Source organism: Eleutherodactylus coqui, chromosome 5, assembly GCF_035609145.1.
Source record: "Eleutherodactylus coqui strain aEleCoq1 chromosome 5, aEleCoq1.hap1, whole genome shotgun sequence".
Taxonomy (NCBI): Eukaryota; Metazoa; Chordata; class Amphibia; order Anura; family Eleutherodactylidae; genus Eleutherodactylus; species Eleutherodactylus coqui.
Window position 1 is genome coordinate 243902918 of NC_089841.1, and position 144179 is coordinate 244047096.

The 144179-nt window shown below is 44.7% G+C and overlaps 1 protein-coding gene across 3 annotated transcripts; it reads right to left on the minus strand.

Moving 5' to 3' along the window:
• Positions 1 to 6507: 6507 nt before the first annotated feature.
• CORO2A (coronin 2A) lies at positions 6508 to 111954 on the minus strand. Of its 3 annotated transcripts, XM_066604412.1 has the most exons (13): positions 105254 to 105450; positions 74741 to 74853; positions 45823 to 46023; positions 40301 to 40417; positions 36891 to 37040; positions 35776 to 35955; positions 31195 to 31311; positions 27982 to 28086; positions 27328 to 27424; positions 19021 to 19133; positions 18708 to 18798; positions 12589 to 12866; positions 6508 to 10037 (listed from the first exon to the last, which is right to left on the minus strand). In XM_066604412.1, exons 3-13 carry the CDS (start codon positions 46021 to 46023, stop codon positions 9909 to 9911), a joined length of 1578 nt encoding a protein of 525 aa, XP_066460509.1. In that variant the 5' UTR covers positions 74741 to 74853; positions 105254 to 105450; the 3' UTR covers positions 6508 to 9908. The 3 variants fall into 3 exon arrangements, with proteins under 3 accessions (XP_066460509.1, XP_066460511.1, XP_066460510.1); XM_066604414.1 differs by lacking the exons at positions 74741 to 74853; positions 105254 to 105450 and adding an exon at positions 111934 to 111954; XM_066604413.1 differs by lacking the exon at positions 74741 to 74853.
• Between the last annotated feature and the right edge of the window lie 32225 nt (positions 111955 to 144179).

Here is a 144179-nt window from a genome sequence, read left to right on the forward strand (position 1 = left end):
AGCTGTCTTCTTACTAGATAATGTCAGTCTACCATCTGTCAGCAAAAATGATTGTACATTAAAATCATCCATTTTCAGTAACTTTAGTCTAATATGTATAGGCAATTTAAAGACCAATGCACTGTACTTTTGTATATGAAAGGGTTCCCCTTTTTGTCTGAGGAGGGGGTGGGCAGTGGGGCATACTGAATGCAAGGCAGAGAGAGCAGGAGCACGGTGCTTGTCCTACATGTTGAAGACAGAGTGATTACATAAGAGTAAGGCAGGATGAGCGGAGAATGTTTGACCACCGTGAGAGAGAACTACTAGAGGACATGTCCAAAAGCATCCAAATATAAACAGAGTGCACAGAGGAAGTTTAGGGGGCATGAGAAATTAGGACTGGTATATTTAACCCTTTCCAATCTAATTTCCCTGCCACCTCCCCAGCTCTTATTTTGGGTGTGAAAGGGCATTATGGATTATAATATAATATCTTCATTGCTCTTTTCATCCCTGCCATCTTTCCCTCTTAAATTTTCAAACAGAAGCACGGGAATTTGCAAGAAGACACAGGCGCAATGACGTCATACATCGTCATCGCACCGGACAACCTGACATCGGAGCGCTGTACTATTCACTGTAAGTACATGTGATGGACAACCTCCGACATCAGAGTGCTATAATTTAACCCACTAGTACATGGGTTGGCCCTTGTCCGGCATCAGAGATATGCATGGAAACGTTTTGTCAGACAAAGTCGGAGAGTTAGTAAATTGGAGCATTTGCCAAGATGAATGATTTTAGATAAAGACCACACTGAACCACCAATGTGATCCTAACAACTCTTTAATTTATATGCAAGGATTTCTTTAGTTGAAAAACAAAGAATTGTGTGAATTTCAATGGGTATTATTGATGAAGAAGACATATGTAACTTCTCCTCTGACTTGGGTTCCAATAGAAATCAATGCAGCTAAGCATCCTGGGTCATGGAAAAGACTATATACTGTGAATAGAGATGAGCGAGCACGCTCGGTTAAGGCAGATACTTGAGCGAGCATCGCTCTTCTCGAGTGACTGCATACACGTCCGAGCAAATGCAGGGGGTGGCAGCGGGGGAGAGTGAGAGAGATTTCTCTCTCTTCTCTCCCCCCGCATTTTCTTGGACGAGTATGCAGTTACTCGAGAAGAGCGATGCTCGTTCAAGTATCTGCCTTAACCGAGCGCGCTCGCTCATCTCTAACTGTGAGCACATAACTGGAACAGAGTGGCATACACCATACATTGAATAGTTCAAAGCCCAGGGAATATCTTTTAAGGAAACTGAAGATTGTTTACATGGCATTATTAATTAACCGATTTGTTTTAACGAAACTAGTGTAAAAACTGCATAAAAATATTGGAAGTGTTGCTAAATATGGTTGTTAAAAATTGAAGATTCAACAGTACAATAATCACAAAAAAATCAATTTAATTATACATTTTATACAAATAAAACTAAAAATTTAACAAACTTGAAACAAAAAAAAATGATTTTGGAAAGCCTGAAATCTGAAGCAAGAAAAAAAAAAAACTCTGTAAATTCACAGATATATAAACATACTTGTATGTTCTTGCATTTATATAGAATTTCAAACTGTCAAGTGCTAATTGTTCCTGGAAAGCTTACATTGTAAACAATGAGAAATGTTACTTTTCAAGTAGTTAATGCGTGACAGCATAATATAAGGTCATTAAAAAAAAACTTCTATATAATAATGTATTTGAGTAATTCAGTAGCAGTAAAACTTACAAAATAGACATTTTATATTTCATGTCGATTTAAGAATAATTTAAATATTCTACAGGAAAATAATCATTTTAATAGAAAACCCATACTTCATGCTTCAATATAAACTTCTTATATGGGGATACAGTTTTCTTAACTTTATCAAGCAAGGATTCGGTTGAAACAATGGCAAAAAAAACACATACATACAATGCATCAGCAGTATAAAATAGCAACTTGGAAGCGGCCATTTTGAAGTGCAGTGCAGGCTACCATCCAGATTTGTAGGCAATTTACAAGCTGAGTGTACTGCATAGCTATCATAACATATGACCCTCCCAACCACGGTTCTAGTCGGAATTCTACAAAAGGCCATAATTAATATAATTCTTTTATCATCAGGTAAAATAAAGGCTGGCTAAACCCATGTGCACATCATGCGTCTTTGTCATGCATAGGAAAGCTCTAAAATGTTTTTCACATTTACTGAGTTATTAAGTCACCAAGTGACACGGATATTAAATACTGGACCTCATGTATAGGCACTAGTATAGACAGAATCTAATATCAACCAATGAAATCACTATATTCATTTTTCAGCCTGGGAAATCTGATAGGCTACTTTTTGCCGGCACTAAATCTTCATACATGAGGCTTAACCGTTTCCAATCCAATTTGTATTCTGGTTTTCCTAGAGGGCTTACGCTTTTTCTGTCGTTATACAATAGCGCTATCTGCTGGCTAAAGCCAGTACTGCATAAGGTGACATGTTGGATAGGCTCCGACAGCAGAGAGGCTGGCAATATACAGTAAGAGAACCTTGATGGACGTCTTCCAACATCGGAGCTGTACAGCCTTAAATCATAATGTCTTCAGAGGTCAGACAGTGGATTGGAAAGGGTTAAGATCCAGTAAGTAGGCTGCCTCACGACATAAAAATGTACACACATGTAAGAGGTTTATATTAGTAAGATGTTGCAAAACACCCTCCTACCTGCTTTTTGGCTGTCAGAAGGATATATTTTTTAGGCACTTCTGATTTCAACAATTTCGGAATAAATTACAAACCAGTTTATAGATAGAAACGAACTTTGTTAAAATACTTGGGTGCAACCAAAAAGGTAGACAAAGTAGTAATAAATAACTGTAATAAAAATTGGAAGATTTTCAGATTGTATAAGCAGAACCTCAATGATTTCTCAAACCTATAAGGAAAATTGAAGACGTAATAGAATTTATACGCTTTTTATACTTGAGCCTTAACCGGTTCTTGAGGAGCAAGAAGAGGTTTCACGTTGATCCTAAAATGGGTACATGACAAGTAATAAACTAGGTGGGTGAAAATGGACATATCTGTCCTGTAGAAGGAGGAGCTGAATTTCACCTTCATGACAATAAACCAGACCCTAATGAATTGCAAAACTATATATGGCTGGATCAGAAATTTTTGATGCCTTGGGGGCCTTTTACCGGGCCCAATCATCAAGGGCCGATGATCAACCAACAAACAAGGCTGATTGTGGCTGATTGAAATGCTTGCTTGTTGGCTACACATCTTCCCGTGTGAACAGCTTGATGTGAAGCCAATCAGGGATAGCGGGTATGGGGGTGAACGATTGTATAAATGATCATTTGTTGCCAATCAATTATCTGCCATGTGTGAACGGCAGTGAATGAGTGCCGGTCTACATGCTTCGTTGATTTGAACAGTGCCTGTATCTGTGTCAGTGTGAAAGCACCCTTACACTGGATTCACACATGCAGTTTTTGTGGCAGTTTTGAGTCTAAGCCAGAAATGAACCCAAAAAGGCAAGTAAGGTATGAAGACTGCCTCTTCCCCTTTTTTTATATCCACCCCTATGGCTAAATCCACACAAAAATCTGCAGGTAACACATGTAGGTTTTGTCAAACATATATAATAAAATGCCCGATTCCTTACGGCCAAGCACTATACTTGGCAGAATGTAGAGGGAAAAAGTGTGTAGGGCTACCCCTGAGTTGGACATGTAAAGGCCTTGGTGGCTTGAAAAAAGTCTATGGCGAGGGAATCACGGAAGTGCTGCCAATCCAGAAAGTACACCGACTCCACTAAGGGAGGGGAATTCATAGTAATTTGGAGGGTGAACCAGAAGTTGGAAACAGCACAAACTTCCAAAACTATTTGACGAATGGAGAAAGTCCAACTTCTCTTTTATTGATTGCAACCCAACGAAAAAAACATGTTTTGGGGAAAATTACTGCTTCCTCAGCTTAGCTGGAGAACAATATACTGTCAGAAAAAAGCCCTGCGCTGCCAGATATTGAGGTATAAAGAATGCCACCTTAGGGGGCGGGGCTACTGACGTTAGCCCCTAAGATGGCGCCGCACAGGAAATGGAATGTATCTCATATTCTATATATATGTAAGTGTTTGTATATGTTTTATACCATTGGCTTGAGAAATGTGCCACTATTTGGGCACCGAAAAGCGTTGCCTTTTACATTAAAGTACTGGAATTTACCTCCGTGGATCCGAGTGTACTTTCCCTGTACAAATTTGGAGTCATCATTTTAAGGAGGGGGATTCTGGACATCATACCCCCCTCCTACTAAGTAAGTGTCTGTTTACTGCTGATCCTGTATCCACTAGACAGATTGCATTGCATTCTTTATACCTCAATATCTGGCAGCACAGGGCTTTTTTTCTGACAGTATATTGTTCTCTTTCTTGGGGGTCTCTCTGCCTAAGAGAAGCCCTCTGTATATCCTGCAGCTCTCCCTACACCCCAAGGGATTGGATATTGATGGTTAAGAATTCAGAAACGGACCTTGTGGCGCATCCCTCATCATTTATTCAGCTTAGCTGGGGGACGCATTAACAAATACATGAATGAGTTAACAAGGTAAAGGATGAGGATTGCAAGAAGAAGAGGTTGCATGAAATACAGCATATATTGTAAAAATGTAATATAAAGAGATCATTAAGCAGCAACATACAGAAATTCATGCGTCATCGTGTGCGTTGGGCGAGTTCAATCGTTGAAATGGATACCCATTTATTTTTAGTAGACCTAAAAAACTTCTTAATCCCTTAATGCCACAGGACATAGGTTTACGTCCTCTTACGTTAAGTGCCCCCAGCCAGGACATAAACTTCTGTCCTGTGGATGGCGTGGGCTCACTTTTGAGGTATGTAAAGGGTTCACAGAGGAGGTACGCTCCCTCTCTGACATCGTTGGCACTCCACAATATAATCGCGGAGGGACGATGGGTTGCCAGACCCACCAGACCAGGCCTGCAATCGCTATTATAAGCGATAATGCATTGCAGTACGTCATACCATCGAGATCAGAGCTGTTATGGTTTAAATTCCCTACAAGGACATTAAAAAAAATGTAAAAATATTTAAACGGTGTAAATAAAAATAAATAATTTTTTGCACCCTTTTGTATAGAATTTTGTTTAGTTTTTAAAAAAAACCCCACATGTTTGGTATCACATCCATAATGACCTGCACACAATAAATTGAACACACGGTTTATCCCGCGAGGCAACAACCATTAAAAAAAAAAAAAAGAAAAAACTCTTTATTTTTCCGAAAAAGGGTTTTTATTTGTGTGAAAGTCGAAAAATCTTAAAAAAAAAAAAGTAATAATTTTGGTATCATCGTACCAACGAACCCTTATACAATTAGCAGCAGCACGGTCACTCCGACATGATATAGCCCTACCTTCACCGTTACTTGTTCCTAATTCTAGGGTAGAAAAAAGCATTCTCCGACATTTCATGAGCGCTGCTAGGATTTTCATCCCTAGATCCTGGCAGTTCAGCTCTGTCCTTTCTAGAGCGGGATTTACAGCCTAGCTAAACCGTAGCATGCGCATGGAGGAGATCCTCCTCAGCCATGTATACTTGGACACACGGTTGTAATCCTGGATGGTCTTAGAAAGACTCCACATTTAATTTTTCTCTCCTGTTTCCCTACCTTCCCTCCCCCTTGTTATTCTTCAGTTGTGTTTGTTCTGTTTCTTAACCCTTTCCAATCCACTGTCTGACATTTAAAGACATTCTGACTGAAGGCTGTACAGCTCCGATGTCGGAAAATGTCCGGCAGGGTATTCTTACTGTAGATTACTGGCCGCTCTGTTGTCAGGGGCCTCTCCAGCATGTCCCACACTGCAGTACTGGCTCTAGCCAGCAGATGGCGCCATTGTATAATGGCAGAAAGAGAAAGCCCCCTAGGAAACCCTGAATCCAAAATTGGATTGCAAAGGGTTAATACAGTAAGTACACCTCATCTTGTGTTACTCACAATCTCCACTGACCCCTATTCTGCACTGATGGTTAGATTTCATACTGCTTCATTTGCGTAGTACTTGAGCACTGATTATTACTATTTTTTGTCCTTCCACCTATGTGTACCGCTTTATGTTTTACTTCTTGCTTTATATTCTTTAATGTTTAAAAGTTGTTCTTAATTAGAGATGAGCGAACGTACTCGGTAAGGGCGATTTCGCAATCGAGCACCGCGATTTGCGAGTACTTCACTACTCGGGTGAAAAGTACTCGGGTGCGCTGTGGGGCGGGGGGTTGCAGAGGGAAGTGGGGGGTAGCAGCAGGGAACAGGGGGGAGCCCTCTCTCTCTCCCCCTCCCCCCCCACTCCCCGCTGCAACCCCCCGCTCACCCACAGCGCACCCGAGTACTTTTCACCCGAGTAGTGAAGTACTCGAAAATCGCGGTGCTCGATTGCGAAATCGCCCTTACCGAGTACGTTCGCTCATCTCTATTCTTAATCAAAGCAATATACACAAAAAAAAAAACACATGGGAATCCACTTCATATTTGTAACTGTTTTCAAACTTGATTTCTCTATGGGGCACAATTGAACTCGCCCAAAGCAGATGCCGCCACATCAATTGCTATAGGTTGCTGCTTACATTGTTTGCTTACACTATATGCTGGATTTCATGCAGCCACCTTGTAACTTATAAATGTTGTTTTATGTCTGTTTTCTTTCCCCATTTGTCTTTTCTTCCAGTTTTTGCAATCCTTTACCTTGTTAACTCATTTATGTAATCATTAGTGCGCCCCCTAGCTAAGCTGAGGAAGGGGTCATTATCCCTAAAAATGCATTTTTTTGAGGGCTACAATAAATAAAAGAAAAGTTGGACTTTTTCCACTCGTGTTTTGAAAGTTTGCACCATTACCAGTTTCTTTGGTTCACCTTCCACAGCACTGTAGTTGACCTCTCCTTTGAGGCAGAGATCATTACTTTTCATTTTCTCGCTGCCCATATGACATTAGTGATTTATCAGCTGGGACACACATGTGTTTTAAGTTGTATAGTATTAAAGTTTTTGGTTTTTTACTTTTGCTCCCCCCCCCCCCCCGAGAGTAATATATTAAACGGCTGTGAACACTATAAGCTTCCTATCTGATGGGTGAAGTTAATTAGAAAATAAGGCCTAGTAGAGTATACATGATTTAAGTTCATCTATTGTAATGGATGCCGTTCTCAGTAGTTATGTAATTCTAATTCACAGAAATTCTTTTAGGCCGCTAATAGATGTCACTACCAAAACATTAATGCTGAACTGATGCAAACAGTTGTTATCTGAGTCAGCATGCCCTCCTCGGCGCTGGCATCCATCTGCTACTGATTTCAAGAGTGTAATGAAGAAGATGTATCAGATATAGTTTGGACAGTGGTGGATTATAATATGCCAGATTTGGGCAATCACCCAGGTCCTAATAAGCCTATGGCTGCGCAAAGATTTAATGCACAGTTTTATTGTGCAATGATCCCCGATACAAATGTGTGCAGGACCTCCACAGATATGGTCACATGACCACATGTGCATAGGTCCTAAAGTCAGAGAGTAGAGCAGCAAGGAAGCTCCACAAAGGAGAGCGTGAATTGCTGTTTAAGTGGTTAGGGTCTGTATTTATGGGTTTGGGCTGTAAATTTAGCGGGCTTAATCTTGAGTCTGTACATGCGGTACCTTTACACGGGGCAATAGTCGCTGGCAACCACAAATCTGGGTGAGTCGTCGTGTGTACAGAAGAGATCTCAGGCTGCACGCTTCTATTCACACAATGGGTCTGTATTTGTTTAGGAGGTCTGGTCTGAGCACTAATACTTTGGGGATCTGGGGTCTGTATTTATTTAGAGGCTTTCTTCTTGGGTGTGTATCTGTTTAGGAAGTCTGGTCTGAGGTGTGAATTTGTTTGCCTTACACCAGGGGCTGGGGATGGCTGTAGAAGTGAAGGGCAGAACATATCTTACGCTGCAGTCATCACATTGGTCTGTATGGAGAAGAGAAGTAAAGAACGCTTATAATCAGTAAAGATGTCACCGATGAGTCACTGGAGTCAGGAACGTTGTGTCACCTGTCCTCTCATATCGGTTTTACTAAATACTCAGAGAGTCTACAGACGTTTTGTGGAATATAATTACCCCAGGCCTGACAACTGGTAAAAGGAACGTGTCACCGAGTTGTTGTTTTTTTTTATATTAAAGTCAGATCATGAAACATATTCCATTTTTTTCTTTTCTAAATGTAGATTTTTTTAAAAATTCTATTTCCAGTAAATGACTCTGATGGCCAATATCTCACCTGAGCTGCAGCCTTTACAGCAGCCTCATGGGCAATTTACAAGATGGACAGGAGCGGACTCATTGAGTTCTATGGGAGAGCGTTCTAAACATGCTGTGTGACATGTGCAAAGGTCATTGTGTAGAGATGCGGCGTCGATTCACTATTGTTTTATCTATATATAGTAATCCTGTCTGTAGTAATAATGAGATGGCTGCTAAAACACTTACTTGGCTGGAGGCTCCTTCACACTGGCGATCGCGATCTCACCGTGAGAAAATCGTGGCAAAATCATATTTTTGTTCAAGTGACGTCTGAACGTCAGCGATGCTTTTTCCTGAAAAGAATCTTGCATCGCATCGCTGCGGTTTTCTCACGCAAAAGACAATAGGAGTTTATAATAATAAAAACGCATTGCATCACACGAAAATTGCAAGTGCATGCGATATGATAAAACGAAGGCTCCACAGGGAAACCTGGGCGATAAAAAAAGAGCAAAACACTGAAAGATAGGACATGCTGCGATTTACAAATCCCGTAACATCGCACAGGAGAAAACATCGCAGATGTGAATGAAACCATTGAAAAGTATGGGTTTCATAATTCTGCGTTTTCACGCGCTCTTGCATCGCGCAAAAAACGAGCGCGTTTCTTGCAAGTGTGAAGGCAGCCTTAGTAGTCTATGTGAAAAATGAGAGATTTTAGGATTTTTAAAAAAAATATACACAGTGACAATGAAAATTAAAAGAAAAAAAACTCGCCAAAGAGTCTTAAAAAAAACGGATTTATACAATATGTTATATTCTGATGACACATTCCCTTTAAGGAATATTGTCTTTCCTGACATGTTTACTTTAAATACTCGCATTCTCCCCATAAAATATTATTCTAGAGAAACTTTTCTTAGATCTCTTTGTTATGCCATTCCTCTGTTATCACTCCTGGAAATGCAGGAACAAATAAACACCTGGGTATTACCCCTAGATATACTGTCCAATCAGTGGTGACCGTGCCAGTAGGGATAGAACCCTTTCGATAAGGGTAATGGTAACATCCAGTTGTCAATTTAAGATTTCCAGGAAGAATAACAGTGGAATAGCACAATGCAGAGGAAAGATGCTGCAGCATTGTTATTACATGGGCATTAGCAGACCTACACAAGGAGAACCGCAGGCCAGAGAAGGAGCATTCCAGTTTAGATTTTGCCACACCTAGTAGTAAATCACGGGTTTCATCAAGGGAAAGCCTAGACAGCCTATTCATCATCGGTTCTTCTATCATAGAAAAAGGACCTCTACTTCTACTCATCTATTAAAACATCGTTAATATGCATCTCTGCATATTGTTCACATTAAATTATTACATAGGTAAGCCTTTGATGAATAGCTTCCCTGCCCTGCGAGGATTGACTAACAACTAGGACTATTTGATACTATATTAAAAATATGAGAAATAAAGGGAGAAATATTATGTCCAGCCGGTTGCAGATTGCTACATATTGGTCAGTAATGTCTAGAATTAGAATGCGTTTCTGGAGGCATTCTGCGAGGTTACATTCTATAGGCTGTACATTGGGTAGCATTAATACACTGCACTGTTCCGAACGTTCTTTATTTCTAACTCAAGTTGCCGGATCTGAATATCCCTTTGGCCCAACTGATCCCGTAACCTGCGGATCTCTTCCTGCTGTTTGTAGAACATCTGCAACAACTGCAAAAGAAGAAGAAATATCAGGAGACATGAGCAGTATAACGGTTTAATCTATAGCAGTGGCGGGTGGTCACAATGCTCTCATATGTAACAAGGCAAGCCGGTAAAACAGTAAACCAGTATAGAAGAATCTGCTTCGTACATAATGAGCCTCATGATTAAAAACTGGTCTGAAACATTGTCAGCTTTTCCCTTAGGCCTCATGCGCACGGCGGGCCCGGGTTCTGCCTGCAGAATGCCTGCGGAATTTGGCCCTGACCGTGGCGGGTGACCCTGCGTACCTGTGTGTGCAGACGGCGTCCTGCACTGACCTCTCTTCTTCCGGCTTTTCTGTACTGCAGATGGTCCGCACGGCACGCCGTCTGACATGCACGGAACAGATCATTATTTTTAAACCCCTGCTTTTCCCGTGGCCCAACCGCACTGTCAATTGAGGATGGCCAGCGGGTTGGAAAACTTATACTGACTTCAATGGAAGCCGTCCATGCGGGAGCCGTCCATGTGTATGAAGATTCTTTTTTGCATTGCATGCTATGGAGGCTTATTGCTGCAGAATCCGGAGGTGGTCGCCCACTCCGGATTAAGTAGCAAAAATCCACCCGTGTGCATGCGGCCTTAGGCTGTATTCACACGGGCAACTGTGATTTTGGTCACTGAAAAACTGACAGTTTCCCCTGAGATTTAAAGGCACTTTTCATGTATTTTTGCAAATTTCAGGGCCAATTTTTTTTCACTACTTTGCACTTCCACGGCATTTAAAACACATCGCACTTGCATGCCATGTGAGTGATATCCATGTTTTAAATGCTCCCATAGAAAGTAATGGGCGATTCTTCAATAAGTATCGCACAAAAATAGGACAGACAGCGATTTTTTCAAACTCTGACTATAGGTCAGCATTGTCACAGTGTTCAGTGATGATGGGACTCCCCACAAAGATGAAAGAATGCCCTGCCACAGTTGTGGCAGAGGACCGCAATGCTATCCTATTGCTTTCAATGAAGCCGGCACTGCTGCCGCCCAATTGAAAGCAATGGGATGAAGGCAATGGGATGAAGGGATTTTCGGGGAAGGGCTTAAAAAACATAAGGCTTATCCGGAAAATAACCCCTAGCTGCTGAAAAAAAAATCTTGAATTCAATGAATGGCTGAGCGCTGTGACCAATCAGAGGCAGCGCTCAACTGTCATTCAATGAATAGCTGCGCACTGCCTCTGATTGGTCACAGCACTCAGCCAATCAAAGCCAGTGCTTTCAGGAGGAGGGGATTTTTCAATCCCTGCTCACCAGAAAGAAGACGACTGTCGGGGATAGGGAGAAGAGACGGATAGCGCTTGTATGAGAGGTAAGATTTTTTTTTCGGGGTAGGGCTTATATTTCAAGCCCACACCAACCCCCTTCCCCGGAAAATCATCACTGCTGGGGTTGCCTTCATGCCAATGGTCCCAATGGGGCGGCAGCAGCTCCGACCCCATTGAAAGCAATGGGATAGCAATGTGCTCCTCTGCCACACCTGTGATAGGGGATTCTTTCATCCCTGCGGGGAGTCCCCTCATCACTGAACACTGTGACATTTGCACTGAGCAAATTGTTACAATTACTTAATATTAATTAACCTTAGCCTGCACACCATTTCATTTGTATGAGCAGTCAATGTGAACATGAAGTTGTTACTTGTCAGTAATTTTAAATACTTTGACAGTGCTGTCACAGTGTTTAGTGATGAGGGGACTCCCCGCGGGGATAAACCGAGTTTCTATTAACTCCTGCTCCCATAGGAGTCAATGGGAACTCCGGCAAAACGCACACCTAATATAGTCGTCGTCCTATCTTTTTTAGGTTTGCGCTGTTTTGCGCTTAGAATTCCGCGCATAGGAACCCATCGGTTCTTTTAGAAGTGTGCATTATGCATTATTCAAAACACACGCTCGTGTGAATGAGGCTTTACTTCTATGTAGGCGGTGAGTAGAAGACTCATCTTCAAAGCATTTAAAATTACTGACAAAGTGACAACTTTATGTTCACACTGAATGCTCATACAAATGAAATGCTGTGCAGGCTAAGGTTAATTAATATTAAGCAACTGTAACAATTTGGTCAGTGCAAATGTATAAAAACAGTCAAATGAATTAAAGTAGTTTACGGTTGATCATGCAAAAAACAAAAATTACATCAAAACCAAACTGTTGCAAATGTCGCAAATGTCCATCTTTAGGGCCGAGAAGATTGTGCGCCGGTAAAGTCTGGGCTCACATGGCTGTAATTTGCTGCATGCCGCACACTGCAATGACATCTGTACTCGCTGCATGCCGCCAATCATCATGCACCCTCTTGGAGTGTATACGCGCGTAATACATGCCAAGGTAGAACATGCTGTGATTTTCTTTGAGCGCATATATTGAGCAATTCGTGTGAGCTGTTTGAACAGTTATAGTGCACGACCCTCGGTCTTTAGGGTCACCGAGGGTCGTGAACGACTAAACGGCTAACAAGTGCACGTAAGCCAAGAATAAAAAGAGAGGTAGTCATTCTTAGCACAATATCTACTATACCTCATTCTCAGTCTTGGGTGGTGGACACTCCAACAATTCTAGTCCATTGGAGATTAGGGAGTTTCTAGTTTCTTGTGATCTCTCTGTGATTCTCCTCCTCCCTCGGTCTTCCCTTATGATTTCGGTCTTGTATTCTATTTCCCATAATGTCTTTGTAGGGGGTGTTTCTTCATAAGTTTTCTTTGGCTCTTTAGCAAGCAGCTTATCAGACTCCACAGAGGGTGCTGTGTGATATTGGGACGATTTTGATCCAGGTTTTAAGGATATCAAAAGTGGACCTAAATGGCAAAAAACACCATTTGATCAATTCAGAGGCCTGTCTGAACCACATGCCATAAAACAATATGAACTGCTCGCATTTCCTAAAAGAACCCTGGAATGAACACCGGAGTTCCTTCTATTATCCTTTTTCATTGGGCAGTTTTGGGCGTCTGCTTAGGGCGCTCACCTTGTACAGTAAAGAGAATGGAGCATCAGAAAATGGCATATTTCAGTCTTTGTCATCATAAATATAATTTTTTTTTATAGAAGTAAAAATATTGATAGCGTTCCAAACAGTAGTAGATACCCTGTTTCTCCGAAAATAAGACGCGTCTTATAGTAATTTTTGCTCCCAAATATGCGCTATGCCTTATTTTCAGGGGGTGTCTTATTTCGCCACTGCAAATCCGTCTGTGGCCGCTAATCCCTCAATTGGCCAGCTTTGTGGACAACATTTCTCAGAAATCTCGTCCACATGGAACAGCAAATCTGTCATGGCAAAGCTGGGAGAAGCCGGTGTTGTGGTGCGGATTTACTGGCCACAGAAACGGGTTTTGAAGCAGCGCTTTCCCGGCGGAAATCTCGCTGTTTATCGCTGTGGCCAAACTGCGAGATTTCCACTGGAAATACGCTGTGTGAGAACCCAGCCTTAAGAATCACACACAGGTTGCCTGACTCACACACAGAGCCATAAAAAAAAGGGCTGTAAAGTAATGTACCTGTCTACAGACAGAAGTTCCTGTACCACTTGTAAGCAGGGATGGTATTGCAGCTTCCGGCCACCAGGGGGAGCTCTGCAGATCTACCTATACATCTGGAGGTAGGAGACAACGGGGATGGCAGCAGGGGACAGGCCTCTTGACTTGCCTGCACACTTTACTATGCCTTACTATCGGGGGGTGCCTTATATTTGGGACTTCTGCAAATTTTGGGGGGTGTCTTATTTTCGGGGGGTGTCTTATTTTCGTGGAAACACGGTAAGTGGAGTGGAAAAAAGACTCACCTGTTGCGGACCGTCCAGCAGGTGACAGGCACCCACACCGCTAGTCTAAGTCAGCTTTATATGTATTTAAATATCCAAAGCACCGAATCCCTGAAGAGGTCTTCAAAAATTGGATTTCTGCACCATCCACTTGAATTTACTATACGCTACTATAGATTTTAGAGGAGTCCGATCCCACAGTGGACTCTCCTACGTAGTTACTAGAGATGAGCGAACGTACTCGGATAAGCACTACTCGTCCGAGTAATGTGCCTTATCCGAGTACCGCTGTACTCGTGCTGAAAGATTCGGGGCGCTCCGCTGCTGACAGGTGAGTCGCAGCGGGGAGCGGGGCAGAGCGGGCGGGAGAGAAGGAGAGAAAGATCTCCCCTCCGTTCCTCCCCGCTCTCCCCTGCAGCTCCCCGCTCCGCAGCGCGTCCCGAATCTTTCAGCACGAGTACAGCGGTACTCGGATAAGGCACATTACTCGGACGAGTAGTGCTTATCCGAGTACATTCGCTCATCTCTAGTAGTTACCTCTTTTTCACATGGATTAGCCATTCGCCTACAGCACAGGGATTTTATTTCCTTCTAAAAAATGTTTATGCCACCATGCACAAAAAACGTAAATATTCAAGCCAATCACAAGATTCAGCAGACATGAAAGAATCACTGCTGAATCCAGCGACTGGCCATGAGCATAAGCGGCTTCTTCCAGTTTCCAAGCGACTGGTACCACGGTTTTTAAGTCCCAGAATATCCCTTTAATGACAACTGTATCATGCTGCTGGAAACCTAGATAAGGCAGGAGGCCATTGATATAAATATTGATAGAGGTCTCTATGTGTTCCATCTGTCAAGTCCCTGGTCTTTTGTGTGTGTGGAAACAGGGGATCGAGGTGGTGGTGGTGGTGGGGGGGGGGGGGGGGGGGAGGGGGTGGTAAATGGTGCCTTACAGTCTCTATCACATTCTAGAGACTGTAAAGGACCACTTTTATATATATGCTGCCTGAAATGAGCCCAATTAACGCTATAAGCAAGGCAATGGACAATCATTTAATTCTTTCTTTTAAGCTTCGAAGATAAAGAAAGAGCGAGCCTGTTGGCGACGGTGCGAGTGGTGCACCGCATTCATCAACAAGGCGTATGGCCTATTTATAAATACGGCGAGTGCTAACCACATCTAACAAAAAACAGAACCTTCATAACTCCTATTTTGACAGAAGATACATTTACGACTGAAGCAAAACACATTTGTCATTTAATGACCACAAGAAGTGCAAATCGTTTCCTGTCTGGATCAAAATAGACGTTTTATGAACGCACTACCGAATATTACACTATAACTCCATGTTATAAAACTCACGAGGTATCAATTCATAAGGGTTATGTCGTGACCATCCGTATTGTTAAAGCCCAGCAGGGGTTTAGTCCTTTTTAAGGTGTGATTAATGAAATTCACATGCAAGATCAGTATACATCTGAAGGCTACATGTCAGCCGAGAATGCACTATAGAAGTCTATGTTATCAACTGCATTGTGACAATGCCTCAGTAGCTGCTGGTATGAAGGGCCTGGCATGTGGCGACTGCCCATTGTGCAAATAGGTCTTGCAATGTAAACACACAGGAAGCAGCATGCCTTCTTTCTCATTCAGATTTGTTTACATTCCTCAGAGTAGAAGTTCTTCTCCGCCCGACTCCTAGACATTACTTCCAATGAACATGTATAACACAAGCCATTGGCATCCTAATTACACAGAATGCTGGTTTGCTTAACAGTTGTAGTCTGGGGAGGACAGGATGCTAATACATATGCTTGGCTGTAACTAAAAGCCATCTGTTGATCGATAATCGCTGCATCTAAATGCACACCCACCGTGCACTATGCTTGAAGTCAGCGATGTGTCTTATCAGGGCCGCATGCTGAGTTCTCCGCGGGTAACGCTGATAGTATTCTTTCAGCTGCTTTCCCACTCGAGAACAAAGGAGCTGAATACAGATAACAGACCTCCAGCTGTTATCTGCATTCAGCGAAAGGCTAATAAACTCTTAAGTAGCTGAGTAGCTACTTAAGAGTTAATGCAAAATGATCGCTCAAAACTGTCACTCAAACTGACATTTGAGTGAATTTTGAGCGATCATCGTTGTATCTTAATGGGCCTTTAGGCACACGACTTAAAAATAATATCAAACTATAAATCCTGGAAAAAAAAATCACTGAAAATATTACAGTAACTAATTCACATTCACGGAGTCTGAATTAAAATAAATCGTTATTATTTATGCATTAAAATTATAATTTCAAAACTCAGTGTCTCTTATTTGGCAGTCAGGCTCCTAGGTAACCGCTAGTTATAGACCATACATATTGGTTTATCAAAATGGAACAATACCTCTGCAGCGCCACCTAGTGGATGGCAGAATTCCTTCAAATCAATGTACGACTTTTTAACAAGTCTGTAAAGCAATGATCGGGAATAGGAAACCAAGCCAAAAAACCATACACAGACAGCTGTTTCGGGTTGCAGTAAGACACACCTCTTGACCCATATCGGTTTATCACTCATGCATATAGATATCCAGATATTTTGCCTGCCTAGGTTGTTTGTGATGACTTATATTACTTTGGATGTACTGTACCACTATGCATAGTATAAACCATGGACAGTACTTAATTAAGGACCTCCAAATACTTTGCCCACCAAAGTGTGTTTGTGATGATTAATAAGTGTGTTTCTTTGTATGTACTGTGCCAGTGCACATATGACAGTCAGTGGACAGTACCTATTAAAGATGTAATTTTATTAAGTAGTGTCCACGGTCTATATTATGTGATGATTTATAAGTAGATTACTGTGAATGTATTGTATACACCACTGTGCAAACAACCTAGGTGGGTGGAATACTGGATGCCTATATAGCATGAATGATACAACAATATGTATGGTGATAACTAGTGGCTACCAAGGAGCCGACACCCACATTAAAAAAAGACACAGAGTTTTGATATTCTCAATTTAATGAGTAATTAATAAAGATTTATCTTAATTCAGACAAGCTTAGTGAATGCAAACTATAAATCCTGACAGCCCGTGTATGTCATGCTGTTCCCTGACTTTCTTAAAGAAGCACTCTGTTTTTTTTCTTCTTATTTTAGGGAAATCCATCCCAGTACCAGTGACCTCTGCTGTGAAGAATCCAGTTCTGTAGTTTCTCCCCTCCAAGCTGTGTATGCTGCGCTTGTCTTCTGGCCTCCAGGTCATGTGACCAGCACTCTGACAATGCTCTGTGCCCTGCAGTAAAAGGGTCAGATTTGCTGCAAGAGCCATAAAGAAAAACTCTTGTTCCTGCCCACAGATCCTAAATTACGGAGCAGCTTTCAGCGAAAAATGGCTTTTCTTTATGACAGTTGACATGAAGCTGCAGGACACAGAGCATTATCAGAGTGCTGGTCACGTGCCCTGGGGGCCAAGAAAAGAAGTGCAGGATATACAGTCTGGAGGGTACGAGCTACAGAACTGGATTCTTCGTAGCAGAGGTCAATAATATTGTGATGGATTTCCCTAAAATAAAAATACTAAAAGATGGAATGCTTTTTAAATGTCCTTTTTTAATATTATATTTTAACAACTTGCTCTGAACAGCAACCTAAATTTTCCCCGTACAAAAGTTGCAGTAAACATATGAAAGGGCACAATTGCCAATTAAAACTTATGCTTCATATAACTACCGCATTTCCCTGCAAATAAGACCCTGTCTTGTATTAATGTTTGCCACAAAAGAGGCACTAGGTCTTATTTTCAGGGGAGGTCGTATTATACTTACCTAGCAGGCTTGGTGCGGATCTCTCCCGCTGCTCTCACAGCGCCAACACGTTTTCCACAGTCCTCGGCCACTCATACAACATCACTTCCTGGTTATGGGATTCATAAATCCTGCCTCCGGGAAGGAGATGGCTGTGATTGGTTCTTCGACCGCTGCTCAGCCAATCAATGCAGCGCTGGATGGACCAACACGATGGCTATGATTGGTTTATCCAATGCTGTATTGATTATTGGCTGAGCAGCGATGGATAAGACAATCAACAGCCATCGCGTTGTAGAGGCGGGATTTATAAATTGGCTGAGAGCAGCTGAGGACTGTGGGAACTGAACCACACCGAACCTTTAGTGGGCAGCAGGGGGACCTGGACAAAACCTGCTAGGTAATGAATTTTTTTTAATGTAGTGTGACTAGGACTTATTTTTGTTGTGGTTGTATTTTAAGCCTCTCTGAAAATTAGGCTAGGGTTTATTTTTGGGGTAGGTCTTATTTTCGAAGTATAAGTAAACGCTTGCCAGCAGATAGATTTGCTAGATTATGTTTCTTTCTCTTTAGACATTATATGTAGCTATTTACACATAAAGGCTGTGTATATTGTGTGCAGATGAATGATATTAATGGTCTTTGACGAGTCCCGGGTGCCTGAAAATGAAAGGTCTTGTAGGGAAGTATTCTTATAAATTATTACAGAGTATACCCTGATTCAGGCTATAAAGGGGGGGAAAGAAACAGCAACAGAGCCGCAGTAGCTGCTAGATGTGGATGCTCACTGGCTGATGATGTATTTAAATATTAAAGATTGTAGCTTTTTAAAGCATTCCTTGCTGCTTCCTTCCATTCCATCTACAAGTACTTGGTATAATTTGAGCTACATCTGAGTTCCAAAGCCCAGACGGGTTGCAGACACGCACTTGGGTTTGTTCCCTCTATGATAAATGCTCAGAGGCGCAACCTTCCTCACAGACATTTACAGAAAAAAAAGCTTAAAAATGAAATCAAGGGAGTGCTGGGATAACAGCAAAGCAATGCCTTTCAAGATATCCCTGTCTGACCTCTATTAATTCCGCTCAGCCATTCATGTGAAGTAAGGGCTGGCTGCGTTCCAGCTGTCATTGGGTAAATGTCCTCCTGGTACGATTCCGACTGCAAAGCACAAAGGAAGAAGATGCAGAGAGTTAAAAGCCACATTAGTATGTGTGATAGCAGTCAATCACCATTTATGACTGTAGGGATGCCGGGATAAGGGATGCATGAATGTAATACACATCCCAGGGGAAATAAAGGAACGTATAACAGCGTATACACATTTTTTCTGTAATTATGGCCGGCCTTAACTCAGTATACCGAAAAGGAAATTGCTCTTACCCTTCTAGGCACAATCATTGAAACAGGCTCTATAAGTCCTTTAATTGTGATCAGCTTGTAGAATCGAAATACTTCACATGCGTATACATCAACACCCCTTTTTGGCAAAACACCTATAAAATAAATAGGCCGTGTTATGTCATAATTAAACATTTCCACATACAAACATTCTGAATTATTAATGCATTTAGTTCATAATACAGTCTGTAAAACACAACCGAAATACCTCCGGTATTGCAGTCATTTACTTCAGAGGGCTATGTCCCTTCACAAGTCGAGTTTTCCACTAGAAGTACTGAATTCAAAGCCTCTCGGGGAAAACCCGGTCCAATATACAGCATGTGATGGACAGATTACCACCATTGTAGTATGCAGGACAGATTACCCCCATTGTAGTATGCAGAGCCTCAGTGAGATGCAGTGACACCGTATTTGGGATTCATGTGATAGGGATACCAAATAGGCTTGTGAGCATGAAGCCTTCTCAAGCTTTCCAGCATCAATCTAACTTTACCAAACACTCATTGTTAATCCATTCCAACCAAAGGTCCCCAATAATTCATTTACTTTTCCAGAGGACCTTACTGGCTTATCATGATAACATTGAGGAAAGCCAACATCTCACTCATATGGAGGCTGTCCTAGTTTGCACAGGGCATGCATGGTACTGTTTCTGGAAGAAGGCAGCCATGGTTTTCTAACCCTGTACATGCCATTCACCCCTTCCTGACTTCATCACATAAATGTACACAGTCGTGAAGCATGTATGGAGCGGGTTCAGGAGCCAAGTCTGCTCCATACCCACCGGCTGTTTTTGAAAGTTGACAGCTGCTGGCATTTCCCACGAATGGAGTTACCCCCAATCATAGACGTTAAAACTAACCGTACTTCTCAACAGCCAGTTGGAGTGGGCACTCTCTGGCACGCAATCCTAGGATGCCGATGGACTAAGAAGTCAGTGAAAGCTAGTGAAAGCTTTTAGGGCTGCCATGTATGGATGTCTATTAATTCCTTCCAGTTGCAGGGCTTAATAGGCAACATTGAAAATCACTATATACTGCAATACTACATAGAAATCACAGAGGCTAAATAGGTTCCAGCAGAGACTACCATTACAGAGAGGAGAACCTAAAAGGTAACTTTTATTGGTATTGAATAAAAAAAAAAGAGAACACATAGCGGCATAAAACTACAATACACCAAACCCATAGATGTACAGGGTTAGTGTGGTAAATAATTTTCACCCACAGATCATGGACAGTATAGTGCAGTGGTGGCGAACCTATGGCATGCGTGCCAGAGGCGGCACGCAGAGCCCTCCCTACTGGCACGTGCCCCATCGGCCGCTGACCACTTGTGAATACCAGCAGGGGCCGCGGCTCCCCTGCCGGCATTCACAAACGGCACTGCGAGCCGCGCTGATCCCGGCACACACTGACTTCAGTGTGCAGCAGGAATCCCTCTCCCTTCTGCCCCAACGTCTCCTACTACTTGGTTCCGCCGGGAGGGGGGAGGCGTCCAGCAGCGTGTGTCAGAGTGTGTGCAGGGAGCATATTAACACTTTCTTCCCCACTTCTGCAGCAATCAGCAATTCCCAGCAACCTGATTGGTTGTTTGGGTTGGCTGATTCAACAAACAACCAATCAGGTTTCTGGGAATTACCTATTGAGGCAGAAGTGGGTAAGAAAAAGTTAATATGCATGCTGGGACCATCGCTGACCAGAAGAGGAGCTGAGCTTCCAGGAGGAGGGGGAGGAGGTAAGTATGTGGGTCTCGGGAGGGGCACTGTGGGGTGTCACTACTGCACTGGGAGGCTGCTGGGGGGTGTTACTACTGCACTGGGGGGCCACTGGGGGGTGTCACTGCTGCATGGGAGGCCGCTGGGGGGTGTCACTGCTGCACTGGGGGGCCGCTGGGGGGTGTCCCTGCTGCACTGGGGGGCCGCTGGGGGGGGTCCCTGCTGCACTGGGGAGCCGCTTGGGGAGTGTCCCTAATGCGCTGGGGGGTGTCACTACTGCACTGGGGGGTGTCCCTAATGCACTGGGGGCCGCTGGGGGGTGTCCCTAATACACTGGGGGCTGCTTGGGGGTGTCCCTAATACACTGGCAGCCGCTGGGGGGGGGGACACACTATTACCGCTGGGGCCGCTGTGGGGTGGGGGTCACTATCACAGCTGGGGCTGCTGTGGGGGTCACTATCACCGCTGGGGCCGCTGTGGGGGTCACTATTATTGCTGGGGGGGGTCACTATTACCGCTGGGGGGGTGTCACTATTACCGCTGGGGGGGTCACTATTACCGCTGGGGGGGGGGGTGTCACTATTACTCCTGGGGCTGCTGTGTGGTGGGGGTCACTATTACCGCTGGGGTATGTTTACATGCGGCAGAAATGGGCAGGGCTGTTTCAAAATAGACAGTCTGCAGATTCTGACTGCTTTTTGGATGCAGAAATGCTGCAGAATTTTCCACAGTATTTTCCGCTGAGGACGTTCTGCAGGATTTCCGCATCCAAAAAGCAGTCAAAATCTTCACCTGTGTATTTTGAAGCGGCCCTGTCCTTTTTAGAACGACGGGGGTAAAATCATACGTCGTGATAAGCCCCGCCCCCTGACATGTTGGCACTTTGCCATAAATAAGTGGGTTTTAGGTTGCAGTTTGGGCACTCGGGTTCTAAAAGGTTCACCATCACTGGTATAGTGTATTGGGAGATATACAAAACCCTTCCCACTGAGTGAAAACGTAGATTTTTTTCGATGTTACTCACAATACCAACGGGACACAGTTATTGACCGATAATTCATTTATTTTTATACTTTTGCAGTAGTGACTGTGCGGGGCAATGTCCATGTTATTCGGTGTGCTGATGCAATTATATAGCAATACCAAATTTAGTGTTTTTTTTCCTTTTTAACTACTTTTTCACAATAAAAATGTAAACAATATTTTTGTGTCGCGTACTCCGAGAGCTCCAAGTTATTTTTAGTTGTGCTTTATTGCGGTACTATTTTTGATGACTTTATTTTACGTTTTGAGAGGCTAAATAAGCAAAAAACAAAAAAAACTATAATTCTGGCATTTTTTACAGCATTGAATGTGCAGGATAAATAACATGATTGTTCTATAGTACAGCTAGTTACAAACATGACTATTCTAATTTTGTAGAGTCTATCCTTCCAATATAAAGCATCATTTTTTATTTTTTTTTATACTTCAAAACATTTTTTTTAACAATGTTTCTAAGTCCTGTAAGGGAACTTGAAGACAGACTTATTTAATTGTCTATGTAATACATTGACCTACTTATGTAGCGCAGCATTTTACTGCTTGTCAGTGTTCTACCGACAGGCCGCCTATTAGACGCTGCCTCTTTTTGTAGCAGTTTTTGTACCTGTGGTTTCCTGACAGGTTCCCTTAAAAGACGATCCATGCACTTAGGAGGTAAACGCAAATCTTCCTAATGGGGTCCGTGTGCCTGGAACCCTAAACTTTACCTCATGCCTGGATTTTGCAGTCATTTGTAAGAAAGCACAATGTTTTTCAGAAAATGAAGATGAAATAAGTCAACTTTGCATAGCAAATATTCTTTAAATGGGTTCACAACACAAATTCTAGTCTATCAGCCTCTAAGAAAGTATTTAGTGCTTTTATATGTATTTGCTGATTCTTGTACGCCTTGGATTGGTTTTGCCTTAGGCTGTCATGACCTTTATATCATAGTTATTGTTGTGGCTGTGCAATCACACGGGGAGCTTGGCATTCATGGACAACCATGTTCCTGCTGTATGGGATGGAATTGGAGATGATGCCAATCCTCCCCATTTTAATCCTTTAGACGCTGCTGTCAATAGCTATGTTGTCTAATAAGTCCCATGCACCCTAAAATTGTACCAATGAAAATTACATCTCGTCCCGCAAGAAACAAATCCTCATATGGGCACATCTACAAAAAAAGTTCCCTTAATACCAACAAAGGCTTGGTACTTAAAGGGAACCTGTGATCATAAAAATGGAGTCCATTCTGCAGGATAACTTGTATTTTATTTGTTTTAATCTTTCTTAGCTTAATGGTCAAGAGGGCGGTCCTACCAGTGACTGACATCTATCTGTGTATGTAGGCATACAGAAATATCTGTCAGTCACTGGGTACTAGTGTAATATGTCTCCACCAGCAGAATGGGTGGAGACGTGGGTTGGACACCATTACACACCCACAACTGATGATTGGCTGGCTGGGTGAGATATTGAGGACTGGCTTTTTACAATCTGCAGCCCGATGCATCCTGGCATGAGGACCCGGTTTTTGGAAGCAGCAGCCCGGCACATCCATGAAGCTTGCTGGCTGCCTACTCCAACTCTGCCGCCCTGAAACATCGTTGGCGTCTACTTCGGCTCTGCCACGCTGACACCGCCGAATTGCAGCTGCAGCTTCGGAGCGGAAATCTTCTGGTGCCGCACTGACACCTCATAGGCCACCTCCTTCTGCTCTGCCACGATGACACTGACGGATCCCTGCTGCAGCTTCGAACCAGAAAGCTTCTGGAAGTGGATGTCTCTGCCAGTCTCGATGCCGACACTCCTGGTGGTAGCCAGACAGCTCCTGGAAGCGCTGTGGCCACTCACCCGGCGGCTGCTCATACTCGGCACCATCCATATTGTAGAGGCGGGCTCCACCATTCCAGCTGCTGCCGCTCCTGCTGCTACTCGGGCATCTCCTCCAGCCACGGGACCCCCAGGCTAACAAACACACACTGCAGGCTGCTAGCAGATGAGGATGGCAGCTAATATGGAGCTTTGGGGCGTTACCTGTCACTCAGTAGGTCTCCACTAGAGATGAGCGAGCATGCTCGGTAGGGCAGCTACTCGAGCGAGCCTCGCTCATCTCGGGTAACTGCCTTCTCCTCCGAGTGTGCTCGGGGGGGTGGCGGGCGGCAGCGGGGGAAAGAGAGAGATCTCTCTCACTCTCCCTCCAGCTCCCCTCCGCCCCCCCCCCCGAGCACGCTCGGAGGACAAGGCAGTTGCTCGAGATGAGTGAGGCTCGCTTGAGTAACTATCCTTACCGAGCGTGCTCACTCATCTCAAGTCTCCACCCATACTTCCGGTGTCGATATATTGCACTAGTAACCAGTCACTGATAGGCCCGCCCTCTTGACCATTAAGCTCAGAAAGTTATACTGAATCCTTTCCCACAAACCTATATACCAATGCTCAGCTCCTCCCGCTCTACAACATGCAGCCTGCAGAATGGGCTCAATTTTCAATGTGACAGAATCTCTCAAAAGTGTTAAAGTGGTTTCCCGAGTTATATAAAGTGCCCCTCTGGGCCCCCCATGCTGTAAAATAAGAAAGAAGCAGATACTTGCCTCTCTCCACTCCGGTCACTGCTGCTTTTGTTTACAGGCTGCCTGTGACATCCCGTAAACCTGCTGCAGCCAATGAGAGCATTCAGCGATCATCACTGAGCGCTGTCATTGGCTGCAGCAGCTTGCCTGTCGACAGCTCAGGTTGCATGCTGCCTGCAAAGAGGACGTCAGCAGGGAGACGGTGGGGGACTGACAGGGAGAGGTGATTATCCGCTGCATTAGAGACCCAGTGAGGCACTGTATATAACTCAGAAAACCCCTTTAAGGAAATCGTATGGATAAGGATGTGACTTTGCTATAGTGATGAAGCTTGGGCTTTGGAAATAACTTTCAAACTTTGTTTTTGTAATGACTTATTGTAATAGAATTAAAAGGAATCACTAGTGAAAGTTGGCATGCTCAGGGGCGCATGTAGGTGTGTGTGGGGGGTGGGGAGGTCCTAGAACCTGAAAGCCGCTGCTGTGAGCATTTCAGGATACAAAATCCAGTTAACAGCTGAAACTCCTTCTTCCATCACTAGGGGGAGATGACTGCACATTTTATTTTATTACGTTCCATCACAACTGTAACAATCTCTGTGCAATGATAATAAGGGAGATGGAATAAATTCCATCTCCCTTATTTGCATATTACCCAGAGGAGCGTGCGTGGCCATTTGAGTCTCCTCACTTATTTATAGTATATAGTTGCTCTCCCTAAGGAGAAAAGAGCGTTTCTGACCCCTGTCCCTGGCCTCTCACTAGCAAAAGCCAGACTCCTACTGTACACTGATGATGGGCAATAACCCGGAAACAGCTGTATGTACATGGGGTCTGGCTTTGCTTTTGATTCCCAGTCATTGTAGCAAGACTTGTATAAAAAGTCCCACTTTGACTCGAAGGAATGCTGCCTTTCAGTAGGTGGCACTGTGGAGGATTTATTCCATCTCCCTTATTTGCATATTACCCAGAGGAGCGTGCGTGGCCATTTGAGTCTCCTCACTTATTTATAGTATATAGTTGCTCTCCCTAAGGAGAAAAGAGCGTTTCTGACCCCTGTGCAATGATCTAATGAACTCCCCCTAGTGGCAGGAAAACCATTTTATCACTATGGATAGGAGAAGGGAAAATATCTCTTTATCCAAAAAAATAAACAGAGCCCTGACCTTTATAAGGATTGTGGGACCTATTTGTTGAAGAACATTTATGTATTACTGATCCTAAACAATGTGTTATAATAATCCAATTACAGTACATGCCATCATGTAGAATATATATCGATATAGAATAACATAAATCTTGGTATTTGTATAGCGCCAACTTATTCCGCAGCGCTTTGAGGTAATTTATTTATTACCCCCCACCAAGCTGGGTGCTCATTTTAGCGTCCTTGGAAGGATGGAAGGAAGGAGTCAACCTTGAGCCGACTACCTGAACCACGCGGGGATGGAACTCGCAAACCTGCTGGTCTTGAGCAAGAGCTTATCCCTTCACCTCAGACTATGAGAGGTCAAGGACTAAAGTAAATATCCGCTAACACCCTTTACGCCACCTAAAGTACGACAGGCATACTATCACTATTCCCCAAATACCCCATACAAAAGTGTATGATGCAATTTCCAGACAGTGTGCAAAGCCCATATAATCAAGGGCGTCTCCATTGTCGGCACTAATGCACCAAATCCGGTCTCTGATGCTGACACCTAAAGAGTGACATGAATATGTTTGAGATGTTTCTTAGCAACACCAGATACCACCAGGAGGGGACAAGAACTGAGGGGCAAAATTCTTTTTTTCATCCTTGTACAGGACCCAGCTGCCGCAGATTACCGCTCTGAGCACTGTGTATCCAGAGTCAGGGGAACTATTAAAAAGGGCCACAAAGGGGGCTCTTTAGTGCAGGGGGGCCGCAGAGGGGAAAGTAGTACTAAAGGGGTTCATTGAGAGGTTCACTGAGGGTAGGTGGCAAGATCGGGAGAATGTGTAGAGACGATTCATGGCCGAAACGAGTCTTTATAGTGGTCTGGGCTGGATAGAGAAGAAAAATGGCTGACGCTAAGTTAGCTGTGGTCGTTGGAGGTAACTGCACTGTAATTGCTATCACTGGAGATAATTAATCACTATCACTGTGCAAAAATGGCATCTATTATTTAGAGGCACACGATTACTGTTGGTTGTCAATAAGGACAACTGACAGATACTATTTCTTGGAGGGGAATTGAAGGGCATGGCTTAACGTTAAGAAATCTGTCATTCCACGAGCTGCAATATGGTTCCTCTTTTCAATGTTCACAAGTTGCGAGGTATGAGGAAGGACGCTTCTAAACTAGCTCTGCAGAGACACCAAGATGGCAGCCAGTGCTGAATTTAAGACAGCGCCCATAGAGATGAAGGAGATTGCGCACACTCCCTCCTTTACAATGTGTGCGCTGACTCTGCCGAGGGACATAGGAGGAACAGGGGACCAGGAGAGGATGGAAAGAGGCGCCACTTATTAGACATCACCAAACCTATAAGCACCATAACTAGCTTTATGGTCCTTATAGTAGGCGACAGGTCCCCTTTAAATAAAATAAAGCAGTATACACTCTAGCTGCACAGACCATCAGCAACTAGAATGAAAATATACATATCGTGGTAGGGGGTTAACCCCTCAGAGAAGACCATTACACTAAAGCTTATGAGGGACTCTGCTAGTACTATTGTCTATGGGTGATAGTCATGGGGCACTTGGGTGGTCTTCTTAATAAGTGCTCTCTGGGGGTCATTATGTTTAGGTTTGCCCTACGGTGACATTATTTATTTGTACCGATAACTGCATTTATTGAAGTTATAGCAACAATAGTTAGAAGTGCAGTGACACTGACTATATATATCAAGTGCGTGACTGTTTGCATGGGTGTGCCGTCTGCATAGGAATTACTAAACCCGTGAAAGTCCTGCTTTGGGATACGTGTTATCAGAAACTCACCTATTCCTTTTTGAGGTAAGCAAGACCGATATTCATTCAAGTATTGAAAGTAAGGCTTCTGAACATTGACTTCATAGTACCTGATATTCCCCTCTCCCTATCGAAAAATAAAGTTGTTTAGATCATTGTGCAATTATATGATATGGTGTGAAGCACACATACACACACAGACACATACAGACACATACAGACACACACAGACACACACAGACACATACAGACACACACAGACACATACAGACACACACAGACACATACAGACACATACAGATACACACAGACACACACAGACACACACATACAGGCACAGACCCACACAGGCACACACACATAAAGGCACATACATACACACACACAGACACACACGCACGCACACATACATACAGGCACAGACCCACACAGGCACACACACACATACAGGCACATATATACACACAGACACACACACACACACACACAGGCACACACAGACACACACACACACACACACACATACAGGCACAGACCCACACAGGCACACACACACATACAGGCACACACATACACAGACAGACACACACACACACACACACACACACATACATACAGACACACACACACACAGACATACACACACACACACAGACATACACACACACATACACACACACTTACCTTGCCAACTAAATACAGCATATGTGTATCATTGTCAAAAAAGGGGAAGAGTACACCGGAGGAACCATCTAAGTCCTCTTGATATAAAGGCACTGATAGGTCATCCTGAAATGTTAAAACAAACGTATATAAAGCAACACATACTATATACATAATTTTACATTGCACACAGCACTGCATCTAGAAATACATAAACACATGTTGCGCTATTTCATCCGGAAAAATCCCAGACAGCATAATGAATGGTTGGCAGATCCCAAGCTAAACAGTGATGTAAACATATCCTAAACCATATATGTGACTAGAGTGGTCCAAAATGTATGGAAACGCCTGAATAAATGGAAAGTGGTGGTTGGGAACACCACTGCATGTGTGGCATGTTGCTAAGGGGAATGGTGAGATCTGAGAGGGGTGGTGTCTAACACGGTGGCTATTTTGAAAGCTGTCCTCTTGGAAAACCAAATCGATATTTTCAAATGGGAAGGGGTACTTGTGACATATTCATCCGGTAGGGATTTGGCAGACAACTGTGTTATAGCGCATGGCCAACTTTTGAGTTGGCCATGCGCTATAACACAGTTGTCTGCCAAATTTTGCCAAACAGGCTCTGTGTTGGACCGGCCAAAACTGCCACAGACAAAACAAAAACCACTATGGCTTTCCTGGCACCCTTCTGCGAAGGCCTACATTATAGTAGCTGGCGTCTGTCACACGAGTGCGGGAGTCAAACCACCATAGGGCGAATGGCACCCATACAAGATCCAGTTGCTACATCATGTCAATGAGGATGATCCGGATCACCATGTTGAAGTTGCAGGATGGGTTTCACAGTAATTGCAACGGGACCCACATTTCACAGAGACGGTACTGTTCAATGATTAATCAAATGTCTGTCAGAAAGTGAAGGTAAAGAAATAAAACCTTCGCTACTGATCCCATACAAACCCACACTAGACAGATCCCTTCAAGATGGTTGGCATACAGAAAGTCATGGTGTTGTGTGTGGAATAAGACGATTGTGGGCCAATTCTTCATAGACTGTAACCTTACTGCTCTTATGTATCTACAATTGTTACATGATGAGGTGTTCCCATCACTGTGCAACCAAGACGGCGTATTCCCAATCTTCTTCCAGCAAGATGGTGCCCCTCCCAAAATAATGGGTGCCCTATCTCACCCCCTTGAACTTGGATGTCAAGTCTGGGATTTACACAGTGAAAATTCAGAGTGTGGCGCACATGCAACAGCGAATCCTGGATGCCCGTGCGACACTTCCGCTCAGGTGTTGCTCTTAGTGCATCATATTCTCTATCAGATACATATGTCATATGTGTCCTCCTCCATTTGAAAATATCGACTTGGCAGAGGGAGTCGTGCCTGCCGTGGGAGACGAAGTGGGAGGAAGCGATCGGGAGGCAGTTCTCCGAAGAGCTCTGGAGCAAAGCATATAAGCTCTCCCACAAGATGTCTATATCAACTAAGGCCCAAGAACTTAACTACAAGATTATCTCGCAGTGGTATAGGACTCCAGGGAGACTCCATAGAATCTTTCCTGCTGTGCCGGAGGAGTGCTGGAGATGCGGTCTGGAGGTGGGTTCCATGTTACACATATGATGGGCATGTCCGCTGATCGCCTCGCTCTGGGGGGACATGGCCGGGCTATACAATAAAATGTGCAGGTCTTCCCTTGTCTTGTCCCCTGAGATTGCCTTTCTCTCCATGCTGCCAGGCTCTATACCGTGAATCAAAAAAGGTCTCTTAAGACACTTCATTGTGGCTATGCGCCAAATCATCTCACAGCACTGGAGACAAAGGGGAGAGCTCCGTAGATCGACATGGGTAGAGGCCATGGAATATATCAAACATATGGAAGAACTCAGGAGTTCAGACTTAGAGCCTGATGCATCACGAGCGGCCACAGGCAACACCTGAACTGTCTGGATAGACTTTAAGGGATCACCTTCTTCCATACATGGCTGGCCGACGGTTCATTATGAATGCAAATTTACTGAGGGGCCCGAGGCGAAAACGAGAACTTAGTTCGGCCACCAACCGTCAATGGGCTTGACCTCTTGTCGCGCATACACGCAAAATGATGTAAGGAGGTGGAAGAAGACCACACCCTTTACCACCTCCCCCCCCCCTCTCGCACCCCCTCCCCTAGTTCTTTTCCCCTACCATTTCTCTTTTCATTCCTGTCTCTTCCCTTTTTTCCTAGCTTCCCTTCTAGGATGTTAATGTCCGTTTATATTTGTGTTTGAAAGTTCATACAAAATACCTGCATTGCATTTTTCCAATAATTTGGGAATGTTTAAATAGCTCCACTGAAGGCGTGTGGGGGCATGGAGGCTACCGGAACCCCTAGCAATAACCAATCACAGTGGCAGATAGGGGGACAAACCAGCGGAGAACTGGGCGGAGGGGACCTGAAGTCGAGTTGACCTCACCCCAATGTTAGTAGAATTCACACCTAGACCCCCTGCAGACAGCCACATATGGCTCTCGAGGTCGAGGTTCATGTGGCCTGATTTCCATTTTCAGCTGCGTTTTCCGTGGTGGCCTCCCTCACCTCCTGTCTGTTCTACAAATGTCAAATTCTTCCACTTTCTTTATTGTATTCAACAATGCAAAGCTGTTACCGAAAACTAATAAACATATTTTGAATGAAAATATCGACTTGGTTCCAAGATGGCGGCTCTTGAAATACCTATGTTGGGCACCGCCCCTCTCAGATCTGCCCCCTTACCCTTAGCAACATGCCGCACGCAGGATGGTGTTTCCAACCACCGTTTTCCATTTATTCAGGTGTCTCCATATCTTTGGACCACCCTGTATATTATATATACTATACACAGTGGTCCAAAGATTTGGAGACACCTGAATACATACATATAAAAATGGTACGGACAAATTGTATTGATTTATGGCCACACATTGTCCCAGATCTTACCCAAGGAGTAGCTGAGGAATAGATATACAAAGTGAAGCACTGAATGTATCATTCCAAACACTCATACAGCATGCAAGCGTAAGTGAGAATGCCCTTCTGCATAGATACTTTTGGATAGGCCTTTGACTTCAATATCGTATAAACCAGCAAGGTGTTTATACATCAAGGCCAGATTTACTTGTTGTATCAAGAAATGCTATTTTAGTGCCGTAGAGATTACAAATTCTGCTCTTCTATTGTGGAAGATACATAACAACACATACCTGATCCCAGAGGACAGCTTGTCTGTTATTCCACCGAGATGTCCCCGTTGAGAGCAGTTTCATCATGTTTCCCAAGAACAAAACTTTGCTGGCTTTATGATTCTTGCCATCGGATTCCTGTAGAAGCAACATGTACATGTGAGGAATGCTATCATATGATGGCAAGAATACAAATCATGCTACAATTAATATACAATGATCCAGACAGGGAAGTGTCCTGGTATACGATGCCACTGATCTGAACATAAAGCCTGAAATAAAGCAAATCTATGTGCATTTCTCTCAACATGACACCCTAAAAACCACATGTTCGAGACTTACGGTAGGTGTGAACTCTTCACCTAAATGTTCAGCAGATCCGGGAACATTCCCTATCCAATGCAAGTGAACAAGGTATTCTCCACCTCATTCATGTAGTGCAGAAAAGAAATTCATGCACACTCATTATTTGCACAGACTCCACTTGTAAACCCTATAGATTAGTCCAATTGAATTACAATGGGGCTAAATACTCATATGGGTCGACTGGCACATCCATGGCAGAAATCTGAGTGTCAGTCTTGGATTTCTGCAAAGTCTGAATATGTGAACATAGCCTAAAGGCCCTTTTAGACAAACGATGCTGACACTCATCCCCACACATACTAGCTCTCTTGCTGCTGGAAGGGAGCTAGTATCCTTAGCTCCCAGCGGGCGGCTGGAGGAGATTTCTCTCCTCTCGCTCCCCCGCCCCTCTCTATTGACATAACACAGCGGGTGTTCAATACTGAACGATCATCATTCAGCTCATTATCCATCATTTATGCTGCATGAGCTGATTGCTCATCGTTAAGTGTAAATAGCGGCCGTTCAGTACTGAACGGCCGCTGTGTTATGTCAATGGAGAGGGGCGTGGGAGAGCAAGGAGAGGAATCTTCTGCAGCCTCCCCACTCCCCTGCTGGCAGCACTGTGAGCGAGCCAGTGATACTAGCTCCTGTGCGGGAGCGAGGACACACAGGGGCGGGTGTCAGACATCGTTTGTCTGACATTCGTCCCGTGTAAACCCACCTTTATGCTTCTCATGCAGTCATGTGTTCTGTAACTACTATGCTGCCTATAGACATTCACTGCTGGCCAAATGTTTTAGAAAACCTAAATATTTCCAGTTTCTATTGATATTTACAGTTTAATGTCTCAAATGTACTTTGAAATGAAAGCATAGAACAAATAGACAAGTTAAGGGCGGTTTCACATCTGCGTTGGAACCTTCAGTCGGGGGTTCTGTCACAGATCCGGCTGTAAATACCGGAGGAAAAAGGGCTGCATTTCCATTCTTTGAAGCCAACCGGTGTCTTCTTATCTTCTCAAGTAGTTCTGACATAACCTAAAACTATGTTTTGGATCATTGTCCTGCGGTAATATGAACCCCTGACCAACTAGGCGTGCACCTAAGGGTATTGCGTGGTGTATCAAAATGCTGTGGTAGCCCTTTTTGTCCAGTGTGCCAGTCATCCAGAAAAAGAGCCCCAAGCCATCAGCTTACCTCCTCCATAATTGACAGCTGGTCTCACAAAACTCAGAACATCCTTTCATCTACTTGACTGTGTACAAAAACACTGCATGAGGTATCTAAGATGCCAAGCTACTGAACCATATGGGTCAGTACATGAGCAAATCTTGGAAGGGCATTGAGCACACCACCAGAGAAACAAAACACTAGTTGCTCATAGATAGGGCAGTTGCCCAAGACTCAGGATCCAGTCATAATAACTTCTGCACCGCCTGCATTGATTACATGAAAGCCTATAACTCAATGTCACACACGTGGCTCTATGAATGCTTCTGCTCTACAAAGTCAACAAGACACTCTTGACCTACCTCAAAAACTCAATGAGACTGTGGAAGACAAAACTGAAAGTCAACTCAAGACAGCTAGCACAAGTGAACAAGTGTGGCATATATCAAGGTGATGCACTGCCTCCGTTGCTTTCCTGTATAGGCTTGAACCCCCCTCAGCCAGGTAATCACAAGGACTGGATATGGATACAAGTTGAAGAGTGGAACTACCATCAGCCAACTCCTCTACATCGACGACATCAAGCTTTATGAAAAGAGAATGAGAAATTGATTCGCCAATTAACTTGACGTGGATTTAGAGTGAGGACATTGGGATTTCATTCAGACTGGATACGTGTGACTGGATGGCAGTAAAAAGTGGCAAGGTTGTTCAGACTGGTAGGGTGGAATTGCCAGCAGGGCACATTGCAAGCACACAGACCAGCAATAAGTACTTTCCTATACCACAATGTTATAGGAACCATGATGAAGAGGCAAGGAAGACAGCATATTCAAGTACCACCAAAGGGTAAGACAGGTTGTAAAGAGCCACCTCAATGGGAAAAATAAGATTCATGCCATCAATATGTAGCCCCTCTACCAGTTATCAGATAGCCTGCTGGTATAGTGAGCTGGCCAAAAGAAGACGTGGAGGCTGCCAAAGTGAAAACCCAGAAGCTTCTCACAATGTACAGAGGCTTTTACCCCAAATCCAACACCCAGAGACTATACACCAAGTGGAAAGAGGGTGGAAAGAGGGTGGACAGGGTCAGATGGGGGGGGTCAAAGCCACCATATTGAATGAAACTAAGAGCATGCACGAATATATCAATAAGATGACACCCAAAGATCAACTGCTAGGAGAATGCCTGAGGCTTCAGCAGCAGACATGGGACTTCAAAGTACTGTACCTCAGTAATCCCAATCACTAACCTCCATAAACTGCACAATGCAGAAGTTAACATCAGCTTAGGTATAAGGGCATAGGCTTTCAATTTCCCTAATGAAGTACACAGTTGAGTCAGATTATTATGCCCACCTTGATGTCGGCAGTGCATAGCCCATGAAGGAAGAGATGCGTCGTGGACTGGCTTGGTGGATACATGAGGTACACCAGGCTGTCTGCTCACATATCGGTCATTGTTGTCATAGGTAAAAGGGGTGCTTTATCCGAGTTACAAAAGGATTCTTGGCTTTCAGGTCAAGGGTGGCAGTATTTCTCAAATTGCGCAGTTTGTGTACTGTTCGCATGCTGCTGTAGTGAAAGTGTATAGTGAGTGGACAAGTGGCACTTTTGGGAATAACTGACGTGGAAACTGTGGAGCACCGTGTGCCAATGATGCGGGAGGTGAACGTTTGCTTCGAAGGTGTACAAGGGATGACCGTTACGCTACTCTGGAGCAGCTCACCTCGAAAATGAACTAGAGGGCTATCAGACAGGCATCGAAAACAGTTCAGTGAACCCTACAGCGTATAGGGGCTCCGAAGCTGATGGATGGTCACTGTACCTATGCTAACAAAGGGGCATCAGAAGAAAAAGCTTTAATTTGCGCGGCAGTATTGGAATTGGACCACCGCTAATTGACAAAGGGCTACCTGCTCCGATGAGTCACATTTTCTGCTTAATCGATCAGATAGACATTGGTGCGTCAGGTGAGAAACATGAGAGAACAAACAGCCTGCAGCCATTGCTGCAAGAACACAAGCGGGTGGCAGAGTTATGGTCAAGGGGAATTTTTTCATTGCATTCACTGGGCAGCTCATCCATGTGGACCGCACTATCGATTTGGTCATGAATCCATCCTTGCAGACCACCCACACGTGCTGTTTGTCTTCCCTGGGGCAGGTGGGATCTTCCAGCAAGACAATAGGACATGTTACACAGCTAGAAATATCCAACAGTGGTTGGAAGAGCATGACCAAGACTTCAGAGTATTTCCCTGCCCCCTAATTCCTCAGACTTGAACCCAACTGAGCATCTGTGGGACCACCTTGATTGTTTTGTTCGCTCTATGGATCCTCCCCCATGCACCCTCCAGCAACTGTGGGATGCACTGCAGTCAGCACGGCTCCAGATACCTGAGACCCCCTCCCAGCCCGTCTGGCTGCTGTCCATGCGGCACATAGCGGTTACTCTGGATATTAGCTGGTGGTCATAATAATGTGACTCCACTCTGTGTTTACAGCCCTACAAAAATATGTGCATCATAATGACCCAGATATTATTTTTTTTATATTATGGAAACAAAAGTGAGACCTAAAAATCTGATACTAGAAATAGTTAATATTTTGTCACAAATTCTGTATTTTAAATTAGACTTTATATCTTATTTAACCCTTTCATTACCAAGGGTAATTAATGTTCCTGTGTCCAGGTCATATTCTAAAGTTCTGGTAGTCTCACTTTTTTAATAATCATAACATTCCATTTTCGGTTGATTGGGTGGATCTTCCAGTCAATCGCATGTGCCACAGACTGGTAATGTCTATGACATTGTAAATGGAATGTGGTTTCAGGTTAATGACCCACGTAACAGGAATGAAGATATTTTAACCTGAGAGGACTGTAACCTCACAAACTGCTGCACACAAAAGCAACTGGGTTTCCTAAATCAAAGTCCATAGTGGATGAATGAGAAGGGCAATAGAAAATTGGCCAAAGTCATCTAGAAAGAAAAAGCGAATCACAAGATATACAGTAAAGCAGCTTTAGAATCAGCATCATGGAATCTCTGCAGACAAACGGACAAGTATCATGTGCAGACCTGCAGAACGCTTCCTGTCAGAGGATCAATGACTCGGAGCTTTCTGTCTTTACATGACGTAGCAAAAAGACTTCCATCTAGATTGAAGGACATGGAGAGAACGACATCTTTATGACACTCGATGGTCCTGACGGGACTGTAAATGATCGGCTCCTCGTTGTCCAGATTCCATATCATGATCTGAAATAGAAGAATAAGTGTATAAATACATTGTAACTTCTGTTATACTCCAACATCTCTGAGAGGTTAGTGTGAGTGGTGTAGGAACAGGGAGGACCTCAAAGGGACTGTGTGCCTGCTCCATGGTGCTAAGCTGGTAAGGGACCTTCAGATCAGATCCTTAACCCCTTAAGGACCAGGTTGTTTTGTACCTAGAGGACCAGACACTTTTTAGGGATGGTCCTGAAGGGGTTAAGCTATTGGGGTGATAAAATAAGACATTGTTCCCGTACAAATGCCAGCACTACTAGGAAATAATATATACCTATGGTGTCATCAACAATTATAGGCTCTAGGGGTTCTAACTACTTTGGCCTGTAACAAATACAAGCAGTTTTCCTTTTCACCTGACATTCCCTTATTTCTCATAAACTTTTCATGTCAAATTGTTTTTTTTGGACGATTCTAAATATCGTTCCTCAAGTCAACAACAAAGTTCTTCTAGGTTTAGTTGCTTGTGATATCAGGAACTGTTTACAAGGAATCACCCTGAAGACTATCGACACATTCATAAATCTTTTGACCTGTCACAGAAACCAATGAAAACGTCTTACATGTCGGGGTCCGGGTACTGAGACACCCACCCATCACTGAAGTGCTCAGTCCATCACTGTGCCCGTGTATGAGCCAGTCTTCAGCTAACAAGGAGAGCAGATGAGTGAAGGTTGGAGCCAAAAGCCACAGAGCTTGGCTGAGCGTTCCTGCTCCTCGGTTTCAGCGATCACTGAGGATCTGATGTGTTTTTGACATGGCCAAAGGTTGGTGAAAGTGCAGAATGACTTATGTTTAATCCAGAGTTTTTAGTTGCAGGGCATAGTTGGTTATCCTGGAATACCCTGTGATTATCTGCATAGTAGACCAAGTACCCTAAGAAGATCCTGATTCACACGCCTTACCTTGTAGTCATAGGCAGTGCTGAATATGATATTGCTAGCTGTAGGATGCCATTCTATAACACCAACTCTTCTGGAATGCCCTACGAGTTCTTTCCACGCATTGGTTATATTCTTGGCTACAAAAGGCTTTGGAATATTCCAAACTTTGATCTGTTTGTGGAAGAGCAAAAAATATCGATCACAGAAAGTAACACATAGGTGTTTGAAAATATAGGCATGACCAACTTTGGAGAAACCACTGACCTATGCACAAATCACAGTGAGACGCCTACCTCAACATCACTATCTCAGGAATACTATAAGGCCCATTTCCATATCTCAGTTTTCCTTAACTACCAATCAACAACTCCTAACTCACAAAATGCTTCCCAGCATTGTTGTTGTTGGTCGTTTGGTCGCTCACGGCCCTCGGCGACCCTAAAGGCGAGCTCCTTCTAGGTTTTTCAGTTTTGCACTGCTTCTTTCAGTTGTCTGATATCCCAGCATAACTTTACACAATTCCACCTATATTTTGTACTATTGTACAAGCAATGACGAACAAGATCAGGCTGGTAATGCAGTTCTGAGGCCAATCATTTATAGGAAACACATAGGCGCAATGTCCACGGGCAAATTAGAAATATCAAATCTGCGCGGGTATCCGCACGCGTGATCCGCATCCATAGGGAATCATTGGGCATCCGCAGGTAATTAAATACCTGCGGATGTCCTTTTTCTCTAGCGCGCGGACCGCACATGCGGGAAAACACCCGCAGCATGCTCCATTTCGTGTGGGTTTCCTGCACAGATGGCTCCCACAGCTTTTATCGAAGCCTATGGGAGCTGACCGGTCCCGCGGCACACCCACATCTGTATTTCTGCTGTGCCGCGGGAGAGCGGGAGTTCAAAAAAAGAAAAAAAAGAGTGCACGGCGCATGCGCTGGCGTGCTGAGAACATCTGTCGGGCTGAGAAAGAAGATTCGGCCGCGATCAGCAGCGTCCGGAAAGGTGAGTATATCTTATTTTCAGGCCTCATGTCTGTGGGAAAGGAGGAAGCCGCTGCGGGATTCTGCATGGGCCCGTATTACCGTGTGGACATGAGGCCTTAGGGTTAATGCCCACGGACGGATTTGCATCGCGTTTCTCTCGGCAGAAATCCACACATGAATTCCGCAGTGGAAACATTCTATTGAAGCTAATAGCTTTCTGCCTGTCAACTCACACATGAGGATTTGTACCGTGGATTTCCGCAAGCGGGAAAGAATTGCGCATTGTTTTACTTTACCGCAGATCTGCTGCGGGAGGGCTCCATTGATATCAATGGAAGCAAAACTGCGGAAATACGCGTGGAAAAACGCGATCACTCGCTGGCACTTTTTTGTTTTGATTCGGGGTAGTCCCGCGGTGTAAATCCTCGGACGGACGTATTCCGCATCGCTTGTGGGCATGAGCCCTTATCAAACCTATAATTACTATGTCCATCAATGATAAAAAATGTCTGTTTTTATTGATCTTTTTGTGTATTTACAATGAGAGATTATGATATTTAGCTATAAGTACAAAATGGACCTCGCTGGCGTCTCCTGCACGGCTAGGAAAAGCTTTAACATGTCCTTTTGTTAGTTACACCATTCCAAGACCGACATGATATCCCTTCCTTTCCCCTGAAAACAGCCTGGGATGATATATAGTTAACAAGGTCCTTAAAAGGGTTGTCTGGAATTAGAAAAAGATGGCTGCTTTCTTCCAAACACAGCGCCACCCTTGTCTGTAGGTTGTGTCTGGTATTGCAGCTCAGCTCCCATGCACTTCAATGCATCCGAGCTGCAATACCAGACACAACCCCACGAACAAAGGTGGCACTGTGTCTTGAAGAAGGCAGCCATGCTTTCCTAGCCCTGGGCAACCCTTTTAACCCATTTACTTCATATTCTTTATTCCTCAAATATCCTATCCCACCAGATCCCAAAAGTGCCCTGTCAGATTGAGATTCAGTAGATCCAGTAACTGAATAGGTCAAAGGAATATAATAAACAGCTTTTTCACGATTCTAGAATCTGACATGCCACCATATTTCTATAGACACGGCCATTGCAAGATCAATGGACTGTAGAAATAAATGAATGCACAATACCCGGGTCGCACGTGACTAAATGGAGTTTATTTGCTATTAAGGGTTCTAATACATAACAAGACAACATCTTTCACAGAACTATACTGGCACCGGCCTTCAAACTCGATAGAAGGGATGATGAACCCCTAGATTGATGCTGCCCCTTCTGTATCGCACAAGGTTAGGAGGAAGGTGTGCCGCAGTGGGCAGAGGGCACGCTCTGGCTCTGATGGTACCCCTGTGCACACGTTTTATCTTTTTCGATGTAGCTTTACTGCATTTTATAGGACGTTTCTTGCTTTCTCTCTACAGACCGCTTTACGTAAATATAGCCGGAGATCAGGAGTTTAAAGACAGACTCGAACCAGCATGGTGGTCAGCATCCACTCCAGTCACAGCCCCGTGGATCACATTCTCATGTGAATGTCTTGACTATGCCCACTTACTTTGGTGCCCCAGAATGGGCTGATTAGAAGGTACCCCCGCTTGTTAGTGTAAATGGCTAATATCTATATGATACAATAACCTTTACATTGCGACAATTTTGGTTCGGCGTATTGGATAATTTGTAGAGATTATCGTGAAGATATACAGATATTTTCTACTATTTTACTTCTTTTGGTCCAATTTCCTTGCATGTCCAGATAGAATGTGACATCAGAACAGGATAAACCAACTAATCGCTTTTTCACTTGATCAAGTGATTGATTTTGAAGAAAATTTTACCCATAGATTTTAAATCTAATTTTTTATGAAAGAGCAAAGTGACTGTTCGCACAACATAGTAACATAATATGTAAGGCCGGAAAAAGATTATATGTCCATGCTATTACCCCCCAATGTTGATCCAGAGGAAGCAAAAAAAGAATAAAAAAAAAACAGAGGCTTTTAAGGGAAAAAAATTCCTTCCTGACTCCAATCTGGCAATCGGAATAATCCCCGGATCAACAACGTGCATGTCAATGCGGCCGTTCCCTGGGTGTGACTGGCATGTAATAGCAGCCAAACGTATGTCAATGCCAGTTGTGCAGGAGGTCCCAACTTGCAGATGTTTGCATTCTGTGTTCTACAATCATCGGTTGGACATGAAACTGTTTCAAAACTTCGGATTTTACAGTAAAATATTCCAGTGATTCGCAGGAAAGAGTTTTCAATGAACTTTTTCTCAAGCGAAAATCATATTATAAGAGACTTCCTATTCACAGAATCATCAGTTGCTATGGTAACAGAGTTTAGTGCGTTCAATTTGGGATATAATAGAAGGCTGTATTTCAACAAGTCTTGTTCTATAATGCCGGATCATCTTTAATGGACTTACAGTAGCATCTTCAGAGCAGGAAGCAATGGCGTAGTCATCGAAGGGGTTCCACTTGATGTCCAGCACATTTCCTTTGTGACCACAAACTTTAGGATAATGAGGATCAAGCTTCCCGGACTTCAAAGAAAAAAAAACAAAAAGACTTTATAAGCAAGTATGAGCAATTAATATTGACGCAGCGTATCATCCAAGTATTTAGTAAGCTAAGCAGTTGGGTTGATGCCATTTAAAATTGTGTAATATTCTGATATCTGAAGAATAATTGCATTGCAAGCATGTCTGGACTCCTTACTGTGCGACGTGTAAAGCGAGACGCTGCAAAAAATACCTAGTGCGGTATAGACATTGTCACATGCTGACGTCTTCCATCAGATGTATATATGTTGGGAAGTCTTCACGTATGTCTGACAGAAGGCAGGGATGCAGTGTGCACAGAGCCTTCGGCCTCTCTCACATGGGCGTAATGAGCTGCGCCAGCAAACAGCGAATACATACTACGTGCCCCATATACTATCTTGGCATGTACGCACGCCAAGATAGGACATGCCACCATTTTTTTTGCGCGCGCACTTCTCGTGCTGTGTGTGAGAGTCATAGTTAAAAGTATATGGGAGTTTGGAACCGCAAATTTAAACTGACCCTGTGTTCCTGTGAGAGAGGCCTTAAGCCAGTTTCACATCTGTGGTTCCATCACAGATCCGTCTCAAAATAATGGAAGAAAAAGCCAGGCAGCTGGGCAGAAAACGGATGGACCCCCATTATAGTCACTGGGGTCAATCCAGCGCTGTTCAGGTCCGTCCAGAGACGGAGCCATTTGGCTGTGAGAATTCCTCTTTCCTGCTCCCCGAAGCAGGAATCCCCAACGTAGGTGTGAAACCACCCTTAGGCCTCCTTCACACGAATGTTATTTTAGCTCTCCGATAGCCATGCTAAAAAATTGCGGCTATCGGAGCACTAAATCGCATGTACAATGAATTGGTCGCAGCTATTTTTCGTGATTTTTACCCATCTGGCTGCAGCGTCTTGCAGTGCGCTGATGCCAGAACAATGAAGGGAATCCCCGCAGTCTTAAACCCCCCCCCCCCTCCCTTTGCCGGACAGCTCACATAGTCTCCAATCAAGGTCTATGGAGTTGCTGGCCTTGTGTGGTCAAAAGATAGGATAGAAATCTCGGCGATTTTTTTACGCGCGTCAAAAAATAGTTTGTCTGAAAGAACCCATAGGAAACCACCGGTGCTTTTAGATGCTATTTTTTGGCGCACCTACTCTGTGTCAAAATGACGCTCATGTAAAAGAGGTCTCAGACGCAAATATCAGCATAGAGACTAAACACTGGCATCAAATGGAGGAGAGGAGAGGGAGGGGAAGGGGGAGAGAGGGAGAGAGGGAGAGAGAGAGGGAGAGAGAGAGGGAGAGAGAGGGAGAGAGAGGGAGAGAGAGAGGGAGAGAGAGAGGGAGAGAGGGAGAGAGAGAGAGAGAGAGAGAGAGAGAGAGAGAGAGAGAGAGAGAGAGAGAGAGAGAGAGAGAGAGAGAGAGACAATAACAAAAAAAAAGCTTGGCAACCGGCAGGTCCCACATACAAAAATGCTTGAGTCTCCCATTGAAGTCAATGGGGTTCGTTACTTGAGTAGAGCTCTCGAATTTTACGAAAAGCTCAACTCGAATAACGCGGACCCGAGCATTTGGGTGCTCGCTCATCTCTAGACGTAACCTAAGGTGTAACTGCCCGTTTCCTATCATCTACTAAGAAGGAGAACCACACAAGAGCCACATGGAGAACATTACTGTCGGAGTTCACAGGTCAATTAAAAATTGCAGATCTATAATTTTGCTATTTAAGTACAGTTGTTCTTTACACAGAAAGGGATCCAGTCGTTGATGTGCAACTATGGAGGCGCAGAGGATGTATTTTTGGATAACCAGGTCAGATTTACATTTGGGCTCTTTAGAGAAGGTAACACGTGGTGCTTCAGTGGTAGCCGTGCCGGTTCTAGACCAACGGTCCCAGGAGCGGGTGCAACACAGCTGAATAGCGGTTTTAACCATCTAAGGGTCTGAATGCTCACGGACATGAGCCGGGCTCACACGGCCGTATGCGGATTGCATCTTATCCGCGCAGTTTTTCCATGCGTAATAAGCAGTAGCAAAATCCCATATAACTTAATGATGCTGCTCACACGAGCGACGCAAAATATGTGCATGAAAAAAAAGAAAAAAGGAAAAACAGCATGTTCTATCTCAGCACATATTACGTGCGTATACAAGGGGATTGTTGGTACGCAGCAAATCACTATATAGTAGCTGTGTGCTCGCACGTGTAGCTAACTGCGGTCGTGTGAGCCCGTCCATGTGCTGTAGAACTACGTCAGCAGCAGACATCTTTTCTACTACAATCACCAAGACCGTTTCCAAACGGCCGAGAAAATCGCACGAGATTTGTGCGCTACAAGACGCAAAATATGAGCCCCAGTCTTTTGAACGGGTTCATACACAGTGATTTTTTTCCACGCATTGCCACACGGGAAATAATAACTCGTGGCATGTCCTATCTGTGGCTGTTCCCTCGGGATGCCACACTGACCTAGCATCGTGAGTGTGTGATGCGGTTAACCCATTGAAAACAATGGGAAACACTCCGCGATCCTCCGAAGTGATGAGAGGCGGTTTTAACGGGTCAATATCGTACTGTGTGAAATTAGCCTAAGAAAAGTTTAAAACAATGTAATTGGTAAATGTCTGAAATACTTTGTTGGTCTTATTGAATGATCCCGAGGAATGTTCTTATTATCATTATGGCAGTTTGAAGCCTATGAGCTCAGCAGACTGTTATCACAAGGATATCTTACTCTGTGAACACAAGTATCGCCCTGAGAGAACGCCGATCTACAGCACATATACAGATGGGGCTGTTCTGACGGCTGTGATTAAGTTCATACGGAGATGCTCTATATCAGGGGAGTCCCACTCATTACCACTGAGGGCCACATCAGCATTATGGTTGCCTTCAAAGGGCCATTCATAAGCGTTCATTCACTTGAGGATATTTGAGCTCTGTATTACATGCGCATTATTTTACAGATGTCATACAGACCACCTAATTACCATCAATTTGCATTGGGGTAATCACACATGCTTTTTCACGTGTGTATTCTACATGTGTGGAAAAAAAAAAGTCACAGAATGTCCCATTTTGGTCTGTATTATGGACTGAAATTGCCTATTAAAGTCAATGGGATTCTGAAAATACGGTGAATATAAATACGTGCGTATTTTGTGCAGATTTATGCATGAAAACAGGTGAAGCCTACAGGACCCTCTTGGGGTTTTTCTGCACATAAATAAGGCAGGGAAAATATTGCATGAAGGTCCAAATACACGGTCAGTAAAGACGCTGCACATTTCACGAACTGTAACTGCATCTGCCCGTGTGAATGAGCCCTAAACGGAACGACTCCATAATGAAGAAGTTTTCTTATTTTATTCTATTTTCTTTTTTTCCTCCTCCCATTTAAAAAATAGTAACTCCGTTATTTATCCATCGCCGTCGCTGTCTGAGGGCTTGCTGTTTTTTGTGGGCCGAGTTGTATTTTTCAATGGTGCCATTTAATGTACTGAAAAATTCTAAGAGAAGAGAAATGGAAAAAAAAAAATGAAATTCCTCCATCTCTCGGTGCGTCTTGTTTCTACGGCGCACAAACTGCAACAGAAATGACTTTATTCTGTGGGTCAGTGCGATTACTACGATACTAAAATTATAACGTTTTTTCTTTTTTTGCTGTACAACTTTTTTTTTTCAAAGACATTAATTATTTTTTGCCGCCATCTGCTGCGCGCAATATCTTTTTATTTTTACGTCGACATAGTTGGAATACATATGACTTTTTGATTGCTTTTTATTGCATTTTTTCTTTGAAACAGGGTGACCAAAAATGCGCCATTCTGTCGTTATTTTTTTTTCTGATGACGTTCATTATGAGGGTTAATTATGCGTTACTTTGATAGATCAGACTTTTACAGATGCAGCGATACCAAATGTATTTTTGATTTATTATTTAGATTCTTTAATTATAAATATGGCAAAAGGTTTGTTTTTACACTTTTATTACTTTTTTTAAAAATAATTCGCAAAAACATGATTGATCCTATTTTAACTTTTTTTTGAGTCCCCAGAATGGGCAACAACTTGCGATGCTTTGATCGCTCCTGCAGTATGATGTAATGCCATAGCATTACATAATACTGCAATCTGACAGGCAGTCTATCAAGCCACCCCATGGGCATGGCTTGATAAGCATTCTGCCATGATACCCGCACGGCTCCTGCAATCTCATCGTGACGGGCCGTATAGGACCCCCAAATATAGTTAGGGGGATCAAAATGCCGCTGACAGAATTTACTCCGGCATTTAAAGGGTTACTAGACCCGATCGGACGCGCGGCTTATCGGGGCTGTGGCCGCCGGGTGTCGGCTGTAAGAAACAGCTGACACGTGTGATGTATGGAGGGAGATCACCCTGCGATCTCCTTTCATACACACTCTGCAGGACAAAAAATCACTATAGGGCTCTCACTAAGGGGCTACGCGTTTTTTTACATTTTGCAGCGTATATTGGTGCGGATTTAGCTGCGTCCATAGAGGTCTATGGACAAAAAAGCGCTGCGGAAAAGACAGAAGCATGGACATGCTGCGTCTTGAAAAACCTGCGGCTGTGCGGAAAAAAACCGTCCTGTGAGAACAGCTTTTTGCCAAAACACATTTGTGCTGCATTGCACTGCAAACGCAGCGGTTTTGCCGCAGTGCGGATATGCAACGGCAAACCACGGCAAAACCGCTGCATATCCGCTCTGTGTGAACCCAGCCTAACAGATATATACGATTGTTGTTACATAACGAACAAATCAGATGGAGACAATTAAAATGTACCAGGGTGTATTTAGATGATACTTCATAGTGTTTTCTGGTTATACAAATGTTACAAAACATGAATTGCTGAGATGCCATGTACATACAACTTAGATGAGACAAAAGGACCCTCAAAACAGCCAAAGTAAATAGTCAATTAGCTTTATTGAATAAGTAATACACACTGAAATACCCGACACCGTCATATATGTTTATAGATGTTATTCTTCCGCATGCCTTAAGACATGATAATCATAATGACCGGACAAGTTATTTTGGTACCCAAGGCAAATTTGGTAAAAGAACCGCTGTCCATAAATACATGATCTGACATACCATTGAAAAGAAAAAGGTAAATCCCTCCGATCATCCACATGGCTAGCCTAATCCTAGGACTCTTTCGGTCGGCCAACCCCTACTAGTAGCCTAAGGAGTCAAGATATGATTGCTCTGGCTGAAGAGAGACAGTTCCGAGCTCCGCTGCTGACGGATGTCGAAGAGTTCCCAACTATGTGTACATATAGGCTGGCGAGGTTTGTGGATAGCAGTCTTCTTACTAACAATAATATTAATAATACTTAGAATTAGAAAGCGGTTTAAAAGAAAAGGGCGCCTCCTACCTGTTGTATGGGTATGACAATGAACGCTCCTCCACCGGCACATTCTGTCACTACAGCAATGAAGCTTGGATTTACCGCACAGAACTGGTTGTCATGCACACTTCTTGTAATAGGCACATTGTCATAGCAGCTCTCCTTGTTTGCCGGCTTGCCGAAGACGTGACGGTACTTTGAGCTTCGGTATTGAGGCTGCCATGACATCTGCGGGGAAAATGAAAATCAGGAACTTTAATCTTATCAAAATCTATAATATAATATACATGCAAAGCATGGCTCTGCGGTGTGACAGTACACATAATACTGAATAGAAGGTATGTTGGTCAGATTACAAGTAAATGCAGGAGATGGCACACTGTAAGGCGTTCGCCATGAGTATGTGGATTATAACAGAAATGTGTGTGTGAATCATAGCGATTTTCCGCTGACTGCGGAGATCTGCCTGCAGGCCCCTGCTCCTGGGCAGCGGGATACCGCTACCCCCATGGACAGGCAGCCTAAGGCAAGAAGGAAGTCACCATAGTCATGTAGACCAAACTGAATACACATACATACATGCATAAGATAAAAAGGTAATCATAAACCATTTTCTTTAAGCCCGCCTTCTCTCTGACATTTTTGCGCATGCAGAGAATAGAATCCATTGATTTCAATGGGTTCGCTCACATACCCGTATTTTCCTGCGCATTTCGGTTGCGCAAAAAAACATAACGCAGCACGCTCTATTTTCCTGCACATTTGCACACCAAAAGTTCCCATAGAAGTCAATGGGAATGCACATATGCATGCAAAATACGCAAGGCGTTGCGTGAAGCGCTGAGTAATTGTGCAGGAAGAACACCACACTTGGAAACTTATTAGCCTTATCGGCCATTTCAATCGGTGCCTATTTTTTTGCTACACGTAAATGCACATACCTTGTGCGCAGAAATACAGTTAAAGCGTTCATTTTGCAACTACGCAGTGCTCAGGCGCATGCAAATACTGACATGCCTGTGTGAAGGGGACATGAAGGGTTGGTTACTTTTAAGAACCCTTTTTGTTAGGAAGGCCCCCACAGAACACGCTGATCGTAGGGTGGCCAGGTAATGAGATCCACAGCTGTAATCTGAGAGGCAACCTCCACAGGGATAATGAAGCATTGCATGATGGTGACAAGTAGGATCACTGGGCTGTCATTGCAATGCACAAATGGATTTCTCCGTTGCATTCATATGTTTGCACATAATATAAGTAGAGGCAGGTTGTGTGGATGGTAGGAGCAAAGCCAGGACTATGACGCTTAGTCAGCTCTGGGACATTTGTGGGATAATCATATACTATATTCGCGCTTCGCTCTACAGGCCGTCATTGTGGAAACAGAAGCCAAGGCCGCAAGCTTAGATCTGCATTACAGCAGGTTTTCATTCATTTCCTGCACAAGTGTAGCTAGTCGGCTGCGCTATTCTCCCCAGACAAGATGTCAGAAATAGATGGAATCTGCTGCCACGGAGCTCGCAGCTCTGGTCTAGTGATAGCATGTGGAGCTGTCCAGGGTTTCAGTTTGAAAGATCCCAAATCCACACATCAGTGTTTAATCGGCACGCTAAGTACACGAGACGGCGCTGGTTTTTATGCTAGCTTAAACTGGCCGACGAGGGAGAGCCTCACGGTTGTCGCTCGTCATTCACCCGCGTTTAAACTGTACGATTATCATTCAGTTTAGTTTGAACGCTTTTCGGAATGCTAATCGTTCCATCTCTGCGTTGGAATCTACACTCCAAAGGCGTGCAGTCTTGTATCAGTAGCAGAATTTGTCATAGCAGCAAACTGAACTTCATAGGAGTGGTAAGCCTGTAAAGTACACAGACCGGTGACCTGCGGACACTCATTACCTCCCCACTAGTATCTTCTGGCACACATCCCCCATACATACTACAGCTTCGCTTCACATCCCTTCAACATACAAACGTCTTTTTATTAACTTGACGCCTCACTACAAAGTTTCAATATGTGATACAAAGTTTCAGACTGTACAGGTGCGCAGACTCCGCTCCGAGGAGTAACTGCAGGCAATGTTTGGTTCTCTTTAGTTGATGTTACTGTTACCAGGCATTTGCTTACATGCTTCCTGTAGACTACTAATAGGACACTAATATAATATTTTCGGCCTCCTCATAGCAGCCTGTGTGAGGGAGTAATACACCTGTTTTCATGCAGGAGTATGCAGCAAGCACTTAGGTACAAACATACTAGCTGCATACGATCAATCCACATAGCCTATCCTGTATGTGTGCGTAATACGCACCAAGATACGGCATGCCACAGGGGTTTTTAACGCGTATTTCGTGCACATTGTGTGAGCGGCCCAATGAAAGTCTATGGGATATTATTACCGTGTGCAAAAAATACACAATGAACATACACTCGTGTGAGTGAGCCTTTACTTTTCTTGTACAACTGAATGCTATTGCTTTCTGTAAGCAGCCATTCAGGTTGGGCTATAAATGCTTTTCAATAGCATTCTAAAATTCTAAAAAAAAGGGTCTAGAAATGTAACGTGTCATCAGAAAATGACCTGGTATGTAAATTACATTTTTGCATTATAAATATTTAAGAATTTTTGGTGAGCTTTTTTTTTTTTTAAATTTGTAGTCACTATTTGTATTTTTTTTAAATCCAGCATTTTTCACATTGACTACAGAGCCTAATATTAGTCTGACACTTCCTGATCTGTAGAGAGACGTTTTCAGCAGTCATCTCACTAACATCACAGGCAGGATTACACTGAGAGGTAACACCTATATGTAGAGAACTCAATAACCCATTCACAATAGGTATAAGCTGTGCCTACCCCCTCCCCCTCCTTGCAGAATGACAGTCACAGAGCATGCCTAGAACAGTCTCTCACATGAGTCAATGGGTCCCTTTTCATTGTGTTATTAGCCGTTTAGTCATTCACGAACCTAAAGGCGAGGTCTCTCCATGTTTTTTGGTTTTGCACTGCTTCTTTCAGTTGTGTGATATCCATGCCAGTATCAGCTCTGACAGTATCAGCCATCGTGTCCTTTGGCGGCCGGGTCTTCTTTTGCCACTGATCTGTCCAAGCATAGATTTTTCTAGCGACTCTGCTCACATTACATGGCCAAAATCGGTGAGCCTGAGCCTGGTCCTCTTGGCCTCCAGTGATCCTGAGCCCGGGCCTCTTGGCCTCCAGTGAGCCTGAGCCTGGTCCTCTTGGCCTCCAGTGAGCCTGAGCCCGGTCCTCTTGGCCTCCAGTGAGCCTGAGCCCGGTCCTATTGGCCTCCAGTGAGCCTGAGCCCGGTCCTCTCGGCCTCCAGTGAGCCTGAGCCCGGTCCTCTCGGCCTCCAGTGAGCCTGAGCCCGGTCCTCTCGGCCTCCAGTGAGCCTGAGCCCGGTCCTATTGGCCTCCAGTGAGCCTGAGCCCAGTCCTATTGGCCTCCAGTGAGCCTGAGCCCAGTCCTATTGGCCTCCAGTGAGCCTGAGCCCAGTCCTTTCGGCATCCAGTGAGCATGAGCCAGGTCCTCTTGGCCTCCAGTGAGCCTGAGCCCGGTCCTATTGGCCTCCAGTGAGCCTGAGCCCGGTCCTCTTGTCCTTTGTGAGTCGGAGCCTGGTCATCTTGGCCTGCAGTGATATATCTGGTCATTATACGATTCAGCACTTCTCTTTTGTTACTCTTGCTGTCCATATCTAGCAGCTTTCGCCAGCACCACGGTTTGAATGCATCAATCCTCCTATGCGCTTTTTTCGCAATCCAGCTTTAGCATCCAGTTGCTATGCCGATATCCCTACGTTTCCAGATTTTGTCCATGTGTAGAATTGCGCTTCGCCCCAATGCTATCCTATGTTTTATCTTTGGCATAGACTCTCCAGCCTGGTCAATTTTTCAACCAAGGTAGATGAAGTCTCGCACGCATTCTACGGCTTCATTGTTAATTTTGATTGGAATTTGGCCATTTTTTGCATTCGCCATAATTTTTGTCTTCTCCAAATTCAGGTACATGCCAATTTTTTCACTTTTTGTTTTAATATTACATATCAGCTGCTTCTGTTTCTGCAAGCAAAGTTGTGTCATCCGCATAACGGAGATTGTTGATGTTTCTGCCACCTATTCTCAGCCCAGTTTCCAATTTGTCTTGGTCCATTTTCCACATGATCACTTCTGCATATAGATTAAACAAGAAGGCTGAGAGGATGCAGCCCTGTCAGACCCCTCTTATACATTGTGTGAATGGCCCATGAAGCTGCTGTTAAGCGTATTTTCTGGATGCTCTAATGCTGTTAAAGAGGTTTTCCAGGGAGAGTACTATTGATGAGCTATCCTCAGGATAGGTCATCAGTAGTTGATCGGCTGGGGTCTATCACTTGAGACCCTGAATATTCAGCTGACTGTGCCGCAATTACACAGGAACCCCAAGTTATAAGTATATGCCCTGGATACAATAAAATCTCCACACTGACAAACTGCAAACATATTCCGATTTCCAAGCAGTGCCACATTGGCTGATGTAATATAAATAGGTCAACGTTCTTCAAATCTTTGTAACTATTCTTTGTTTCTCCAAGATTACTATAAATCAGCAGAGATGCGGCTGTGAAGGTAAGCAGCTGATCACAGGTCCTCCTTACACGTGGCTCCTGACCACCACTCAAAACTGAATGTGTCTCACACGGTACAAGAGGTTGGCGCCCTCTGATGTTATTGATAGTCCCTTGCTCCTTCTCTAAGATGAACTACTTTAAAGCCACTTTCACATGGCCGAGAAAATCGTGTGAGATTTGTGTCTTGTGAGACGGAAAAATATGAACCGCCTTCTTTTGAATGGCGTCATATACATGAGCGATTCTTTTTCATGCATTATAGCGCGGCAAAAAAATTGCGCATGGCCTATCTTTGGGCATTTCCCCGGAACATCTCGTCTATTGTTTTCAATAGGGCTGGAAAAAACATTGCACGGAGTGCGAGTGCAATGTGAGGTTTCTGATTGTAAACAAAGGGAAACACTTGCAGATCCTCTGGATCACTACTTCCCTGAAGTGATGCGCACAAAAACACCTTGCATCCACGGAGACATCGCACATTCCCGAGTGAGATATGGGGCGAGTTTCCTCGCCTGTGTGAAATTAGCCTTAGGGCTCGGTCAGACGAGCGTATTTTGCCACGATTTGCGGATCGCATGACGGAAGCGCATCCGCAAATCGCATGACCGGGGCCGAAAAATCTGCAGCTAGTAGCGTTTTCGGTGAAAAGGCCCCGATCAAAGGAGCGCTGTCCAACCCATTGCAATTCAATAGAGCTGGCTGTATTGCCGGCTGTAAGCAATGGGCTGGCGGTGAGCGCGGGATGAATTTTCGGGAAGGGCTTAAAAATATAAGCCCTTCCCTGAAAATCATCCAAAAATGTGTAAAAAAAAAAAAAAAAAAAATATATATATATATATATATACTCACCTTGTCCCCGCAGACGGAGTTCAGCCGCGGCCGGTCGGCAGTTCTCCTGAACTGCTCTGTGTAGTATTCAAAATCCCCGCCTGCTGAATGGGCTGCCTCTGATTGGTCACTGCCCTCACCAATAAGAGGCAGCTCTCACTCACCCATTCATGAATGGGTGAGTGAGTGCTGCCTCTGATTGGCTCAGCGCAAGGACCAATCAGGGGCAGCTCTCAGATTTTAAATCCCCGGCTGCTGAATACTACACAGAGCAGTTCAGGAGAACTGCTGGTAGGTCGCGGCTGAACTCCGGCTGCAGGGACAAGGTGAGTATATAATTTTTTTTTATTTTTACACATTTTTGGATGATTTTCAGGGAAGGGCTTATATTTTTAAGCCCTTCCCGAAAATTCATCCCGCGCTCGCCGGCAGCCCATTGCTTTCAATGGAGCCGGCTGTATTGCCGGCTCCATTGAATTCAATGGGCGAACATCATTCTTCTCTGCCACAGCTGTTGCAGCTGTGGCAGAGGAGAATGATCTTTGTAGTATATGTTCTCAATTGGGTTGGCGCTGCTGCCGCCGGCCCCATTGAGCGCATATAATAAAACACAAGGAATCGCAGATCGCATATAGGCACGATCTGCGATTCCTTGTGTCCTATAATTTATCGGACATCCGCATAAAAAGCGGCCATGTGTCCGATGCCATTGCAAAGCAATGGTTCTATTTATGCGCAGATCGCATGCGCAAATCGCGCGAAAGAACGCCCGTCTGACCGAGGCCTCAGAGTTATACTTAAGGTTTAATGCTCCTTTTAATGATAGGCTGAATTAGATGCCCATTTTTAAGTAACTATGGTGAAAACCTATTTCCCTACTAGGTTGATCCTCAGAAAGGAGAAAAGTACTAGAGGCCAGGGGAGAAAAAAATCCTTCTGGCAATCCTTTTAAAATCCCTGGATCTATAGCCCATCTCCACTAAACTAGTGACCATAATTTGTACTATTATTGACATCCAGGCCTCTTTGCAAATTTGCCATCACCACGTCCTCCTGCAGAGAGCTCCACGGTCTAGTAAAGAACCCCTTGTAAGCTGCTGTATACACCTTCTCACCTCCAGATGTAATGAATACCCTCTTGCTACAATTACAGCCCTGGTTATAAGTACATCACGGGAGAGATCTCTGTAATGCCCTCTCAGCAGTCTTTTCTCTAAACTAACCCTCCCCAATTCTGATGATCTTTCTGGGCACTGCAGTCCAACCATTCCATTTATTGTGCGTCTCTAACTTATGAAGTGTACACAAAATTCAAGATTGTTGTTAAAAAAAAAAAAGAATGGTTTTACTATTAGAAAGAAGATTAGGCCTCTCCGACGGCGTAATCTGCTGTGTGTCGCGAGTGTATCTCTTGCCTGTGAGCACGTACAAGCATGCAATGAGCTGCGCACTTGTTGCGTGCCGTTAGTTCTCATATACTATCTTGGACTGTATGCGTGCGAAGATAGTGCATACTGCAATTTTTTTGTTGCACGCGCATTTCTCACATGGTGTGTCGGAGGCACAGTTAAAGTCTATTGGAGATTGCTACTGTGTATTACCCGAAAACTGCGAGTGTAATACGCAGTCACCAAACGCTGTTGTGTGAGGCCTAACTGATATACAAGTCTACATTCGTAAAGGCTGGCAGATACCTGATAAACTATAGGCTTTCTGTAGGGTGGTTTCAGATCAACGTTGGGGATTCCACTTTTCTGCTGCATTTGGGGAGCAGGAAAGGGGAATCCCTGCGGCCGAGACGGAACTGAACAGCGCTGGGCAGACCCCATTGACCCTGCTATCTAGCCACCTTTTGGACAAAAAAAAACGCTTTTTATTCACGTATTGTGTTTCCCTGAAAATAGGCCCTACCCTGATAATAAGCCCTAGCTACTCTAGGTTTAAAAAAAAGCAATACTCACCTAGCCGCCGGCATCTGTGACCCTCACACTTGTTTTTGCGCTGCTGCAGGCTGCAATTCTCAGCGCTAAAAGGATTCTCTTCATCTGGTAACTGGGCTTTGAATACCCCACCTCCGGTAACCGCTGTGATTGGATCGAGCGCCAGCCAATCAGAGCCGGCACTTGATGGAACCAAACTAGGCTAGAAAGGTATAAGACACCCCCCAAAAATAAAACGCTGCCTCTTTTGAGGCAAAAATTAATATAAGATAGTGTCTTATTTTTGGGGAAATATTGTAAATATGAAACCGGCCTCAGGCAATCATTTCAATAAGATGACAAAAACTAAGCATTGTATACTACTCAAGGACGAAGCAGTAAATCTGTCAGACTGCCTCCACACTCCAGGCTTCAGGACAGTTTCGGTTCCGTTGGGATGAACTCTCCATTAATCCAGGACGGAGTATTTGTAAAATGTATCTAAAGAGGATACTTTAGCCCAGATGGCTTCAGTCCCAGTGTGGGCAGAGAGGATCCAGATCCTGCGGGGAAGGAGTCCGCTGACACAGACCGCTCCGATAAACAGGTCTGAGCAGAATCACTGCACCATTCCTGAGATAGCTTCACGGTTTCCACAAGCACATGGGAGACAAAAGGGCTTCAGAGCAGCAGTTCAGTGAAGATAAGGGCAAAAATGTCAAGGATTACTCAAAGTGTTCATCAAATATTGAAAGGTTAGTTATGTCAGCGGCTCGTCTAGGGATGATGCAACGATCATGGCATTCTGACCTCTAGAATTCGTACTCGGACACATTTGAAAATAACCTCAGAGAATCATCTGAAGGATCGTTGTAAAAGACATGTTTATGCAAAATGACTCCATTACACACCAAACGACAACAAAGGGCATTAAAGGGGTTGTCCCGCGCTGAAACGTTTTTTTTTTTTTTTCAACAGCCCCCCCGTTCGGCGCGAGACAAACCCGATGCAGGGACCTAAAAAAAAATCCGCACAGCGCTTACCTGAATCCCCGCGCTCCGGTGACTTCTTACTTACCGGCTGAAGATGGCCGCCGGGATCTTCTCCCTCGGTGGACCGCAGGGCTTCTGTGCGGTCCATTGCCGATTCCAGCCTCCTGATTGGCTGGAATCGGCACGTGACGGGGCGGAGCTACACGGAGCCGCTCTCCGGCACGAGCGGCCCCATTAAGAAAAGAAGAAGACCGGACTGCGCAAGCGCGTCTAATCCGGCAATTAGACGCTGAAAATTAGACGGCACCATGGAGACGAGGACGCCAGCAACGGAACAGGTAAGTGAATAACTTCTGATAACTTCTGTATGGCTCATAAATAATGCACAATGTACATTACAAAGTGCATTAATATGGCCATACAGAAGTGTATAACCCCACTTGCTTTCGCGGGACAACCCCTTTAATACAAAAGGGGGAAATTCAATATATGTGTAGCAAGCCTCAGCAGAGTTCTGAAATCTATAAAAAGGCCCTTTTAGGGTAAATTCAGATTGGGTGATTGAGGTGCAGTTAGAACTGCATCAAAAGCCACATGTGGTGTTTCCATTCCTTCATGCATTAAAAAAAAATGCCGCTGAAGGTTGCACAGGACACTGAAAATCGCATGCATGCACAAGCCAATAGAAGGCGCACACGCGGCCCTGTTAAAAGAGTCGGATGTGCAGTGCGGTTCGTGACCTTCAGCAGCGGGCACTGCAGGAAGCAGGTGAGTGTAAAAAATATATCACCCGGTACCCTGTCACCAACATCATCAGGACTAGATGTAACTTAGTTTATAGTGCTGTGGGGAGGTGAAAGGTTCCCTTTAATACATTTGGGGTATCTAGGTCTAAGGCCTCATTCAGACAAGCGTGCTTTTTGTGCAAATTAGGCGCGCAAAAAGATCGCTTCTATGCTGCTCTAAGGATCTTGTGAACGGGTGAATTGGAGCTCCGTGAAGTAGCCCGCTCACACGATCGGAGGTGCGTGTTATCTAGCTCCCATAGGAGTCTATGGAAAACACGCACCAAAGAAAGGTCAGGTCCTATCTTTTCACCCAGCATGGACCTTTAGATGCGCATCTTTGGCAGGTGCGAGTATTTTGCGCATCTAAAAATGGTTCATGTGAACGCTTCTATAGAAAAGCATTGGTTCTTATAGAAGCGATCTTTTTGCGCGCCTATTTGGCACTAAAAACACGTTAAAGCTAACTTCACACGGGCCAGCGCAATATGGGGCCATGAATACGGCCCCCATATCGCGCCCCTCACCATGTGAATTCCCCGTGGGTGTGAGGCTTTTTCATAGGAAAACAGTCTCACATGACTTTGAGGAGGCAGGGATCCTCCGGCGCGGGTGTCACAGCCACGGCAGAGGATTGTGGAGTTGGCCCACTGCTTTCAATAGGGCCAGCGCTGCTGCCGGCGGCCCCAATGTAAGCAATGGGGCTGTGAGATCACGCAGCTAGATAGAACATGCCGTGATTTGTTTCTTGCATAGCATCGCGGGGCAATGCTGGAAAACATCGCTCATGTGTATGACCCCATTCAAAAGAATGGGATTCATATTGGTGCGAGGATTGTGCGTATTGTTACCCACAAATCTTGCATGATTTTCTCGGCCGTGTGAAGCCGGCCTAAGACTAGGTTGATACATTTTGGAAATGTTGGTTTTTCACAACCAAATTAGCTGTGAAAAATCTGCAGCATCTAACAGCTCCTGTATCGTGGATAAGGCTTCAAGAAATCTCATTCATGCACTGTGTAAAAAATGCCTATCGTACAGATTAGAGTTTTGCAAAAATTTGCATAATTTTTAGACTTTCTTTAAAAAATTGGCTAAAATATTAAAACCATGGCCCCATCTTTTAGGCCCTTCTCACTTTTCTCAACCCAACTTAAAACTAGTGAGGAGAAAAGTTGCACTTTTGGGTGCAAATTTGGTGCATTTCGTGATTTTTCTGGAGTAAATGCTTCATAAATCTGGGCCAACAGGTTTGCCTCTGATTTCCGTCAGAAAACATCGTATGCGTCTCAAATCACCAAATACATTGAGGGTACTTTCACACTGAGCGGAAAATCCCACTGCAACTTCCTCATACCAAAACCCATGCATCATATTGCACACCATCGGTGCAGGTTCTGACCAGGAATCAGCTGCGGATAGGTGGCCTGCGGATTTCGGTGCAGATGGCTTGTGGCGAGTCGTGCGGCCTGTTCTGTCCTGTGTGAAAGGTCCCTAAAGGTGTAAGGGGTTTTCACAGATGGGGCGGTTGAGGTACGGTTAAGGCCGCACTCCGGAAAAAGAAAAACGCATAAGGTTTTGCTGAGGTTTTGCAAGGGTGTTGAAAAATGTATCACATCACGGCAAAGCCACGTGCAGTTTTTTGGGGGTCGTTCTTAATGCAGTTTTAAGCTCAACTCAACTGCGCCATCTGATGATAACCCGATGCTCTGTGCAATGAGGAGCTTCCTATATATTACAACACTACTGGCATTTTATGTTATTTTTGCTATTTAAGTTAATAGCCAAAACAAACCAAATGCTTGTCACGCAGGATTTACACGGATAACTCTTGATCAAAAAACAAATTGAAGGAAAGCCTGGCACACCCCAAGGCCAAAGTACATAATGGGTTAGAGCGAGTTCAGAGGCAGGTGAAGAGCTTCGGGCTGTGAGAAGCACAAGTCATACCGATGAATCAGCAACCACTTCCTTCTTGGGTTCTGTTCATCGTAGGAGCAGAACAATAATCAAGTTCTGGATTCACCACAGTACGGATATGAGTGGTCCATCCACTGTAATGAGGTCCGTCAGGTTTCTGTCATGCCAGCCAACAATTTTACTGGCATACTGTCTGGCATCTTGGTCCAGATTTGTTAAGAAGGCTGCTAATAGAGCTTTTAGTGCATCTATAGTGGGGTATTTCGGCCATTTTTAACTGATAGCTTATTCCCTGCATCAGTAGAAGATGTACGGGGGTCTACCGCTCGGGACCTCCGACCATCAGCTAATCGTCCGGCCCACTGTCACAGCAGCGGGCAAGGTGTCGTCAGTGGTCGGAGGAGGAAGTCGGAGCGCCGCCTTCACTTCCAGTCAATGAGAGCGCCACACTGCTCACACACTTCCTGCTCAGGACGTCACGTTTTATCCGTAACAGCCCTTACCTAGAGGACTACAGGAAGTAGTCCTGGATATTCATGAGCTGCAGTTAGGGCTCATGTCCACGGGCAAAATAAGAATTAAAATCCGCAGCGGATTTTAACTCTTCTCCTGCCCGCGGATCCGCATCCCATAGGGATGCATTGACCACCCGCGGGTAGATAAATACCCGCAGATGGTCAATAAAAGTGATTTAAAAAAAAATGGAGCATGAAAAAATCTGGACCATGCTCCATTTTCGTGCGGGTCTCCCGCGGGGACGGCTCCCGCGGGCTTCTATTGAAGCCTATGGAAGCCGTCCGGATCCGGGGGAGACAAAAATCATATTTTACTCACACGCTCCGGTTCTTCTCTTCGGCGCGGCGCCATCTTCTCTCAGTCGCGGCCGGATCATTTTGCTTCGGCCCGGCGCATGCGCGGGGCACGTCACCGACGTCATCATGCACATCCGCCGAGCCGAAGAAAGAAGATCCGGCCGCGACGAGAGAAGATGACGCCGCAGCGAAGAGAAGAAACGGAGCGGATGGGAGGTGAGTTAATTCTTATTTATTCTCCTTTTCAGCGCTCATGTCCGCGGGGCAGGAGGGACCCGCTGCAGATTCTACATGGAGAATCTGCAGCGGATCTGATTTTCCCCGTGGACATGAGGCCTTAGTCTTACAACCACCCTCCAGTCACGGACTCAGAAAGCAGGTCCAATGCATCCAGAGACAGCTGGAGGGTGTGATGAGCGGGGCTAGCGGCAGCTCATGGATATCTAGACCTCTGCTTGACTGCTACTAATACACTGCAATACTACAGCACATGTACACACAGCAGACATATCACCATCATCACCGTGCCGGTCACTAGCTTGTGCCGCTCTTAGTCAGGTTCCAAAAAGAGGATTTGGGTTTGTGAAAAGCAGACCGACTTTAACACATGCGTATGTCTGTGTTTCATCCATGCGCATTGGGCGTGTCCATTTCTTATGTCTGCAAGCATGAATACGAACCTCCTTCTTTTGAATGAGGTCATACACATGAGCGATTTTGTTTCCCCCGGCATTGCATCACAATTCAGGAAATAAATTGTGGCACCTGCCATCTTTTGGCGTGCCCTCGCATCGCATCGCTCTTAGTTTTCAATGGGTCGGCGGCAGCATCGTATCACATGCTAGGAGCACATGGTGTGGTGCTTCCCCATTGAAGATAATGGGAGGCATCCTCCACTGCGGCTGAGATCAGATTGCTATTTCCCTGAAATGATGCAGGGCGGTTTGGAGATAAAAACACCTCCCCCCCTCGGGAAAATCAAATGTTGGCGAGCGCTATATCAGGCCGTGAATTACAGCATGTTATCAGACTCGCCCATGTGAACTTAGCCAAGACAGTGTATGGGGATTTATCAGCACGCAGCAGTTCTGTGCGCGGTAATCACTGGTAAACACTCGTGTGAGACTGCGCCAACTACGGCTCCTTTCCTGATTTTAGCACAGGGGGCTTGTTGTCCAGTAACCGGACCACCCCTCTAATTTTTCTGCTTTTAACGTTTTCAACATTTGTCTCACCACAGCATGATTGTATGTTTTCATTACCATATTTATGTATTTCCTTTAGAGGAAATATGATCAATAAAACTAGTTTACTAAAAAAAAAAAAAAAAAAAAAAAAAAGCTCTTTTTCCATTTCAGATCATTGTTCAAGAGGACTGAATCGTAATTATACCGTTGAGTTAATAAGACTCCCTAAAGCATAATTATCAGTACTAAAAGGATATCTGCACACGGTAGAATGTAACGTTGATTTTCCTATACGGATTCTACCTGTAAGGGCATCGACAGACAACCGGGAAACGTCAGGATTATGTGAGCAGAGAATAGACCCCATTGATTTCACTCGGTTCATTCTCACTTTTTTATTGTAGGCCAGTTGTTTTCGCGGGTGCAAAAAAAAAATTGGACCTGACCTATGTTTCTTTATTTTGCGCACCAAAGACAACCATACAGATCTGTGGGAAGTGTACCAACAAGCACATCTGCCCATGCTAAACGTAGCGCATACCTGTGATCACCAACACCTTGTGAGACAAAATAGCCTTTTAAATCAGGGCGGGGTGATTCACGCAGGAAATTCCACAGAACGCATTACGCTTCGGCCTGCAGATAATTCTGTCCCATGTGAAGAGTTCCCTTGGAGAAATGATAATATGTACAACAAGTGATATCAGTGGATACATCTGTATCGAGAGTAGCAGACTGTGTTAGCACTAGACAGATAGCACAGGGCAAACACTGCAGAACTCCCCACATGGACTTAATATATCTAAATAATCACACTGATATATATATATTATATATATATATATATATATATATATATATATATATATACACACACACACACACACACACACACACACACTATATATATATATATATACACACACACACTATATATATATATATATATATATATAGTATTATTATATTAGATATATCTTTGTGTAAACATGTAGCAATGTTGTAGGTCGATTCCACCAAAGCACAAAGCGTGATGAATCAGGGCAGGGAATGCATTATGTCAGAGGAGGCGATGAATGTGATGTCTACATAATTCTGCAGTGAAATCAGCTCCAGCAGCACAGCTGTATTATACAGTAGTCTCCAGTGTAACCCCCTCCCTAATGTCTGGGGAAAGCCGGAGTATCACACTGCCCTAAAAACACATGGCAGAAGTGAGGAACATCTGATAATGCATGCAGGTAATTGTGAGAAACCAAGCGTAAATGGTAAACCTGGAATTTGTGGTGCATGGACAGGATAACACCTATGTGTTCGCGCATCCTGTTACTCCCTTACCACGGCGCTATGAACACATCCTCACAGTAGAATGCCGAGATGTCCGATGACGTCACTCCCAGAGCGCTAAACTAAAGGATTTGCGATAGGAGAAGCCCCCTTTTTTTCACTATGTGTGAACATAACCTTGAAAAACACATATGGGACCTTTCTCATGGAATGAAGCTGCCTATAGGACGCTGTGCAGATGCCGATACATCAACTGTTGCAGCTTAATCGATGCAAAAATAATAATAAAAAAGTTACAGGTGTTCGGATATGGGGACAAGAGCAGGGTTTAATAAAAGTAGTATGAAAAAAAATGGTCAATTCGGTATTGCCATAATGGTACTGAATCACAGAATAAAAAGTGAACATCTCATTATTACCACAATGTACTTGGCAATGTCGGAATCACACTTTTATTTTACCCCATTTATATTTTAAAATGACAGGGACAAGAAAATGAAAATGAAAAGCAGAGAAATCTCCGCTACTGAAAGGGTTATGGAGCATTGTCAATGAACAGAAGTGTTATCTTTCCGATCACAGGATCACAAATCCATATCAATAGAGGGGATAAAACATGCCGCCCCTCTCCCTTGACCCATTTATTCTACTAGTAGCAGTTAAATGCCACACTAGGTGCTATAAACATGCAAAACATATTCCGATGGATTAGGATGCATTTGCGTTTTTCATTGTATCTAGTATTTGATGAGGGGTGCGGACAGTGGATGCTCCAACACCAAGGTGACCTGTCCAACCACAAAGCTGATAACTCACTCTATGGCCGCTTCCAGATGAGCGTATTGTAGCTCCCTATCCGGTCTGTATTTTGTGGATCATAATACGGAGCTCATGTAAATCTATAGCACAGTGGATATAAAAGGTCTACACACCCCTGGTAAAATGCCATGTGTTTGTCATGTTCAGATTTATTTCCATCTTCAGTGTGACCCGTTATCTGTAGAACTCCATTAAAAAAACAAAATAAAATCTTTTAGGGTTGAAAAAAAAAAATAAAAAAATAAATAAATAAAAAAATGGAGATGTGTAAATATGCACACATCCTTAAAGGTGCAATCAGATGATCGTATATCGGCGGGTTTTCACGCCCGGCCGATATACGGCGTCCCTCTCTGCAGGGGGAGGAAGCTGGAAGAGCCGGGAGCAGTGCTCTGAGCTCCCGTCTCCTCTCCACCACCGGGGAACTTAGCTCCGCTCCGCCCCTCCCATTTCAAATAGTGACGATGGGCGGAGAGGGGGTGGAGAGGAAGCGGGAGCTCAGTGCACTGCTCCCGGCTCTTCCGGCCTCCTCCCCCTGCAGAGAGAAAACCCGGCCGATATAGGGTCGTCTGAATGCACCTTAAAACTAATACTTTGTCGATGGGCCCTTTGACTTTATGGCAGCATTCAGTCTTTTTAAGTCGGTGTCTATCAGCATGGTACATCTTGTAAGTCACTTTTTGATGACCTTCTCCACTGTGCACCATGGTATATGGAGAGGTTTTGAACCCCTTCTCCTGACTGATATCAGGAGACAATCAAATCTCTGCATTTTGCTAAAAAATGCAACTAAGTAAAGGTGAAGAAAATACCACTACAAGCGCTGAACATTATATGGAGTACATCAGAAGTCCTGTAAATAATGGCAGCGGAGTGCTGACTATCATGAGTTTAAATGGGATTGGCTAATTCTGAACACAACCACACCCCCAATATAAGAGGGCGTTCACACTTATGCAGCCACATTATCTTAGTTTTCTTAGTTTCTCATCCTAAATGATTTCAGTTTGTTTTGCAATGGAATTCTGCAGATATCGGGTCACGGGGAAGGTGGATATAAGGCCGGCTTCACACGGCCCAGAGACCCCAATACTTACCTCCGGATCCGGCGTCCTACGTCCCGCACGACGCTTCGGTGCCCATGCGCAATACAGCGCATGAAGCAACAGCCGCGTCATATGACACACCCATAGTGTCGAGTGACGTGGCTGGCGGTAGGCGGGGAAGCGGTTTCCCGCTATCTTCCGCTGTGCTACAGCGGAAGATAGCATGACAGGCGGCTTCCATTGACTGCAATGGAAGCCATCTGCGCGTACACCCGCGGCAAATAGAGCATGCCGCGGGTGAGGACAGCTGATTTTACGATACGGAATTCCGCACTGTAAGCATTGTGCTATTAGGTTCAATAGAACCTAATAGCTGCGGGCAAGGCAGCGGATTTCCGCCGCGTGTTACGCAGCGGAAATCCGTCCGTGGGAAGGAGACCTAACTCTGAAATGATTCATCTTTATCAGATTGTTTAACATGACAAAAACCTGCCATGTTAACAGACTCTTTTATATCGACTGTATGCATCTTTTCACATGGCCACATTCTTCACAGACACTTTTTAAATGGATAAGTATTTGCCAAGTAGAAACTAAAATACATGGAGGCAAGTACTGATGACACGTGGTTGTAACATCATCTGCAATACATCCATAATACATATCCTTATTACACCCATCTCACAATCCGCTCGTCTGAAACTGGCCTACATACAAGTCCCTCCTCTCGGGAGTGCAAAGTTTATGGTGGCAAAGCTAACATTCCCATGTTGACCTAGCAGCTTTTGTTCTGCTTTTTTGATGTGGCTTCTGAAGCCAAAACCAGATGAGGATCATAAAAGGAGATAAAGGACGGATACAGCTTCTCTTTCTATAGATTCACTACTGGTTTTGGCTTAAAAAAACTGTATTTAAAAATCTGAACCAAAACTGTGAACGCCCCCTTATGGCATCCCTTATTAGTGCTCCACTATACGATAACGAATAGCTGTCCATGCAAGGAGTCAAGAGCCTTTTGGTGCCCTGGCCTACTTTATCCTCTCCCCATCTGTATAATCAGACTTAAATCTACATAAATCTACAGACGACTGCTCTAACAATCCTACTGTCATACTCCATTCTTCAGTGAATGTTGTACCTTTCTTTAAGCTGTTTGCTGCATAGACTATATATTATGTGCATCCTGCAAAAAGCTTTTAGAGAGAAATCTCATCCCCCGGAGATTTGGAAAATAGGCCAGATGAAAGATCATATAATTTCAACTTGCTGACTCCATCATCTATTATCCATGTGTTGGGAGGTCTGCTGGGATTAACCCTATTTCCCCATATCATTATAATTATAAAACTTCACTATAAAGGTCCTACAAAATCTGCATACTAAATAACCTATCTGCATAGTTAATACTTGTATGCCCACACCGTTCTGTACTTGAGCCGAGCGACTGAAGCATCACAATGTCACAAACAGCAGAAACTAAACGATACAATTTAATCTATATTCTGTGGTGAAAGTAATATATATGTATAATAACTACATTTAAGCAGAATTAGCTGTATCGAGAAAGCTTTTTTCCGACCCCATTCAAGAGATCCAATACAGATACAGAAGGAAGAATAAAGCCCTTTAACGGCGGCACGCCCAAGAACTAACTTCCACAAAACAACGTTGGTTCATTTCAAAGTTAAAATGCCTGAAACAAGCAGTTTCTAGCCAATATTCAGTCTGTCGAGGATGAAACATCTTAGGGAGTTCAAGGTTACATTTCTGAGAACTTCTACTCTTACTCAGAGCATATGCCTTTAATTCAGGCAATTATACTAAAAAAGCCATGAAATAGTATAGCTCTTTTAACTGGTATATTCCCATGTAATTGGCTAAAACATAAGTCACAAGGACTAAGCTCTCTTTAATCAACTGACTGTTTTGCACGCTGTTTTAAAGTTATATAAGTGCTGTAAATATCTATCACCACTGACCTGCTATAGAACTGGACGGGAATTACTCAGCAGCGCTGCTAGCAGCACTGATCCCAGGGCACACTCTGACGTTATTCTGCCCTTTCCTCTCCTCCTTAGTGTTCATCCTCCCTTCTCCTTAGTCCGCAGGGAATCCTTAGTCCGCAGGGAAGGAAAAATGCGTTCCGGGCGCGCACACTGACATCAGAGTGTGCACTCAGGATCAGCGCCGGAAAGAGGAGCTGCACTGACTACAAGGAGGAGTTAAAGGGGTTGTCCTGCGCCGAAACGGGTTTTTTTTTTTTCCAACCCCCCCCCCCCCGTTCGGCGCGAGACAACCCCGATGCAGGGACCTAAAGAAAGCTTACCGGAGCGCTTACCTGAATCCCCCCGCTCCGGTGACTTCTATACTTACCGGTGAAGATGGCCGCCGGGATCCTCTTCCTCCGTGGACCGCAGCTCTTCTGTGCGGTCCATTGCCGATTCCAGCCTCCTGATTGGCTGGAATCGGCACGTGACGGGGCGGAGCTACACGGAGGCGGCATCCTGCACGAGAGGCTCCATTGAAGAAAGCAGAAGACCCGGACTGCGCAGGCGCGGCTAATTTGGCCATCAGAGGCCGAAAATTAGTCCGAAACCATGGAGACGAGGACGCCAGCAACGGAGCAGGTAAGTATAAAACTTTTTATAACTTCTGTATGGCTCATAATTAATGCACAATGTATATTACAAAGTGGATTAATATGGCCATACAGAAGTGTATAGACCCACTTGCTGCCGCGGGACAACCCCTTTAAGTATATCGGTGTCAAGGGGGAGGGGGGAGGCACTATTACTACTGAGGTCACAGCAGGGGACACTAATACTACTGGGACCAATATAGAGGTCACCATTACTACTGAGGCCACTGTAGGGGGTCACTATTACTACTGAGGCCACTGTGGGGGTCACTATTACTGCTGAGGCCACTGTAGGGGGTCACTATTACTGCTAAGGCCACTGTAGGGGGTCAATATTACTGCTGAGGCCACTGTAGGGGGTCACTATTACTGCTGAGGCCACCGTAGGGGGTCACTATTACTACTGAGGCCAATATAGGGGACACTTTTACTAGTGGGGCTGATATGGGGCACACTATTATTTCTAAGGCCACTATTACTAATGAGGCCAATATAGGGATCTGCAGTATCCGCAGCTGATTTCTGAAGGCTTTCAGGGAGCGCTGACAGTGGGAAGCCTTTGGAGGAGGCGAGGGGGAGCGTTGCATAGTATGAAATTAGCTGCAGGTATGCGGCTGTTTTTTAGTCAAAATCCGCACCAAATGGTTATCCAGTGCTCCAGCTAGGAAACAAGCACAAAACGTACCTCCCTATCCATTTTGGAATGGCCATGTCCTTTTTATAACGATGGAGGTAAAATCATACGTCATGATAAGCCCCGCCTCCTGAAGTGGTGGAACTTTGCAATAAAAAAGTGGGTTTTGGGTTGTAGCTTGAAAGTACATCAAACTCAGAAAAAGAATCTCAGTCAAAACAGACTAAAGTTGCACACATTGTGTCAGTTTGGGTGTCCCATCTATCTCTAAATTTCCCACCTAGCAATAAAATGAATGATTTGAAATAAGGCTCAACAATGTAAGGGCTTGTTCACACCTATGTTAGCGCTCCATTAGGGCTGTCAGTCTCTCCGTTCTGTTTTTGGACTTGAGAAATGAAATTGAATGCTTTTTTTTTCCCCATTGATTTCAATGAGTTTTCAAAAAAAAAAGAAGAAGAGGAATGCTTTCAGTTTGTTCTGGTTAAAAAAGACAAAAACAGAAGCAAAATCAGACACAATCCTTTCAGCAGGCGGGGGTTTTAAATCCCCGCCTGCTGAAAGAGCTTCAGAGCAGTGCAGGGGGACCAAGTGGCTAGACGGTCCGGGCTCTGGCGGAGAGGTGAGTATATATATATTTTTTTACACAATCTAGGGATGATTTTCAGGGAAGGGCTTATATTTAAAGCCTTTCCCCAAAAATCAATGCAGTGGTTGCCTGCATCCCATTGTTTTCAATGGGGTCGCCGACCAGAACATTGTCATTTGGTGTCAGGAACACGAATAGTAGTTCATCTGAACAGGTTTGAACAGTTTTACGAATAACTAAACACCAGAATAATGCACTGCTTTTTCCAACAAGATGAAGCAACATGCCACATTCCCACGACTCACTGGCAAGGGTTCATGAACAGTTTACAGAAGAGTGAAGCGAGGGCAAGGGATTATAGCCATAGTGTTCCCCCAACCTGTCCACTTGCGATTTTTATCTGTTGGGAAACTGAAAGAAAAAAAAAAGAGTACGCCAATAATCTGCATGCCTTGGATGAACACAAGGAAGACTTCATCAAAAACTATCTGCAGCATCACGGATGAAGAGCTGCAGGCAGTATCAGCTGACAAGTTGTAAAGTGCACAGAAGTGAACGGGAATACCCTCTTAGCATCTGTTGGAACATGTTGGTAAATTAAAGAAGCTTAAGAGGAATGAGCAAGTGGATTATTTGTTCAGTCACAGTATTGTCATAAGGGGGCTACTTTTCCGTGGTCAACTCTGTGTAAGGGCATATGGACGTCAGTGGGAGGGTTTTCACAAGCAGGACCCCACAAAAAGCGGGTCACCGGAAGAAAAGGTGCTGCATGCAGCGCTTTTTCTTCTGACCAAGAGCCGGGCGAAACCAAATGGACCCTATTATAGTCAATGGTGTCCTGTTTGCTTCTGTCCCAAGATGGAGCCATAAGGCCGTGGGGATTCTGCTTTCTCGCTCCTTGAACAGAGCAGGAAAGCTGAAGCCCGGGTGCAGGTATGAAACCACCCTAAATTATACTGGATATCACTATGGACCAGTGATGTTACATGATTCACAATCAAGCCGTGTCTAATTCCCTAGAGAGGTTTATTCATTGACATAATAATGAAATCTAAATGAACTCTCAATTGAAGACTGGACCCCAAGAAGCAGATATTCCTTTAATGGCCCCTTTAAGTTGGCAGCAATGCATTATGTAAGATGGATTCTGTAATGGTGCTCTACCCAGCCCATAAACAAAGCAACATGTTTTTTTTTTTCAGGACCAATACCATATTCTCAAATACATTGGTCTATTTTGACTATCATATATGCAGCCTACAAACTACACCTACGCCGGCAATCTCATATTGAAAATAAACCCCCCAAACTCTTGGGATCCCTATGAATAGCATTTCCAACGCCCGTGCCTACTTTTAGCACGGTAATCAATAAATTTCAAAAATTGTTCTAGCTCGCTGTAATGAATGCAGAAAAATTCCATATTTTAAGTTTGCCGACTGTAAAACTCTAATTATAGGACTAGGAAGCTAATGCTCTCTTGAATAATGGTGCAATGAAGAGAACGCTGAAGCACAACACATTACTTATTTATATCCATTTAGGCCAGTAGTGCAGTAATGCCTTCATTTCCTTTCCTACAGGCTCGAGGCTTGGCGCCTGGAGTAACAATCTGCTGTGGTCGCTGACGGATTACACTATGGCATCACGTGGTTCATGATCTGTGCATGGGTAATTACTATCAGTTCTTCCTCATTCACTATACTAAAAGTAGCAATCTATCATCATCAAATAGGATTCTAGAACTTCCGATTGCTTATATAGCATTAGCATATTCCTCGATGGTGTACAGAAATTGTCACGCACATCAATCCTTGTTCCTAATAGGGCTTGCAACCTAAATTTCCCGTCTCAAACACACTCGAGTCAACTATATGAGGCGTCCAGAAATGTATCCTTATGATTTTCGAGTTTGAGGAGAACGTCACCATGGGGAGAACACAAACTCAATGCAAATGTTGGAATTCGAACTCACCCCCCAAATGCTAACAACTGAACCACCGCTTCCAAAATAATATTCTTGACTGAAACCAGAGTTCATTCACTGGAAGGCTGGAAAATTCAACTATAACTTTAAGACTATTGAACACATTGTCATGAAATTTGGTCAAACCATCCTTTACTCAATGAGAATTCGGAACCCCTCATAACACATGCTGGAAGTGTCTACTGTTTGGGGTCAAGCACACATGAACTCGACGTTCCATACTGCTAAACGTTCTAGTAAGCGTGTCCGGTGTCACTGCAGCAATTTCTTGGATGACTTTCCTTTTCAGTTATTGGGTAATTCGTTGCTGTGACTGTGGTGTCAAATGCTGTGACTGTGGCGGCCAAAGTCCCTTAGAAACAATTTGATCCCCGCCAAAAATGCTCAGTTCTCAGGAATGGGCACATTGGAGGTGTGGCAGGCCACCCCTTCCTGTTGGAAGTAGCCAATACCCAAGTGATTTACAAACGTGTGGAAAAGCTCTTCAAACATTGCACTGGCCACACTACTGTAAAAAAAAGATGGGGCCAATAATGCGTCACCGGGTCATAACGCACCAGACGCCAGTTTTTGCAGGATGAAGTCTTTGATTTTGGCAGGATCTTCAGCTGCCCACATCAGCATGTTTTGAGAGTTGAACCCACCGGAAAAGTGAAAGCATGACTCCTCTGTAAACCACAAGACATCAAGAATATTCAAGTTATTAGTGACAAATGCTTCACACCAATAGCAGTACACAAGGCTTTTGATTTATCGGGACCTTCCGGTTCATTGACGGTGACTGTGGATGGCAGCAATCAAGTTAAGGAGTGCTCGACAAACATGTTATAAGGGGTTCCCGATTGTCATTGAGTAGATATGTTTGGACTAAATTTCATTAAAATGTGTTCATTAGTTTTGGAGTTATAGCCGATTTTTGCCGGCCTCCGAGGAGTGGGACGCCCTGTATTAACAATGTACTTTTCATTGTCGGTCAGTAAACAATAGTTATATTGTCAGAACTGTACTCTCCTATTAGAATAATGACAATGTAGAAATTAATAAAAGGTTATATACCAAAAAAGACCGTATTGTCAAGGATGAAGTGGAGCCGCACACTAATCAGAGATGAAAGAAAACTGTGTTTACGGAGGCTAAAATGTGTACTAGTTAAATTACAGCCAGGAAATCGGATCAGTTTCATTTGTGAAGCAGCATTGCATCATGCGGAGCAGCATCTGCTTAATGCTATTGTTGACATAATTGCTTCAGTACATCACTAGATATTAACTCTTCCCCAGCTATTCATAGGCATATTGTACATTTCATGCAATATAATATTGTCTTCTCTCCTAAGTACCATGACAAATGCATTATGAAGACATCTGTCTTTATTTTACTGAATATATGAATTTACAGAAAAATCTATAAATCTTCTTACTTTATTAAACATACGCTTTTTACGTTGCTTTAAAAGTGGTTTTCCAGAATTCCAATATTGATCCTTAGGATGCATCATCAATATCTAATTGGTGGGTTCTGCCGCTTGGCACCAATTGCCAATCAGCTGTTTGAAGAGACCAAGTTAATGGGACTGAGCTGCAATACCAGGCACTGCCACTATGAAATGTACGGCAATGTGCTGTGAAGGCAACAGTGGAGGTAGCGCAAGTGATGTGGCTTTTTCAAACAGCTGATCAGTGGGGGTCCGAAGCTGCAGACCCCCACCCACGTGATGATCTATCCTTAATGATGGGTTATCAATATTGGAGTGCTAAAAGAAAACCCTTTCAGTGGGACCTACCAATAGCCTCATCTGTATGAGCCTTGTCCAACTGCCTTTGGGGCAAGAATATGGGAAATAAATAGTCTCTGGGCGGTAACGGAACCCAGTTCTAATGAGAAGTTAAACACGGTTAAACATTTTGTTAGGAACTGTGTTAGGGCATTCCAGCTTTGGATACGGGTAGGGAGAGGGACATAAAACATAATAGTGAATAAAACAAAACCCACGCGTCAGCTCATGGAACCAATTCAAAATAGATGAGTTGTATAGACATTCACCTGAACACTTACCCCACTACTTCCATTGACAACCGGTTTGGGGATTGACATTCGACCACCGTAGGGTGAGAAGTCAGACAACTGAAACATCGTCCCCAAACATGGTCATCATGTTGAAGCTAAGCAAATTCCAAAGTTTAATGTACTGGCCAATAGTTACTTTGTGGGAGCATTCAACCCCTGCAGAGGGAATCCTGTCCAATCACCAAATAGGCAGAAAGCTTTTTTTTTTGTTCCTAGTCAGGGGTATGCTACCAACAGTGAAAGATTACATGGTCACTATGGAGCCTGTGGAACAGGGAGGCCTGGGCTGAATGGCTCAACCATATCCCAACCGTTGACTTGCAAGGCTCTTTTAACTCGTGCTAATGCCAGACAACACATGGCTCCATGCAGGTGATGGAGACGGGGGCTGAGTCGGGTAGGCACTGTAGGGAGCCAAGGGGCATCTGGCTATAGCGCGAGTTAAAGTTTGTTCTTTTTGCCATACTGGCTGGAGGGAATGGGGACACAAATGGGACAACACTACTTTGATGGGCCACAAAGGGGGCATTACTACTTTGTAGGGTACTGAGAGGAGCAATGTTTTAACTCTCATTGCTCTTCCTTGAAAAAAACTTGCACAAAAACTTCCCTTTTTGAGCCTTGCTCACCATAAACTAGAAAAGTGAATGTGATTTTCCGAGAGGGGCATGGTCTAAAGCTTTCAGACAGCTTTATTACTACCAAAGGCAGAAAATAGTGCCAATCTTGGCACAAATACAGGTTAATATCCAGAGTAACCTTCGTGTGCCGCATGAACAGCAGCTAGTTAGGCTGGGGGTGACTCAATAAGGTGCTGGTAGGTGGTCATGGGTATCTGGAGCCGTGCTGACTGCACTGCATCCCACAGATGCTGGACAATTCGTAGGAGAGGATCCATAGAGCCAACACAATGATCGAGGTGATCCTACAGATGCTCAATTGTGTACAAGTCTGAGGAATTAGAAGGCAGAGAAGTACTTGGAAGTCTTGGTCATGCTCTTCCAACCACTGTTGGATATTTCTAGCCATGTGACATGTCACATTGTCTCGCTGGAAGATCCCACCTGCCCCAGGGGAAACAAACAGCATGTATGGGAGTACGTGGTCTGCAAGGGTGGATTCATAACCAAATCGATTCAGAGTGCCGTCCATATGTATGAGCTGCCCAGACAACGCAACGAAAAAATTCCCCAGACCATAATGCTGCCACCAACTTGTGTTCTTCCAGCAATGGTTGCAGGGTGTTTGTTCCCTGATGTTTCTCGTCTGACCCGCCAACGTCCATCTGTTCAATGAAGCGAAAAACGTGACTCATCAGAGAAGGCAACGCTTTGCCAATCAGCGGTGGTCCAATTCCAATAAGGTCGGACAAATTAAAGCCTTTTCTTCCGATGCACCTTTGTTAGCCCTCATACAGCTTTGTCAACGGAAAAATAACAAAACGTTATAGTGGAATACAAGAACAAAACAAAAAAAAGAGCCAAATACACGTGTAATTTCCATAGCCCACGATTAGAGGTAGAATGGGTTTACTGAATTGCTCAGAGTCTTAACTCAAGTTATTTAATTACATTTCTTCCCAGCTAGAATTTCCTCAAACAATAGTAAATGCTACAATTGGCGCTATACAGAATCAAACAGCTGCTCAGTGGGTCAGAGAAACTCACAGAATGTGACCACAGAGTGTCGAAATGTGTGGTTTGGAAAAGAAGTGAAATTACTTGGTTGAAATGTACAATATATAGCAACCACTCATAAACACAATGTAACCTTGTAGTAGAATATCAAAAGACAGACAAATCCGGGTTCGGATGTGAAAAGCTAAATAAAGACTTCACCATCTACCCTGATACTTAGTGCCGAATGGAATGTTTCATATAGTGGGAATAGTGGTCTGACCCATTTTTCTCGTCTTCCATGGTGCTCCTTAATGCGAAAATTAAGAAGGGGCTATCCAAGCCTTTAAGATCTGAAGGCATCTTCTCAAGTGAGGCCATCTGATCAGTGGGGGTCTACTGCTCGGAATCCCGGCTGATCGACTGATTGAAGTGGTATGAGTGCTGCAGCCTCTTCAAGGTTTATAACTAAGCTTCTAGAAATACAGCATTCTGAGTACTACATGTTTGTCCCATTCACTTCAGTGTGAACGCGGCATGTGAAAGGCTGACAGAGGGATGGGGCACCTCTCTCACCTCTCTCACCCATCAAACCCCCATGATGTGATCACGGGGTCCTGACGGTTTGCCATGGTACCCGAAGGCATGGATATAGCCTACGGGTCTGCCAGCTACAGTGGCCTAGGAGGCTCAGCCTCTGGCTGAGCTTCATAGGGTCTCTGATACACTGCTATACATCAATATTGCAGTGTATTAGAAAAACGATAAAGTATGATGATATTCAAGTCCCCTAGTGGGACAATATAATAATACAATAATAGTAAAAAAAATATATAAATAAAAATGTCAAACCTCTACCTTTCTCCCTTTACTATGTTAAAAAAAAACCCACAGACACACGTGGTATCGCTGCATTCATAATGATCCATAAAAAAAGTTAGTACATTAATTAACCCGCAAAGTGATCAAAATGTTGCGTAGATCAATAAATAGTACCATTAAAGTACAACTTATCCCACAAAAAAAAACACACAGCAACGTTGTCAAAAAAAGAAAAGTGTTAGGGGTCTTTAAATGCAGTAACTAGAGATGAGCGGGCACCCAAATGCTCGGGTCCGCGTTATTCGAGTCGAGCTTTTCGTAAAATTCGAGAGCTCTACTCGAGTAACGAACCCCATTGACTACAATGGGAGACTCCAGCATTTTTGTATGTGGGACGCCGGGTGCCGAGTTTTTTTTCTTCGTTCTCTCTCACGCGCGCCAGCCAGCTAAAAAAAATTTGCCAATGACGTGCGCTGCGTCGCGGCGGGGAGAGGCCAAAACAGGCATGTCACAGCGGGGAGAAGCCAAAAACTGGGGCGGGGTCGAACACGACGTGATGCTCGTTCGAGTAACGAGCACCATCGGGTACGCTAACGCTCGAACGAGCATCAAGTTCGGCAGAGTACGTTCGCTCAACTCTAGCAGTAACAAAAAAAAAAGTGTGGAAAAGTCGCAAAAAAAAAAAAGAAACTGTCAACTTGGTACTGACATAATCGTATTGACCTGCAGAATTAATTTAACATATCATTTATACTATGAGATGAACGCTGTAATAAAAAAAAAAACACATGCCAGAATTTCAGATTTTGCTAATTTTGCTTCTAGAAAAAAATTAAACAAAAAGCAAACAAAATGCAATATGTTCCCAAAAATTGGATAAATGAAGACTAGAGTTCATCCTGTAAAAAGAAGCCCTTATAGAGCTATGTCGATGGAGAATAAAAATGCTATGGCTCTTGGGATGCAGCAAAAAAAAAGAAAGAAGTGTTTGGGTACAAAAATAGCAAAACATAAAAAAACCTGTATAAACCTTGGTATTGCCGGACTCGTGCTGACCCAGAGAATAATGTCATGACACTATTTATTTTACACACTGAATCCTGTAAAAATGAAATCCAGAAAACTAATGGCAGAATTTACCACACCCCCCTTGCTCCCCCAGTTCCCCAAAGAACATTATTAACAAAAAGTTATCTATATATATATATAAAGACAAAAGCCCTCACTGACTCACTCACTGACTCACTCGCCACTAATTCTCCAACTTCCCGATGTCGTGGAAACATGAAATTTGGCACGAGCATAGATTATGTCCAAAATAGGAAAAGTAAATGGGTCCCAACTCCATTATTCAATTCTATGCGCAAAAGAACTAGCGTCCAAATTTTACGTACGTAATCTAATTCTCTCACTTCCCGATGTCGTAGAAACATGAAATTTGGCAAGAGCATTGATTATGTCAAAAAATAAGAAAAGCTAATGGTTCCCAACTCGATTATTCAATTCTGAGTGCAAAAGAATTAGCGTCCACATTTTACGTACGGAATCTAATTCTCCAACTTCCCAGTGTCGTAGAAACATGAAATTTGGCACGAGCATTGATTATGTCATAAATAGGAAAAGCTAATGGGTTCCAACTCGATTATTTAATTCTAAGTGCAAAAGAATTAGCGTCCAAATTTTACGTACGGAATCTAATTCTTTCACTTCCCGATGTCATAGAAACTTGAAATTTGGCACAAGCATTGATTAGGTCATAACTAGGAAAAGTTAATGGGTCCCAACTCAATTATTCAATTCTAGCGCAAAATAATTAGCATCCAAATTTTACGTACAGAATCTAATTCTCTCACTTCCTGATGTCATTTTATTTAAAGGATACATCGCATGGTTACCTCCACATGGTGTTTCCTGGGTAACGCAGAGAACTATGCAAAATGGTGAACATATGTTTTTCCTCGGTATCTCTAAAGTAACCACGACTTCATAAAAATTTTCCGTGTGAGCACCAGATAAATACAAGTACCAAATTTACTCAGGCGAAGCCGGGTATATCAGCTAGTACAATATATACATTTTTTTTGTACACAAAAATGATGCCATTAAAAAATAAAACTTGTCCTACAAAAAATACAAGCCCCCATATGGTTAGGTCGATGGAGAAATGTAAAAGTTATGGTTCTAGGAATGCGATGATGGAAAAACTGAGAAACGAGTTGGTCATTAAGGCTACGTCACTAAGGGGTTAAACAACCAATGCCCAATATGGATTTTGTTACTGTTCACATTAGTTTTTTTTTATAGAAACGAAGAAAAAGACCATAAAGCCCGTCAAGCAGAAAGAGAAAAAAAAAAACAGAACAATCGCTCACCGTATCCCAAAGTCTTTATCATGTGCTTCCCGCATTCACATCCGAAGCGGTGCTGGGAACACTGCTGGCTAGGCGGAAGTGCTGTCCAGTAATGTACTCAGAGTCTACACCAGCTGAAGCAAAAGTAAAATTCCAACTTTATTAGAAGGCAATGAAAATCTGAAATAAGACAGACAAGCAGGCGCCCGGTCCCATACCCGGTGTGAAAGGAATGGTTCTTCATCGTAGCTATGAAGAACCATTTAGTTCTTAATGCACAAATGGGTACCGCTGGTGTGGACTCTGAATACATCATGTGGTCCGTCCATATATTATTTCCCTCGGTATACTTAACCCAGACACGATAAAATTCATTTACTGTTGATTTCCATCCACATCTGCCAGAGGTTTGTCGCAGGCATCTACTACTCCTTCAGTATAGTAATATTTTATGACATTCCTTCTAATCTTCCCCTAAATAATCTCAGATTGTGGCACCCTTGTTCTCGGATTTAGTTTCCTAATAAATATACTTCCCTGATTTATGCCTTTAATATATGTAAAAGTTTTAATCCTGTCCCCCTTCTTCCTTCTTTCCTCCAGGCTATATAAATTAAGTTCTTTAAGTCTTTCTTGATTCATAAGTTTTATTCTTGAGACGTTCCATAATTTTTTTGGTTTTGTTTTATCTCGGTCTTCCTTTGTGGCGCAGAGTGTTAAGGCAGCAGAAATGCAGTCCTAAGCGCTCACTCATGACCTGAAGGTTGCGGGTTTAATCCCCGCTTGGTTCAGGTAGCCGGCTCAAGGTTGTGACTCAGCCTTCCATCCTTCTGAGGTCGATAAATTGAGTAAAAGATGACTGGGGAAGGCAATGGCCCACCACCCTGCAAAAACAGTCTGCCAAGAAAGTGTCTCACAATGTGACGTCAGTCATAACTAGTCATTACCCTACCAGAGCTGAACTAGTTCCCAGCTTCTTCTCTATTACCTTTCTTATGGATGGGTACAATAACATTTTCAAAAATTCTTCAAACAGACAGAGCTGCTCTAATTTGCCTTTATAAACAGATTGGTTACTTAGAATTCATCCAACACGCAGCAAACCTGCCCAAGAGAGAGACTGCTCTGCAGTTTGTTCTGAGCAGGTGCATTCAAGAGAAAGCAAAGCAAGAGGATTAATCAAGTTTGCTGGAAACAGAACCCCATTACGCCGTTTTCTAAGCAGTGACTCCAGCTGTAGAGCTCATCCCCAAATCACACATATCACTCCTAGGATGACACCGCTGTAATTACACTAATTGGATGGAATGCTCTCTTGACTTATGTATCAAGTATCTGAAGAATGCTCTGGCGCGGGTCAGCATTAAAGGCCGGAGCTTGCAGTGCGCAGCATCATTAACTCACACCTAATATCTCTAACAGTTTAGCATTTGCCATTAGAGTTAGATGTGATGTGTTTAACTCCGCGATGCGCATTTTCTTTACGCTATTCAGATGATTAGACTTTATCAGAAAAAAGAAAATAGTGCCAAAATATTTATGCATCCAAAATTCTGAAGATAACGGGATCCTTGTTAATTTTATTTACGGATGGACAGGTCCGCTACGTTCTAGTAGGCGCAGCCGCTTATCTTCCTGGTCAAGGGTCTGCAGCCGGTAGTCTCTTTACTGCAAGGGCTAGTTCACATCTGCGGCACAGGTTCCAGTCGAAGTCTGTCACAGTTTTATGTTAACCCTTTGCAATCCAATGTTGGATTCAGGGTTTCCTAGGGGGCTTTCTCTTTCTGCCATTATACAATGGCGCCATCTGCTGGCTAGAGCCAGTACTGCGGTATGGGATATGCTGGAGAGGCCCCTGACAACAGAGCGGCCAGTAATCTACGATAAGAATACCCTGCCGGACATCTTCCGACATCAGAGCTGTACAGCCTTCAATCAGAATGTCTGAAGACGTCAGACAGTGGATTGGAAAGGGTTAAAAGCCGGAACAAAATGCTGTTGCATGCAACGCTATTTAGTCTGAGAAAGTGGGGGCGGTGAATGGGGTAAGTTTAGCGCCTTGCAGGTCCATTATGTACGGGATCTGATAACTCCGGCTTTACCATTCTTAGGTTCCTGGGATGGAGCGAACAACAGAGTGAAGTAGCGGCAGTGTGAACGAGCGCTTCCACTGTGCTCTCCACGCTGGCTCATATGTAATTGTGGTGATGTAGCACAACTCATGGGAACTTATCAGTGTCCACACCTACTACACTTATCACCACCCTTAGAAGTTAGGCTACACGCATATTGCGTTTTGCAGCCCATCCGTCCTTGTTTTCCAATAGGGAGTCCTGTGGGAAATGCCAAAAACAGTAGACCCCCTGATGACTCCACAGGCCGTCATCATTTGAGATCAACACTACAAGCTTTGCATTCTGTTTCAGCAGGTTTCCATTATTTTGGCCGGACAGAGCAGCACAGTCGTCCATTCAATTTCCAAAAAACGTATGTCTATCAGTTTGTTTGCAGCTATACAGCAGTTTTACCTGCAAGAAGCGTGCAAGCATTAACAATTATTTGAGAACCAATTCGATATGCAGTAAAGCTACATGGTGCCACCGTTTTCTGAGACCGCTGCATGTGTCTATACCCAAAGAATTTCCATAATGTAATGTACCACATGTAATTTAATTGGTTTCATTAAATCAATATTTAGCACCTGGTTTCTCTATGGGAAACCTTCAAGACATGACTTGCTGCGATTCCCTGAGCCCTGGGAAACACATAAACAGAGGAGGGTAAGCTAGCTTATTAATGACAACACAACTTGTTTGTCATGGTGGCATTCCAAGAGCCAGAACTTTAATTTTTCCGTCAATATAACAGGGCTTGTTTTTTTTATTTTTGCTTGAAGAGTTGCTGTATTTTATAAGGTTATCATTTTGGGGCATATACAATTTTCCCCCCATTATTCTGCACTCAATACCCCATATTGACAAAGTGAAAACAGGAGGTTAGAAATTTTGGTAAATTTTTTAAAGAGTTAAAAGCCAAAATTTTGCATTAACACTGGTAGTCAGACCTTTTACCTGTGGAAAATTCAGTTGACATAATTTTAAAAGACTTCATAGCTCACAATGCATATCAGAGCCAAACCCAAGCCATGAGGAAGAAAGAACTTCCTGCAGAGCTCAGAGACAGGATTGTGTGGAGGCACAGATCTGGAGAAGCTACAAAAAAAATCTGCTGCACTGAAAGTTCTAAGCGGCCTCTATAATTTTTAAATAGAAGTAATCTGTAAAAACCACAATTAAAGGGGTTGTCTGGGTCCGCCGTTCGGGATTCCGGCCGATTAGCCAATTTCCAGCACCTCTGTCACCAAGGACAGTGCAGGTAGCAGATCGCACTGACCACTTCGCAATGGTCAGGTTGGTATTGCAGGCGCAGCTCCCCCTGAACTCAATAGAAGCTGTGCCTACAATAGCAACCAGGGCCGCTGCACAGATGGCAAGTCAGCAATAGAAAAAAAATTCAAAAATGTCTCGGACAGCAACTTTTAAAAAAAAATTTGTTCTGTATCGCTGCATCGCAGGGTATTATGTCTGACAGTGCAAAACCAACTGGCAGCCTATTCGGTCATAAAAGGCCAAGCAAATGAGTTTTAGAATAATCCCCCACAGCGCCACCTATTGCAATGAAGACTTCCCACACCCTTGTGGTGCTCTACACAGGGAGAAACATTACCCCTGCCTGAGACCATATGGCAAACAGATTGCAAACCCTGCCACACCGAATAGTGGACCAAATACACGGCAACTGGCTAGTATCAAACTCCGAAACTAACAGGAGTGATTGTGAACTAATTCGTGGGCCTAAAGGAAAAACAAAAAATGCTTAAAATTAGTGAAGGCCCAGCTGTAAAGATATGCAGCCAGTTTCGCTTGCCCTTTAAAAGGAAGGAGTATTCTCATCTTGGACTTTTATGGTATGTCAAGGGGATATGCCATAAGAGTGTGAGAGATGCAGGTCCCACCTTTGCAACCCTATCTCAGGGCCTAACCCCAGTCCAGGTGCATGCAGTGGCCAAGGGTGGTCCGGAGCATGGAGACTAGGAGGATGACAGAAATGGAGGAGAGCAGCCTGCTCGGCCTTGTCCATACTTTCGCCCCTCTGGCTGCTGCATATAGAGCCGAGTTCTGAATACTCCTCCAACTTATTCCCCAATTCCCAAGCACTTCTATTCTGAGAGGCCAAGGTCTATCATACAGCAAGTTGCAGTTTTATGCGTTCAGCCGAGCCGAGGTTGAAACCTGATATTTTTTCAGTTTTCTGTACAACTCATCCAATAAACACAATCAACATTTTTTTTTTTACTGGTACTTTAAAAAACCAGAATAAAACCATTAAGACAAGTGATGCATGCCTACAGAATATACTGATATACATACATACATACGTAACACTCACTGCGAGCTGTGCAACGATAACTACAACCAACTGCACAAGCAAATCCAGCTTCAAACCCTCAGATCTACTATTTTTTTTTTTTTGACAGTGGAAAAGAGTCCCCTGTTTTTGCGGACTGACCAGGAATTTACTGTACGGAGGGCTGGAAACCCTGAGTTGGGCATTTTCTTTGATTAGTATGAAATGCTGTCAAGGCAGTGTGGGATAGCTTGGAAGCAAGCCATATTCCCTCTCTATCCATATAATACAGCGTGAATCTGTGTGTGTGTACAAACATGAAACATACATGTTATACTGTATCACTAAATGAGGCCTTGGGGTGCGCAGTTTTCCATCACGTTTAAACGCACCCCCCTCCCAATAAAAAAAAGGTTGAGCGTCCTTTACAGTACAATGAGGTGACAATACCAAGAAAGGAGGGTTATAATAATATCCTTAAACATTAGGGGGTCTCACACGAACGGATTCCAATTGCAGAATCAGCGATCGCCGTCCACGCGGACCTTCCACGGCAAAAACACAGACATTGAAAAGAATGTTTCAATTTTTCCTTTATACTTGTGGATGCGAATTGCTTAAGTAAAAAAATCGCAGCAAGCTCTATTGTGCCACGGATTCCGCGCGAACGGCCTCCATTTAAGTCAATGAAGGCATCCTACTCAACTAACATATTGCATATGGGCTGCAGGCACCAACATTAGAGCTTAGTAATAGCGTGGGAAATACAAACATTGGGGGGGGGGGGGGGGGGACTGTACTGCACACGACGGACGGCGAGCCACCGTGAGTCATCCGTAATACAGCTAAATCAGGTACGCAGTGTGGCCGGCCGGGCTGACAGACGGAATCCGCTGCGGGCATCTGACGGAATCAGACCCGTTTCCGTGAGCCCGGCCTTACACTAATAAAGGTTTACAGAAAAAAAAACAAAACTGAACAGAAGCAGCATAATGTGGAAGATATGAATTTGTTGTCACTTTTTAAAGGGCCACTCTGGTTATTCTTACCCCATTCATTAAGTAGTTATTCCCCCAGCATACAGTAGTGTAATCTTGGTTAACTATTCCTTTCTATCTGAATCTCCCAGCATCTGTTTCCTCTGATTTACTTGGGGTCATGTGTTTTCTCAGTCTCTGTGGTGCTATTACAAGGACCCTGCCACAGAAACTGCCTGGAGGGGGACACAGTCACAACTATCACAGCTACTGATGATGATCACACAGCTCCTAGCACACAGTGAGGCCTACTGCACACGACAGGGTCAAATCCAGCATGCGGGATTCGACCCCATGCCCGGCCGGTGACCCCGCTTACCTGTCCAGATTCTTCATCATCTGTAGTGTGGAAACACTGGCGCACAAGCGCAGTACAGTTTATGCCGTGCCATCGCTAGGCGCTGACGCGGATCCCATGACCTTTCTGCAATGATGATTGCGGAAGGGCCGCAGGAAGGACGGCTTCCATTCTTCCATTGACTTCAATGGAAGCCGAAACCGCACATAAATGGAGGATGCTGCGATTTTTCTGTTACGAGCAAAAATCGCATTTGATTTCCACTCTTGTGCAGGAAGCAGTGGTCCTCCATAGGAGGCTATGGGCAGTATTTGCTGCGGAATCCGGGAGCAGCCGCCTGCCCCGGATTCTGCAATTCAAATCCGCCCGTGTGCCTTCACACTTACGAGAAAAATCAAGCTTTTTTGAGCGATCTGAGAGTGAGTGAAAACGCAGAATTATGAAACCAATGCTTTTCAATGGTTTCATTTCCATATGCAATGTATTCCCCCATGCCATGTGGAGTGGAAACATTTTTTTTTTTAAAAATCGCAGCATGTCCCATCTTTTTACGTTTTTAGATTTTTACTTTTTTCCCCCCATGTTTCCCTATGGAGCCTCCTTTTTATCGCCTCGCAACACACAAACGTGCGATGCGGTTTTAACATTCGAATCTCCTATTGACTTTCTCGCGATGAAATGGTGGGCGGCAGCGATTTCAGATTATTCTCAGAAAAAAGCACCGCTGGCGCTTAAAAATCACAGGAACAAAGATGCGATTTTCACGCGCCAAAATTGCAATTGCCAGTGTGAAGAAGCCCTAATAGAGGAGATCACAGCTCATCCTCCTGATTGTATACTTTAGGGCCATAGATTATTTAGGTGAATATAGAAGATAAAAAATAAACTCCCCCCCTCAGCAGGCACAGATGGTACAGCCTCTAGCTAATACATCATGGGATTGATCTGAAAGTGAAACCAAAAGAATCTCACCACCAAGTTGGTGTCTGATAAGCATCAGACAGGAGGCTGCACTGCAAGGAAGTGGCTGTCATAGAAAGAGCATACCTTCAGAGTGTGACAAGCAATCAGGTGAGGAGGGCAGGCATGGAGCAGCCCTTTAAAATCATGTTATTATCAGAATTTCATAGGCAGGCAAACCAGAAAAAAGCTGATTTTATGTCCTTTCACCACATGTAACCCAACAACAGCTGAGTGCCTACCCTTGTTTAATCTCTGATCTAATTTGTAGAAAACAAGTAGGCGGTGGACACATGGCACGACTAGCTGCCTGCAGGCAAACCACACCAACCCGCTCAACCAATGTTCACACGATTTACCACCAGAGTTGCGCAGCCATTGGCCTCCATAGGTGGGCGTTGTCCCGGCCGTACAACATGTTGCCAACCTTCAGTTTTCCAAAGCTGTTTAATTACTTATTCAGAGATCCGCCGCTCGTTACAACGCCCTTCTCTGTGATTGTCTAAGACAGTTGTGATAGTATCTTAAGAATTTTAATTTTATGGAGGATCTATAAAAACTCATTCGGCCAACCTTGGTGATGACATGTTTATGGTCCGAGGAGGTTTCATTGGACTTTGCTTGTAGATAACCTGAACAAAGATCATATGTATTGTTTGTGCTGCTTAATATTGACTTAGCATGCAGAAAATCACAGCAGGCACTTTAAAGAGGTTCAATACCAACCAGGTTTTGAACAATGAAACAACACTGCAACATTTTTGTTACATTAGGCCATGAACATTTTATGCCAAGCCACTCCCTTTGTGTCCCCTCACAGTAATAGCGCCCCTCGGTGACCCCCTCATAGTACTACTGCATCTCAAAATTTTAGTTAAATACCAGCTCTACACAGTTAGGCCGCTCTTACACAGACCGCTTTTTACCGCGACTAGCACTATGTTTCAAACGCAGTACTAATCACGGTACAACACCTACATTGATTTCATTGGGGCTTCGCAGATTAGCACTCGAATATGGTGCTTCTAATGCTGGATTCAGACAAACGTATATCGGCTGGTTTTTCACGCCCAGCCGATATACGTCGTCTCTCTCTGCAGGGGGAGGAGGCTGGAAGAGCCAGGAGCAGTGCTCTGAGCTCCCGCCCCCTCTCCGCCCCTCTGCACCATTTGCAATGAGGAGAGGAGGGACGGGGGTGGGGGCTAATTCGTGGGGCTTAGCCCCGCCCCCATCCCACCTCCTTTCATTGCAAATAGTGCAGCGGGGCGGAGAGGAGGCAGAGAGGGGGGGGGGAGCTCAGTTCCTACTCCTGGCTCTTCCATCCTCCCCCCTGCAGATGAGGACACCGTATATCAGCTGGGTGTGAAAACCGAGCCGATATACGGTCATCTGAATCCACCCTAATACTGTGATTTTTGAGCCCTGTCTCCTCTATTTTCGTACGTTTTAGAGGTTTATAGCGCACCTCATCACCCATCACAATGATGGGGTGCATTAAAAACCGCTGTCAAGCACTGCTCAATGCGTTCAAATACGCTGCTTGAAATGGCTGTAAAATGCTGCGATTTTAAACGTGGCACTTTGTGAACACGTGTGAGAGTGGCCTTATAGTGATTATAGTCCAGTAAACTCCAGTCATCACAGGTGACAACTTTTCTGATTGGTGTTGTCCACTTTTGTTTTTCTCCTCCCTGAGCCCAGACCACCATGAAGACTTCTTCCAAACATGACACTCTACATCCTGCTGTTACCCCCATTACTACTCTCAGTACACCCTCTTACAGTATTCCCAATCATAGCATCCCCGTTGCACTACTTTCATCTGCAATATAAGCACCATGATATGATTACACACACAACATAGCTTCACTCCCCCCAGCTCCTGCTCTCATCCCTGGGCGTCCAGAGCCTGGAGGAGATGTGAAGTTTTAGCGTGTGTGGTGCACTGTCAGGACCTAGGAGTGTGATCACATCATGATACCTATACAGAAGATGAAAGGAATTCGTGGAGAGGGTCAGTGAGTGGCATGCCCTTCAGCTATCTGAACCTGGGACTGCTGGGACCCACAAAATTATCCATAGGTGGGGGAAAACTACCCGTTTGGTGGGGGTCCGACCACTGGGACCTCTACCAATCCTGAAAACAGGGTCAGAAGTGTCCAACAATGAATGCAGTAGTGATCGCACATCTGTACTGCAATTCCATTCATTTCAATGGAAAGGCAGGACAGAGCCAAGCATTTGAACTCAGCTATATTCTGCAGTCCAATTAAAAGAATGGAGTGGTGGTACATTCATTGTGAGACACTCTGAACTCTATTTCAGGATTGGTTGGGGGTCTGAGCACTGTGGATGACAGTTAAACTTTCACAGATAAGCTTTCAAAAGATTGAAAGAGCAGCGATTGCTTTGCATAAAGTACTAATAGGCACTAATTGCTATTAGTTTATTATTTTATCAGCTTCATTTGCATGCAAATGAGCTTCTGGGAGCTGTTGCAGAACTCCTGAGGAGGTCTGAACTCTGTAACTAGCTCCATTGTTCAGCCACTGGCTGCTAGAGAAAACAATGTAATCTCTAGTCTACCCCCCCCCCCATCCCGTGGAGAGTTCAGCACCATGGACAGCAGACACCGCTTCTGCTTATCAGTTGTTCTGCCAGTGGGCTTAGCAGCTGATACAATGTTATCAGCTGTAATCAGCTCTCCCTGGGCAGAACACAGAACTGCTTATCTGCTGTTCTGCCAAATGATGGTTTCCAAGCAGAATTGAAACCATAGTTCGACAGAAAAGATGGGCACGTTTAGACACAATAATTATTGCACAAAAGATGGCTTTTGAGCAAATTTTGAGTAATAATCGTTGTGCCTAAATGGGCCTTTAAGACCCTAATTTAGTTTCCATTTTAGATTACAGATTAGGACCACCATAGAATGGATAATTTTACAATTGGAACATCCTAAAGGCTCCTTCACACTGGCGAGAAAATAGCACAAGAGTGAGTGAAAATGCATGATTATGAAGCCAATGATTTTCAATGCTTTCAATCTTATTTGTGATGTTTTTACTCCTGCGATCCTGCGTGGAAAAACAAAAATCGCAGCATGCCCTTTCTTTTTGCGATATCGCCCATCCTTTGCAATGTGGCCGGTGACAACAGCGGCTCCGGCCCCATTGAAAACAATGGGAGAAAATTGTGACCCCCCTGTCGCGGCTGTGACAGCTGCAACAGGGGATTCCTTCAGCCCGGCAGGGATACAAGGCTGTCGCATCCAGGGGTTTCCACATGTTTTCAATGGGGCCAGCGGCAGCAGCGCCAGCCCTGTTGAAAAAAATAGAAGAAGATCGCAATCTCCTACTGTAGCTGTGACAGCTGCGGCGGGGATGAAGTGGACCACCGCAGTGATGCATGGCTGTTTCCATGTGAAAACACCTCACATCCAGGGGTTGCAGAAGGATTGCGAGGGCCATATCGGGCCGTGAATCATATCTTTTTTATGCTAATGAGTTGTTACGTTCTTGGCTCCTCTCAGTAAAGTATTTGCTTTAAAACACGTCTCCTGTTTGCTATACAAAACTCATATTGATTGCGTAATTATGTTGGTTTCCTTATGGCCCTTTGAATATTATCTGTGGAGGGAGCACATCCCCTCATCTTTTATCATCAATGTGCTCTGTCCTGAATAGCAAAACTGTCCAAAACCTGTCCTACAGTGTTGTAGTGCAGTCTGTTTCAACAGTAGTTATATAGAATCAGAGGGTTTGAAAGTAATTGACAAAAGTTGAGACACCTGCAGGAATAATTTGCATTCAATTTACAATTTGCTTTCTGTGCTGCAGAGCAGCTGCCCTTGATGTGTTCCCTGAAAAAAATCCTTTGGTTAAGGGTGCATTCTTACGAACGTATATTGGCTCGGTTTTCACGCCGAGCTGATATACGTTGTCCTCGTGTGCAGAGGGGGGAGGATGGAAGAGCCAGAAGCAGGAACTGAGGCTCCCGCCCCCTCTCTGCCTCCTCTCCGCCCCTCTGCACTATTTGCAATGAGAGGAGGCAGGACGGGGCGGGGCTAAGGTCTGGGAATTAGCCCCGCCCCGTCTCTCCCCATTGCAAATAGTGCAGGGGGCGGAGAGGAGGCAGAGAGGGGGCGGGAGCACAGTTCCTGGCCCTGGCTCTTCCATCCTCCCCCCTCTGCACACGAGGACAATGTATATCGGCTCGGCGTGAAAACCGAGCCGATATACGTTCGTGTGAATGCACCCTCAAATCCTAAATTCACATTACTGTTGGATTTCAGGTTAGACTTCATAAAATGTTTCCACTTTGTAACCTACTTTTAAAGCATTTCACGTTAATTTGCTAGACTTGAAATGTGCTAATGTAAAAAAAAAAAACTGGAAAATTGTAATGTTCAAAAACTTTTGACTGATTGTGTACAAGGGATCCATGTTTGTCAAATACTGATCTAAACCAAGGGCGTACATACCATAGAGACAGCTCATGCAACTACTATGGGGAGGTTAGAAAGAAAGGGCTCCATGTCTGACTGCACCATTAGGCCGAATGCAGACGGCCGAGTCGGATTCTGACTGCGAGATTCTCGCAGAGGGATGCGGCCCTTTGCCCCTGCAGTGACCCGCAGCTTACCTGTCGCTCTGTTCTGCGAATGTGCCTGCTGGGATATGATTGCATTAACCAACGCACTACTATGGCAGCGTGCAACGGCGGAAATTCTGTGCGGAATCTCACCGCTGAATTTCCGCCCGTGTGCATTCCGCCTTACTTTTACAACTGGGTAGCACGAACATATGCAGGACTTCCCTCCAAAGAGAAACTGCATTATTAGAAAACAAGAAGATAGAAAATTGTCTGCAAGGTTCATTTTAACGCCCTATGTCCACGTGCGGATTTTAATTATAAAATGCGCACATGTCTCCTGCGGGAGAGATCTGCACCTCTTGCCGCCCATTGGAATGCATAAGCATCCGCCTGCCAAGTAAAAGCATGCGGATGTGATTTTTTTTTCCCGGAATGTGGGAAGAAATTGCAGCATGCTCCGTTTTCCATTGAAGTCAATGGAGGCTGTCACTGTGCATGTGCCGCGGATCCGTGGGAAAGCAGGAGATTCAAAATAGCAAAAAAAACCAGTGCGCCCAGACACATCCGCTGTGCTGAAAAAAGAAGATCCGGCTGGCATGGAGGGGACCCGCACTGGATCCGGAGAGGTAAGAAGCTGCCTTTCTCCTGTCATGCCCGTGGGCACGCACGGATTCCACTGCGGGATTCAGTGGATATAAGGCCCAAGGCCCCCTGTCCACGGCAGTGGCACCGTCTGAAGCCTTCCATAGCATTGCTATGAAAAGCGCCGCCCCCGTGTCCACGAGCAGAGAATCATTGCGATTCTCCGCTCGCGGCCGGCAATTCGCAGCATGCTGCGAATTGCCCCGATTCTCCGCGGTCAGCCTATCTATCAGATTAGGCTGACAGCGGAGATCCGTCTGCGGCTTCTGCTCCCAGGCGTTGGCGGATACCGCAACGCCCATGGACAGGGGGGCTAAAGAATACAGAATGGAATAACAATGGATTTATTTATTTTAAATACCCCCAGCCTCAAAAAAACAAAGACACTAGAAAAAGTGCCCTATTTCTACAGACTGTCCAGGAATTATTGGGAAGGTTGGCAGCCCTGTGCGAGATACAGTCTGTCTTTTGTTACCCAAATCATAAACCGAGGTAATAAGTAACCGAGGTCTGGTCATACGGCAACAAAAGACAAAGTCAACACATTCAGTCATGGAACAAAGTCAGTTGTTGATCTCTAGTTTACAATGTTCACCAGTCAATAAAGAAAATGCGTTGGAAAATAGAATCCGTACTGAACCTTATTCTCCCAGAGATACGATGCAAGTCTGAGGCCGCCCTCACACTGGGGAGACAATCGCACCAGATTTGTGCCCTGCGAGACACACAGATCTCGCCCAAATATGACCCCCATTCTTTTGAATGGAATCCTACACATCAGCGCTGTTTTTCTGCACGGCACCGCGATGCATGAAACAAATCGCAGCATGTTCTAACTCCCTGCGTCTCCCCGCATCGCAGTCCATTGCTTCCAGTGGGACCGGCCGCAGCATCATGAGGTCTCCCATTGAAAATAATGGGAGAAACTCTGCGATCTTCCACCGTGCCCGACAGCCACCCAGGAGGATCGCTTCTTCCCTGGAGTGATGTGAGGCTGTAAGACACATGAAAACGCCTCGCACCCTTTGGGAATTCACATGTTGTGGACTGCGATATGTTGGCGTGATTCACGGTCCCATATTTCGCTCGCCAGTTGAAGTTCGCCTAAGACCGTATTCGCACAAATGTATTTGCACACTTATATGCACTCATAAAATTTGCGCATGTAATACGCAAAAAACAGAACCCATTGATTTTAATGGGTTTGTTCACATGCGTGCATTTGGCATGCGCAATTTAGTCTTGCAAAAAAACACGCCGCGTGCTCTATTTTCCTGCATCTCCTGAAATTATTATCCATTTCAGTGGCTGAGAGCATCGATGCGTGTTCTTTGCATATACACAATTGCGCATCACTTACGCACGCACAAAAGGTACAGTAAAATACATCGAGTGCACATGCAAATCTGCGACACCCATTTTGCAAAAACGCGCTGTAAAAACGCACGCAAATACACTTAGGCTCATGTGAATCCAGCCTAAATCTTCCAATAAAGCAAAGTAAGTAGCCGTTGACTGTTGTAAGGGGATGTCCCATGATTAAACCTTAATTTAAGGATTTTTTCTGCAGAATAGACAGCGTATTAACCCTAGGTGACATGACAGAATATATTGCGGTAAATTTAGGGGCGGAGTCTGCGCCCAAATCCGGATCGTTTTAGCATTCCCTTGAATGTCATGAGTATCTGCGCTGTAGTTGATTCGACAAGTTTTTTTACATTACAGGGAAAAAAAGTTGGTATGACAATTCTTGGTGTGGAAACCACATGGGGCGACCGAGTGGCTTCATTGGCTGGGCCTAATTCATGGGCAGATCTGCATGAAAATCTGTGGCAGAATTTGGAGACTCAGCCTCGGCGTTCTACATTAAATGGTCAGATCCAGGTTGGAGACATGCAATTGGCAATGAAATATCGATACTACAGTATCACCAAAATAAATGGGATTTTGAGAATTCCTGCTCACATGTGGTGTGGACTTTAGATCCGAGCATGTTATTACAGGCTTCAGTTCACCTTTTATAATGAGAGTGACAGCCGCACCAAAATCCAAAGGATATTTTCTACATTGCTACATTTGAACACTGCCAAAGAATATGTTCACACATGATGAATTCCCTTCAGATCCCCTATCCTGTGGTCAGGAGATAACTTATGACTCTGGCACAACCCCTTTAAGGGCGGCTTCAGACGACTGTATATACGGTGTCCCTCTCTGCAGGGGGAGGAGGCGGGCCGGGAACAGTGTACTGAGCGGAGGTTGGAGCTAAGTTGCCCCCTGCAGAGAGGGACGGCTGGGCTTGAAAACCCAGCCGATATACGTCGTCTGAAGCCGACCTGGCATGAGCGTAAGCATACCCGCATGTGCCCGAGCGCAGGGATTTTGCAGAATGTAAAATGCATTTTTGCCCGCGCATCTGCGTATGTTACTGTACTTTTTGCCCCCACAAGGCCTGATCATCTGTGTGCAGCAAACAAAGACGCACACACTGCAATCTGTACGAAGCCGTGTTTTTACCATCACCTGGGTCAGAGTGCACGCCTCTAATGCGATTTTATTCGCATTTTTGAACGCACCCCATCATTGTGAGCAGGAAAGGGGAATCCCCGCACCCTAACGCATCCATCTATTGACAGAACCGAACAGTGCCGAAAGAACTGACTATAATTGAGATTATTCGGTTGCCACTCAGCTGCCTGGCCTTTTACTGGAAGAAAAAGCACTGCGTGCTGCGCTATTTCTTCCGGTGTTCTGTGCCGGATCTGCGGCGGATTCTCCGACTGGAGCTTCCAGAGCAGATGTGAAGGCAGCTCTACACTAATATTGTTTTGTGGCTATTGAGCCATTACTGTCAATCACCTAGGTTAGACATACGCAGACATTCATCTATCCATCAGGGCTTATTCAGACTTGCGTATTTCACGCCCAGCCGATATACGCTGACCCTTTCTGCAGGGGGGGGGGGGACGCGTGACGGGCCGGGAGCAAAGCACTGAGCTCCCGCCCCCTCTCTGCCCATCTCCACTGTCTGCAATGGGAGGGGTGGAATGGGGCAAAGCTAAGTGCCACCCCTTCCTATTGCAAATAGTAGCAAGGGGCAGAGAGGGGGCGGGAGCTCAGTGCACTGCTCCCATCCCAGCTCACCTCCTCCCCCTGCAGAAAGGGACAGCGTATATCGTTCGGACGTGAAAACCCGGCCGATATACACACGTGTGAATAAGCCCTCATCCCCACAGCTCATTCTGTGTCTATTCCTATTAGGCCTAATGCCCACGGACGGATTTCCGCAGCGTTTCACCTCAGCTATCAGGTTCTATTGAGCCTAATAACTCAATGTACACACTGCGGAATTCTGCAGCATGAAATTACCCGCGGCATGTCCTATTTGCTACGGGAATATGCGCGGACGGCTTTCATTGTAGTCAATAGCAGCCGCCCATCACTGCTTAGATGGAAGCATATATTGGCCGACCAATATACGCTTGTGTAAATAAGCCCTAAGGGCGCCTACCCACTAGCGATATTTTTTCTTGCGACGCGAGAGCAAGTGAAAATGCATGAATTTAAAAACCAATGATTTTCAATGCTTTCATACTCATTTGCAATTTTTCACTCAAGCTTCTTAGCACTAATAAATCATTGGTTTCATAATCATGTGTTTTCATGTGTTCTCGCATGGTGGGTAGGCGCCCATACACATTATTACATTTTGAGTGTTTCTATTAGTTATTTTTGCTCTTTATGACATGGTAGTTGGCGCTTATTCAGACGACCGTATATCGGTTGCGTATTCATGCTGGCGGATATACGGCGTCCCTCTCTGCAGGGGGAGGAGGCTGGAAGAGCCGGGAGCAGTGCACTGAGCTCCCACCCCCTCTCCACCCCTCGGCACTATTTGCAATGGTAGGGGGCAGAGCTAACTCCTGGGACTTTGTTCCGCTTCCTCTCATTGCAAATAGTGCTGAGGGGCGGAGAGGGGGCGGGAGCTCAGAGCACTGCTCCCGGCTCTTCCAGCCTCCTCCCCCTGCAGAGAGGGATGCCATATATTGGCCGTCGTGAATACCCGGCCGATATACGTTCGTCTGAATAAGCCCTTAATGGGAGTAAACGGAAAGTAGGATTCCATTGCAAAACACTATCATCAGCCTCTGATCTGCAATGGAAACTAGCATTCAACAGAATGTATTCAACTCCTCAAGAAATGCTGCTATTTCACTAATTCCCCTAGGCGAACCTAACTTTGGTTTATGGCCTCACTATTACATATACACAACCAGCATTGACATCAGTCTAATGCTATATGCCATGTCCATTTTGTTCTTTAAATAATAAAATAAGAACATGTACGTACATAAGTGTGCTTCAAACCACTATCCAGTTACCATATAGCAGTGTTCCCCAACTCCAGTCCTCAGGGACCACCAACAGGTCATATTTTCAGGATTTCCTCAGTGTTGCACAGGTGATGTAATTACTGTCGGTGCCTCAGACATTGCCACAGGGGTTCTTACTATAGGAGATCCTGAAAACATGACCTGTTGGTGGTCCTTGAGGACTGGAGTTGGGGACCCCTGCCATATAGCACTTCCATTGCTGAACACATAAGATGATCTGTGTGCATACCTACATGCGTGTTCCTCACACACCTGTGCATCAGGTATCAAGTTGCAATCTTCTGGTACTGAACTAGTTAAACTGCACAAGAGAGGACAACATTAAACAAGCTAAGGCTATGCCCTATCCTATTACCTTGTGGCTTTCCAGCTGGAGCGCACCATTTAGGAAACACAAAACAAAAGGATAGTTTTAACTTTCACCTGTCTGGCAACATTTCATACTCCGTGACATCCAAGCATGTAATCAGGAGCTGATACGGTGTATCTGCTGACACGGACTACAACTCTGCTCCTCTTATCTAGAAGTAAACTTCGTAGATCATAAATGATTGTCTACTATGAAGAAGTAGTGGAAGGTGTCTTCATCCTAAGTGCAACTCACAACATTCTTATCCAAAAAGTACAGCCAAAATGTAATGTGGCGAGTCCCAAATACAGAAGGAACCAGAAAGTTTCCATCGATCATACTACACTGGTCCTCTAGACCAGCGTTCCCCAACTCCAGTCCTCAGGGACCCCTAGCAGGTCATGTTTGCAGGATTTCCCCAGTCTTGCACAGGTGATGTAATTATTGTTGGTGCCTCAGACATTGCCACAGGTGTTCTTACTACAGGATATCCTGAAAACATGACCTGTTGGTGGTCCCTGAGGACTGGAGTTGGGGACCCCTGCTCTAGATGACTCCTGGTTTTTCTGTTATCTCACATACAATACAATTAGTGACAGGACTCACTAATCTCGCACGAATATGAACCCCATTTTGAATGGAGTCCTATACACAAGCAATGTGTCCTATCGCTTCGCATTCCTCGGAACACATCGTCCATTGATTTCAACGGGACCTTTAATGCCTTGCATGGCTCTCGCATGCCGTGTGATGAGCATGCGAGTGCGATGCGAGGTTTCCCATTGAAATCAATGGGAAACGCTTCCAATCAAATCGCATGTTCATAAGCGCGATATCGAGCTGAATTTCTCAGCCCACATATAGGTAGCCTAAAGGGATTGTCCAGTTGTAAATGACTTATGCTCTATCCTTTGGACAGGTTGTCGGTAGTAGATCTGTGAGGATCCATCACCCAGGACCCCCACCAAACAGCTGTTTGCTGAGGCTAGTACCCTGTTTCCCTGAAAATAAGACATACCCTGAAAATAAGACATGGCATTATCTTCCAAAATTTTTGAGGATGCAAAATGATTTTTCAGGCTTTTTGAGGATGCTTGATATATAAGCCCTACTCCAAAATTAAGCCCTGCTAACAGTTAATTTAAAAAGTCAATTTAAATAGTGTCCAGGCAGCTATACATGTAAAAAAGTTAAACCTTTTTGAACAAAAATTAATATAAGATACTGTCTTATTTTCGGGGAAACACGGTATGTACTGAGCTGATTTCTGCAGGAAACAGACAGTCCCGTTCTTACTGCAGTAGCTAAACTTGGTATTGAAGGCCAAGGTCCCATTGAAATGAGTAGGATCTTGACCTGCAATACCAAGCCTGGCCACGTCAATAAGAACGAAGCTGCCTGCTTCCAGCCAAAATCAGCTCAGTGCGCAAGTGCACTGGCCAGCAATCTGCTGATCAGTAGGGGTCCTGCATAATGGACTCCTGGCATCTACAATTGATGACCTGTCCTGAGGATAAGCTTTCAAGACTTTACAACTGGACAACCTCTTTAACCCCTTCCCGCTCCAGGGCGTAAGTTTACGTCCTGGGAGCAGGGTACTTCCCGTAACAGGGCGTAAACTTACGTCCTGGGGATAGCGCGAGATCAGATATGATTCCGGCTATCCCGCAGCGGGAGACGGCTGTCAGTGACAGCCAGCCTCCAGCTGCAACAGCGGGGAGTGCATCAGAGATGCGCCCCCCGCTGTTAACCCCTTCCCTGCCGCGATATAAGTAGATCGCGGCAGGGAAAGAGTTCACAGAGCGCGCTCCCTCTGTGTCTTCGGCCGGTTCTCGCGATGTTATCGCGAGAGCCCGGCCTATCGCCATGGCAACAGGACGCCAGACACTGGCGTCCTGTGTTGCCAGTGCCTTAGATCGCTGTATAAGCGATAAGGCATGGCAAGGCAGTAGCCCTGCCATGCCTTATCACAGCGATCATCAGGGCTGTGGTGAAAGTTCCCCAGAGGGACACAAATGTTGTAAAAAAAAAACAAAAGATTAAAAAAATGAATTAAAAAAAAAGTAAAAAAACCCTTTTTTATGCTTTTTCTCAGATTAGTATAAAAAAAGGTAAAAAAAAATTAAAACCCCACCAATGTGGTATTGTCGCATCCGTAACGACGCCTACAATAAGTTGCAGATGCTTTTGACTGTGCACGGAAAAAACTGAGGCAAAATGCTAATTGTTAGCATTTTGCCTCACTAAAAACGCAATACAAGTGATCAAAAAAGCCGTATGTACCCCAAAATGGTACCAAAATGGTACCAATAAAAACTACAGCTCGTCTCACAAAAAATAAGCCCTCACAGAGCTCCGTACATCAAAAAATAAAAAAGTTACAGGACTATGAATGCAGCGATTTAGAAAAAAAAGGGTTTTTTTGCAGAAAAGTGCGAAAACCTAAAAAAAATGTAAGAATTTTGGTATCGTTGTAACCGTACCGCTCTGCAGAAAAAAATAGAATGTCTTTTTTATGCTGCATGATTAACGCTGTAAAAAATAAATAAATCTATGGCAGAATTGATGCGTTTTCTCTCCCTGCTATCATTAAAAAAAAATAAAAGTTTTACAATATATTCAATGTACCCAAAAATGACGCCGTTAAAAACTACAGTTCGCAACACAAAACACAAGCCCTTATACGACGGAAAAATTAAAAAGTTATGACTTTTGATAAATGGAGAAGAAAATCCGCCAAAAAAAACGTTGTGTCCTTAAGCCCAAAATAGGCCCTGTCATGAAGGGGTTAAGCTTAGGCCAGGAGACATGGCAGAACCAGAGTTCATTATTTTGACTGCTCCTACCTTGGCAACCATTGAGCGAGTGGGGTAAGGCCTCCTACACAGGCGGATATTTGCTGCGGAATTCGCAGTCGGAATCTGCAGTAAACACTGCCCATTACTCCCTATGGAGATCAGCTGCTGCCAACACACGAGCGGAGAGCAAATGCAGAGGAAAAATCGCAACATGCTCCATATTCATGCAGGCTCCGCACGGACAGTTTTCATTGAAGTCAATGGAAGCCATCCGGCCATCGGCCCGTCTGCAATGAACATTGTGGACAGGTCGCAGATTCCGCGTTCTCGCCTAGGGACAGTCCGGGAAAAGAAAAATAAAACCTGTCCTGCACATGTGTGATGGTGAGCCACCAGGTTCATCCGCAGTACAGAAAAGACGGCGACAGAGCAAGTAAGCGTGGACACCGCTGATGCCAGAGGCGGATTCCGCTGCAGAATTGACAAGCATTTGAGCAAAGGCTGTGTGCATAGCCCTATAGCCTATAATGGGTTCCTGTGCTGCCCGTGAATTAACACAGATAGCACAGGGACACAAATACGCTTTGGTACTAGTGGCCTAATACTGCAAATAGTTCTGACTAATGAAGATCTTCAATACGTTTTCCCATTTCCTATAAAGCATAATCATGGTATAAAGATGCAGTTTGCATTATTCATCATTTCCCGGCTCCGGACAGAGATAGTTTTCATTCACATTAGTCTTCAGTTTCATAGGAAATCAAACCGATCAGCGTGTTTTTGGAAAGTGGGAGGAAACTGGAGAACCTGCAGAGACATGCGAGGAACATACAAACTCCATGCAGATGTTACACTTGATTTGATTCGCACCAATGACCCCAGCGCTGTTGGTGAATGAAAATATTGTTTACGCCAACAAACTGACATACACTACCGTTCAAAAGTTTGGGGTCACATTGAAATGTCCTTATTTTTGAAGGAAAAGCACTGTACTTTTCAATGAAGATAACTTTAAACTAGTCCTAACTTTAAACAAATGCACTCTATACATTGCTAATGTGGTAAATGACTATTCTATCTGCAAATGTCTGTTTTTTTGTGCAATATCTACAAAGGTGTATAGAGGCCCATTTCCAGCAACTATCACTCCAGTGTTCTAATGGTACAATGTGTTTGCTCATTGGCTCAGAAGGCTAATTGATGATTAGAAAACCCTTGTGCAATCATGTTCACACATCTGAAAACAGTCTAGCTCGTTACAGAAGCTACAAAACTGACCTTCCTGTGAGTAGATTGAGTTTCTGGAGCATCACATTTGTGGGGTCAATTAAACGCTCAAAATGGCCAGAAAAAGAGAACTTTCATCTGAAACTCGACAGTCTATTCTTGTTCTTAGAAATGAAGGCTATTCCATGCGAGAAATTGCTAAGAAATTGAAGATTTCCTACAACGGTGTGTACTACTCCCTTCAGAGGACAGCACAAACAGGCTCTAACCAGAGTAGAAAAAGAAGTGGGAGGCCGCGTTGCACAACTAAGCAAGAAGATAAGCACATTAGAGTCTCTAGTTTGAGAAACAGACGCCTCACAGGTACCCAACTGGCATCTTCATTAAATAGTACCCGCAAAATACCAGTGTCAACATCTACAGTGAAGAGGCGGCTGCGGGATTTTGGGCTTCAGGGCAGAGTGGCAAAGAAAAAGCCATATCTGAGACTGGCCAATAAAAGAAAAAGATTAAGATGGGCAAAAGAACACAGACATTGGACAGAGGAAGACTGGAAAAAAGTGTTGTGGACGGATGAATCCAAGTTTGAGGTGTTTGGATCACAAAGAAGAACGTTTGTGAGACGCAGAACAAATGAAAAGATGCTGGAAGAATGCCTGACGTTATCTGTTAAGCATGGTGGAGGTAATGTGATGGTCTGGGGTTGCTTTGGTGCTGGTAAGGTGGGAGATTTGTACAGGGTAAAAGGGATTCTGAATAAGGAAGGCTATCACTCCATTTTACAACGCCATGCCATACCCAGTGGACAGCGCTTGATTGGAACCAATTTCATCCTACAACAGGACAATGACCCTAAACACACCTCCAAATTGTGCAAGAACTATTTACAGCAGAAGCAGGCAGCTGGTATTCTATCGGTAATGGAGTGGCCAGCGCAGTCACCAGATCTGAACCCCATTGAGCTGTTGTGGGAGCAGCTTGACCGTATGGTACGCCAGAAGTGCCCATCCAACCAATCCAACTTGTGGGAGATGCTTCTAGAAGCGTGGGGTGCAATTTCACAAGCTTACCTCAACAAATTAACAGCTAGAATGTCAAAGGTGTGCAATGCTGTAATTGCTGCAAAAGGAGGATTCTTTGACAAAAGCAAAGTTTGATGTAAAAACAATGTTATTTCAAATACAAATCATTATTTCTAACCTTGTCAATGTCTTGACTCTATTTTCTATTCATTTCACAACGCATGGTGGTGAATAAGTGTGACTTTTCATGGAAAACACAAAATTGTTTGGGTGACCCCAAACTTTTGAACGGTAGTGTATGAGAAATGGATAAAATTGTATGCAGTACAAGCAATCCTACTTAAGAAATACATCAACAGCACAAAGAGATCCTTGTCTTCATCGCTTCCTAAAATGTATCGAGATAAAAGGTAAAATGTTTCAGGTTGGTTAGCTCAGAAAATTGTCTAGATTTGATACATCCGAATTCCCTCCTACTCTCAGGTGTGAGCATTACAAGATCTGTTTCCAATCCATGAAGATCAGAATGTTATCATTCACTGACAGCAAGCATACAAATAAGAAAGTTGTATAGATTTTTATCATAAAATAAGGGCTTGGCCAGGACTTTTACTATTGATGACCTATCCTCAAGATAGGTCACCAATAGAGATGAGCGAACCCACTCGGCCACGCCCCTTTTTTGCCCCGAGCGCCGCGATTTTCGAGTACTTCCATACTCGGGTGAAAAGATTCGGGGGGCACCGTAGGTGAGTGGGGGGTTGCAGCGGGGAGAGGGAGAGAGAGAGGGCTCCCCCCTGTTCCCCGCTGCTACCCCCCGCTCCGCCACGCCTCCCCCGAATCTTTTCACCCGAGTACCGAAGTACTCGAAAATTGCGGTGCTCGATCGAGTAATTACTCGAAACGAGTATATTCTATATTCGCTCATCTCTAGTCACCAATAGTTGACCAGTGGGATCTGTCATTCGGGATTCTCACAGAGCAGCAGTCAGTGCTGGAAGAACATAGCGTATTGCAGCAGCCCCGCTTGCTCCTGCAGACACAGTTACCATTGTATTCAATGAGAGCTATGCCTGCAGTACCAACCTAGGCCACTGCAATGTTGTCAGTGCTATTTGCTTCCGGCACTGTTCACACTCACAGCCGGCTCAGGAATCCACTAATCAGTATTATGTATAATGCATAGAAGTGGAATGGAAGAATGGTGAAGAGAACTTTAGGTTGGAAGGAACTGAGGAGTTTTGGGGGCTGGGAGATGCTTTTAGAGGTACACAAGGATTTACAAACGGGTTGGCTTTTTTTGCTGTGACTACATTTGCTGATATCACCTATTTGGATTGCACTATTCAGTTGTTTGAGAAAGGGCCTCTCTGCCTCAAAATGCGTCATCCCACTGGTTACAATAAAGTTCTTTTCACCATTCTTTCATTCCCCGTCTTCGCTTTATATGGATTTGTGGCTAAATCCTAGACTTTTGGTTTTTTGAACGTGACACACCTGTAACTCTCAGGTCTATTAGGCCGCCTGCACATGGCCGGGTCGGATTCCATATGCGGGATCCCGCTGCGGAATCCGACCCTGTGCCCAGCCGGTGACCCCCGTGTACCTGGTCGCCGTCTTCATATCTTCGTTGCAGATGTGTCGGCCGCGCAAATCTGATCCACTCATGGACATTCGGCCTAAGCCCGGTCTCACACGGACGGGTCGGATTCCGCATGCGGGAGCCCGCAGTGGAATCCAGCCGACGCGTACCTCGTATAGGCTGTATCGTGGATGGCCGCAGCAAGCCGCCGTTGGACATGCACAGTTCGGATTTTTTTCCCCAATCTTTCCTCTTCCCATGCCATCGCTAAGCAATGACGTGAGTACTTGTGACCTATCCGCCATGTCAATGGCGGATGGGTCGTGGGTCAGATGGCTTCCATGGAAGCCGTGATGTGCAGAATCCACAATAAAATAGAACATGCTACGATTTTATTTCCACGAGTAGAAATCGCAATTACTGTCCGCTCATGTGAGTAAACATACGAATATTCTATTGTTTGAATGTGTGCGGAATACCGCCGATTGTCCGTGCGGGCAACGATTGTAAATTTCGCAAACCCAGTCATGTGAGACTGGCCTAACTTAGACAGTATCAGTAAGTCCCATTGTATATTGCAATAAAGTCTATGGTTACTTTTACAGAGAGTGAGAAATCGATGATCAGCCAATCAATGCAACGCTTGAAGAACTAATCACAGCCATCACATTGGTTCATTGAGTGCTCTATTGATTGGCTCAGCTGCAGAGTTTTAGAACCAGTCAGAGTCATCGCTTGCTGGAGGCGGGGTTTTTCGAACCCCGTTACCAGCAACCGTTTTTCTTTCAGTGGCTGAGGACTGCAAGCAAGCCTGCTGGAACTTCGAAGACCAGCGGGAGGGACCCGGACGGAGCCTGCTAGGTAATGTATTGATTTTTGTTTTTAATATAGTGCATCTAGGGCTTATATTTCAAGTTTCATGCCCCCTTCCACCTTCCCCCCAAAATCAAGGTAGGACTTATTTTAGGGGTAGGGCTTATTTTTCAGGAAAACACAGTAGCAGGGATTGCACACGGGACTATGAAAAGAGTCCGATTTTCAAGCGCCGCCAGGACTTCAAAGGACACCGCTGGATCCAGGGAGTAGGAGAGTGTAAAAAAAATACAGTGCCCAAATTCCTCTCATGTCCCTTAAACTTAGGTTAAGGATACTGTGGGGACGTGACAAGTTCCCTTAAAACTTTTTCTCTTGTTCAGTTCCTAGGATGCAGCTCACAGCGCTAGTGTCAAGCTAACCTAAGCTGTATTTCAATAAAACATAAAAAAGCTTCATGTAGTATTCCGGTTATCTATCTGACTCATTTATACATAATGCATACATATTCCACACGCTGCACACAGATTGTCACCGCTTACAGTGCGCCCTCTCCCCATGAGGGCTCATAATCTATTTGTCTACCATTATAATTTTGGAGTGTGGGAGGAAAGGAGAGGAAAGCTGTAAAAATGCAGAGAACATATAGACTCCAAGTAGAGATGAGCGAGCGTACTCGGAAAAGCACTACTCGCTCGAGTAATTTGCTTTATCCGAGTATCGCTGTGCTCGTCCCTGAAGATTCGGGTGCCGCTGCGGCTGACAGATGAGTCGCAGCGGGGAGCAGGGGAGAGCGGGCGGGAGAGAGGGAGAGAAAGATCTCCCCTCCGTTCCTCTCCGCTCTCCCCTGCAGCTCCCCGCTCCGTGCCGGCACCCGAATCTTCAGACCCGAGCACAGCGATACTCGGATAAAGCAAATTACTCGAGCGAGTAGTGCTTTTCCGAGTGCGCTCGCTCATCTCTAACTCCAAGCCATCCATCACATTTGAACCCTAATGTTGCAAGGCAAAAATGCTAGCCACTGAGCCACCTTATGACGCAGACTGACATAAGCCAAGGCGAGGGCTTGTTACAAATACAGTTAAGTATCAAAACAAGGGATATGTGTATGCAGCCTCGTCTGACATCTCTACTAAAGGATAAAAATACACCTATGACGGCACTGCAGTACAGAATGGCAAGCTACACCGATCAATAATGACATCTACAGTCAGAAGACACTGTATACATTACGCTGTGTATTCTGGGTGTTGCCGAACTAAGGCTACTTGCACACGGGCGTGTTTTCCGTCCGATTTTTGGACCGAAAAATCAGTCCGAGAATCGGCCCCGTTCATTTGAATAGGTGTATGCACACAGGAATTTTTTTTAGTCCAAGTGAAAAACAAAAATCGCAGCGTGTCCTATTCGTGTCTGATTTATGGGCAAGAACAGCACACAGATGTCCGATGCGAGCTGCGCCCCGACAATCTCGGTCGCAACTTTTAAAATGCCAGAGTGCAAGCAGCCTACAGTAATAGTGTGATGTATCCAGACATTGAGAAGCTTGCCTGTCTTCAGAATGTTATCTGTTTGTGCCATTCCAAGAACAGGTTTGAAGAAGGAAACAAGAAGCCTCTTAAAGAAACAGCGACAGGATCAAGCAACACAAAACAATGGGCCGTACAATCCAAATAACAGTGTAGGTGCGTCACACGCAGAGTGAAGGGGTGAAATCTGCTGTGAATCTGCACTAAAATCCACTCGGAATGGGGTGGATTTGATGCAGATGCTTTCCGCTAAAGACAATCAGCTGCACAGCACGTCCGCCACATGGAAATAACCTGCTATGCCGCTTCCTTCACTCATTTTTTTATTGCATATAAAGCCTGGTGTCACACAGGTTTAGGGCTTATTTAGACGACCGTATATCGGCTCGGTTTTCACGCCGAGCCGATATACGGTGTCCTTGTCTGCATGGGGGGGGGGGGGGGAAGGTGTAGGATGGAAGAGCCAGGAGCAGGAACTAAGCTCCCGCCCCTATTTGCAATGGGAGGGCGGGACAGGGGCAGAGCTAAGTGCCGTTACTTAGCTCTACCCCTGTCTCACCCCCTCCTATTGCAAATAGTGGCGAGGGGCGGGATCTCAGTTTCTGCTCCTGGCTCTTCCATCCTCCTCCCCCTGCAGACAAGGACACCGTATATCGGCTCGGCGTGAAAACCGAGCGGATATACGGTCGTCTGAAATAGCCCTTAAGTGCATTTACGTGTGCATTTGAGCAATGAGCGTTGCATATTTGCATGGCTTACTGTACTCTTTCCATACGCAAATTGTGCGCTTTTACGTACACAAAAACAACACGCAAGTATGAACCCATTCAATGAAACGGGCAGGTAAGTTAATTAGTTCAATATGTGCCATTTTCGTTCGCAAATATGCAGGAAAATAGAGCATGCTGGGTATTTTTTAATTTTGTGCAAACAAAAATGTGTGCGCAATCAACGGATTCTATTCATTGTAAGCGCAGATACGTTTGTGTGACACAGGCCAAAGGGTATGTTCACACAGGCATTTGCGAATTTGTTTAGTAATCAGTCTGATTCTCATGCGACTTTGCAATCCCTATCCTTTGTGTGGGTGTTTTCCATATATTTGTTACATAGTGCAGGACACAATGTTATAATGTAACCAATATCCAACAGCTGGATATTGCAGATATGCTACAAGCTGTGAACGGGCACATCTTACAAAGTCAGTGACTCATTTGTGTCCTGAACTTGTGGCATGTTTGTAAAGCTCATGGTCCATGAACAAACAAGAAGTATAACGTGATCACCAAAGTGGTACAAGCCGAAACAGAGCCTAGAGGTCCGGGCTGTGACGGTTTTTGATGAAAACTAATCATAGTGCTACATATAACTGGGGTTTCTGCATACGGATCTCAGCTTGCCCTAGCTAACTGTCTAGTAATATTACATTATTGTGCAGTTACTCTACGCCTCTGTGCTGCCCATTTACATGACCTCCTATGTGGCAGATGCCCCTCAAGTACTAAGAAGTGTCTGTAACTTCTGCATCGTTCTGGCTACATGTGGCTGAGATGGATTACTGTATGGACATAGAAGGCAGATTCAGTCTATGCATTGAGATGCCAAAGAAGTGTTCCGTTGGCACCTGCTGGGCAGATACATATTGGCATAGCTTTTTCAACTTTTCTATATAATTGACTGCCAAGAAACAAAATACTATATACTGAGCCTATAGCTATCCAGTCGGAGGTTCGGTTGCAGATCTGGCATGCAGAGCTTTTTCTTCCGTCCAAGAGCCAGGCAGCTGAGCGGAAACCAAACAGACCCCATTAAAGTCAACGGGGTCTGGTCAGCGCTGTTCGTTTGCGTCATGCGGCAGAGCCGTTTGGGGTACAGGACTCACATTGTTTTGCATATAGCAGCATCCGTCACCTCTAGGCTCCGATGTAAAAAACATGTAGACCAGAAGAATGTCCTTTAGGCTTCCATCAGGAGAACGCAGGCCTACTGATACATTTGACATGTATCTGGGACTGTCCTGGTAGATGTTCTAAGGGTTAGTTCACACAAGCACTTAGGAGGTTTCAGTTTTCCTGCTCCATTCTGGGAACATAAACCCCTGACCGAACAGATCCGTTGTATGATGGAATGGTACCAAAGGGTCCCCATTGATTATAATGGGGTCTGCTCAATTTCCGTTCAGCCCCAGCTCAGCATGCTGCACTTTTTTGTCCTGTTTTGTTAGCTGGAAACAGCAAAAAGAACCTCTGCCTCTAATGTGAACGCGCCCTAAGAGTGCACTGCAGATGCAGTGCGAGTATAACCTAAGGTGTGCAGCCAAGGCCTGCGTCACATGAACATATTTGCGCATACACTTACGGGTTCGTACATATAAGCATATTTTGCGTGCTCCATTTTTCTATGCATTTAGAAAATAACACATTTTGAACTAATTAACTTAAATGGTCATTTTAATGAAAATACAGCAAAACATGCAGATGCACAAGGGCCATTGCGTAAATGTGCTTACGCCCGTGTAACACCAGCCTAAGGCCTCCTTTTACATGGGACGACTGTTAGGTGCAGAAGCGCCCTCTAGTTGTCCCAGCGATAGTCGCTCCATGAATGGAGGCAGAGCGTGCCGGAGATCACTTCTGGGTCGCAAGCATTTACACCGAACGATTTATTAATTTAGAGTCCCGCGATCCGGGGAGAATGTGAATGACCGTCGTTCTCTTCCACACGTACGCAGCCGGCCTCACCTGATACAAAGTCCATGTTATAAACATCTCTAGCGAGAGTCAATGTGTCACGCCTGCGGCCGCGGATCCACTTATCGATTCCGTTCGGAGAGTAGGAAAGGGAATCCCCATGGCTGAACGGCCCCATCTCAGGACGTAACCGAAGCGCGCCTAACAGACCCCATTGACTTTAATGGGGTCCGTTCGCTTTCCACTCAGCTGCTCGGCTTTTTGCCGGATGAAAAAGTGCTGCATGCAGCGCTTTTTCTTTCGGTGTTTTGGGCCAGATTTGCAGCGGAACCTCCAACCGGTTCCAACGCAGATAAGAAGCCACCCTAAGGCGGGGCGGACCGGTTGGATTCCGCATGTGGGGGCCCGCAGTAGAACCCAAATCTGGTCGTGGCTTTTTCTTTGTTTTTCCTGCGCCGTCACTAGGCGATGACGAGGGTACCCACGGCCTATCCACAATGTCAAGGTCCGCAGGTCCGCACTCGCCTGCGTGAATGTAGCCTTAGGCCTCCCTCACACAGGCGCTATTTAGCGCGGCATTCTGAGTATAGCGGTATAACGCTCCCATTGTTTTCAATGGAGCCTAGCACATCAATAATGAGGTATGCTAAACCCACTGTCAGCCGCAGGGAGCTATGGCCGAAAACGAAGGTAAAATCGTGGCGCTTTGCGGCGCTGCTGTGAGAGGGAGGCTTTACTCAGAACTTTTAGACAATACGACCAATACGCTGCCTCATGTGATCAAACCGCGCCAAAGGTGTGCAGGGTAACGTACAGTCAGCCTCTGGTGAATGCTGCGTACAACAACAGCCCAGCGCTGAGGTAAACGTTAAGGCGCCATCACCGTACAGTAGGTGTAACTGTGTCTATTGAGAGTCCAGCAGCAGAGTCCATGGGTCAGGCACCCTGCAGGACTGCAGCCTGATGGGTCAGGCACCCTGCAGGACTGCAGCCTGATGGGTCAGGCACCCTGCTGGACTGCAGCCTGATGGGTCAGGCACCATGCTGGACTGCAGCCTGATGGGTCAGGCACCATGCTGGACTGCAGCCTGATGGGTCAGGCACCATGCTGGACTGCAGCCTGGCGGGTCAGGGACTATGCAGGACTGCAGGCTGATGGGTCAGGTACATGCTGGACTGCAGGCTGACGGGTCAGGCACCATGCAGGACTGCAGGCTGACGGGTCAGGCACCATGCAGGACTGCAGGCTGACGGGTCAGGCACCATGCAGGACTGCAGGCTGACGGGTCAGGCACCATGCAGGACTGCAGCCTGATGGGTCAGGGACCATGCTGGACTGCAGCCTGGCGGGTCAGGGACTATGCAGGACTGCAGGCTGATGGGTCAGGTACATGCTGGACTGCAGCCTGATGGGTCAGGCACCATGCTGGACTGCAGGCTGACGGGTCAGGCACCATGCAGGACTGCAGGCTGACGGGTCAGGCACCATGCAGGACTGCAGGCTGACGGGTCAGGCACCATGCAGGACTGCAGGCTGACGGGTCAGGCACCATGCTAGGACAGCAGGCTGATGGGTCAGGCACCATGCAGGACCGCAGGCTGATGGGTCAGGTACCATGTAGGACTGCAGCCCGACGGGTCAGGCACAATGCTAGGACCGCAGGCTGACGGGTCAGGCACCATGTAGGACTACAGCCTAATGGGTCAGGCACCATGTAGGACTGCAGCCTGATGGGTCAGGCACCATGTAGGACTGCGGGCTGACGGCTCAGCCACCATGTAGGACTGCGGGCTGACGAGTCAGGCACCATGCTGGACTGCAGGCTGATGGGTCAGGCACCATACTAGGACTGCAGACTGATAGGTCAGGCACCATGCTGGACTGCAGGCTGATGGGTCAGGCACCATGTAGGACTGACTGCAGGCTGTTGGGTCAGACACCATGTAGGACTGCAGGCTGACGGGTCAGGCACCATGTAGGACTGCAGGCTGATTAATCATGCACCACGTAGGACTGCAGGCTGTTGGGTCAGGTACCACGTAGGACTGCAGGCTGACGGCTCAGCAGCACACACAGCCGCATGGACCTGCAGCCTTCCTCACAGTCCCGGCACACATATGGCAGCAGGCTTCACCTGCAGCGCGGCACGAGAGAAATCACCTCAGAAAAGCGCGCCAGAGCGGACTTACCTCGGCGGCAGTGCCAGCGCTCCCCTCAGGTGCTGTCCGTGGTCTGAGGCGCTGCACTGCCGAGCAGACAAGCCCAGCCCTCTGTCCCAATGCACACCCTGTAAGCACACACTGCCGTCCTCCTCCTCCTCCCGTGTGCAGCCACTATCCCCTTCCAGATCCTGCAGGAACCTTCATTCATAAATCATGACAAGTGTGCGTTTATTGACTCGCCCTCAGTGCGGCGAGGCGGGAGGACCCGCCATGAAGCACTGTACCGAGCGGGCAGGGATGTGAGGGGAGACGGCACGCAGGGCACTCTCCCCTCCTTTGTGTGGGATGCGGTGATGGCAGCCTCCCGGGGCCAGAGTCCTGCTTATTAGGAGGGTGTGGCCAGTCCGGCATCAGGACAACAGGTTGCCCGCCACGGCCTGGGCTGCCGCCTCACAGCTGCTCTGTGCAGGCGGTTTATGAGGTGTTTGAGCTGGTAATGATGTTCATCATCTGCAGTCTGAGGAGCAGCCGGCACTTCTTGTAACAATGTCACCTAGAAGGAGTTGTGGGCAAGCTGTTCCATCTCAGATGGTGAGAGTGTAGGTGATTAGATGAACGGTGGCCTGAGGCCCTAAATATGGTCCCATCCTCGGTCTATACAAGTCTCTCAGAGGCTACTTGTGTGTACCAGACTTAAATTTCCCCTTGTTGGCCACTAGACGCCTCTACGACACAGAGAAGAGATGTCACCCCGTTACCAGAGGGGGCGCATTATTGGGGTGTGAGAAGTTGGATGGTCATATTGATGAATTGTCCCCCACCGGGCCGTTCTGACCAGACTGTTAGGAGGTGTTGGGACCAGGGGATGTGTGAGGGCACACAAGGTGACCAGGCTCAGGACGCCCCCCACAGACCACCAGTAGAGAGGAGTGTCTGACCAGACTGTTAGGGGGTGTTGGAACCAGTGGATGTGTGAGGGCACACAAGGTGACCGGGCTCAGGACGCCCCCCACAGACCACCAGTAAAGAGGAGTGTCTGACCAGACTGTTAGGGGGTGTTGGAACCAGTGGATGTGTCAGGGCACACAAGGTGACCGGGCTCAGTACGCCCCCTACAGACCACCAGTAGAAAGGAGCGTCTGACCAGACTGTTAGGTGGTGTTGGGACCAGTGGATGTGTGAGGGCACACAAGGTGACCGAGCTCTGGACCCCCCTACAGACCACCAGTAGAGAGAAGCGTCTGACCAGACTGTTAAGAGGTGTTGGGACCAGTGGATGTGTGAGGGCACACAAGGTGACCGGGCTCAGGACGCCCCCTACAGACCACCAGTAGAGAGGAGCATCTGACCAGACTGTTAGGGGGTGTTGGGACCAGTGGATGTGTGAGGGCACACAAGGTGACCGGGCTCAGGACGCCCCCTACAGACCACCAGTAGAGAGAAGCGTCTGACCAGACTGTTAAGAGGTGTTGGGACCAGTGGATGTGTGAGGGCACACAAGGTGACCGGGCTCAGGACACCCTCTACAGACCACCAGTAGAAAGGAGCATCTGACCAGACTGTTAGGTGGTGTTGGGACTAATGCATGTGTGAGGGCACACAAGGTGATTGGCCTCAGGACGCCCCCTACAGACCACCAGTAGAGAGGAGCAGCTGACCAGACTGTTAGAAGGTGTTGGACCAGTGGATGTGTGAGGGCACACAAGGTGATTGGCCTCAGGACGCCCCCGACAGACCACCAGTAGAGAGGAGCATCTGACCAGACTGTTAGAAGGTGTTGGGACCAGTGCGTGTGTGAGGGCACACAAGGTGATTGGCCTCAGGACGCCCCCGACAGACCACCAGTAGAGAGGAGCATCTGACCAGACTGTTAGAAGGTGTTGGGACCAGTGCGTGTGTGAGGGCACACAAGGTGATTGGCCTCAGGACGCTCCTACAGACCACCAGTAGAGAGGAGCGTCTGACCAGACTGTTAGGAGGTGTTGGGATCAGTGGATGTGTGAGGGCACACAAGATGACCGAGCCCGGGAAGCCCCCTACAGACCACCAGTAGAGAGGAGCATCTGACCAGACTGTTAGGAGGTGTTGGCACCAGTAGATGTGTGAGGGCACACAAGGTGACCGGGCTCAGGACGCCCCCTACAGACCACCAGTAGAGAGGAGCATCTGACCAGACTGTTAGGAGGTGTTGGGACCAGTGGATGTGTGAGGGCACACAAGGTGACTGGGCTCAGAACGCCCCCTACAGACCATCAGTAGAGAGGAGCATCTGACCAGACTGTTAGGGGGTGTTGGGACTAGTGGATGTGTGAGGGCACACAAGGTGACTGGGCTCTGGACCCCTGGCAGACCACCAGTAGAGAGGAGCGTCTGACCAGACTGTTAGGAGGTGTTGGGACCGCTGGATGTGTGAGGGCACACAAGGTGACCTGGCTCAGAACGCCCCCTACAGACCACCAGTAGAGGGGGCGGGAGCTCAGCACACGTGTAAACCCGGACGATATACGTCCATGTGAATAGCGCCTAATATGAAAAAGTCCTAACAGGGACTACCTGCATATTACAATGTATCTGTATTAGGGCCTTTTACACTGAACAATTATAATCATTCATTATAATCTGAGCGATAATCATCCTGTGTCAGTGCTTACACCATCTGAACAATGAATGATAATTTGTTCATGGTTTGAATCGTGCCAAAAAATCAAATGAGGAAATGCCCATTTAACAGGCAGTCATTCATCAATGAACGACTGCCTGTTTACTGTGAATGGAGGCGGACGGGCCGGAACGATCCCGAGCGGCTCCACCTCCATTCACTGAGCGATCGCTGTCTTCTGCTAAAGGGCCCTGAGATCTAAGGGGAGGATTATGTAACACGCAGTCTGTTAATACATGTAAAATGAAGAGGACTTTGTGCAACACGCATTCAAATGAGGAAGTTCTCAGTGTATGTAAATAAATATGTAAACAGTCCGAAAAAGGAAGTGGATGAAAGCGAGGAAGTAAAAGAGAGATGAATGTATTGTAAATAGAGATGAGCGGGCATACTCGATAAGGCAAACTACTCGAGTGAGCAGTGCCTTATTCGAGTACCTGCCCGCTCGTCTCTAAAGATTCGGCTGCCGGCGCGGGTGACAGGGGAGTCGTGGCGGTGAGCAGCGGGGGGGGGGGGGGGGGGGGGGGGGGGGAGAGAGATCCCCGCCCCCTGCTGGCACCCGAATCTTTAGAGACGAGCGGTCAGGTACTCGAATAAGGCACTCAGGCATTACTCAATCGAGTAGTTTGCCTTATCAAGTATGCTCGCTCATCTCTAATTGTAAAATGTCCATAAAGCAGACGTATTACAGAAGTACGGACCATATTTGCCCAATAGAAAGTAATACCAAGTTGGAGCCAAAAACGGGCAAACATAGGTCACACCGTATTTCTAAACCAAGGACGTGAAACATACAACCATGTGAATGGATGCATAGATTAACATTAGCTTCGAGTTAAAGTACACCTGTCTGAAAGCAGCCTAAGGGCCTATTGACACGAGCATATATTGGCCGCCGCTGTTTTCGTGGCCAACCGATTTACGCTACCATCTGATACATTGGATTCCAATACATCAGATCACATGGCCGTATTCCTGCAATGTAAAAGCACCCGGCCGGCCAATAAAGCGCAGCAAAGATAATCCTGGAACTATCTTTCTGCCCGGAATACATCGGCCGGTGCATAGACTCCTATGGGAGCCTATGACAGCGCCTGGAGAAGGGAGGTGGGAGGGAGTTTAGCAGTGTGACTGCTTAACTCCCTGCCCCTTCTCTCCTCCTCTCTCCTCCCCTCCGGCTGTTTGCAATGGGAGGGGGTGTGGCTGGTGGAGCTGTATTTTGCTATAACCTGTTTTTTTCTACCTTTGTAGTTGGCTTTCTACTATGCCATATCATTTACACTGTCATATGGTTGGGTTCGTTTCAACATTCCTTACTCATACAGTAGTCCTATTGTCACTTGTTTCTGCCTATTTGAATTATAGTGTCGTTTTTGGAACTATAACTCATTTCTTGTATCCCATTATGTTCTTCTGTGCAAGGCTTTGGCCCTTAACATTGCAAATCTGCTGTCCTACAGCTTAACCTGCTTCTGAACTTCTTTAATAAACTATCCCTATTTATGCATCAGATTTTCAAGTGTGTATTCACCATTTTTTTTATAATTATGCGACCCCTCCATGGCCATAATTAGTAATAAGACACCCCCCTGTGGCCCCATTGAGTAACAGAACCCCTCTCTGTGACCCCAGTGAGTAATAGGATCCTCTTGAAATGAATGTGGGACCTCTTCGTGGCTAACTAAATGGTCCAGCATGACTCATCCATAGGCAATGCCCCACAATCTACTGTACATTATAGTCAGTCTAACCATACCCCTCCTGCTTACCTAGGCTGTCCTTGACCCCTTTCTTCACTGCTCAATTGGCGGCATATCCAACACCATTCTAGACATCACTCAACAACTCAGTCAAATGGTTCCTGCTTAGAGTCCTGTAGCCCCAGCAGCTCACCCCAGAGATCACAACAGAGTCAACAAGGATGGACCCCTAATGTCAACGGAGGCTCTCAGGAAAGTCAGTCAATGGCATCAGTGCAGATAACTAAGGATCAATGCCAACCATAAATGGACCTCGCACCATCTGTCTGGTAAGTTGGATTGCCTTCAGGCATGGGTACACAAGGGGGAGGGAAGACTTCCAAATTCTACCAGCAGTATAGTCCCTGATTAAAATAGAATAGACTGGGTACTTTAGACCAGTCGCCAGTCGCCCATGTCAAAAAAATGTCCCTTTATCCTTCAGAAACACTTCTTTTTGTGGGATTTCACTTCTTGGAAGAAGTCAAAGAAAAGATTATAAGAGCACTTACACGGACATTTGGTCTTTGATTTCTGCTAATTCGGTGACAGTAGATCGAGAGCGCCGTTTAGGAACAGACAGAAAACTGATACTGATTAAGTCATTTAACAGTTGGCTTCAGGCCTTTCCGATTTTAGCATGCATTTACAGTTAAAATTTCCCTGATAAGTCTTATCCCTTCACTGTATATCTCTATACCATTTGGAGTGGTTACAAGGTTTGCAGGGGCTCTGTATGGTGGCGGTATGATGAGGAGTTTAAGAGATACCTTGCTTTGAAACCCAAAATTGTTGCAAAACTCAGGCCACTAATGTATGGATAGACTGTTGTTGCAAAGCTCCTCTCCCTCCTCCTCCTCTTCTGCTGTTACCTCCAACGCAACCAATCCTATCTCCAACCCCAGGAGAAGCAGTGGAATTTGTTGGCTGTTCAATCAGAGTGACTGCTGATTCTACGGGACCTACAGATTTAGACATGAGTGTTCCTTCTGTGGGGGAGCCCACTTCGCCCTCCACTGCTAACACCATAGCGGGTCACAGTTAGCACTAAGAGTTGTGGTAGGTCATTAAGATGCTGCCAATAAAACAGGATCCACCTTTATTAGAAAAGTTTTTTATTGGGGGGGTCATTCTGTTGAGACCCCAAAGTAACCCCTCCTCTGCAAAAAAAATTGTCGTAGTGACACATTTTCCCAAAGCCACTCAGGACTACACAGGATGCCTACACGTTTCATCCCCATACCGCATTCCTACTCATGGCATACTTAACACCTGTCACTTCCACCTATTTGTGACAGACCAATAAACACACTGAAAAAAAGGGGCACGTCAGCTTATGTATCAAAACAAATCCACTGACACTCGTGATTGGAAGTCCCAGAACAAGTGAATGGTGAGTAATAAATAGACTCAGATGTCGCATCTAATTAATCAATAGCAATGGCAAAGAATATGTGCAAAAAGTTGTCATCCACCCAGAGGCGTAACTTGTAGCTTTTGGGCCCCAATGCAAGATCTGTAACAGGGCTACCAAATATAATGGTTTATTCATAGTACTGGGCTCCCTATATGGAGAAGCGAGGCCTTATGGGCCCTTTAAAGCTCCTGTGTCTGGATGGAACTGTATCCCCTATAGTTACGCCCCTGCACCCACCATATTGAGATCAGCATTGCCGATCATGCATACATACAAACTCATATTAGAAGCTGACAAACATTTACAAATATACCATATATGCTGTAAAACATATTATGCCCTAAAAAAAGTTTACTTACCATACAAATGCTGGTATAGAAATGTATTGACCCACAAAGGAACAGCAAATGAAAAGGAAACTTTAATAATGAAACATTGATGCCTAGCTAGCATTCATGCCATTTGGATATACAGTATTTAGAGTGAACATCCAAAATGCCAGTCATAGGTGGCCCACTGTATGAACTCCTTGCCCTCAGATTTGCCCCCCATTCTAGAATTACTCTGTCATTTGGCCTTATGTTGCCTTCAGCTAAACGTTGTCTTAAAGCCAAGCATGTCCCAGTCTTTCAAAATTGCATTGCTAAGTCTCTTTCTTGTTTTCAGTGGCAGGACTTTCGCACATCTTGAGGCAGAGATGTTAGGAACTCCTTGCCCCAAATCCTGGTAGACAGTTTTGGATGGCAGATGTTGCCTCTGAATTAGGCCCCGTAACGTCAGTCACCAGGATGTCTCGAAGTAAAGCATGTAGTGATTTGGGCGGGCTAACAGGTTCTAGGGCTATGGTGAATTCAAAGGGTACACGCTATGCCGTCACAGTAGATTACCTCACCTTTTTCACAGCCAAGGCGCATCTGGCTTAGCATTGGCCGGTAGTCATCAGCTCTTCAGCCAATGGGCTTAGTCTGTCGATGTATGGTTCAAAAACGGATGTCTTTGGTTACAGTGGATACTCTTACATCCCCATGGAGGCTCCTCCTGCTCGGCGATTGCCTTTTCACTTCGGTGATTACGCGCACTTGGACCTATATTTTAATTCAACATGTTAGCAAGTCTTTAACACGTGTTTTGGTTCCTCAAAATTTTTGGCATTTGCTGACATGGCTTGACCTCCCTTCATCCAATTTCGGCACCCTCTCATTTAGGATTGGAGCTTTAACTACTGCAAATGAACTTGGCGGATGTCAGGCAGATATGATTCGTCTGGAAGTTGACACTTGTACAGTTTTTTTGATCTGTCTTACTCCCCAGGTACTTGTCCCTCGGTATGGTTGATCAGCCAGTTACCTATATAGGGCAGAATGGCTGACAATTACCTTGCCACGCGGCAGATCTCAAGGAAGCAGATGTCTTTTGGCTTGGTACCTGGGGTCTGCAGCAATTACAGGTCCGTGGTGGTGAACACTAGTCAACGAACCTCAGACCCTGCGGTTCGGGTTGTCTGTGCGGGCGGAAGTGACTTTTGTCAGGTTTGTCTAGGAGAACTACTGCTGGTTATGAAATCTGAACTAGACCTTTCTTTCTTTTTCCAAAAAGTCATCTTGGTGTTTTTGGAGGTGGTTCCTTGGGCAAAAAGGTTTGGTGTTCATGAGGTCCAGATGCATGCTTAACACCAAGGTGTCCTGTATTGTCCGGGCACAAGGTGGGGTTGTTGTTGGCATTATCAGTTAGAAGGGGTCAATATGTCCCCATTGCACACAATGGCCTTCATTTAACTGACATTGGGTTGGGTTTTTCTTCAAGCCAACATTGAGAAGGCGTTGTTGTTTTTGCAAAAAAGGGGGGCGGAGTGGCGCATAGGTTTATACGCTACTCCTGGTGGTGGCATCAGTCTGTGCAACGATGTAAACAGGTTACCCCACATTCACTCTCTTGGGGTGAAAATGGGGGATCTAGGTGATAAAAGATGGGGGGGGGGGGCTCATGCTAAAGCCATTGTTTGCCAGTAATACTAGTCATACTCCACAACGACATCCCAAAGCTTAACGTCAATGTGTTTTTATCTAAGCATGTTAAACAAATGCTGTGGCCGACCCCAGTGTCACCCCATAATGGTCTTCATTACAGAGAATGTGATCGGAATGTTGACTATTTCCCTTGATGAACCTGTTTGACTACATTAGTGAGCGCTATGTTCATTACACCTCATTATGGTGACAAGGGAGAAATATGCAGTTCACCTGACAAGCACCAGGTACGGTGATGCAGTGATAACTGTATGTTAGCGGTCAGGCACTGGCATTAATCATGCTATATAGACGACACTTTTTACTTTCCTGCCAAGTGTTGGTTATCTAACTGTAAGGCCGGCTTCACACGGGTGTGTTCCAATTGCGGAAACCGCAAGGAGGATCCACGGCAAAACTCGGGCATTTAAAGGCATGAACTTTTGATTCTTCCTTCACACTCTTGTATACTTATTGCGTATTCTGCGAGAGGAGGAAAAATCCCAGCATGCTCTTTTTTGCAGCGGATTCCGCACGGACGGCCTCCATGAAAGCCAATGGAGGCGATACAACCCGCAGCCCGTATGCAATTAACATTGCGTATGTGCCACGGGTATCCGTGTCATTGCTAAGCGGCCGTGTGAGGCAAGCCTAATGACACAGTATGTCCGCAGGCGTCACATACACATTGGATTTTCTGTCTGGGTTTGTGCAAAATCTGCAACATGTAAAACAATACGGAAGCAGCAAAACTCATCCACACGCTGTAGTAAAATATCTGCGTGGAGACTGGCATACTTTGGATTCTAAATCCGTCGCATGTCAATTCTTTCTGAAAATTTTCACTGAGGATATCACCGCTCGTAAAACATGCAGATATCATTACAGATATTTGCAGTGGAAATGTTCCCATGTTCATGCGGATGAACACTAACAGGCTATAAGTGGTTTCACATCCGTGGCAGAGAATCCGCTTTCCTGCTCCATTTTGCTCCACCGATCATTTCTGTCTCTGGGCAGAGCCAAACAGCACCGGACGGACCACATTGACTATAATGGAGTCCGCCCGCTATCGGCCCAGCTGCATGGCCGTCCACATCTGCTTCCATTGCAGATGTCGAACCGGCCTGAGTTGGTACAAGGTAACTCAAAAAACATCTATTGGATGAATAAGATAATCATTCACCAAATAAGAAGCTCTTACATTAGATTTTTCTACTCCCTTTTTAGCAGAGGCTTTGCTTTAGGGCTCAGCGGGAATCTGAACAATCATCTTTCAGTGTAAATGCATCCAGAAAACTGAACGACAGATCGGCCCGTGTTAACAGCCGGACGGGCCGGAACGATCCCCAGCCCACTGTATCTCCATTCACTAAGCAATGCTTGTTCCTGCGTAATACTACAAGAACGATTATCGCAGGGATGAGCCGGACAGGTCGTCCCGTGTAAAAGGGCCCTTAGTTGACTCTTCTAATCTGTGTATCCTTGTCTTCCTTAGTTGCCTTTTTACATGGTTGTGTGTAAATACTGGCTACTTCTGTTCTTTATTTAGTGGAAACATACACAAATAGTCACTGTATGAAAACACTTTGTGTGCCTCTTTAGGGCGGTCTCACGTGTTTTGCGCAAGAAGTACGCGGTACTAATCTCCCATAGGCAGCCATGTTGCCGCTTACACGAATTGTGCAAAGGAAAATGGCAGCATGCACTATCTTGGAGAGTATTACACACGCATACAAGCCAAAATAGTGCATGAAGTTTAAAGCAATGTCATTGCATACTTGCTGCGTACCGCGAACATGTCTCCCGACGGCGGCACGCAGCGCATTACGTCCGTCTGAATGCGGCCTTAGCTGCATATGAAGTGAAAAAATACAGCTGGAAATTGGCAAGGCATGTTTTATTGATCAAATACCACCATCTAGTGGTGAAAGAGGCTTACTGCATTTGTATTACTACGGTAGGTTCCCTAATTTCTTAACGTTAATTAGTATGCGTGTGACCGACTACAAAGTTAAATTGGGACTTGAAAACAAACGCTTTCTTTTGAATCCATCGAGCTGCTTTTGTTTTCTTCTATATCCCCATCCCCGTTATGTTCTCACAGTATTAGGCCGCCTGCACACGGGTGGGTCGGACCCCGCATGCGGGATTACCGCAGCGGAGTTTGACCCGGTGCCCGGCCGGTGACCCCCAGCTAACCGCTCCCCCGGTCTTCTCCTCTGCTGCGAATGTACCGGTTGGAGCATATGATGATGATTGCACAATGGCCGTTGGACGGACGGCCTCCATTGACTTTAATTAAAGCCGGCTGTGCGTAGCCAGCACAAAATCACAGCATGCTGCGATTTCTCCCCCACAAGTGGAAAATCGCAATTGATTTCCGCTCGTGCGCTGGAAATCGCATTTTTTCATAGTATGCTATGGGCTTGATTTGCTGCAGGATCCGGAGGCGGAATCCCACTCTGGATTTTGCAATGCAAATCCGGCCGTGTGCAGGAGGCCTTAGGCTAACTTCACACTGACGAGTGCAATATGGAGCCGTGAATCCCGCCCCCATATCACACTCCCCAGCATATGAATTTACAGATAATGCGGGGCGTTTTTATGCAAAACAAAACAGCTTTGCATCCCTTCAGGGAAGAAGCAATCCTTCTGTCGCGGCTGTCACAGCTGCGGCATGAGAATCGCGGAGTTTTCCCCATTGCTTTCAATGGGAGACCACAAGATGCTGCCACCGGCCACATTGACAACAATGGTGCTGCGATGCAAGAGCACGCAGAAAGATAGAGTATGCTGCGATTTGTTTCTCGCATAGCATCGCATGCAGGAAAGCATCGCTCATGTGTATGACCCCAAAAGAATGGGGATCATATTTGTGCGTCTCACAAGGCACAGATCTTGCATGATTTTCTCCTCCATGTGAAAGCAGCCCTAGGCTTCATTCACATTAGCGTATATCGGACCCGTTTTCATGGCCAACCAATATACACTGCCCATCTGATGCATTGGTTTACAATGCATCAGTTCATATGGGTGTTTTGCCGCTGCGTAAAAGCGCCCGGCTGGCCAAGATAGTGCATAGGGGCGCATTTCAGCCGAGCGCTTTTATGCCGGCCAGGAAAAATAGTTCAGGAACTATCTTCTGGCTGGAATATTGCGGCGGCTCTTATAGACTCCTATCGAAGCCTATGGTAGCTGCCGGAGAAGGGTGGGAGGTCCACCATGTACCGACTCGGATGGTGGATCAGTTTGGTGAGCCTCGTTCTACCCAGCGTTTAAGGGCGTCCGACCCTCTGAACGCAACCCAAGGCTGCCATGTCCTGTAGTAGGCTTCCCACGACATAGGGTCTTCTGCCCCCAAGTCGTCAAACCTCATGAGGGTATGGAGTTCCTCTACCCACATACCCCAGGTCGGGACTGTTGGCGAGCGCCAGAGCCTTGGGACGAGTCGTCTCACTGCAAATATGAAATGCTTTAGAAGACTTACTTTTGCAGCCTTCTTGCTGCCCTGGAACAGTGAGAGCAGAGCTAGGGTCATTCTCACCCCTGCATGGTTGATGTAATTATATAGGGTTGTCACCTCGTCCCGTAGGTGAGCGACTGGTCGGCAATCCCACCAAATGTGGGTCATAGTGCCTCGGCTCCCGACGCATCTCCAGCACTCGGGGGAGGACTGGGGGAAGATCTTCTGTAGTTGGTCAGGGGTCCTGTACCACCTTGAGACTATCTTATAATTGAGGTTTTGTATTTTACCAGCTGTAGATAACTTGTGAGTTAGGTCCCAGATTTTACACCAGTCCTCCTCCGTGATGTCCTCCCCCAGTTCCCGAGCCCATGCCTCCTTGTAGTTGGGGGTCTCCTCTTGTTCAATAACGATAATCACGTGTGTATTTTTCCTACGCATTTATTTCATGCAAAAAAAAAATGCAGCATGCTGTTTTTTTCTTGCACATTTACGGATCCAAAGTCCCCACAGAAGTCAATGGGGACGTGCAAATAAGCATGCAATACGCTAGGAGATGCCTGAAACACTGTGTAATTGCACAGGAAAAAGAACACCTCTGGAACTCATTAGCCTAATTAGCCATTTCAATCAGTGCGTTTTTGTTTGCTGCATACAAAGGGACATGCCTTGCAGGAGGGAAAGGTACAGTAAGATATGCTGATGCGTGTGCAAAAAAGCATCATTTATTCCGCAAACACGCAGCGCTCAGGTGTACGCAAATACGTTTCTGCTTGTGTGAAGGGGGCCTTGAGGTAATATGTAGTCACTGTATGTTGGTAATATCTGGCCCTGGTATAGTGGTAATATTTGATAACTGTATATGGATAATTTGTGTGTGTATGATGGGGGAGGCATGTAGTACGCCTTGGGAACCCTGCAATGGCCCTGGATGTGGTAGAGGTCAGCACTGAAGTGCTTTGCACACCATCTTCTGTATTGACTGAATGTGACTGTCGTGGTGGTAGACTATTTCAATATTTGGGGCGCTACTAATAATTTTACCCATGGCCGCACTTTGCCTAAAACCAGCCCTGATTACAGTTCCTCTTAAAGTAACTGTGATCAAAATTTCTTGTGCACTATTGTATTTGCAGTTTTAGGGCTTATTCAGATGACCGTATATCGGCCGCGTATTCATGCCGGCCGATATACGGTGTCCCTCTCTGCAGGGGGAGAGGGCTGGAAGAAACGGGAGCAGTGCTCTGAGCTCCCGCCCCCTCTCCGCCCCTTGGCACTATTTGCAATGGGAGGGAGCGGGGCTGAGCTAAGTTGGCTCTGCCTCCTCCAGACCCCTCCCATTGCAAATCATCAGGATAGGTCCTGATCAACAATTGATCATCTGGGATCAATGAAATCAAAGAGAGCCGTGCCTGCAGTTACAAGCACCGGCCACTAAAAGGCCCTTTGTGTATTTGGAGCGGAAGCCTCCGAACCGACCTATATGTAGTGGCCAGCGTTTGTAACTGCAGGCACAGCTCTCATTGATTTCACAAACTGTTAAAGAGTCACTCCAGCGAAAACACGTTTTTCCATCCCTACGCCTCTCACCTGATTGCTTGTCAAATGCTGGAGGTCTCCTCTGTTTATTGCAGCCACTTCCATGCAGTGTGGCTCCTTGTCTGATGATATCAGGCACCATCTTGATAGTGTGAGATTTTTTTCACTTTTACATCTATCCCATGATGCATCACCTCAGCATTAGCTAGGGGATATACCATTATTCACATAAATATGCTACAGACCATAAGTATACACTCAGGAGGATGAGCTGTGATCTCTTCTAGTATACCTGTGTGACAGGAGCTGTGTGATCATCATCAGTTACTGGGAAAGGAGTATCTGTGTCCCACTCTAAACAGGTTGACCTCTATCAGCGCCTTGTGTCAAGTTTAAACGATTGCAGTAAGCAAAAATGGATATACACTCACCTGGTGCTCAGTGGAAATTCCCATGCATCCCTGGGAACTGACTGGCACCTAGTGTCCAGATTCACCTAGTGCCCAGAGATTTCACATGGATGACAAGTATGATGTGGGGGCAAGATTCACAGCCCCATATCGCGCTCGCCTTTGTGAAGTTAAAGGTCCTTTTACACACAAAGATAATTGCTCAAACTGACAAAAGATTGAAAGATTTAGCAATGATTTTGCATAAAATTACACACACATTATCACTCTATTACTCTCATTGGCTAAGTAAATTCAGTAGCAGCCTGGACTTGGGGTTAAGGACCATTTACATACAAAGATAATCATTCAAAACATAGGTTTTAAGTGATTGCTTTGCATAAACTGCTAATGGATGCTTATGTCCATTAGCAGCTTATCACCTATATTTGCATGTAAATGAGCCTCCTCCGGACCTGTATGCATAAAAACAGGTGGTCTGCTCTCTGCATTCAGCTCCTGTGTTCTGCCATGGGGCTGCAAGCTGAATACAATGTAATCAGCGCTCCTGTGGTGAATACAGCACCATGTAAAGTAAACACAGCATGCAATCTGTGTTATATTCTCTCCAGCTGCACAATGGATTTTATGCTCAGCTAAAAATCATTGTTCAGACGAGGCGTGAAAGAAGGCAGCATTTCCACACAACAATTATTGCTCAAACGATGGCTTATGAGCAAATTTTGAGCGATAATCGTTACGGGTAAATGGGCCTTTATTATGAGGGATTATCTGTCCAGCGAGATTCCATTGTTCTCTCCAGTCATCTATTTGCCTTTCATAATAATCAATGAACTCATTGTGTATGCAAGATAAACAAATCCATCATGGAGTCTTTTGAAAGATGGAGAGAAATGCATATAATTGCAGATATTCGCACAGTCTACCAGTGGCTTCAACGATGGATTTTGTGCAGGCTGAAATCCATCGTTGAAAGAAAAGTGCACGACTGCCCACGTTTACACAGAACAATTAACTCTCACTTTTGGCCGTTTGAACAAATTTATTAGCGATAATCCTTGCATGTAAAAGGGCCTTTAGCCTTGTAGATGTATCAGATATTCACAGTAAATCCAAGCAACGTTTCGGGAAGTCTAGTCTTTACCAATCAAAGTGTGAAAACATCAGTCTGGCATAGAGAGATTAAAGTAAAGGGGCTGGTGATTGAGTCTACTGGAGAATAATGGTGAGGTGTGAAAGGTGACCTTTTACAAATTCAAGAAGTGTGTGCAATTCAGTCTTTTGATTTGTGGTTATTTCACAAGTACTTTTGATTTATCCATAGTTTGCTATTTAAGAGCATATACTTATAATCAAAAAAGCTTTACAATATGATGAATCACCATATAAAGTAATCAATTTTATGTTTCTAGTCCATTTAAAATTACATGTGCAATACACGATTTTCACCCATTGAATACACAATTCCTTTCTAAAACTGTCATAGGTTATATGTTAATCACAATACTTCAGTTTTCTCTTCTATTATAAGCTTGCTTCACTTGTCTATAATCCACTAAATCAACTTCTCTAAAGGCGTGGGCTGTGATAAACATTGACACACCTCAGAATCATATGTGCCCTGTGACAACCTACAATTGTGTTACTAAGGCGTGACTTCACTCCCCTCCACATAGACATCCCCTATTACTGCATCTAGCATTTATTAAAGACCTAAAGCTATTCCAATCCACGTGTAAAAAATTGTCAGAAGCCAGCCCATGGTCTCTGTGGCAGAGAGAGCTAGTGCTTGGCTGTCAGAGGATAGCCAGGCACCTGCTCTTACAGCAGAGAATAGAGAAAATCTCCGATCTACAAGAGACCGCAGCATGTAAATGGCTGACAGAGGGAGGTGGCTCCCTCTGTCGGAGGTTAGCTGGGCACCAGCTCTGACACAGCAGAGAATGGAGAAAACCTCTGATCTCTGCTGTGTTAACGCTTTACATGCCGCAGTCTATCCGACTGCAGCATGTAATGGGGCTGTTACCATCGGACTCTTGCAATGTAATCAGGGGGTCCTGATGAGTCTCTGTGGAAGTCCACTAAAGGAAGAAAAAGTCTTTAAAAAGAAAAACACTTTTCTCCCTTTAACTTTGTAAAAAATTAAAAACAAAATTATACATGTGATATCCCTGCATCGTTATGACCCAGAGAAGGAAGTTAGTACATTATTTAACCCCTTATTGACGTGGCCCCCCCTTTTTTTCCCCCTTTTCTTTTTTTCCTTCTCCCGTTTAAAAAATCATAACTCCTTTATTTATCCATCGACGTCGCTGTATGAGGGCTTGTTTTTTGCGGGACGAGTTGTATTTTTCAATGGTGCTATTTAAAGTACCATTTAATGTACTGAAAAACCTTTACAAAATTCTGAGTGGAGTAAACTGAAAAGAAAATAACATTCCACCATCTTTCAGTGCGTCTTGTTTCTACAGTGCACAAACTGCAACAAAAATGCCCTGATAACTTTATTCTATGGGTTGGTACGATTGCTACGATACCAAACTTGTATAGTTTTTCTTTTTGCTGTACTACTTGTATTTTTTTTCAGACATTTAATTTTTAAAAATTATTTTCTGCTGCATCTTCTGCACGCAATAACTTTTTTATTTTTCTGTCGCCGTAGTTTAGCAAGGGCTCACTTTTTACGGGATGCCAAATAGTTTATGTTAGCACTAATTTGGAATACATATAACTTTTTGATCGCTTTTTTATTGCACTTTTTCTGGGAGACAGGGTGACTAAAAAAGTGCATTTCTGGCGTTCTTTTTTTTTTTCGGACTACGTTCACCGTGTGGGGCAAATAATGCACTACTTTCATAGATCAGACTTTTACAGACACGGTGATACCAAATATGTATTTTTGTTTTATGATTTAGATTTTTTTTATTATAGATATGGAAAAAGGAGGGTGATTTAAACTTTTATTACTTTTCTTTTTAAAAAATTGTGAAAAAGAAAAAAACTATTACAATTTGGTATTGGCATAATCGTACTGTCCTGTAGAATTACTTTAATATATCATTAATACTGCTCAGAGAATGCAGTGAAAAATAAAAATAAAAAACATGCCAGAATTACAGATTTAGTTAATTTTGCCACTAGAAAAAATGGAATAAAATACGATCAAAATTTTACATGTTCCTAAAAAATAGATAACTGAAGACTGGAGTTCATCCGGCAAAAAACAAGCCCTTCTAGGGCCCTGGCAATGGAAAAAAAATTATACGGCTCTTGGAATGTGGCGACACAAAAGGAAACCTTTAAAAAAGAAATGTTTTGAGACTTCCGGTTTCGGCGCCATGGAGTGAGCAGGGAAGCCATAAAGCTCCGACAACACCGCTCCAGCAAACAACCTAGCACAGCTGCCGCCGACCCCCCACAACCGGGAGAAGATTACCTGAACCCCAGGGAAGCTTCAGAGACCACCAGAGAAGAAAGGGAGACGGCAGCGCAAACCCCACCTGCTCGCAGAACCGCCGACCGCAAGGTGCAACACGCCGGCTGCAGCCCGCAGACTGAAAACCAAGAGGTCTACTCAGGCAGAGTGGCGTGAAGGACCAGAACCGGGCAAAACAACAGCAAAGCAGAGCCCGGAGACACGGCGCGGACGAACCAGCCGGGATCGGACGGGTGCAGGAGACGGTAGGAAACACGTGTCCCCCTCTCCCCCCCACCGACAGAAGACATACCTGTGCCCCGATGGGCGGACGAGCGGCGCTGATACAGCTAAGAACCCGGACTGCCGATCGGCAGCCTCCCCAACTCTCTGGCTAAAGTCAGACTTCGGAGGGCAGAGGAGAAAGCAGTGTAGCAGCGGCGCCAACTACCGGTACAGCGGCAGCCTGACGGGGTCAGCGCCTCCACACTCCGAGTGAAGGAACCAGGGAGGGGAGAAACAGGGAGAGAGGGAGCCTGCACGGAGGACAATAAAATCAGAAGGCATCATAGCCCAGCTGCCCTGCTGAATATAGCGGCAGGGCAGAGTAAAACACACACTCTCCCCCCCTCCCCTCCCCCCTCCTCCTCAGGGGTCACAGTGGCCATTATGAGTCCCATGAGGCAGTGAGATAAACTGCACAGGGACAAGTCAGAAACCACTGAATCCCAACAACCACCAGTCAAATGACTAAAACAATAAAAATAATAATAAAAAATACCCTGGATCCGTCCCAGAGAACACACAAAACACAAAGTGAACTGTAAAGAACATACTAACAATAACGCAACAGTGAAACCAGTCGAAACGCGGCATCTGCTGTTGACTGATAAGTGACGACAGAAAATAGCGAAGACACCTCAACATCTAGTCGTAGAATCATTCACCGGACAACCGCAAGCCGCCAAAAAGAAACCCGTTTCCTCATCGCGTGTGTAATACTATATATAACAGCATACCAACACATAACCTAATTACATGGAGGACTTTGTGGTCAAGATGGGGAGAACTAGAGCAAAGCAAAATGAAACACCAGCTAAAGCCACGGCTAAAACACTAACGGAAAAGGAAATGACACCGTACAAAAATCCCTCCTCTATGCCTCCCTCGCCGCTAGACCAAGAAAATTCATTATCTCAAGACGTGACAACGATAGACTATAAGGCCTTAGCGATTGAGGTGGCAAAACTGATTGCACCAGATATTCAAACTACACTGGCAAACACCGTGGTGGGCACCCTGCATGATCTCAGAGACGCGGTATCCCAACATGGCAACCGACTAGACGTAATGGAATACGACATAGAGGCAATATCTTCAGAGCAGAGCGCCAACACCAAAAACGTAGAGAAACTGATACGGGACAGTAGACTGCTCTGGGACCGGTTAGAGGACCTAGAAAATAGATCTCGATGAAACAATCTACGTATTATCGGAATCCCAGAATCCTATATACAAAAAGATCTACGCCAATTATGTGAATCAACGATTCCCAATATTTTGGGGATCCCCCAGACATGTAGGATTGAAAGAGCACATCGCCTAGGCCCCGACAAACGATCTGCAAACTCAATTACTAATACAAATGCAGCAATTAAAATACGCCCGAGACCGATAATAGTAAAATATCTGGATTTCACAGATAAATCGTTAATCCTACGTAATTTGAAGAGCCGCAACAACATACTAGAACTCGAGGGCCACAAAGTACTAATCTAAGCAGACTACTCAATGAAAGTACAACGCAAGAGAAAAGAGTTTTCCCCAATATGTTCAGAACTCTACAAGAAAAGAGTAAAGTTTGCACTATTATACCCGGCGATATTAAAAGTGTTCTATACTAATGGAGATACTCTCATTTTCCATGATCCGAGGAAAGCGGAACAGGTACTATCCTCCCCAAGAGCAAGAAAAATACCTGACAAACAGAGGAACCACTCAAGCCCGACGACAGAGGCAAAAAGCCACGGACAAGCAGACAGCCCAAACCACTCGCCAACATCGGAAGAAACAACAACAACACGAGAACCTCGCCGCAAGAACACAGCAACGACTGACCCACCCCCGTGAGACCGTCAGCCGTGAGTACGAAAACACACGAGAGACATTTCAGAGACATTTCAGAGATATTTCAAGAGAAGAGAAACTTTGATCTAGAGTATTTGACACAAAGAGAACTTTAATTGGTTTACAGATATTACAGTTAAAATGTTATAGAGTGTAATAGAGCAAGACAATAGAAAATGCTGGAGCGGAAAGAAAGAATACATTTATGTATGTATATATTGGAGTGGAATTGTTTCCATTCTATTCCACTATGTGACACAAGTAGGAGCAAGGAATAAGGAAAAGCACAGTCGACATTGCACGACTGCAAGTAAATCTTGCCCTCACAAACTGCTCACGAAGTGGAATTGAAGGAAGTCAACTTATGCACTCTTCCTAGGGAGGTACGCAAGGCGTTGTACCCTAAGGGAGAAAGCATAATATTTCCTTCCTGGTGCTCGACTAACTGTTATCCCAACAGTAACCATTAGACGCAGCGAAAAAGGCACCAGGGACAAGGGAAAGGTTAATCTCAGTTAGAAAGTTAGAGTTTATAAGTGGAGACTCGTTGATGTAACCAGGGGAGACCAGCACACGTAACAATAGGACAGAAGTACAAAGCAACAAAAGATGAAAATTATAACGTGGAATGTTAAGGGTCTAAGATCACCCCACAAACGTACGGCTGTTCTCAGACATCTCAAAAGACTTAAAACAGATATAGCATTACTCCAAGAAACTCACTTAACCAAAGAAGACTTCTTCCGTATGCGGAAACTTTGGGTAGGAGAAGTATATGGATCACCATCAGTGCAATCAAAAGCAGGGGTGCTGATCCTTATTAGAAATGGCTTAAACATTGAAGTTCAGGATCAATGGAGCGACACAGAGGGGAGGATTGTAAATTTACACATAAAAATAGGATCAGAGAGACTCAGTGTCTACAGTGTGTATGGACCGAACTCAACCAACAAAGAATTCCTAACAAATCTATCCGACAGACTGCTTACTGACACAGAGCCCCATAAAATAGTGGTAGGGGACTTTAACGCGACAATTAAAACATCAGAAGACCGACGCAACCAGAATAACAAGGGAGATAGTAACAGACACCAAGACACCAATTTAAAGAACTTTATACACAGTGCTAGGCTCAAAGATATATGGAGGGAACTCAGTCCAGAGGGACGCGAATATACACATTTCTCACATGTACACACATCATGGTCTAGAATAGATTATGTATTCACAACACCCCAGTTAGCTTCAAGAACATCTAACATCACCATAGGCGAAATGATCATCTCGGATCACGCCCCTGTGATATGGTCCCTAAATGAGCAAACACCAAGGGGAACGGATTACATATGGAGATTCCCAACATTTCTGGTAGAGGACGAAACCTTTTGTGCCCTATTAAGAGGGTGGTGGTTGGAATATATGTCTGACAACGAACCACACACAAATAACCCCCAATTGCTGTGGGATGCGGCTAAGGCAGTGATAAGAGGCAGAATAATAGCCTAGGTAATCTCCCTTAAAAATAAAATCAAAGACAAAATAAACGATTACAGCAAACAACTACGGGAAACATACACACAATTTCAGGGGAAACCAAATGAAATCAACAAAAAAAATGGAAGGCAACAAAAGAATCCTATGAGACATGGCTCCATAAAAGAGAACAAATGCTATACACATGGAAAGAGGCGAAATTATTCAAATATGGAAACAAAGCAGGAAAGATGATGGCTAACTTGGCAAGGGGACCGTCTCATAGGAACAATATAGTGGGCCTAAAAGACAACTCGGGGAAAACACAAAACCATCCACAAAAAATTAATCAACTGTTCTTTGACTTCTACTCAAAACTTTACTCCCACACGCAGACAGACAAGGGTCCAGAAATAGACAATTTTATAAAAATAAACTGGCCCACAGTGTCAGAAAACCAAAAAACAGAACTAAATGCGCCCATAACCATAACAGAAATCAAAGAAAGCATATCGAAATTGGGAAATAACAAAGCCCCTGGCCCAGACGGCTACACGGGTGAATTTTTCAAAGTACTAAAAGACCAGACCGCCCCAATACTGGAATCCTTATTTAACGATTACATGAAAGACAGCCCCATCCCATCTGAGATGAATACAGCACATATCAAATTGCTACCCAAACCGGGAAAAGACCCAACAGACGTAAAATCATATAGACCAATATCTCGAATTAATACAGACCTGAAGTTGATGGCCAAAATCATGGCTAACCGCCTGGCCGGAATTATACCCCAATTAATCTCCCCACTACAAGTCGGTTTCACAAAAGGACACTCAGCCATCACAAATATACGAAAAATACTGACAATATTAGATGACATTAAAGTACACCCTCTACTCCACCCCTCACCAGCCTTCCTAGCAATAGATGCAGAGAAGGCTTTTGATAACGTCCTATGGCCTTGGCTAAAAACAGTAATGGACAAAATGAAGTTCGGGGGCCCCTTCTGCACATATTTATGGAATCTATATTCCACACCGCAAGCACAAGTATACACACCAGGTTTCTTATCACAAAAATTCCCCCTACAGAAAGGCACCAGACAAGGGTGCCCCTTATCCCCACTCCTATTCAATCTAGCAATAGAACCCCTGGCAAGAACCTTAGAAAACTCCACAGAAATTGAAGAGATCAAAATTGGGAACAAAACAATTAAAACCATGTTATTCGCTGACGACATCCTGATAGCACTAGGGCGACCGCACACAGACTTATATAAAGTCTTTAACCTACTGGGAATATTTGAGAAAAAATCAGGATTCAAAGCCAACACCACAAAATGTGACTTGATAGATATCTCGCCGCTGGGCAAACTAAGAGACTCAACCTTCAAAGACTGCCCAGTAAACATAGTCAAGAACAGTATCAAGTACTTGGGGATACATATAGGGAAAAGACCAGAAACAATATACTCATTAAACTACCCCCCCCCCTCTCATAGCTAAAATAATTAAAGAACTAGACAGATAGAGCAACTTACCACTTTCTCTATTAGGCAGATCCCATCTAATCAAAATGATTAGCTTCCCAAGATTGTTAAACCCATTGCAAACAATACCCCTGTTACTACAAAGGCGAGACCTGGAAAAACTCCATAAAGCGTTCACGACTTTTTTATGGTCAAGAAAAAGACCGCGCATTGCACTTAGAAAATTGATGCTCCCTAAAAATGAGGGAGGCTTAAACTTCCCAGACATTAGATTGTATAATATAGCAAGTATTATGAGACACTCCCTAGACTGGCTTATGGGAACTAGCAACTTCTCCAACTACGACCTTGAATCAGAGCTATTCGCTCCATGGAGCCTAAATGCACTTCTACACACCAGCTTCTCCAAACTCCCGATAGAAAGCAAACACTCGGTCAAGGCCAAAGACACCATAGCAGCGTGGAAAATAACCCGCAAATTATACGACTTACCATTGAAAATATCCAAGCACATGGAAATATGGAAACACCCCGAATTTAAAGAAGGTAGGGAGAATAAAATGTTTAAAATTTGGCAACACAACGGTATCCTAAAGACCCAACACCTTATGCACCCGGACACCTCAAGATATAAGAATTTTAAGGAACTGAGCGAAGAGTACAATTTACCGCCATCCCACTTCCTCCCATATGCACAAGTGAAAAACTTTCTACGAAATAGACTAGCTGATGCTTCAAAAGAGGCAACTACTAACCCCATAGACATTCTTGCTAGCAACCGCAACTATAGGAACTCAATTTCAACATTATACTCTAGGCTCAGGGAAGTAGGAGGGAAAGACAAGGGCCCGATCACATTCAAATCATGGACCCGTGAACTACAAGACACTGATTTACAAGAGGGAATAATTAAAGGCTGGAACTCAGTAAGAAAAGCGATACTAAATGAAAGATGGAGGGAAACCTATTTCAAAATAATACACAGGGCAATTTACGGATTCGACAAACCCCAAAACCCCAACGGCCCGACGAGACTACAGGCGTGCCCGAGATGTGCTGCACCTAACTCAAACTTTCTACATGGCATTTGGCAATGCCCCAAAATCAAAGCTTTTTGGGCAGAGATCCAAAAACTGATACAAGACGTAAGTGGACAACCCCAGCCACTACAACTTACACCACAAACATTCATACTACATGTAATGCCAGACCAGACAAAAAAAACTGCAATAACCCACACTATACTTTTGATTAGCAAAAGATGCCTACTCAATAACTGGCTACAAGCCGATCCACCGGGGTAGGAGAGGTCATACAGCAAGTAAAGCACCTGCTTAAAATGGAAAGAATTGAAATAGAACGCAAGGTGGAATCTCAAGCCCCAAAGTTTTTTGAGAAATGGTGGGAATTCATCGAGAAATTCCTCGACCCCAACGAAGTCAAGGAATGTATGATGCAATTTACTAGCACTACATGGTACTACAGCCAGAAAGATATGAACAGATTAGGAGTATTGGAGATGTCATGAGAGAAGCCGTCTACAAAAGATCTAGATTATAGAAAGTTAAACTTTACAAAAAAAATTTAAAATTTTTGGTACCATCAACGAGTCCCAACAGTTCAATATGTTAATGTTTAAATGTTTTTCAAAAATTTTTTTGATAAGAAGTTATAATACAAGAAATAGGAGACAATAAAGGAAAAGATTACACATGAGAATAAGATAAATCTGAACCATTGGTAAGAAAATAAAATAGAATACGCATACAAAACCTTCCATTGTACAAAAGTAAGTTCATTGGAAAATTTTTGTATAAATTGTAACCACAAAGATAGAGGCAGTAGAAAAGTATACTCATGTATGTAATCTATGAAAATGCAAATAAAAAAGAGTTTACAAAAAAAAAAAAAAAAAAGCAATGTTTTAAGTGTACAAAAATAGCAAAACATAAAAAACTGTATAAACTTGGTATTGCCGGAATCGTATTTATTCTGCATGCTGAACGAAGTAAAAATGAAATAAAAAAAAACAAATGGCAGAATTTCTTTTTTTTTCCCCCAATCTCCCTACAATTTTTTTTTACAAAAGTTATGCAGTACATTATACCCCAAAATGATGCCTTGTCCCACAAAAAAACAAACCCTCATACGGCCGTGTCAATAGAAAAATGAAAAAGTTATGGCTCTTGGAATGCGACTGAAAAATTTGTGGAAACTAAAGGATTGGCCCATTTAAAAAACCTGCCCTGGTGGTTCTGACAGGGTGGTAAGAAACCCGCCACTCAAGGGGTTAAAGGGGTTGTCCAAGAAATTTTTTTAAAACACAGTTCCTCCATGGCAGGAAATAATACATAAGCTTATATGATCAGAAAAGCATGTGAGTGAAAACTCCCCGGTCCATTTGTCAGCATTTCCAGACTGATTAGAACTTCCTGGATCGACTTGTCACTATGGATGAGACCTGGATTTATGTGTATGACCCTGAAACCAAGGAGCAGTCAGAGAGTGGAGGCCCAGTGGTTCTCCTCACCCAAAGAAGTTCAGCCACTAAGGTGATGGCGTCTGTGTTCTGGGATAAGGAGAGCGTGCTGCTAGTGGACGACCTTCAAAATGGTTCCACCATCAATGCGAGGTATTACACTGAACTTTTGGAGCAATTGAAGGCAGCTCTGAAGGCCAAAAACGCAGCAAGCTGTCCAATGGAATCTTGTTCCTGCAAGACAACGCCTCCGCTCACACTGCACAAGTAACCACAGCAAACTTCTCTGTGGGGTTGCTATTACTGCTGGGGCCACTGTGGGGGTCGCTATTACTACTGGGGCCACTGTGGGGTCACTATTATTACTGGGGCCACTATGGAGGTCACTATTACTACTGGGGCAATTGTGGGGTCAGTATTACTACTGTGGCTACTTTGAAGGTCACTATTACTACTGGGGCCACTGTGCAAGTCGCTATTACTACTAGGGCCACTGTGGGCGTCACTATTACTATTGAGGCTACCCTGGGGGTCGCTATTACTACTGGGGCCACCCTGGGGGTCGCTATTACTACTGGGGCCACTGTGGGGTTCACTATTACTAATTGGGCCACTATGGCGTACCCTGTTACTACTGGGACCACTATGGGGGTCAATATTATTACTAGGGACACTATGAGAATCACTGTTAGTACTGGGGCCATTGTAAGAGACACTATTACTACTGCGACCACAATAGGGATCCCTATTAGGGCTCATTCACACAGGAGTAATAGTTATTTGGTTGCACACATACGATGCGGATTTGCGCAATCAAAAATCGCTTATGCCTACGTATGTGGGCGCGCAAAAAAGACTGCAGATGGGCCCACTGAAATGGTGCACAAATATGCAGTGAATCAACAGGTTTCCGGCGCATTCACCATGTATTTGCGCAGCCCATTCACTTCAATGGCCTATTGCGGTGCGTAGTACGCAAAAACATAGGTCATGCTGTGTGACAATATACATCATGTGAAAGAACTCATTGTAACCGATGGCTTCTATTCACTGCATATTATGTACGCAAATACACTTGTGTGAACAGGCCCTTACTATACCATCTTACAATTACTATCGGCCCCTTGAAGGTCACCAGAAGGGCTTTTACCCACTAGGGTTTTGTTAACGCTGCGATATCGCTGCATTTTTTTTACTGCAAATGTCAATGGGACTTTCTAATGTTAAAGTCGCACAAACAACGCAGAAGCGCAAAATAGCGATTTTTGTGCGATGCGATTTAAACATTACAAAAGTCCCATTGACATGTGCACAAGTGTCCAATTGACACATCTAAGCGATTTTACCCATGTGGCGGTTTTATGGCCCGATTTTGTTTTCTGGCCTATTTTTGCAGCATTTTTTTCATCCCATATAGAGCTATTTTTTATACCTTTTTACTGAAATGTTTTTTATTTTGCTATCTTATCAGAGGTCAGTAATAAGGGCATAAAAAGGAACAACTCGTTTTGTCTCTGCTAACACCAGCTGATTTAATCAATAATCAAATAGAAATGAAGACCAAATGGATGGAGAAATACAAATGAAGACCATAAAGTTTATATTAATACATGAAGACTGTTTATAATTCCTGTAGAGATGAAGTGATGGCTCATGTATACAGTATATAGCACATATAAGTGAATGCTATTGGTCAGTTATCAGTCACATGACCAGCGGCATGCGGGCAGTTGGAATCTTGAGTGGCAGTTGGCAGTCCAGGTGACACTTGTCAGAGACTGGATGCACAGCAGCTTTATGCAGCAGCGATCAAAAATGGAGGAGATTGTAAGAAGAGGAGGGAAGCGGAGAAGAGACGTCATTGATTCATCGGAAGATGAGGAGACGTCTCTGAAGAAGAGCCATGGGAGGAAGAGGAGGATTGGCTCAGGACAGAACATCTGGCAGGAGAAACATCATGGAGACCAGAGAGGAGGAGGATGTGGAGAAGCGGAGGTGATCCTTATCTTGGACTCAAGTGAGGAGGAGAACCCTGCAATCAAGAAAGAAGAGGAAAAGAAAGAAGACCCCCGGGACTCAGGTAGAGGAATACAGATTGGGGGGCATGGAGAGCCATAACACCTATAGATGCACATACACAGACACAACTAACTACAAGGGGAAGCTGCTTTACCACACTGTTACTTATAGACTGCCTTTTCTTCTCTATAACCCTGTCCATTTACTATTTGATACATTTGCCAGTTACAGGCTTTTGATACACAGCTGCACTTTTGGCATTTTTCAAAAGGGGAAGACAAAAACGGGGCCTTGGTTTAGCAGGGAGAATAATTTAATTTGCATTTCTGGGGCACGAACAGTCAAAGATGGACCAAATTTATTAAGAGGCGTTCACTTACTAATAAATCTGGTACATCTTTTTACAGCTTACTGCTGCTAAAGATGGCATAAGATGGGCAGAAGATGCCAGTCTTCAGGAGATTCCACCAAAATGTTGTGCTTGTTTTCAGTATCAGTGAAGCCAGACGATATTACATGGCTGATGAATATGGGGTGAATATGTTCAGGGCAATGGTCCCTAATGAAAACTCCACTCATATGAAGCCATGAAAAATCTTGTCAGCACTGTTTTTTGGGGGAGCCGAAGTAACAAAAAAAAAATTCTGTCATTCTGTACTTCTTTTTTCAGTGTTCACCAGGACAAATACTGCAATATTTTAATAGTTCGGTATTTTACAAACCCAGCTATACCAAAAATCTGCTTTTTTTTATTCTGAACCTTAACCTTTTATTTACTGTTTTAAAATTGTTATCGAACCTTTTTCTATATTTCATATAGCCCCACAGGGTACTCGAACTTATGATCACTTCAGTATTGCAGTATAGACTAACGGTCTCCATGTTGCAATGCTAGCCCATTGGTACCAATGATTGCATTCCATGGGGGTGGGGAGACAATAGGGTGGCCTTCTTTTGGCTGACTGTTTGGGTGCGTGGTCAACTTTGGTAATTAACTATTTAGATGCTGCAATCAAAGTTGAATGTGGGTCTAAACAGTTGGTGATGGTTGACAGCTGTCCAAAACACCTGATAGCTGGTAGATATGGCACATACTTGGCTTCTGATCCCGCTTTATACACCCTTCATGATTGCATGGCATATTTAAGGATATTTAAGGGTTAAGGATTCATCAAATGTAAAAGAAAAAGACCTGTGGAACAAAGTATGTGTCCTCATCAGTAAAATGTATTATGTATTTTATCCAACATTTCTCAGTATAATCCTAAGGGCGTATTCAGACGTCCGTATATCGGCCAGGTTTTTACGCTCGAATCGATTTACGCTGTCCCTCTCTGCAGGGGGAGGAGGCAGAGTGCACTGAGCTCCCGCCCCCTCTCCGCCCCTTGCCACTATTTGCAATGGGACGGCTGGACGGGGCAGAGATAAGTTCTACCCCATCCCGCCCCCTCCCATTGCAAATAGTGGCGAGGGGCAGAAAGAGGGTGGAAAGAGGGCGGGAACTCAGTGCATTGCTCCCGGCCCGCCTTCTACCCCTGGAGAAAGGGTCAGTGTATATCGGCCAGGCATGAAAACCCGGGCGATATACGGACATCTGAATAAGCCCTTGAACTGGCACTTTATCCCAATAATCCGGGTTTACAATGCTTCTACATCAGTGATATTATTATTGTAGCTACCTGCAAATTTCCCCCCAAATTCTCCTCATCGTGACTCTTGTATGGCAGATTTTCCATTAATCTTAATGTGTCCCTTTTCTGTTCCTTGTAGGAGACATCGGTGCTCGGCCACCCCACCCCGGCGGCACAACCCCGGATGACATCAGTAGACTCACTTTCCATCATGTGCTCGGCCGGGGTAGCTTCGGACAGGTTAGACATATTGTGCTGGACAAAAATATCAGCTACTGCTTCTGAGGCTTAAACACACAGGCGCATGCAGAAATACGCTCGCCGCTACGGAGAGCCTTTACCCATGAACCAGTGGAAAGTTTTCTACTTTACCCTTTAAATTTCATGCTATTGCGCATGGTTAAAAAGAAAAAGCAGAAAGATAGAAAACATAGGACATAACCTATCTGTGAGAAAGATCAGGCAAGACCTACCTATCTGTTCTCGTATGTAGTAATATCGGCGAGAATCACGCTAATTAAAACTAAACTATTGAAATGAAGGTTACGTTTCTTCTGGTTTTGCGGCCGTCACGCTCGTCTGTTTGAGCCCTAAGACTCTGCTGCCTACATTTACCCATCTGGACATTTCGTATGTAGAACCTTTCTGTACCAATGGCCAGCTGATACTGCCGGAGGATGCTTATTACAGCCACTCATGTGTCCATGCAGAGATGATGTTGTAGTGCCTGGCACCCAGGCAAACTAAGGAACAGCGATGTTGATTTAGTCATGATGATTGAGGCATTTTCCAAATGGGGCAACATATTTTAACTGCTTTTCTGGGACTACAATATTGATGACTATCCCCAGGATAGGTTATCAATATCAGATCAGTGGGGTCTGTTGCTTGGACTCTCCCCCGATCAGTTGATTGAAGAGGGCATGCACTCGGGTGAGCACTGCAGCCTCTTCCCCGGCCAGTGATATTATCTTTATCGGTCACATGGCCTGGGAGCAAATCAGTCCCATTCAATGGAATGGGACTGAGCTGCAATACCAGGAAAAGCCAATATACCAAGTATGGCGCTGTGTTTGATATGGACTGAAATGACAGCCACACTCACCCAAAAAGAAATCCTCCTACACTTCCTCTGTCTGATTTGTCTTATTGTTCTTATATAGCTTTCTCAGTGCCGTGTATGAGCAGTAAGTTAGTGTGCCCTAATGACGGGTCATACCTTCAGTACCTCTTTAAGGGTGTCTTCACTTACTCCATTTTTGCTGCAGGCTTTCTGATCCAGGTTTTTAATGCAGATTCTTTACTGGCTTCAAGCTTTATATTTGAAAGGTTGAAATCCGCCATCACAACCAGCAGCCTAGACGGACTTTGGATTTAGAGCCGGCATGTATTTCACATACTCTGCAGATTCTGTGTGGATATTGTCTATTTCATATGGATGAGATTTTTGAATGTCTTCCACATCATTTGCGCTGTAAAGGCGCCCACACAGCTGCGGTTTTATAACACTGCGATATCGCTGCCTTTGTTAAACGCGATTGTCAATGGGACTTTCTAATGTTAAAACCGCATCGCACAAAAATCACAAAGCACAAACTTGTGATGCGTTTTTAACATTAGAAAGTCCCACTGACAATCGCATTAGAAAACGCAGCGATATCGCAGCGTTACAAAAACACAAGAGAGTAGGAGCCCTAAAGTAAAATATACCGCTGAGATTCTGCAGCCTCTATGGCATGACTGTTGGCACCCGTAGGGGGGGCACCCACTAGCCATGCAATCGCCTTGCGATGTAAGAGAGAGTGAAAACGCAGGATAATGAAACCAACGATTTTCAACGGTTTCATTCTCCTTTACGATGTTTTCACTGTAATCTCGCATCGCAAAGAAGAATCTGCGATATCGCCCATTGTTTTCAATGGGGCCAGTGGCAGCAGCGCTAGCCCCATCGAAAACATAGGGAGAACATTCTGCTCCCCTGACACAGCTGTGACAGCTATGGCAGGGGATTCCTTCACCCCCGAGGGGACCGCAGGGATGAAGAAATCCTCTGCCACAGCTGTCACAGCTGTGGCAGAAGTTCATGATGCTTTCCCATTTCTTTCAATGGGGCCAGCACTGCTGCGGCCCCATTGAAAGCAGTAGGTTTGCGGTGATGATTTTTGGGGAGGGGCTTGAAATATAAGCCCTTCCCTGATAATCATAGCAAGCTCTCGAAAAAAATTAAAAAAAAGATTAACTCACCTAGAAGAGCCGCCTGGCTCTTCTCTCCAGTCCCAGCAGTCTTCTTCTCCCCGCCTCCAGAAAGTGCTGCCTCTGATTTGCTGAGCGCTCAGCCAATCAGAGGCAGTACTCAGCTGTCATTCAATAACAGCTGGGCACTGCCTCTGATTGGCCACGGACAGCTCTTCTAGGTGAGTTAACCTTTTTTTTTTTCTTTTTCTGACAGTTTACTGTCAAAATGGGTCAATTCCTGCATGACACTACTATATATGCTAAAATTGCGGCAGTTTGCAGTCAGAAATATGTTTTGCTCCCAAAAATGTATTCTGTATCATTTACTAATATAAAATAATTAGTCAACAGTCCAAATAATGATAATAAAACAAAAAATGGGGGCAAAATAAAAAAATATATATCCATGTAGTTGTATTTGTGCTACAAAATGTTCCAAAACAAGTGCATATGTATATATGCAGATTCCAAGACCAACCCCCTAAGCAAATACAGACCACCTTAAATCCCTTAAATATACACCCCTAAATAGATACAAATTACTTGAGACCCCTAAACTAATTGAAACCACAGACCAGATCTCCTAAAAGAATATTCCCTCTTCAGCAATCCTATTTCAGCATGTTCTAAGGGCGATCATGGATTCCACAATTAGAATCCATCCATGTGCCACCCCCCCATACACCCCCCCCACACCCTTACTATTGCTACATTCATAATGACCGATATAAAGGAGTATGAATCCAGGTGGATATTTACAAATCGTTGGCCCATAAAGGATCCATGAAGATCTCTTATTTACAGGATTCCTTGTTTAATTGTTTGTTTGATACATTTGTTTTGACACTTCTGTATATTTTTTGTTATAGGTCTCCTCTCTGTGTTCTCCCTCGGGTTACCTATTTGGGGGCTGCCTCTTTGGGATCCCGTTGGTAATACTCCTTGACCGCTGGAGTTCTGGCTTCTTTCTGGCCCTACTTTGTCACGTCTTGGAATCATTGGTGGATTGTCCGTTGGACTGATGGAACTTCGTGATCTTGACCTTTATGGGCTCTGAAGAAAATTCCTTGGTCTAAATTGGATGTTTCAGATTTGCACTATGACTGTCCTCAGGACTTTTAGATCTTTTGCCTAAGATCATGTCTGGACTCTACTTTGCTCTGTGGGGAGGGGGGGGGGGGGGGGGGTGATGGAGGGGGCGGGGTTTAAATGATAAGTAAATATTTTTTTCTCTGCTGTCTTGGCCTCCCATTTGTATTATCTTGTTTTGCGTGACTTTTCTTGAATTTACTCATCTCTGGACCCTCTTTTAATGTTTTGGCATGTTAGTTTTTTGGCGATGTGTACCTATGTAATTTGGACTGTGTGATGTAAGTGACTCCTAATGCCGACGCCATGATCTTATAATGTGATCTCTCTTGAGGGTATGGTTGTGACATGATTACCGAGGGTCTTATAGAGTTTTATTAGCATCTTTGTGATGTTCAAGCATATTTCATCTTTGCGGGTTGGATTTGAGAAGCCCTATTAGGGCGGTTTCACCCGTCTGTATGCCCAACTACGCTCACCGCCATGGGGAAAATTATCTTGTTTTTCCACTGTACAATAACTGAATATGACATGGTACCTTACCCATGTGATAACTATACTATATGCATGTTCAACTATCATCATACTGAATGATTGGCACCCACATTTTGTATGCATTTAGTATGACACACATATTGCATATTGACTCGCACCAATAAGTAATACACACAGGGATTTATTGAAAATAGCATTATTTTTGCACAATATAAGGGTTTGACATATTGTGAAGAGCTTAAAAAAAAAAGAAGAATTGCGGATTTTATTAATTAAAATTCTAGAAAAAGCGTAATAAAAAGTGATTATCTTTTCCAAAAATGAGATAAATGAAGACTGAGGGCTCAGTCAGACGGCCGTTTGTTTGCTGCGCATTGTTTTGCGCAAAACCCAAATGCACAAATATTTGCGTGACCAAAGCGGGCATCACGCTGAGAAAATGCACTTTGCTGCATTTATGTGCACCTAAAGTGTGCTGCCCGCTATCCCCTGCTGCGGCTGTGACAGCTGCAGCAGGGGATTCCTAGGATGTGAAACCCCTGGATGCTGTCACATGCAGGGGTTTCACATTGTGGTCAATGGGGTCAGCGGCAGCAGCAGCAGCCCCAGCCCCACTGACATACAGAGAAGATGGCAGTCCTGTGACAGCTGTGGCCGAGGATTTGTTCATCCTCGCAGGGAGTCCCCTCATCACTGAACACTGTGACGGCATTGGGATAGCATTGCGGTCCTCTGCCACAGCTGTCACAGTGTTCAGTGATGATGAAGAAATCCTCAGCCACAGCTGTCACAGCTATAACAGAGGATCGCGATCTTCTCTGTATGTCAGTGGGGCCGCCGCTGGCCCCATTGACCACAGGTGAAACCCCCGGATACATCATTCAAGAGTTTCACATCCAAAAAATCCTGAATACCGTAGTTATTTGCGTTTTAAGATCCGCTGCCCTAGATTTACCGCTGCACATTTTTGTGCGCTGGTAAAAATCAGACATGTGACCGCTGCCATTGAAAAGCATTGGTTCTAATAGATGGGGATCGCAAATGCAAATAAGATGTGCAGCAAAATACGCCGTCTGACTGAACCCTAAAGCTCCTCTGCAAAAGAATAAGCTCTCATAGAGGTCGGTTGGTGGTAAAATAAAAACACTATAGCTCTTGGGAGGTGCCGACAGAAACGTGAAAGACTTTATACTGTACAAATATAGCAAAACACAAAAAAATTCTGGTATTGCCAGAATCGTGCGGACCCAGAGAATAATGTATCACAATATTTATTCTGCATGCTTGACCTGAAAAGTGAAATCCAGAAAACAATGGTGAAATGTCTGATTTTTTTCTCAACCCTCCCCCAAAAACCTTAATAAAAGTTATATAATACATGTATGCAAAAAAACAAGCCCTAGTACGGCTGTTTGAATGTTATGGCTCTAGGAATGGGCAATGAAAAGAATTGGAAATAGTTTGTCATTATAGCTTTAAAGGGACTCGTCACTAAAGGGGTTTTCTGCACTTTTTTAACTGATGACCCATCCTCTGGATAGTTCATCACCAGTAAAATGGTCGTAGTCCGAGCGCTGGCTTGAAATCAATGGCACCACGCTGCTCCTACATTTCATGTTCAGAGATCAGACTTCCTCCTCTGACCAGTGATCACAACATCCAGCCTACTACACCGGACAGTGGGCCGGACGATCAGCTGATGGACAGGGGTCCAGATCAGCAGATGCCCATCCATCAACTACAGTACTGATGACCTATCTAGGGAAAAGGTCATCAGTCAAAAAAGAGCAGAAAACCCTTTAGGGAATGAATACAAATATCAGATCAGACCCTACTTAGTACAAACCCTAGACCAGAACTGACTTAATACGGTCTATAGGACCCATTTAAAGAGTAATTATAAGGAAATATTACAATGGTAGACATGGACCTTGTGGTCTTCTGTGTTTCTATACAGACCCCCAGACTAGCCGTCACCCCTCCCCTGCTTTATTCTGACATCACACAGACCTTATACAGACCTGACTACAAGCCCCGGATTGGTCGTTATTTTCTTCTCTCCTTCCTTGCACTTCATTTCACTTGCCAGCAATGCCCAACAATGAAGAGGGGTGCAGAGGGAGAGAGGTGAGTGTAATTCATAGGTTCGGTGCCCGGGTCATTTGCCTTCCCTTCCTAGATTCTCCCGAACATTTCAGGCCAGTTGGCAAGTATTAAAGGAGATGTCCCGAGGCAGCAAGTGGGGTTATACACTTCTGTATGGCCATAATAATGCACTTTGTAATATACATTGTGCATTAATTATGAGCCATACAGAAGTTATAAAAAGTTTTATACTTACCTGCTCCGTTGCTAGCGTCCTCGTCTCCATGGTGCCGACTAATTTTCGGCCTCCGATGGCCAAATTAGCCGCGCTTGCGCAGTCCGGGTCTTCTGTAGTCTTCTATGGAGCCGCTCGTGCCAGAGAGCGGCTCCGTGTAGCTCCGCCCCGTCACGTGCCGATTCCAGCCAATCAGGAGGCTGGAATCGGCAGTGGACCGCACAGAAGAGCTGCGGTCCACGAAGGCAGAGGATCCCGGCGGCCATCTTCAGCAGGTGAGTATGAAGACGCCGGACCGCCGGGATTCAGGTAAGCGCTGTGCGGGTGGGTTTTTTAACCCCTGCATCGGGGTTGTCTCGCGCCGAACGGGGGGGGGGTTTAAAAAAAAAAAAAAAACCCGTTTCGGCGCGGGACATCTCCTTTAATATACGCCTACCACTGCAATGGTTCTATATGAATCACACTACAACATATCTATAAAGTGTGGTTGGCATTCCTCACATGAACATGCCAGTGTGATTTCTCTTGACTATTTCTGGTTTACCCGTTTTTCCACTAATATTTATAACTAGAGATGAGCGGTTACGTCTGCGGACATCCCTTCCCCTTCACAAGTCTGGAACTTACATTCCTCCTGGTCTGGATCCTGATCCGTCAGTGTAGAAGCCGTCTTCTCCTCTCCACCTCCTTCCTGCACTCTACCTGAAGTGATGGGAGGCGTTTCCAAAGAAAAACGCCTCGGGTCCTTGGGTAAATCACACGCTGATGAGTGCGATATCAGTCTGGGTTTCATGACTTGATATCGCGCTCAGCTATGTATAAGAAGCCTGAGAGAGCAGCGCCCCCTACCAGCAGGTTACAAAGAAACTTATGCTGCACCTGCTAGTCGGACATTCAGGGGAAAGGGAAGACACAGAAGGGACATCAGTAGTTTGTGGCACCGCAGAGGGGACACCAGTAGTCTGTAGGGACACAGAGAGGGGACAGCGGTACTTTCTGGGGCCACAGAGGAGACACCAATACTATGGAGAGATAGTGAGAGCTAGTGGTAGGATGGGGAATGTGCAGGGATGAATCTTGGCAAGAAGAAATCTTAGTGGAATTCTGGGCCCAGACAAAGAACAAAACCCAAAGCAGAAGTCATCAATCAGAGGAGATGTCACATGTGATCACTGGAGGTAACAGCACTGTAATCACTATCACAGTGTAGAATCTAGCATCTCTATGATATGATTGTATTAGAGGTATACTAGAGCTGAGCCGCTGTTATAGATATGCTGTCCCTAATTTAATTCTGAGTTCTGCTGTGGGGCCCTGTGAGTTCAATGTATGCCCCTCTTTGCAAAAGTAGTAAAACATTAGGACTGTATAAATTTGGTATTGCTCTAATCGTGCTGATCCGGAGTATAATGTTCTCAAGTGCTTTATGCTGCATAGTAAAGTCAGTAAAAACAAAACCCCCCAAAAATGTTGACATTTCTAGGTCTCACCCCCCAAAAAATACATGAATAAAAAGTTATATAGACATAATATAAACCCCAAACTCCTGCTATGCAGTAAATGACTGGGCCTGCTGGCAGTGCCGGAAGCAGACAGCGCTGTCCATAATACAGAAGCCTGGGTTGGTACTGCAGGCAAAGCTCCCATTGAATTCACTGTCTGCAGTACCAACCCTGGCTGCTACAATGTTCACAGCGCTATCTGCGCTTCTACTAATAGTAAAACTCTCCAACAGCCCTTTTAAGGGGTTAACAAATATTTGTATTATAGCACACGTATTATATTGAGAATGCCACCACAAATAGGGCTGAAATATGGATTGGACTATTGGACGGACTGACTTTCACATGTATATATGGCATTAGGATGTGCCTGCACACGGCATATACAGTACCTGGAATGTGAAACAAGTTGTGCAGTGGAATCACAGGTGCATCCACCCTGTATACAGCACATTAAGTGGGTGAAAACTGGAGAAAAGTCACAGATTTCTGAAACATGAGGATTCAAAATCCACAACATGCTAATTTTTCCATATGGATTTTTATCTGTGGATTGTTACAGTAATGACTTCATTTAGATGATATTCAAGGGGTATCATAGCCTTATCCATCAGGTATATCTAATCGTATATATAATGTATACGATGCATCAGAGAAGAGCGCAAAACACTGAAGTGATGTGTTCAGGCTCTTCTGCTTTATTGTTCTGATACAAGAGGTTCTATACTTTGGCTTCTCCAACGGTCCACAATGTAAAGTCCAGAGCGTGTGCGATACTTCTAATATAGTAGAATCCTCCAAGAGGCTGATGATGACAAAGCTGCATGATCATTGTCTGAGACCCTGTTAGTAAGATGGAACCACAATGCGTCTTCTCCTCACATGTTTCTTGCTCTGCACACAGCATTAATATTACTACATAACATGTAATTCCCTACTGTTACACAGATCTCCATCCAGATGCATTGTACTGTAGATTGCTATGGAGCTGCGCTGAAGAATCCGCACTGCAAACCTGCACTGTGAATCCAACCTTCAGATTAGTTTCGGATTTTTGCTCTATTTGTCCTCTTCATAAATAACTGTTTTTCTAGGTGGTGCTGGCAGAAGACAACTCTACTCGGCAGAAGTTTGCTGTAAAAGTCATCGCCAAGAGAAGCCTGCTTACCGAAGGAGAGGACCGCGTGATGGTGGAGCGGCGGGTGCTACAACTTGCATCTGGCAGCCCCTTTCTTCTACAAGGACAATTTGCTTTCCAGACAAAGGTACATTTATGACTACTTCCAAATGAACAAATACCAGTATATGTACCTGATGCTGTAGTGATACAAAGTATCTGCGAGCCGTGCAACAGTAAGACATTTCCATCCACAGAGATCTTGGGCTGACATAGCAATAGTCACAATGGGCCCCACTTTACACTGAGGGGCCGTTAAATATACAATACCTTTATTATAATGAATGCCCGCTATTCAGTTTGTAGGTGTACAATGCTATGCTTATTAATGTCCTAGTATATCTGTACAGGGATATGGGAGCCGGGAGTCTATGGATGTCGAGGTGAACAACAGTAACAAGCACAACCGAAAATACCAAAAACTGGGTGCTACACATGTGCAAGAACTCTAATCAAAGTTCTAGAGACACAAATTGAACCACTTAAAACCTAATACAAACATAGAAGCGAACCACAGGGGTACGTGCAAACATCGGTGAGTCAATCTGCTGATTTTCACTGCGGACGTCACTCATTACCTTGAATGAAATCCACAATGAAGATCCATGACTTTCCTGTGACAGATGACGCATGCTGCATGACTATCTTGTAGGTTGTTTCCATTGTTAGTGAATGGGGTTTGTTAAAAGCCCTCTCATTTACATGTACTGCACATTGTTGGGGAATGTCGGTGCACATTCTGTAGCTGAAATTCCACAGCGTCTGCACTCACCAGCCGTCACGTTGGTTCAGCAAGTACGGCAGTGATTGGCTGACAGCAGTGCTCGCTGGCTAATCAGAGCCATCGCTTCCTGGAGGCGGGATTTATGAACGCTGCAAACAGGAAGTGATGATCTGTCCGCGGCCAAGGAGTGCAGGAAGCCCGGCGGAACTACGGAAGTTTGCAGACCATCGGGAGGAACCCGGACCATGGCTACTAACTTAGTATTAATAAGACATCCCCCGAAAAGAAAACCCTGTGCCTCTTTTGGGGCAAACATTATTATAAGACAGGGTCTTATTTTCAGAGCATCATGGTATTGAATAGGTACTATTTGCAACCAGGCTCCTAAGCTGGGGGTCTGCAGACCCCCCTTTCTACAATACAGGCTGCTCTCATTGTAATTAGTTTGTAACTGTCTCTCACATAGCATGCTGAATGGCAGCTTGTGTGACTTGAAATTAAAGGGGTTGCCCAGTTACTGGACAACTCTTCAATAAGACCCCCTGTATTAAAACAATAAATTTTGATATACTTACCCCTCTGCAGCCTCCGGGATCCAGCCCTTGAGCCCGCTGCATTCCCGGTGATGGTTGTGACAGATGATGTCACAGGAAACCACATGATAACTGCAGCCAATGAAAGCTCAGTACAGTTTTGTTGCCATAAAAGATATTAAATTAATATCCCTCTGGTGCCAAGGATTTTGAAAATTTAATATTCCAGGTTAAAAGTAGTAAAACTTAATAAAATCTATATAAGTTTGCTAATCGCCATTATCGTACCGACCCACAGAATAACGTTGTGTCACAGTAAGATCTGCAGGATAATGGCATCAGTGCGTTTTATCATTTCACCACACTTACAAATGTAAAAATGTTCCCATACATTATATAGTAGACTAAATGATACCATTAAAAACACAACCCGTCTCGCAAAATAAGAAGCCCTCATATGGCGAAAAAATGTATGTATTGAAAATAGGGATGAAGAAGTGAGAATAAAAACATGAAAAGTGGCCGGTCCTTCAGGGGTTAAAGGAAAAAGGGTTTTGTGTAAAAAATCTGTGAATGTAGGCAAACGGTTTGTAAATAGTCTATGGATGCCACTGCGACTGAGATGGCGTCTTCTGTATGATGCAAACATGAAAACCTTATATGTAGATTATTAGTGAAACTAGATGGAGAACGCCTGCTGTATGAGGTATAAGCTACACCTCTCCTGGGGCCGGGCTGCAGCCTTATTATCACCAGTACTGAGCTTACTGATCTATCATACATGTAACTGTCCCATCCCCCCCGTCGTCATATAGTCTACATCTATGATGGACAAATAACTGAGAATGGCCTCTGTATAACATAGTAACACAGTATGTGAGGCTGAATGAAGACAAGGTTCATCTAGGTCAGCCCTGTTGATCCAGAGGAAGGCAAATAATCCCAAGAGGCAGAAGCCAATTATCCCTTTCGGGGGGAAAATTCCTTCCCGACTCCATAATGGCAG

Bases quoted from the DNA above. Each gene is read 5' to 3' on its own strand.
- CORO2A (XM_066604414.1), bottom strand. From the start codon at position 46,023: ATGTCATGGCAGCCTCAATACCGAAGCTCAAAGTACCGTCACGTCTTC. The intron at 28,087-31,194 runs GTATGTGTTGTT...TTAACATTTCAG, and splicing joins AAGCTGTCCTCTGGGATCAG to GATGACCTATCAGTGCCTTT. The intron at 19,134-27,327 runs GTGAGTTTCTGA...TTTATTTTATAG, and splicing joins CTTACCTCAAAAAGGAATAG to GTGTTTTGCCAAAAAGGGGT.